Below are 121896 nucleotides of genomic sequence, written 5' to 3' on the forward strand. Positions count from 1 at the left end.
TACTAAAACAATTTACAACTAATATTTGGTATAAGCAGAAGGAGCTGAAAATAGATCTTCCGTTGCATCCGGTTATAATATTAGCTGAAAATTGTTGAGCATTAAAGTTTTTCTGTGCCGCGACATCTATTGTCAACTAGCAGAACTGATAATGTCCGCTACTCGACGCTAAATGTCGACTACGAAATAACTTGTTTTGGTAAGAAAACTGATGTATGCAGTTACCACTCTTGCTTTTCTTATATTTATCTATGCTTTCATAGGCATTCTATTTAAATAGGTATAACTTTCATGCAGAGCATGATCTGTGTGATTACCTATAGCCTTATAAAATGTACGTAAATCGTTATATTTTAAATTTTATACTGTGACCGTAACCATAGAGAAAACAAGTGACCGTCGAAAATATTTTACAGTACATATGGGGCTACTTTTCCGCACTAGTGCGTAAAATAGCACTTTTCGTGCATATGTCGAAACTTTAAAATGCCATATGTACTGTAAAACGTTGTTCGATACACGTGCGAATAGGTAACTCGCAACTCGTGTCGATTTAAAACACTCCCTTCGACCGTGTTTTAATTTATCGCCACTCATTTCGCATTTCCTCATTTTCGCACTTGTATCGAAAATAACTATTTTGATACACACTTTTATTGCTGACCGTACTTTCTCATCTTTACATGTCTAAAAAGTGCTTCTCGAGATCTTTCTAATACCTAAGCCTAAACTCAATGTGTTTATGTTTTTCCATTGAAGAGTTCGTTTGGTTATACCTATTCCGACTGCATCATCAGATCAGGTCCGTGTTAACATAATATTGCATTGTCATCGAAAATATACCAAGTTTCAGCTGAATCAGACACCGGAAAGTGGTTCAAATTTAAGTTACAAGATTTGAAGCACATATATGTACAAAGAATATACGCGGTGAAGCTAAATAAAAGTGTGTAATAAAAATACATAGATTGTTCACTCCATACATCAGTTTTGATACCAAAAAGACTATTAATTTCAGTGTCTACATCTAGCATCGAGTAGCGGAACTATCAGTATTGCTACTTGACAATAGATGTAGCAAGAAGTAGCAGTACTGATAGTTCCGCTACTCGATGCTAGATGTAGACACTGAAATTAATAGTCTTTTTGGTATCAAAACTGATGTATGGAGTGAGCACTCTTGTCTTACTATATTTCTCTATGCCGTAACTTACTTGTAACTGTTGGGATTATTGTTGGGCTGGCCCAAGCCCATATCTTTGATGTGAATCCCGTGAACCACGCAAATCTGGATGGAGGAGATTCTTGTCTAGGATAGCCTGTTGATAATGGCCTGCATATAAACACAGAATAAATAATAGTACTAGGTACAGAAGGCCTACCGCGAACCACGTTCGACGTATTGCCTCTCTGTCGCACTTGTAAATTCGTACGTAAGTGTGACAGGGAGACATCACGTCGAACGTGGTTCGCGGTAGGCCCTCAGAAGACTAACAAAACGCGTCTGTTACAATCAGGGGGCCGATTTTTGAATTTCGACCGCTCGATTTCGTGTATTTCGTTAAGTAATATCTCCACTACTAGGCATATAAATTCTACTAATAGAATCGAAAACGAGTGGTCTGTACCACTCGATTCCAAATTTCTATCAGTTCTATCACTCGTTTTTCAAAAATTAGCATTTCGCCGTTTTCCACCGATTTTCGAGTGACGAAATCGAGTGATCGAAATTCAAAAATCGGCCCCCAGGCCCCGTAGCCAACATGCCAATCGCTAACGCTCCGTAGCGATCGAAACGCAACTGTCACTGTCACACTAATCTGGATGAGTGATAGAGAGACACACAAAGCGATTCGATGGCGAAGCGATAGCGATCGTCACCTTGGCTAGGCCGCCAGGACAGATATGGCCGCTAGGTGGCGACAGCGCCACGCGCGGCTTATGGCTAGCCACCAAAATTGGTGTGGAACGGATATACTTGTAGCTACCTGTTGCAAAGCGACGAAATCGCGGAGTGAGCCAGGTTGTGATATCGTTTTCGTATATAAAAACCGTTGGAGCATTATTACCAAGTGGGAAGCAAAGTAGGTATATTTCACGTTATCGATCTATAATAATAATATGGGCGGCAAGTCACCGCCTGCCTCGATAACTTGTGTAAAGCCCCCTCCGCACTCGTGCGCGAATCGCGGCGCGAAGCCGTGAACGCGAGTGTGGAGTCAAGGTCGCAGATCTGCGAAATCAACTCCACACTCGCATTCGCGGCATCGCGCACTAGTGTGGAGGAGGCTTCAACATTGTTATGGCAGGTGTCCGAACGTCTTTGCAATAGCCCCAAACTTCAATCAATAGACCAAAGAAAATATAACCACTACGTTTCAAATAGACCGGTATACCGTTCACTTTTTCTACAATAGTCCCAGAGCCTGCTTTGACCGGTTCATGGGTGTCTATTGTTGCACCTGTGAACGGGTCCCAGCAGGCGTTCTATATGACATTAAAGCTCTCCAAAGGGACTCTACGTGTTGGATCTATATCCCCACGCAAGCCTACCAAAAGACCGGGATTTATAGGCCCGTGAAATTAGAAATGGAGAAACAATAATTTTAGGTAGGTACCTGGGTTGTCCATCCTATCCGACGTTAAAACACAATCCCTTTTTCGCAAACGGTATTTTAGCCATATCTTAGCTGGCAAGTGGAGAAAAGTAGAGCTTTTGTCTTTCGCATTTCTTGTCTAAGTTGAAATGTTACCCCTGTGTTACCCTAGTGCGTAACGAACTATTTTATTATTTTGAAACTGATTCAATCTTACAATACATCAAGGTATTGGACTGAAAGTTTGCATCAAGCATTTTATAGGTCAACCGGTTAACTGTGGGTAAGGCGGTCCGCGGTTGGTAAGAAGTTATTATGGTCACTCGGTTAGCTACGGATTGCTTGAACTGGTTGAAGGTCTGGAGGCTGCCTGTTGCAACTAGTTCTAGTCCTAACTCTGCGCAACCTTCCTCGTCAACCGCCTAAGATAAGTGGTAGACCACATGTAGCTTTACATCTTTTATTTTGAATATTATGTTCTTTTAAAAGAGAATTTTTAGTTTCTTGTGGCAGTAAATAGAAGTAAAGAAGTAAATAAATAAACACCTTATTGTGTCAATTGTGACATTCTGATTCAGATCAAAATTCAGATTCTTTCGTCCGCACCTCCATTTCATTGGTCATAACGAGGTCATAACTCATAATATTACCATCGAATCAAGTGGAATCGGCGAGCCAATTTTATTTTTGCGTCCACACCACCTGATTAAATTGACAATTATTTTATCAGATTGTGCATAAGGTCCCGTCTGGACTGGCCTTTAAAACGCCAATCATTTGTAGCCATGGTTATGAAATGAATAAAAAAAAAGAACTGTCAAATGCAAGTGTCATTAGTGTCAAGCTATTCTAAAGTATCCTGTCTTTGTTAGAGTTGTTAGTGAAATTACTATTTTACTATTGTTACTATTAATTATGTGTAAGAATATTTATATATTCAAAAAATTGCAAACAAAACTTTGATGTTACGTTTATGTCTCTGATTTATCGACTAAACTTGCTTTCTGTCTCTTGACGATAAATATTATATCGCTTATTTACTTTGCAACTTGAGGCACACGACTGGTACTCATCAAAATTATGGAAAAATTGTGCCGAATTTAAATACTCTTCACAATGCCATGAATAAATGTATCATTGTGTTGTCGTCACAGACGGTTTTCTGTGGTTGTCGTGAACTATTAATGCGGTACTTAGGTGCGTGAATAAATGTAACATAGTCACAGAATAAATAATAGTACTAGGTACAGAAGACTCACTCTCTAATAACAAAACGCGTCTGTTACGATCAGCACAGATATGTCCGCTAGGTGGCGACAGCGCCACGCGCGGCTTATGGCTTTCCCCAAAATTGGGGCGGAACGGATGTACTTTTAGCTACCTGTAGCAAAGCGACGAAATCGCGGAGTGAGCCACGCCTGACATAGGTAGTCGGTGCGATACTTAGACGGACATTACTGAGTTGGCAGAATGGAGACTGTTTGGGTTAAGCCAGAGCCCTCATGGGAAGAGTACGAGCCCGCGACAGAGTCAGGTGAGTCTGAAGACTGAAGTTCGCAAATTGCGGGCATCTTTCTCTATCACTAATTACGCACATGTGTAAATATGTACATAACTGACGACCAGTCTGGCCTAGTGGGTAGTGACCCTGCCTGCTAAGCCGATGGTCCTGGGTTCGAATTCCGGGAAGGGCATTTATTTGTGTGATGAACACTAATATTTGTTCCAGAGTCATGGATGTTTTCTATGTATATAAGTATGTATTTATCTATATAAGTATGTATATCGTCGCCTAGCACCCATAGTACAACCTTTGCTTGGTTTGGGGCTAGGTTGATCGTGTAATATGTCCCCTAATATTTATTTATTTAACTAAAAGAAAAAGGAATCACAATTACTACTTTGCCCTGCCCGTCACAATACTGACCCCACATTGACATCTAAGGACGGGCCCTAAGAATGGTGCTAGTTCAGCGGTGTCACTCATGAATTCGAGCCAATCCTGCAGTCTAACGCAACTAGTTGCGACAGATCGCGCGCGTGATGCGAACCCATCAACCAATCGCGTTGTGGCGTTAGACTGCACGATTTGCTCGAATTCGTGTCCGTGACACTGCTGTACTGGCCCCATTCTTATTGCCCGTAAGGCCCTTCCTTAGATATATGTCAACATGACCCCATATTTTAATATTAGGAAGCCCAGCCACCATCCTAAGGATGCTGTCATTACTGACACAACTAACAAAGATTTATTTTCAGAGCATGCCTCGGAAGAAACACAATCTCCGACAGAAGGGCAGGGTGCAACGGGAATGAGGGTGGTAAAAGTGAAACAAGAACCTCCAGAGGAGTGTGATGGTGAGTTTAATATTATTTTTATTTATTTGTGTTATTTATTGTTGAACTATAATATAGAAGCGCTGGTGGCCGCTAGGCAAGAGCGTACAATTTGCAATCCGGAGGTCGCGGGTTCGAACCCTGGCTTGTACCAATGAATTTTTCGGAACTTATGTACGAAATATCATTTGCTATTTACCAGTCGCTTTTCGGTGAAGGAAAACATCGTGAGGAAACCGGACTAATCCCAATACGGGTCTAGTTTACCCTCTGGGTTGGAAGGTCAGATGGCAGTCGCTTTCGTAAAAACTAGTGCCCACGCCAATTACTGGGATTAGTTGCCAAGCGGACCCCAGGCTCCCATGAGCCGTGGCAAAAATGCCGGGACAACGCGAGGAAGATGAATTTATTGTTGAACTATGGGGTCATAGTGTTGTGTTCATGCCAGTGATTAAGGTTGCCAGAGCTCAACGAGGCTGCGGGGTGTTAGGGTCTGCAACGCGCATGTAACACCTCCAGAGTTGCAGGCGTCCATAGGCTATTGAGACTGCTTACCATCAGGCGGGCCGTATGCTTGTTTAACACCAATGTAGTATAATAAAAAAAGAACTGGCTTCTGCCTGCGTCGTGGGATGATGAATGATGATAAAAACTATACTATGTCTTTCCGCGGACTACAAACTATGTATCATCATACCAAATTTCATCTAAATGGGTTCAGCGGTTTAAGCGTGAAGCGGTAACAGATAGACAGACAGACAGACAGAGTTACTTTCCCATTTTAAGTAGGGACTTTGCTGTAGTTAAAATTTCATTTTGATTTTAAAATTTAATTCAGGCAACAAGACCCATATTACATACCTATACCTTATAGCAGCGGTTCTCAATCTCTTTTTTTGACGGAACCCTTTTGGAAAGCGAAATACTTGATGGAACCCTACAATACGGTGGCGGCACAGTAAAATTTTTCGAGGCAACTAAAATAATTTAAAATATTGGGCTATTTTGGGTTTTACAAAAAAACCGGTTCCGAGCCCTGGTACCTAGTACCATAGAGAAATATAGTAAGACAAGAGCGCTCACTCCATACATCAGTTAGACTATTAATTTCAGTGTCTACATCTAGCATCGAGTAGCGGAACTATCAGTACTGCTACTTGATAATAGATGTAGCACCGACCGGAAAGTCTTATCTCAACAGCATAAACTTTCCGGTCGGCGCTACATCTATTGTCAAGTAGCAGTACTGATAGTTCCGCTACTCGATGCTAGATGCTAATAGTCTTTTTGGTATTAGAACTGATGTATGGAGTGAGCAATCTATGTATTTTTTCTCTATGCTAGTACTATTATTTATTCTGTGGTATATATAACATAGTAAACTGATTTGACAGAGCATGACATGAGGGCGCAGCCTCCAACAGCGGAAGGCACGAAGGATCCAGTGCTAGTAAACCAGGGGCTCCTAGATGGTGGTGAGTTTATTTTTTAATTTCATTACACAAAAGGTACATGCTTACAAACAAAATTTACAATGAATTTTGTATTAAGCATAAACGTCTCCGAACGATGCTATTAAGCTTCGAAATAAATTAAAAGTGGAAAAATTCACTGTCTTGGGTTGGACTTGAACCCACGACCACTGGATCACTAGTACAGTGCTCTTCCATCTGAGCTACCAAGGCCGTACCCAATTCAGTGAATATTTCCACTATATATGAGCCCTGGTGAATTTCCAATATGATTTGGAACTCCGGTAGCCGTTTAAGAAGTGTAGTGCTCTTACGGTAGATGTCACTATGAGCCTCCGTAGGGCTCATATATGGTGGAAATATTCACTGAATTGGGTACGGTCTTGGTAGCTCAGATGGAAGAGCACTGTACTAGTGATCCAGTGGTCGTGGGTTCGAGTTCCACCCAAGACAGTGAATTTTTCCACTTTTAATTTAAAATTTACAATATCGCCAAACTGTAACCAGTTTGTTGGCGAATGAAGCCCTCAATTACCTTATCGAATCATGCACCTAAACTAAACAATTCATATCATATCATATTTATTCATCAACAATACAAGATTGTGTCAATTACCAGCTTAAACAATAATTCTTATATATTATATTAAATAAAATAAAAACTAACATACACATGTGACTAATAAGAAGTTATAAAATGTTCCCTGTATAATTTTCTAAAAGGTGTGTTTGCAATATGAGTAATAGAGCGTTTCGATTTCCGCAATTCGGATGCGGCGGCGAAATGTGGCGGTTGTTCCGTATCTTTGTATCTTTGGTGCACGGTGAATATATAGGTCATACTGACCAGGGATGTTGCGAATATCCGCATCCGCATCCGCAACCGCGGAACTTCCGCATTATTTTCAACATCCGCATCTGCATCCGCATCCGCATAAAATGGATGCGGAGTTTAATGCGGATGCGGATGTGGAACAGGTCGGTACAGGAACGTTTTAGCATCGGCGTAAGTGCTAAACTGCTAGGTAATTTAGTTGATAAAAAAACCTATTAGAAATGAGCAGTCAAGCGTGAGTGGGACTTAATGTACGGAACCCTTGGAACGCGATTTCGACTCGCACTAGGCCGGTTTTTTGAAATAAAAATTACTAAAATGTAATATTTGACGTTTTTTAGGGTTCCGTACCCAAAGGGTAAAAACGGGACCCTATTACCCTAGACTCCGCTGTCCGTCCGTTCGTCCCTTCGTCCGTTCGTCCGTACGTCCGTCCGTCCGTCCGTCCGTCCGTCCGTCTGTCTGTCACCAGGCTGTATCTCACGAACCGTGATAGCTAGACAGTTGAAATTTTCACAGATGATGTATTTCTGTTGCCGCTCTAACAACAAATACTAAAAACAGAATAAAATAAAGATTTAAGTGGGGCTCCCATACAACAAACGTGATTTTTGACCGAAGTTAAGCAACGTCGGGCGGGGTCAGTACTTGGATGGGTGACCGTTTTTTTGCTTGTTTTGCTCTATTTTTTGTTGATGGTGCGGAACCCTCCGTGCGCGAGTCCGACTCGCACTTGGCCGGTTTTTTATGTATCTATCGTGAGACCCGCATCGGCATTCGCGGATCGGATGTGAGCCTTTAAAAATCCGATGTCAAAAAATCGGCATCCACAACATCCCTGATACTGTCAAGGAAAAGTACCCAACTGTCCGGCTCCGATTTGATTTATTTTTATATATGTCATAGAGTAGTCTAAAATAACAGACACGTTTTTTTTAGCTGCCCAAACTCCTCCTCCAAAGTACTGAAAAGTGACAAAACCCTCGTAACTTCTGTAGAGAGTTTTGTTGAAGCAAATTGACTGGTTTGATTATATGTTGGCTAACAGAGAGTTTGGGCAGCTAAAAAAATTGGTGACTGTTATTTTAGACTACTCTATATAATAATAGTTAGTTAGCTGTATAGCCTTAGCATAGTTGTAGTTTTCGCTCCAATATGTTCATGATGTGCATACATGCTTTGGATGGCATTCCCAACTAAAACCTGTACTGAAAATAATTATTTCATGTAACAAATGTTATCTGTTTTGTGTGCCTAATAAATAAAATAATAAAAAAAAGCCTTTATTTCTAGTCATTGGAAAAAAATTTAAGAAGGTACATCAATTTTATAATCTTAGCTAGTTACTTTTAATATTACATTGCATTGTTTCTATGTCAAAATTATGATTATTAGGTATGTCGAAAAAAGCTTTCATTTTATTTAGGTATTTACATTATTTAGGTCTCTTTTTATCGTGACGGACCAGAACCCCTCATCGGGTGAAGGACTCTATAACATATATAAAAATAAATCAAATCGGAGCCGGACAGTTCCATGTAAGCAACTTCTACCTACTATGGGATGGGACTAGCCCCGAAATCGCGAAAAAATATTCACCCTTAAATTATTGCACGTGACTAAAAAACATCCTGTATAGAAACGCTCTTTGTTTACAGTGAAAATTAAAGTGGAGGTGGAGATTGAGAGAGAGACAGAAGGTGTTAAAGAGGAACCGGATTACGCAGGTGCGAGCGAGACCGTGCGAGACCCGCAGGCAGATTTCGAAACGTCACAAAAACCGAATCGTAAGCTTATTTTCTTCACAACATTTATGTAGTTTTACAAGTACCTTATAAAAATAGCATCAAAAATTATAGATCAATTAAATTAAATACTATTTGACCTAATAGCGACTCGCCCGGCTTCGCAAGGGGTCTCACAAAACCTTAACAAATTATACACCTAAACCTTCCTCAAGAATTCACTCTATTGATAGGTGAAAACCGCGTGAAAATCGGTTCAGTCTTTTTTGAGTTTATCGCAAACAAACATACAAACAGACAGACGCGGCGGTTATTTTATAAGATGTAGAGATGTTCTTAAAAAGCGGCCAAGTGCGAGTCCTTAAAAAAAACTACTTACTAGATCTCGTTCAAACCAATTTTCGGTGGAAGTTTGCATGGTAATGTAATGTACATCACATATTTTTTTAGTTTTATCATTCTCTTATTTTAGAAGTTACAGGGGGAGGGGGGGGGGGGGGGGCACACATTTTACTATTTTGGAACTGTCTCTCGCGCAAACTATTCAGTTTAGAAAGAAATGACCTATCTATAGATACCCCACACGTATGGGTATGATGAAAAAATTTTTTTTGACTTTCAGTTCTAAGTATGTATGGGGAACCCCCAAAATGTATTGTTTTTTTTTTCTATTTTTGTGTGAAAATCTTAATGCGGTTCACAGAATACATCTACTTACCAAGTTTCAACAGTATAGTTCTTATAGTTTCGGAAAAAAGTGGCTGTGACATACGGACGGACGGACAGACAGACGCGACGAATCCACAAGGGTTCCGTTTTTTGCCATTTGACTACGGAACCCTAAAACGCGTCTGTTTCCTTCACTCAATAGCAATGAAACTGGTAGTTTTTATAAGTAAATCATACTAAGTTAATTAGATTGCTTTTGTTTTTAGTGTATATCCCACGGACTAAGGACAAATTTCTGTAATTTACTAACGTGTAAAACTTAACTAAAGCAATCGTATGTAGTTGTTTTGTGTACAGTTTAAAATTAACACACACATTAATAATAACACGTAGTGTTCAGACGAATGCCGATGAACCTAATTTTTGTGTATGGTTTCAGAAAAAGGGCCCTCTCGGCGCGCAGCTCACTCCGCCGCAGAACTTACCGAACGGAAGGAGGTCTCGTGCGACATATGCTCAAAAACATTCAAGCAAGCAAGCAAGCTGAAAGACCACTTGAGAATACACACAGGGGAAAAACCTTATAATTGCGCTATTTGCGAAAAACGGTTCAGACAATTAAGTCATCTAAGAAGACACTCTCGCATTCACACTGGCGAGAAGCCTCACGCGTGCGACGTGTGCAAACAAGAGTTTACTGAGTTGGCTAATTTGAGGACGCATCAACGAATTCACACGGGAGAGAAACCTTATGCATGCAAAATGTGTAGCAAAGAATTTGCTGGACTAAGCTGTCTGAAGCGCCACGAAAGAACGCACACTGGTGAAAGGCCGTATTCTTGCAAGATTTGCGGTAAAGAGTTCACGCAATCGAGTACGTTAAAGCTTCATGTAAGGACGCACACTGGGGAAAAGCCTTATCAGTGCGCGACGTGTTTCAAATTATTCAGCGGAATGGATAATTTGAGGAAACATGAGCGTATTCATTTAGGTTTGAAGCGATTTTCATGTGATATATGTAAAAAAACCTTTACCGGTTTGAGTACTTTAAAGAGGCATATAAGAGTGCACACAGGGGAGAAACCTTATGTGTGCGATGTGTGTAAGAAAGCGTTTTCAGGATTAGATAGTCTTATAAGGCACACTCGTATACACACTGGGGAACAGCCGTACTCATGTGAGACGTGCCAAAGAAGGTTCAGGCAATTAAGTAATTTAAATAAACATATAAGAACGCATATAGAGCAAAAGTTTTATTTTTGCGGTATGTGTACAAAGAAGTTTAGAGAATTGTGCACTTTGGAGAAACATGAGAGGAAGCATCACAGTGGGGAGACTAGCACAGTTTCGGTCGCGGGAGTGGATATTGAATATGCTACGTGACTGTGTGTGTCAGTGTCATGAACACAAACTATGTATTGTTCTTGAATAAATTGAAATTGTCGTCGGATCGTGAAAGACAACTGACAATAGGGTATTTGACTACTAGTCAAATCAGCTTTTTTTCGAACTGTCAGAAGGATTTTGCTACTATGGAATTTATATGAAACACTAGCATGTGACGTCACAATCAAATTACCTACTCTTTATAGTTTTATACGAGTTTTAAAATAGATATTGTGTCTAAAAATAACTGCTGTCCACGTTTCACTATTAATCTTCTGGTGCTTTATTTCATGCATGGTATAAAATAATTTATTTTAAGTACAGTCAAATACCCTATAAAGAAAAGCAAGTTGTCACCCCTGTGGACAGTAGCTAACAGCTTGTTCAGTTTAGTAATGATTTGATCTTAGACCTGAAAGCAAAAACTCGTCCACATGTGCATTCGGACATACAGTATGCACAGTTGTTCGGAACTGTCACCTTTTGCGTCCAATTGACAGGCCGATATCGTCCGGCGGACTGGTAATCAGTGGGCCCCTTTACCTACGGTGCACAAACGTGGTCACTCACCGAGGCGCAAAAGACCAAATGTAACGATTTCATATCAAAGGAACTAAAAGGAAAATTGTACAGTCGACTCCAAAGAGTGTACACCACAAGTAGTTACACCAAAGAGTGTGTGTGTATCCACTTTTTCACCTTATTGCATTGTAATATATATATGTTATTGGTAGGTTTTTTTTTTTTTTTTTTTTTTTTTTTTTGTTATTTATGTGTATTTTTAGAGTAAGTGAGTTGACGAAGCCTGTTGCGGATTTTATCGTTGTAGTTTTTTGTGACGATGCCTGTAGCTGATTGTAAGTTTGTGTTTACCTGACGAAGCCTGCGTTGCGGATATAAAAGTATGGTCTCTGAATAAATTATTATTTTTATTTAATAAAGTGAAAAAGTGGATATATCTCTTTGTAGTCGACTGTACGCTTCCGTCAGGACTTGAACCAGCAATCTCTTCAATCTGTGTGTTGTTCTTAAGCCTACCAGGACCTCGCAAGGCTTTCCATCCCTTCCCTTATGTATACACGCCTTTGTGATATACATCTATATATATACATATTAACCTATATATTAACCTTTTCGACGCCGTGTCAAACACAAAAGCCGTCACGCTGACGCCACGTCACCGAAGTGTCAAAACTGAAATTGAACTTTATGCATATGCACGTAGGTCTATGTTGCTCTGTGGTCTGTGACCGATTAATCGGTCTTTGGCGTTGGACCTACGGTGCGGATGTATCGGTCATTGGCGTCCAAAAGGTTAACGGCACCGGAGTCTCAAGTTGTATTGAGAATTCACCAGTAACAATGTGCTAACCCATACTAAACCAATATGTAGTATCGCTCGCAGCCGCTGCTTGTAAAAAAACTTGGTTTCATAAGGTTTGCCAAAGGGCTATGGAGCGCAGCATACTAGGAGTAAAACGATATGACCAAATTTGCAAGTCTAGCGCTAAAAACGCGCATTATTGATGTTGGAGCTAAGACCGCCAAGCTGAAATGGGACTGGGTCATGTCTACCTCATGCACTCACAGAGGTGGGCCAAAATAACCACGGTATGATAAAGACATAGAGAAAAAAATACATGGAGTGCTCACTCCATACATCAGTTTTAGTACCAAAAAGACTAAAGATGTAGCACCGACCGGAAAGTCTTATGCTGTTGAGATAAGACTTTCCGGTCGGTGCTACATCTATTGTCAAGTAGCAGTACTGATAGTTCCGCTACTCGATGCTAGATGTTGACACTGAAATTAATAGTATGGAGTGAGCACTCTTGTCGTATTATATTTCTCTATGATAAAGATAAAGATAAGATAAAAGATAGTTTATTCAAGTAGGCATAATTACAATGCGCTTATGAACGTCAAATAAAGTTACACCGGCTCCAACCCTACTGCCCCGAGAAGATTTCAAAGTCAAGTCAAAGTCAAAGTCAAAATATACTTTATTCATGTAGGCCTAGCAACAAGCACTTATGAATCGTAACATACTTATAAATTATCTTAAGCTAATTATCAGAGCAATTTATTGATGTTATTATTCCATAAGAATATTGGATTATTATACAAATCAAATTAAACACAAATTATTTAAATCCCCCCTCAATTTTAGTACCACAAGATGGGCGAGGAGCAGGCAGGCCCAGGCGGAGATAGCGGGACGACATGCGGCGGCAGCACGGTCGCATTTTTAGGGTTCCGTACTCAAAGGGTAAAAACGGGACCCTATTACTAAGACTCCGCTGTCCGTCCGTCCGTCTGTCACCAGGCTGTATCTCACGAACCGTGATAGCTAGACAGTTGAAATTTTCACAGATGATGTATTTCTGTTGCCGCTATAACAACAAATACTAAAAACAGAATAAAATTTAAGTGGGGCTCCCATACAACAAACGTGATTTTTGACCGAAGTTAAGCAACGTCGGGCGGGGTCAGTACTTGGATGGGTGACCGTTTTTTTGCTTGTTTTGCTCTATTTTTTGTTGATGGTGCGGAACCCTCCGTGCGCGAGTCTGACTCGCACTTGGCCGGTTATCGCTTGTAACCATGCCTGTCACGTTCTAAAAAGTGCGAAAGTGACGGGCATAGTGACAGGCGATAAAAATGAGACCATGCTGCGACCGCTGGACGCATATCTTAACGGCTGGCCGAAGATGGCTCAAAACCGAGACGGATGGAGATCGACGGGGGAGGCCATTGCCTAGCAGTGGGACAGTCAGCAGCAATAGTTGCTAAGCGGGCGAGGTGTTCAAAATGATCTTGAAGCGACTTTGTTACGAGAATTCTTATTCTCGTAACAAAGTCGCTTCGCGCTCTTGCGCGTCAAGGTAATTTTGAACACCTCGCCCGCATAGCAACTTCTGCTGCTGACTGGACATCATGTAGGATTGTAATAATAACCTTAATCTTTATTTGAATTACACTGTATTTGGAGGAAAAACTGTATATTTACTCAAATAAATAATGTTTAAATTACCCTATTGCGTGTTGTGTTTAAATGTATGCATACCTACTAAAGCTATTATTTTTATTAAAATAATTATCTTCCAAGATATGTAATTGATATTTTTTGTTTTATTATACACTGCAGCTGAAAAAAATGTGTTATTATAAATTATAACAGATGTAAAAAAAAGACTTCTATTTACAACATTTTTATTTTAAGGCAGAGTATTATTACTGCTAACTATCTAATGTTTCTAATATATAATACATAAATACCTATTCAGTACGCGTAACATAAAACTACCTCGTTTCTGTTTTATGAATTTTTTCATGCCTCCTCAAATGGCAGGAATCTGCGAAATCCTGCTGACATATCTCGCACGAATATGGTTTTTCACCAGTGTGAACTCTCTCATGTTTCTTCAAATTACTAAATACCCTAAAGTTCTTATTACATGTATCACAGTTGTATGGTTTTTCACCAGTGTGTATTCTTATATGATTTTTTAAGCTACTCGATGCTCTGAACATTCTTTTGCAAAATCCACATTGAAATGGCTTCTCCCCAGTGTGTATCTGTTCATGTTTCTTTAAATTACATAAATCTCTGAATTTTAAATGACATGTGCCGCAAACATGCGGTCTATCTTCGGTATGAGTACGTTTATGTCTCCTCAAGTAAACTAGTTGTGTAAATTCCTTTTTACATACATCGCACTCGTAAGGTTTCTGCCCTGTGTGTATTCGTGAATGTTCCTCCAAATTCCGCAAATGTATAAACTTTTTTTCGCAAACACTGCAGGATAGTTTCTCCCTGTGACATCGTTTATGTTTCTGCAAAGAGCTTAACGAAGGAAACAACATTTCGCACATTTCGCAGTTGTATGCTTTCTCTCCATTGTGAATCCGCTCATGCGCTACTAATGTGCTCATATGCGCGAATTCTAATTGACATGTTTCACAAAAATACGGTTTAACTCCCGCGTGCATTCGCTCATGTTTCTTCAAAGAGCTACCAGTATTGAAGCGCTTTTTGCATATATCGCAACCGTATGGGTTTTTCTCTGGGTGGATTCGCTCGTGTTTCGTCAAGTACCTCGACGTTGCGAACTGCGCCTGGCAAATTTGGCACATGAAATGTTTCTCGGCGGAATGTATTTGCAAGTGTTCTTTCAACTTGCTAGGATGCTTGAAAACGTTCGCGCATATTTCGCAGGCGTATGTTTTGGCCCCTGCGTGATGTAAAGGGTTCTGTGGGACATGCTGGTTGTGACTGCGGCGTAGATGACGGATTAGACTGCGTCTGTGACTGAACATGGCTTCGCACGTGTCACACTCGTAAGTAGTTTTCTCATCGTGTATCTCTTCTTCGGGCCGCATAACACCTGTAACAATAGACGGAAGTGACGTCATCTGTATTTAGGTGCCTGTGACAAGGAAACAGATCAGATTCAGATATTTATTTATAAAATTTAGTAGTATACATGCAATATACATGTCATTCATAGAAGGTAGCATCCTAAGAAGTGGTCTACGCGTGCCTCCGTGAGGGACAAAACATACGCAATGCGACGCTATGATTGGTCGAATTTATTTGTTGCCCACCATAATCCATACTAATTTACGGTGGGGAATAAAAAAAAAGTGAGACTGTGACAAGGACAAAGAATAATAGCGCTTTCACTGCTACTCCTACTGAATGATACATAAGACTATCCCGTTCTGTCAGTTATCCCCACCACTCATGCCCAATCCAGTTTAATACTAGATTCATGATGTCATTTTACAATATAATTAAATTATTACTATTTATTTAATATTTTTAATATATATTTTACAAATAAGTAGGTACGTTCATAATGTGATAACAAGTTCGTTGCCATTTAATCACCGTAGACTGATATAATTAAAAAAATATACAAAATCGGACTTATTTCGCCGCGGTCTGATTCATTCGCGGTTGAAACACTCTATGACGGTTAAAAGGTTAGATACTGTGCGGAAAGAGAAGAGTCGCAGAATGTATTGGGTCCCATACATTTCACGCCCCCTCTCTTTCCGCAGACTAATAAAGTTTTACATTTCTTTTAAAGATGAAGCCAGAGATAGCATAGACGACACATATCCCAGGACTTGTCGCCAGCGACATATGTACCTAAAGACGGGTCTTACGGGCAATAATAATGGTACAAGTACATCGGTGTCACGCACACAAATTCGAGCCAATCGTGCAGTCCAATCTTAGTGCCGTCTTTAGTCAATGACAACCAAAAGTGGCGAGTGGCGTAAAATGAAGAAGGCCTACACCCGAAGGGTAGAAAGGGCTAAAGAGAGAGAGACAGTGACAACCAAAAGACCAACATAATTCAACGCGAGACGTATAAAGGCCCGTCTCCATATCGCGTTGGCTCGCGAGCCAACCCGGTATTCATTGCGCGCGGCTGCCTCGCGAGCCAATGTTCGATAGTTTGCCGCGCGATATGGAGACGGGCCTTAATGAGAAGGGTAACTTACCACGAGGCTGAACACCCTCTCCCCCCACCCCTCTTGCCTCCGTCGGGCCCTCAAACTCTATGTTCACTTCTTGAGGCTCCTGTTTCACCACAACCTCGAGTTTCATGTCAATAGCCTGCGTCTCCGCTGCTGGTGCTGTAGCTTCAATGTGCCCTGTTAAGAAGTAAACAAGTATATAATAGTATATTACGATACAAGTGCGGAAAGTAGGAACCGTGAAGTGCAGTAAGAAGTGCGAGGTAGTAAATAAGACTATCAAGGTCACCACACATAGACATTTTGCATACAAATACAAATTTAAATTGTTGTTTAACCTCTTAAGCAAGCAAGACTCCAAAATTTAACACATTCAGTGCCAAAAACCCGACTATCGGGTATTTTATGATTTCGTTCCCAGGACGGATGACCCGATAGTCGGGATCGTGGTACTACAGCTTTATATGACGATTTTTTTGTGGCCTGGCGCGGATGTCTTGTTTGGCTGGGTGGCTATGAATGTGTTAATTGAATTGACAGTTCTAATTGGATTGAAATGGAGTGTACATTGTAATGCACATTGAACCTTACAAAGTGCATACTCCGCGGACTGTCAAACAAAAGCTAGTGCATAGTAAAATCTGTCGCACGTGTCCACGCCAGTTAGCACCACTTGCACCATCCCAATAACCCGGGGTTAACCGGTTAAACCGTTAACCCAATCTCAAGTTGTACTAGTAACCATGGTAACTCCGAATAGTGAATGCTGCAAGTGGCCCTTAGTTATACAATTTTTCGTTAACTAGCTCACCCGCTACATGCAAGCGGCAATTTGGGGCCCTTTTGGAAAGTAAAGAAAGCTAATTAAACTAGCATTTTTCTACTATGATCTTCTGTTTATTATGGGTAATCAAATATACTGTTACTGTCTGTCCTTCGGGGCCCCCTGAGGATGGGGGCCCTGGGTACGGGCCCCGTGTGCCCTTATGGTAAAAACACTGCGCAATAGGCTCTGACATGTAACATGTTGATATTCAGAACGACTGCTAACCTGCCGGAGGCAATGTCGATTCGGCTTCCCACAAAGGTTCTACTTTCACTAACACTGAATCCATCTTGAAACACTAGTGTTAGTTCAGATGAATTGAAAATACATAAAGATTATCTTAATATGCAACTATAGATGTAATTAAACCAAGGAACAAGTAATAGTACCAATAAACAGTAATATTACAAAACAAGCTACGCTCATGAAGTTATATTTTTTAAACTGGAGCGTGTTGTCACTTTTTTTGCCATACTAATTTGAACCTTATCACCGAGACAGAAAGTTGTTCGTACCATACTAGAGAAAACGGTCCACTTGAGATAGAAAAACCCGAGCCCTGTGTCTCACTCGCACATATTGCCAATGTTAAAAAGATACCATTGTGGTAGAAATTATATCAATAAACTACTGAATTTAATTACCTTCTTATACAATTTTAGTGCTATATTCAGATTACAGTCTGATATCTTTTAAGTAATTTGTAAATAATTATGATGCCAATATTATTAACTGATTAAACCAAGCACATACACAACAAAAAAAAAACCTAAATTTTAGTATGGTAGAATTTGTAGTAACTTTAAATATTAATTGGTATCCCCAACTTGATGACATTTGTTCAAAACACGTGAATGCGAAATTTCTTAAAAATTGTGAAGAAATGTTGTATTAAAGGTTGTTGGAGTGAAAATAATTGCTAATTGTGGAATATTGTTTCACAAGAAAGCCAAAATTATTACATTTTACTATAAAAATACAAGACAACATTGTCAAACTCATTAGGGTGACTATGATGTCGGCACGTTGTGAATCGGTCTCACAGAATTCTTATTATTAACGTAGGTAATGTAAAAGTAAGTTTAACTTAATAGGTATGTCTTTATTTCGGCATGTTGAATTTAAGATTTGTTATAGAATAACTGAAGGGATGTTTACAAAAACAACATAACTTAAGCGGTTGACACTTTTTTAAGAACATTGTTAATCATTTCAGGTGTCGACCAGTGTATATAGTCAGTTATGTTGTTTTTGTAAACATCCCTTCAATTGCCAAAATTTAAAACCAATGTGCTTAACTCCTTAAACATTACAGACTCTCATTTATACATAATATTTTGTTACGGAAAAGGTGTGTCAAACTGTTTATATATATGCAATCGATTCTTTATAGGTAGGACACATTTCCGTCAATAGAAAAAAGGCACCAACTTTTAAAAAACGTCATATTTGCTAAACAGATCTTTAATGACGCTTACACTTAAAAAAAGCTGAAGTGGACAAAAGGGAAGCCTACGAGGGGTGTTCAAAATATTCTCGGTATGAGAATGAAAACAAACAAGTACGAAAAGTTTGATATTTTTATTTTTCAATATACTCCCCCCCTATGTTCATACACTTAAAAGATCGATCAATTATTTTTTTTAATCCCTCGTAAAAATATTTTTTATCTTTCGTGTAAAAATGCTCCTGCACTGCCGCCTTCAATGCTTCATCGTCAGAAAATTTATTTCCACGCAGATCCTTTTTAAGATTGGGGAGCAATAAGAAGTCGCTGAGGGCTAAGTCCGGACTATACGGTGGGTGAGTAACAGTTTTAAACCCACATTCAACAATAGCTGCCTTGGCAATATGAGCAGTATGGACGGGGGCGTTGTCATGCAGAAGCAGAATACCTTTGGTTAACTTTCCTCGCCTCTTTTCTTTAATTACATCCTTTAATTGACGTAGAATGTTAGCGTAGTACTGTCCTGTGATATTTACACCTTTTTCTTTATAATCGATTAGTAATACTCCTTCACAATCCCAAAATATCGTGGCCATGACCTTGCCAGCTGAAGGGATGACCTTGAACTTCTTGGGATGAGCTGAACCCTTAATGTGCCACTGCATGGACTCTTGTTTACTCTGTGGGTCATAATGATGAACCCAGGTTTCATCTCCAGTAACTATTCTTTGCAGCACCTCATCAGGATTTTCACCGCACAGGTCAATAAAATCGGAACAACAAGCTACACGCATGTCTTTTTGAAGCCGAGTCAGCATTCGCGGAACCCATCTTGCACTTACTTTTGACATATTAAGATGGTCATGTATAATATCATGTACGGTACCAATAGAGAGATTGGTTACTTGTGCTATAGATTTTACCTTCACTCGACCATCTTCCAATATAAGTTTTTCCACTTTATCAATATTTTCTTGTGAAGTAGCTACTACAGGCCGGCCAGGTCTAGGGTCATCTTCAATACTCTCCCTTCCGCGTTTAAACTCGCTTGACCACTTTTGAATGGTAGATAAAGAAGGAGCAGACTCACGGTAAACACAATCCATTTCCTCTTTTATGGTTTTTTGATTTTTACCCTGTTTTGTCAAGAATTTTATCACGCATCGATGTTCTAATTTAGTTAACATTGTCAATTCGCACATGATGTTCATGTTTGTTCAGCAATTGCAGAAAAACAAAAGACCATCTCGGTTCGAATTATACTTTTTTTTAATGTCAATGAATAAACCTTAGCGGCCAGTAACGAAAGAAATTTTAGAAGAGGTCGTAAGATATCAATACCGAGAATATTTTGAACGCCCCTCGTACCTTTATGAACATACCATGAGTGAGTGCGAAAGAGGCCGACTACAAATGAAAAAAAAACCTGACTACTTAAAATTTCACTTTATTTAGAAAATGACACACCCTACTGATATATTCCATGTTATCCTAATATCCCACATACAGATGTCTTATGGTCACCCTAATTAGAACGAGATGCAGGGCTCTAGTTTGACTTCTCATGTGGACACATTTTTTGGTCAATGTACTCGATCCAGTTTATTAACTCTAAATCCGTGACTCTAAATCCGTGGCTACGCTTGAATCTTGACAGCTGACAAGTGACAGATGAAAAAGGCGTGACCGTGACGTTTTCAGTGTAGCCAGCTCAGAATGACAGAAACTATGGTTTGTCAAACCAATTTGTCAGTAAATAAGAACAAAGAAAACTATACTCATCCTTTTTTTTTTTATGGCATCGCGCTCCTGGCGCATTCAGCCAAACGAGTAAAATACTCATCCTTTTCTTTTGGGCGCTAGTACTAGTGTAAGACAAAGATAGTATGATTCTCTCTATGTTTGAAACAAGACGTCCTTTGACAAACTATACTTGGTCAACCAGATCTTGACAGTAGAAAAAGGCGGCAAATTTGAAAAATGTAGGCGCGAAGGGATATCGTCCCATAGAAAATTTGAATTTCACGCCTTTTTTTACTGACAAGATTTGGTTGACCAGCTATATATATACTACTAAGGCCGGCTATAGATGTCATATGAAGGCGTATCCAGATTAGTCAATTTTTTGCCTATCTGATTCAATTGCCCGATCGAATCAGGAGGTGCGGACGCAAATACCAATTTGGCTCGCCGAATTCAACTTCTACGACACCACTTCTACGGGTTTTTAAAGACGTTCACCTATTTCACGTCAAAACTGCGGGAAAAATTTATGAGAGATACCGTTCAGAGGGTTTACCGCGAACCAGGTTCGACGTGTTGCCTCTCTGTCTCACTTGTACATTCGTACGTAAGTGTGACAGGGAGGCAACATATCGAACGTGGTTCGCGGTAGGCCCTCAGATCAGATATGGGCGTTTTTTGTTTGTTGTCCCAAACACTTTTTTTTCAAATTTGGGTTTTTTATGTTATTTCTACTCAGAATCACGAGCTCTTTATATCCTAATAGGAGAAAAAAAGTGTCCTAAGGTTTTTATTTCCATTCCCTCGCCATTTTTCATAGACTTTGTATGGTGGTCGCGTAATGGAAAGATCGAAAAATGTATGGAAATATAGGGACACTTTTTTTCTCCTATTAGGATAGAAAGAGCTCGTGATTCTGAGTAGAAATAACATAAAAAACCCAAATTTGAAAAAAAAAACGTGTTCGGGACAACAAAAAAAAAACGCCCATATTCGATGTCGGTCATAGGGCACCTGGTCATAGGGTCATTGCGTTAGTTTCACACTTACGGTCACGTGACACCTGTTACGAGTTTAACATTTTTTCCCCATCACAAAAAGGGCACAGCACCGCTAAAGAAGTTTTCACTTCAAAAATATGTAGGTTTATATTCAAATTTCATCAAGTGGACGAAAACTAGAGATGGACGAAAACTTCCGCACAGGGTAGGAGCACTGAACTAATCTATAAAACTTAAAAACTAATAAAAAGAATTAAAAACTAATGTATGCTAATTACAATTTATATTTTTAACATGTTTAAAAATATTTTTTGTAAGTAGGTAGGTAGGTAGCAGGGATGTTGCGGATGCAGATTTTTTGACATCCGCGGATGCGGATGCGGATGCGGATATTTAAAGGCTCACATCCGCGGATGCGGATGTCAAGATTAGGTAGTTAGAAAACGTCAAATATTACATTTTTAGTATCTTTTCATTAAAAAAATAAACGAAACGTTTAGTATTTGTGCAAGAATATAGGTGCGTTATACTCGTACCTATGTAATAAACATTAACTTGGCAGACTTTTCTGGATCTAGACGATTTCGTTATAGGTAATGACGAAATTACCTAGCACTTACGCCGCCGCTAAGACGTTCCTGTACTGACTTGTTCGACATCCGCATCCGCATAAGCTCCGCATCGATTTTATGCGGATGCGGATACAGATGCGGATGTTGAAAATAATGCGGAAGTTCCGCGGTTGCGGATGCGGATGCGGATGTTCGCAACATCCCTGGTAGGTAGTTTGTTCACTTAAGTATGACATGACTTTCAACCTGACCTCTGGTTTGCGTCATATCCAAGAAAGGATAAGACTAAGAGCTGGCTCCGTAAAATTTTATATTTATTTTATTTATTAGGGAGACAGAATAACAGAAGCGGGAGTTGGAAGGGGTAGACCTCGGTGAACTTCCTCTGATCAGATCGGGGAAATCCTGAAGAAAGGCCAGGTCAAGAGCACCCTAAGAGCGGTTTCGCACTACGTCCGATCCGAATCCGTGAAAATATGGTCCGATGTAGCCGTAGAACTATTGCTATGCACTAGATCCGATCTCCGTCATCCGATTTCGGAAAGAAATCAGACGGATCTAGTGCGTAAATTACCATAACACTATAGTTCTACGGCTACTTCGGACCATATTTTCTAGAGATGCACCGGATATCCGGTTACTATCTAGTATCCGGCCTATCCGGCCGTTATATTAGTATCCGGCCGGATACCGGATAGTGACCTACTATCCGGCCGGAGACCGGATAGTAAAATTAACGCATTTTGGGGTAAAAAATGGAATCTAAAAAAACAGTCACGGTCATAATCGAATCAGTTTATTCTTTTAAGTAATAAAACTCGTTACGATCCTAGAAATGTGTCCGCGCGAACATTCACTACGAAACAGTACGGTTACCATCAGTTTGTCACTGACATAAACGCCGTCGAGAACGTAATTTACTTTCTATACATCTCGCTCGCACTCGCATATTAGTGCAAACGGGAAAGTAAATTACGTTCTCGATGGCGTTTATGTCAGTGACAAACTGATGGTAACCGTACAGGTCGAAACCTGCACGACGCGCACCTGCAAAACTCAAAATATAGGTATAGTTCCGCCGGCCGAATATCGGCCAGTGACCAGGCCGGATATCCGGTATCCGGTATCCGGCCAAACAACTATCCGTTGCATCTCTAATATTTTCACGGATTCGGATCGGACGTAGTGCGAAACTGCTCTAAGAGCGTGTATGAGGAATTTTAATTATAAAAGTGTAGGAAGCGAAAGAGGTATGTCAGGATCGTAGGTAGCAAGTGGAAATCCGTGGTTCTGCCCACCCCTCCGGGAAATAGGCGTGATTATATCACTACATACATAGTATAAAACAAAGTCGCTTCCCTGTCTGTCTGTCTGTATGTATGCTTAGATCTTTAAAACTACGCAACGGATTTTGATGCGGTTTTTTTATAGATAGAGTGATTCAAGAGGAAAGTTTATGTCAACGATATTTATGTATAATTTGTTAACCCGTGCGAAGCCGGGGCGGGTCGCTAGTGTAGTATAAAATAGAAATATACCATTTTCCGAAGATAGCTCTCAGTCTACAGATTATTGCGAACTCCTTTTTAGGTTTTCTTTATGGCAAATAACTTCACATTGCCTATTGTGAATAGTAGAAGGTACACATAAAATATTACCAGGAAAATTGGAGTGTACTTAGGTAAGTAATAGTTTAAATATAGGTTGGTTTAAAAGAAAACTAGTTATATTTACAAGCTTTTATTTAACTTGCCCTATAACATACAACATTATACTAGTACTAGCTTTTGCCCGCGACTTCGTCTGCGTAGAATGAGTAATTTGGGTATTGGGTACCGTACTTTTTAAACAAATCTGCTTTTATTCATCCCCAAATTAATCCTATACATTTCCACCCCATTTTTTACACCCTAAAGCAGTGGTTCCTAACCTTTTCAATCCGGTTACCCCTATGACTAACTAGGGAACCTGATTTTACCCCTCCTCCCAATGGTAATAAAAAAATAAAACGTGTATGTTTGTTGTATTGTTATATTAGGTTAGCTTATTACCCCCGTAAAATACCAGTTTTACCCCCACGGGGGTAATTACCCCCAGGTTAGGAACCACTGCCCTAAAGGGATGATTTCGGGGATAAAAACTATTCTATATCCTTCCCCACAGCTAAAACTATCCGCATACCAAGTTTCATCTAAATCGGTTCACCGGTTATTGATTCCCCATACAAATTTCAACCCCCCTTTTCACCCCCTTAAGAGGGGTGAGTTCTGGGATAAAAAGTATCCTATGTCCTTTCCCGGAACTCAAAGTGTCTGTATACCAAATTTCAACTAAATCGGTTCAGCGGTTTAAGCGTGAAGAGGTAACAGACAGACAGACACACTAACGGATTTATAATATTATAGTATGGATTAAGTAGTAGGTATGGATGTTGGTTTGTTACTAGTAGTAGTAATATTCTTTATTCTCTATTATAATTAACATAACGAGCTAAGCAACAACAGGCGGTCTTATCGCTAAGAAGCGATCTCTTCCAGACAACCTATAGGTTCAAGCTATAGCTATTTATGGCTAGTGTGGGTCAAATCTCGGAAGCTAAATTTTAACCATTTCCTGATTTCCGATTGAGCTGAAAATGTGCATAGGTACATATACTTAGGTAGGTACATATATACATATGTAAGTCGGGTGACAATGCAATATTATGGTACCTACCATCGAGCTGATCTGATGACGGAGACAGGATGAACTCTGTGACGCAACAACGCAACCTAATTGTGTTTGGGGTTTTTAGAATTGTCCCGATGAGTATTAGTTGCCTGTGGTAAAATAGTAAGTACATTATTGTCGAGGTTCGGAAGTAGCTACTTGCAGGCTGAGGATTCGTTTTAAACGGACGACCTTGGGAGTCCGTTTAATTGAATCCGAAGCCAGCAAGTAGCCTTCCAGCCGAGTCATATATAGTGCTTTTCTCAAAAATGGTGCAAGAAATAGAAATATTTTACAGAACTTACAACCTTGGAGGATATAATCAAACGGAGACGCCATGTCTGTAAATTTCTGTACAAAACAGTCTGCCGATTTTTGCGGGGGAGGGGAACGTCAAATGTATGCGTAACGTAAAAATAGCCATGTCAGATAAACGTCAGTCCATACATTGTGTATGACCGTTGGCCGCCTATTTTCGACAGAGGGGAAAGCCTGTTAATGGCTACTCCATTTAGTTGTATCCTCCAAGCTTACAACAGCAACGTTCTAATTTTCACAGAGAAAATACAACTATTAAAAAAATTTCTTGCCGTATTTAAAAAAAAAAGAAGTGTATTTTTCTGCTGAAAATACGCCAACCTATTTGAGACACCTAAATAGTCGCGGTACCAACATTAAGCCTATAACAGACTATCGCACCGCACCGCGACCTTGGAGCGTCGCACCCATAAGTGAGAGCGAGAAAGAGATATCTGTTTCTCGCTCTCACTTATGGGTGCGACGCTCCAAGGTCGCGGTGCGGTGCGATAGTCTATTATAGGCTTTATAATAATAAGTGCTGATCATCTGTTTGGCTGTTTAAGGGACCTATGCCTTCATTTGATATGGCCATTTAAAGTTTTAAAAAGTTTGGAACTCGTTAAATAATGGAATTTGTATGCGACATTGCAGTCCCGAAATCGAGACTGCAATGTTTTTAACTTTTAAATTTTTTGAATGACCATAAACTACGCACTTCGCGACCTATTTTTTAACCGGCAACGTCGACTTTGCCGTCCATTTTTGAGAAAAAGTATAATAATAGGCCTTTACCATCTGTCTCTGATGTTTAAGCAGCATCCCGGTTACGACACTTGTGTTCGTGGCTGTAAAGCCATATACGAGAGAGGATCCCTCGGCCACACACGCAGCAGGTGTATGCTCCCCCGGGTAAAAAAGTACAGTCAGAGATAAAAGCTTTGTACCAAATTTTTTTTTTGGATTTTTTTTACAGCTTATGCCAGTATCGTGTCAAAGCGGTCAGAATGCTGTGGCAGCTAGTATTGACGGTGGCGGTACTTGGCGCCGCGTACTACAGATGGTCTCGAAGGAGGCTCTACCGGCTCAAGGCAGAGATTCCCGGCTTACCGAACAATTATCCTATATTTGGACATGCGCTCATGTTCATTGGGAGCAGTGAAGGTAGGTTATTTCCATTAGAAATGAAGGATGTAAGAAGAAAGGAAAACCAAGGCTCTTTCTTGGTTTTCCTTTCTCACGAAGAGGTTTTACGTATAGTAGGAGAAAGGAGGAAAGATGCTGGGGCACCTGATACGTCACGACGAATTTATCAAAAACATGATAGGGAAAGTTGAAGCAAAGAGGTAGAAGGGAAGCCCAAGGAGAGCGTACATGAATCAAATAAAGGAAAAAGGAAAAACTTAACATCTTCTCGTATCAGGACAAATATCAGGGTGTCAAAGAGAAGGCAGAAGACCGCCAAACATGCAAATTGCTCCACCGACAAGAGTTTTAAATTACTCTTAAATATATGATGATGAAAACAGGGCTCGGAACCGGTTTTTTTGTAAAACCCAAAATAGCCCAATATTTTCATTTATTTTATGCTCTTTACGTAGGCATAAATCATGTATTTAGGTAACACCTTCGTATTATTAGATTGTCCCATTAAAAATGAAATAATAAACCATAGAACGAAAAAGAACGAAATAATACCGGTATTTTTTGTATGAAGAAAAAACCGGTTCCGAGCCTTGGATGAAAAATCGTGAAAGTCAGTATAATGAATTTTTTGCCAAAAACTTATTCGTAATTCATAATAATTCATAATTTCTTTATTGTCTGTAGAACATAGGTATATAAAATTGATGGAACATAATAATATAGAATCACCATGGTCTTGCCATTGCTTATTTCAGATCGAATGAGTTATCTGCAAGAAATGGGTCGATGGTCAAACCAATATGGCGGTCTCTCAAGTGCATGGTTGGGCAACAGACTGTTCATTTGTGAGTATAACCAGGGTAATTAGAGTCTGTGCGGAAAGAGAAGTCGTGCAATGTACGGGTAGGGTTGCCAGATGGTCGGGATTCGGCGGGATTCTCCCGATTTTTAGCATGTGTTCCCGATTCCCGACAAAGTGAAAATTGTCCCGAAAAACAGCATCACGTTATAAAACAATAATTTCAGTTCTAAACTGTTGTCGAGCGAACCAGCGAACCGCGTCGAGCCCGTCAGCGCGAGCGCGGGGCGCGCTTGGCGAGATTGGGAAGAGCAGCTGACGTAGTGCCAATAATGTAAAATATCGTTGTTTTTAATACAATTATTTTAATTTGAATGGTTCATTTTCCCGACTTAAGGCCCAAAATCCCGAAAAATTGATATTTTTTCCCGATAATAGCGCCTTTCGATCTGGCAACCCTATGTACGGGGCCCAATAAATTCCACGACTCTTCTCTTTCCGCACAGACATTTCGTTATCTGGCTAAAGAGCATTACGCATCTCTGTCGCGTAAGAATATTTCGATTTTCTAGGTTCGCGTTAAAAAAAATTAGGTAATGCGTAGGTATTGTGATCTAAAAAAGTGGCACGATTTTTCAAAAACTCTGCTGTCTGAACTTTCGATACCTTAATACAGTGAAGTCTCGATAATCCGACACTTAGATGGTCCGGTATACCCAGTAATCCGACACTAAAATTGGTGTACAACAGTAGAGTTTTAACTCACATTTATAGACGGGTCTAACGCGAAATTTATTCAATTACCTTTATATACCGACGTTTCGACACAGGTTTCACTGGTCGTGGTCGCGGCCAACTGATGTCCCAGCAAAATGTCAAAACAGAGATTTGTGCAACTACCCGACGAAAAGTGTATGAAAAAGTTTGGGGTAGACATTTTTCATACACTTTTCGTTTTGTTTTGTTTGAATTTAGTATTTTAATAAAATTTGCTAAAAAACATCAACATAATATGCAGATTTACCTACTCTAACTTCCAGTAATCCGAATTTTCGTGTAATCCGGCTCTCTCGTGTCAGCATTAGTGCCGGATTAGTGAGATTGTACTGTAATTAGATTTATTTTTGTTACCGAGCAGGTATTACCGACCCCTCGGCTATCGAGCTTGTCTCTAAGACTTGCCTGGCTAAGGACGAGTTCACTCTGAAGTTCACCAGGACGGCAATAGGCAACGGATCCATCTTTGCACCAGGTACGAGTATCATTGTGTTATTATTACTTTAATATAAATAAATAAATATACAAGTGTACCATACAAGGCACATAAATACCTATATGTAACGGAACGTTTCACTTTTATATGGCAACCCCGTGGGTGCCCCCCCTGTTCGGGCCTCTTTCCCGATTTACCATGTGAGCATGTGACCAATGTATTTTTGGAAAGTGCATTTAAATAAAAGTTTATTCATGTATCGAAAGCTATGGTTTCATTAAACATGAAATTGGTCCTTCGAGAGGCCTAAATTAATATTTAGAGTCAGTGCAATCATCATATTTGGTGTTATTTGGCGATTATAATATTGCCCCTTGGGTGAGCTATCGATATCGTCGTGGTCGTGCTATAACGCGACCAACTGCAATACGCGCTGCCATACAGTGCGTGTTACCAGCGCGGTGACCTGTTTACTTCGGGCGGTTTGCCTGCAGCGGTGTAATAGTACCTGTCATCGAGCGCAACGGCCGTACATCGTGTTCTCTCTACGCGGGAGGGTTTCCTATTGGCGTAAACCGGCCGTGTGAAGGAGGTATCTGTTCGAGTGGCTATTGATCGTGCACGGTGATCATTTTTCGTGACAGGGTTATATTGAAAGAATCCTCTTCATATTGAAAGAATCCTCTTCATATTGAAAGAAGACGGGATCGCAATACAATACATTTTGTGCCGCGTGGTTCTAGTGAACATAATTTGCTGTTTTTGGTGTTATACCATAATATTTCGTTCGTGTTGCCTATTTATAGTGCAATCTGCGTAAAATATGGATGAGTTAAAACGTCTGGTGGCCTGTCGAGGCCAGTGTAAGGGAGTAATTACGAAGACAGAGAGATTTCTCAGCGGCTTGGGAGCCGATCCAGATTTGGAGCTAATGAAGGTGAAAAAGGACCGACTTATTTCGGCCTTTAATCAATACTCGGAGTTGGCAATCGAAATCCAAATATTGGACCCCAATGACAAGGAAGATTATGACATAATGGAAGACAAGTATTGTCAGCTGCTTGCCGGGTTGAATCAGCTAATAAGTGGCACCAGCAGCACAAACGGTGAGCATTCCTCCATCGCCAAAGGGTTTCAAAAACTACCTCGCATAGTAATCAGTACGTTTAATGGGCAATTAAGCGACTATCAACACTTTATTAATCTCTTTAATTCGGTAGTTGATAAAAACTCGAGCCTGTCACAGTGTGATAAATTGTATTATTTAACCTCATTTTTGCAGGGCGAAGCCCTAGATGTAATAAAACATTTACCCCTCGTGGGCGAAAATTACCCCATTGCGTTAGATTTGTTAAAACAGAGGTATGATAATAGGGCAAGGGTTGTCACGCACCACATAAATAATATTCTAGACTTTCCCCCCATAACCAAATGCACTCCGGTCGCCTTACGAAATCTTTTAAGTGTAGTCAAGCAGCATCTTGGTGCATTGAAGAGTTTAGACCTGCAAACTGGGCAGTGGGATAGTCTATTGGTTTGTATTATTCAAAAGAAGCTTGACCAGTACACGATTAGGTCCTTTTATTTAGAGCAGGAGTCCACGGACATGCCTACATTAGATGCACTTTATACTTTTATAGAAAAGAAGGCTGCAGCTCTAGAAACATTGTCGCAGTCCTCGAGCCCTCAACAACATGAGAGGCCGAGGAGGGTCTCTCTGGCAACTAGCCGAGAGGCAAGCGTTGAAAATAAAAAGAAAAATAAAATAAAATGTAAGTATTGTAACTCTCAAGTACACAGGTTATATACATGCCCTAAATTCAAATTAGCTAATGCTAATGATAGGGTCCAATTTATTGAAAAGAACAAAGGTTTCTGTAAGATTTGTCTTAATGAGCATGATGAAAAGTGTAGGTTTAATTTTAAATGTGCTGTGTGTAAAGCACCTCATAACACGCTTTTGCATCAGGACACTGAAATTTCAGAGTCATTTGAAGAGGACAAACCACCAAGCTTGCCGTCAACTAGCAAGGTAGCGTTAGTATGTAGTAATCACAAAGAAGAACTTTTGCCCAGTGTTGAGGTATTAGTTAAGGCAAAGGATGGTACCTATATTAGGACTAGGGCGCTACTGGATGGCTGCAGTCAGGTGTCATATGTTGTGGCAAGCCTGGCTAATAAACTTGAGTGTGCTACCTATTTGGAAAGTAATGCTGCAACGGGGATAGGCAAGGGAACAAGCGTGTCTAAAGAGATGGCAGAATTTAATGTAAAGTCATGCGTAAATGATTTTAAACTGAAGGTTAAATGTAGTGTTGTGGATGAAATTACAGATCCTCAGCCTCAATTTATAGTCCACCGAGACAAATTAAATATTCCCAGTTATGTGAAACTTGCTGATCCACAATTTGACAAACAAGCACCTATCACTATTTTATTGGGCTGTCACTACTTTTTTCAGACGCTGAAGCACCAGGTCCGGCAGCTTAGTTTGGATGGTCCCTTCCTAGTCAGCACCCAGTTTGGTCACGTAATAGCAGGGGCGGTGCCCACTGTGAACGCGGTAACACAGAAAACATGTTTGTTTGCGGTAAATAAGGTCAGTCAACCTCATTCCGTTTATGATTCTGAGTCAATGCAACTTGAAACAAGCCTTAAAAGGTTTTGGGAGTCAGAAAAGGTTCCAGAGATACTGCCTGAAGAAAATACAGAACAGGAGCTTGCTGAAACTATTTTCAAGGAGTCTGTAAAGTTAAATAATGGCAAATTTCAAGTTGCGTTGCCTTTAAAATTACCAATGACCAAACTGGAGTTAGGCGACTCATTTTCTTGTGCGTTGCAGCAATTTCTAAACTTAGAAAAAAGATTAGTAAAGGATAATTTACTTTACAAAAAATATAAAGATTTTATTAATGAATATATTAACTTAGGCCATGCCGAGGTGTATGATATTTCAAAGTATGACTTGAAAAATGATGTGGTCTTCTTTCTACCACATCACCCTGTATTTAATGACCAAAGTAAAACCACAAAATTACGCATAGTTTTTAATGGAAGTATGTTAACAAAAAGCGGATTGTCATTAAATAACGTTTTATTAAACGGTCCCATAGTCCAGGGGGACTTATTTGATATTTTAATTCAATTTAGGTTTCCTAAATATACATTACTTGCTGACATTAAACAAATGTTTAGACAGATTTTAATTGAGCCTCAATATAGGTCGTTACAAAATATCCTTTGGAGGGATTCCGTTAACACCCCCATCCAATGCTTGCAATTAAAAACTGTGACTTACGGCCAGAAAAGCTCTTCATTTTTGGCCACAAGATGTTTGCTTGAATTAGCACAAAGATTTGGGGCAGACTTTCCGCTTGCGGCGGAAGTACTGCACAAGCAGACATATGTAGATGATATTATTACCGGACATGACGATATTGACACTTTGTCAGATATGAAGGCACAGTTAATAGACTTGCTCAAGTTAGGCGGCTTCGAGTTACACAAGTGGTGCGCCAACAGCAATTGGTTATTGCGGGGAATACCTCAAGATAAATTAAATTTTGACGATAGCGTAAATTTGGATAAAGATGAGGTGTTCGTGAAAACTCTCGGCCTGTCTTACAATGTATCGGCTGATAAACTAGTTGTTAACTGTCCCGAAACGAATGTACAAGAAATATATACTAGAAGGCAAGTGTTATCTTTCATAAGTAAATGTTTTGACCCTCTGGGAATTGTAGGCCCAGTGTTTGTTTATTCAAAAATTATATTACAAAAAATTTGCAAATTGCAATTGTCATGGGATGATTATCTCCCGGCTGATTTAAATGAAGAATGGAAGCTATTTGCTAGAAATCTTATTGAAATGTCAAGTATAAAAATAAATAGACACATTGATGTCAGGAGTGCTCAAAAACTTGAATTGATTGGATATGGAGATGCCTCGAACATGGCTTATGGTTGTGCAGTATATTTAAGAGTAATAAATGTCGATGGCAGTGTTTCGGTCAATTTATTATGCTCAAAATCCAGAATTAGTCCAATCAACAAGGATTTGAGCACACCGCGATTGGAATTAAATAGTGCTTTGTTACTAGCGATGCTAGTAAACAGACTGTATAACCTCCTCAAAGATACGTTTGAGCTTAATGTATATTTATATTTAGACTCAAAAATTGTCCTTGCATGGCTGGACATACAACCAATAAAATTGCAAGCGTACGTAGCCAATAGGGTAAAAAGGATAAATGAGCTTACTTGCAATTTTCAGTGGTTCTATGTTCCAACTGAGTCCAACCCTGCTGACTGTATATCGAGAGGGGTGCAACCACATTTGTTGCAATCAAACCATTTATGGTGGCATGGCCCAGATTCTTTAAAAGGGTTTGATTATGAGCATAAAAAAACAAATTTGGGAGCACGTTTAGATGTACCTGAATTAAAAGGCACATATAAGTCGTGTCATCTCAATGTGAACGTAAAAGGTCAGTTTAACTTTATGCTAAAGTACTCAAATATAGATAAAATAAAAAGAATAATGGCATATGTTTTAAGATTTTGTAAAAATTGTAGACTAAATGCAGTAAACAGGAGCAAGGGTGAATTTTTGCCTACTGAATTTGAGGAAGCTTTAAATACTGTTATCAAAATTGATCAGCATCATAACTATGCAGCTGAAATCGCCTCAATAAAGGCCCAAAAGCTTGTAAAGGGCAGTCTTAGCTCCTTAAATTGCTTTTTAGATAAAAATGACATGTTAAGAGTAGGTGGTCGCTTACAAAACTCTGAGCTGTCTTATTCAACAATACACCCAATTGTATTAGTTAAAGGCTCGAATATCACAAAATTAATTATACTCAAGGCCCATAAAGAGTTACTGCATACTAGCCAAAAGGGAATGTTAGCTCATTTAAATCAAAAGTATTGGTTAATTGATGGTCTTAGAGAAATTAAAGGTGTAATCCATAAATGTATTATTTGCTTTAAACTTAAGGCTAAAAATGCAACCCAGCTGATGGGATCTCTGCCTAAAGAGAGAGTGCGTGTAGCAAGAGTATTTGAGAAGGTTGGCATTGACTATGGTGGACCTTTCACATTAAAGTTTGCTCGCGTTAGAAAACCAGTACTTTACAAGGGATATGTGCTTATTTTTGTGTGTTTTGTCACAAAGGCCATTCATATTGAGCTGGCCTCAGATATGACAACTGAAAACTTTCTCAGTTGTCTAAAACGTTTTATTTCGCGTCGTAACAAACCATCTCAGATATTTTGCGACAACGCTAGCACATTTCGATCTGCCAATACGCAGTTACAGGAGCTGTACCAGTTACATAACTCGTCTGAGCATAAGAGTGTAGTTTACAATTATGCAGCTGATAACCAAATTGAATTTAAATTTGTGCCTGCATATAGCCCTGTCTTTGCCGGCCTATGGGAGGCAGGGATAAAATCCATTAAGTATCACCTAAAAAGAGTGATAGGTAACAGCGTATTGACATACGAACAATTAAATTGTGTATTAATTCAGATTGAGGGGATCTTGAATTCTCGGCCCCTCACTAGTATGTCATCTGATCCTAATGATATGTCATGTCTGACTCCTTCGCATTTTTTGACAGGAGCCTCACTAACGGGTCTACCTGAACCTGATTATGTAAATGAACCTGTTCACCGTCTTTCCTTTTGGAAGCAATGCCAGCAAATCCAACAGAATTTCTTTAAGCAATGGTCTAAACAGTATCTAACTATGTTGCAAAATCGTCCCAAATGGAGGGGTGAACAGCCAAATTTAACTGTGGGTTCATTGGTCGTGTTAAGGTCAGACAATATAGCACCCTTAAGATGGCCAATGGGTCGAATAGTAAGCGTTTATCCAGGGAGAGACAATAAAGTTCGAGCCCTTGATGTTAAAACATCAAACGGCTACATAATGCGTACCAGCATTATGAAGGTGTGCCCTCTTCCTATAGAGTAGTAGATATGTATTAGATTTAAGTATGGTGGTAGCTACGTGATTTAAGTATTAAATATCGTAGTTACTTTCTCATTTCCATTCGGAATGGTTTTTTGTGTTACTTGATTTAAGTATTAAGTATTGTAGTTACTTTTTCATTTCCATTGAGAATGTTTGTGGTGGTGGGAGCGCTTGGATTCTAATACAAGCAATTAGTTAAGTATTGTAATACTCGCATAAATAAAACTTAAACTTAGATATAGATAAGATACCTATAGTAGTAAAAAAAAAAACTTTTTCTTTGTATTAAAAATGTAATTCGTAGAAGCTTTTGCGCTGGCCGCAGCTTATGTACCATACAAGGCACATAAATACCTATATGTAACGGAACGTTTCACTTTTATATGGCAACCCCGTGGGTGCCCCCCCTGTTCGGGCCTCTTTCCCGATTTACCATGTGAGCATGTGACCAATGTATTTTTGGAAAGTGCATTTAAATAAAAGTTTATTCATGTATCGAAAGCTATGGTTTCATTAAACAACAAGAATTGCTCGTTTAAAGGTATCAGATTATACTGTATTATTATTGTATAGCAGTCTGTGGGCAACATTTACTCAGAGGGCCTATAATACGCTGAGAGTTCAGTACCATCGCCGGCCCATACTGTTAACTGAAGGGGCCCACTGATTAACAGTCCGCCGGACGGTATCGGCCTCTCAGTTGTTCGGAACCAGGGATGTTGCGGATGCAGATTTTTTGACATCCGCGGATGCGGATGCGGATGCGGATATTTAAAGGCTCACATCCGCGGATGCGGATGCGGATGCGGATGTCAAGATTAGGTACTTAGAAAACGTCAAATATTACATTTTTAGTATTTTTTCATTTAAAAAAACTAAACGTTTAGTATTTGAGCAAGAATATAGGTGCGTTATATTTAATAAACAGTAACTTCGCCGACTTTTCTGGATCTAGACGATTTCGTTATAAGTAATGACGAAATTACCTAGCACTTACGCCGCCGCTAAGACGTTCCTGTACCGACTTGTTCGACATCCGCATCCGCATAAGCTCCGCATCGATTTTATGCGGATGCGGATGCGGATGCGGATGTTGAAAATAATGCGGAAGTTCCGCGGTTGCGGATGCGGATGCGGATGTTCGCAACATCCCTGTTCGGAACTGTCAAGTTTTTGTTCTAACTGACAGGCCGTCCGGCGGACTGTTAATCAGTGGGCCCCTTGACAGTTCATAAACCTTATTAAAAAAACCGACCAAGTGCGAGTCGGACTCGCGCACGGAGGGTTCCGCACCATCAACTAAAAATAGAGCAAAACAAGCAAAAAAACGGTCACCCATCCAAGTACTGACCCCACCCGACGTTGCTTAACTTCGGTCAAAAATCACGTTTGTTGTATGGGAGCCCCACTTAAATCGTTATTTTATTCTGTTTTTAGTATTTGTTGTTATAGCGGCAACAGAAATACATCATCTGTGAAAATTTCAACTGTCTAGCTATCACGGTTCGTGAGATACAGCCTGGTGACAGACGGACAGACGGACGGACGGACAGCGGAGCCTTAGTAATAGGGTCCCGTTTTTACCCTTTGGGTACGGAACCCTAAAAAGACACATTGTCCACTGATGGACAGTTAAAGTTAGCTGTTGGAACTGCCAAAGCACTGTGGTGCCTCGGGCATGTTTGGAGAGGCGCGATTGGATGACTTTTACCTACGTCACTAGGCGGAAAAGAATAGCGTCTTTGCTGAAGCGCGTGCGTGGTAACAACGGCCCGTGACAGCGTGATAAAACGATGTCCGTCACTTTCTGTCCCGCGGTGATAAAAAGTGACAGTTATTTTATCACTGTCGCAACGCCTGTAGACGAGGGGAGCGGGGCGTGAACCTCGCGACCAAAACGTCGTAAGCGGCGTGAAATTCATGGCGCTTACGCGTTTAGGTCGCGAGATTCACGCTCCGCCTACATAGTTTGTTGTCGGCCGGCAACAACTCATGGCGCAAAATACTGGTTCTCTGTGCCGGTTCTATACGTAGTAATACGAGTATTAATAGTTGATAGCAGGTATAGTGCTTCGTTTTTCTTTAAAACTTTTCTTTTAAAACTTATTACAGTAAACATTTGGCACCCGCGCCGAAAAATTAATGCTCCATTCTACAGCTTGAAAAACTTGAACAGAATCGTGCCCCAGTTTCACACTCAGAGCGCTATAATGGTGGACCTCATGAGGGTTGAGGTCGACCGAGGGGACTTTTCACTCTGGCAATACATCACTACCTACACATTCGATTCTGTTGGTGGTAAGCGATCCTAGCAATACATCACTACCTACACATTCGATTCTGTTGGTGGTAAGCGATCCTAGCAATACATCACTACCTACACATTCGATTCTGTTGGTGGTAAGCGATCCTAGCAATACATCACTACCTACACATTCGATTCTGTTGGTGGTAAGCGATCCTAGCAATACAGCACTACCTACACATTCGATTCTGTTGGTGGTAAGTAGGTGGTAAGCGAACCTAGCAATGTGTACGTTACAGAACATTCTCAAACCGTACAAAATTTCTGAAAACTTTCATGAGAAAATTCTCATGCTTTCTACTTAGAAATCTCCCGTTCAGATTAGGGATAACTAACAAATATGGACTGTAATGTTGGTCTGAAATAGCTAAGAACCACCGCGCACCGCAAGGAAACTCACTTATCACGTAAAAAACCGAAAAACCTCATTCGTGGCCATACCTACTTATTGGCAAATTCCCAGGCGATTCCACTTTATTAGTAACTCATTTTCGGTGTGTGTGTGTAACTCGTGCCAAGTTCCATCTACAACCAAAACAGCTAAGCTAAGCGGAATCTCCTGGTAATAGGGAGTATTACTGCAATGTTTTGCCGCCAGAGTGCAGCACCAGCACATTTAGTAAACCATAAAGTATATAACTTATACATACTGTGCCTTAAACTGTTTTTGACAAGTTTTCACAGACACTAACATATATGTGACATTGATACATCAAGGCGGTTTGTTTACAAAGGGCCTACCGGGAAACGCGAAATCGAAACTCGGCTATCTGTCTCTTTATCGCTCGAATATGCAAGAGTGATAGAGAGGTTAGATAACAAAATTTCGACTGTCTCGTTTGCGGTAGACATTTAGATTGTGACTGATTGTGGGAGTGGCGCTCCCTACGGAGAGTTTCGCATAAAATGCCCTATTTGCGAATAGATATGGCCAGGGGAATGAGATTTTTGAGAAACGACCCATTTTGCAGAGTCTGCAATAGGCACTAAACTGCACTCGCAAGGAAACCCGGGGCACTATTTATTGCAAGCAATAGACGCGTGTACACACATGGTGGCGAAGCGGATTCTGCAGCCGTGGCTGCATCCAAACTTCGTTTACAAGCATATGCCCGTTTATAAAGAGTTTCAAAAGCATTTGGAAGGCGCCAATGCGTTTTTAGACAAGGTATTTATTAAGTTAATTTTGTGTTAAGCAGAAACGTCTTCAAACGATGCTATTTACTCATACTCATACTCATTTATACATAAAGCCCATTTACATGTCAAAATAAAATTAGAATACGCTTAGAAATAAATACAAAGTGGAGAAATTCACTGGCTTGGGCGGGGCTCGAACCCGCGACTCTGGATCACTAGTCCATGCTCTGAGCTGAGCTACCGAGACCCCACACTTTTAATTTGTTTCTAAGCTATAGCATCGTTCGCAAACGATTCTGCTTGATAATTAATACCTACTAAATAAATTTACTGATACTATAATATACTATCGATGATTTTATACATCTAGTTTTTTATACATCTGTACCCTCACCATGAGTTTTAAGCGGCCTTAAGAGCCAACAGGAGCTGAGATTTAAATATTTTAGGTAAATATACCCGTCTCGCTAACGGCAGCGGCTCCTAAAACTAGTGCGATAAGGACAAGGCGAAAAATCCTGCGTAAAAATCTCAAATATCGAGGTTTCGTACTCGACTGTTTCCTCCTCCAAAACTTAACCAATCGTAACCAAATTTGGAAATCTAAATGATTATGAAATTATCTGTGTCGGACCGTTTTGCTTTTTTGTCTAATGGATATCAGTTTTGAATACCACGCCTCTCATTGCGGCATAGTAAATTAGGCCATTTTGGCCATTTTTGAAGGGCTCTAGCGCCTTAAAAAACAAAAATATCAAAAAAAAGCAAAACGGTCCGACACAGATATTGATAATATTAATCTGTGTTCAAAAAAATATTGCTCTAGCTTCAAAACCCACGGAGGAAACAGTCGAGTACGTTTGTATGGAGAAATGACCACTCCCGTTGGCTCTTGAACGCTAGCGACTGCGTCAACTCAATGTTAGTACGAAGGAGATGCATTGTTAAGTTAGTTTCCGTATTCGCTAGCGAATATGTCCGTGTCAAACTCGTGGTACGGATACAGAGCTTACAAGTTAACCAACGATATCATTGCATAAAATTTTGCTTATTTACAGACTATAAATAATAAACGAATGGAAATAAAAGAAAACAGTAAGTAAATTAATAATAATAGTTGTTTAATTTTTATTTTTAATTACCAGAAACGTCCGCGAACGATGATATTAAGCTTAGAATGCAATTAACACATTCAGTGCCGAAAACCCGACTATAGGGTATTTTATGATTTCGTTCCCAGGCCGGACGACCCGATAGTCGGGATCGTGGTACTACAGCTTTATATGACGACATTTTTGTAGCCTGGCGCGGATGTCTTGTTTGGCTGAGTGGCAATTAATGTGTTAAAAGTGGAAAAATGACTGCCCTGGGTCATTGGGTGAGACAACTGAAATCAAGTAATCACAGATCGAGTCTGTGATCGAGTCTGCGTCTATGCACCTTTATAAAACATATGGCAGAAACTATATCTCAACGGTGGAACCGTTCTCTAAGCACCATACTGGGCTGGCTGAGATGCAGGATCAGTATCGCTGTTATACACGCCACCAGCATGTGCATCCGAGGCACACGCCACCGGTTTAAGTCCACTGCCAGGTGGCTTGGGTACGACGGTGCCTCCCTTCCACACATCGATTGAAACCCCTTTTCTACCATACCTATGTAGGGGTATTATCTACTCCTTTGCCTATGTATTATGATTGTTATAATAAATGCTTGTTCTCATCGAGTCTGCGATCGGGTCGGTGATTACTTGGTTAGTGATTAGTTCTTGATTACTGCCAATCAGTCGTTACAGGTTTAACAATAGACTATTTTCTAGAAAGTCCTTACCTGTGACATAAGGACTGGCCCAAAACTGTACAAAACAAGACAAGACAAGACAAAAAGGTGGCAAGAGGTGGAGGAGGCCTTTATCCGTGAGGGGTCCTAACCGAATCATTTAGTTATAAATACTAGTTTAATTGGTCAAAGCGCGCAAGGGAAGCGCTGGTGGCCTAGCGGTAAAAGCGTGCGACTTGCAATCCGGAGGTCGCGGGTTCAAACCCCGGCTCGAACCAATGAGTTTTTCGGAACTTATGTACGAAATATCATTTGATATTTACCAGTCGCTTTTCGGTGAAGGAAAACATCGTGAGGAAACCGGACTAATCCCAATAAGGGCCTAATTTACCCTCTGGGTTGGGAGGTCAGATGGCAGTCGCTTTCGTAAAAACTAGTGCCCACGCCAATTCCTGGGATTAGTTGCCAAGCGGACCCCAGGCTCCCATGAGCCGTGGCAAAATGCCGGGACAACGCGAGGAAGATGAAGATGATGACTAGTTTAATTGGTCAAAATAAAACTAAAAAAAATTACTTACCTACCTTTTTTTAAGTTGATATGTAATTTTTTTGGTTACCGAATAAATAGGCTTTTTATTTTATTTATTTATTTTCTAGAAAACACCAAAAAAGCGGACTGGGCAAATTTCCTCGACGTAATAATCGAATCGTCTGGAGGCGTGGATAAAGGTTACTCCGACATGGAGCTACGCGAGGAGATCATGGTGATGATGGTCGCTGGGAGTGACACCTCAGCCACAGGAGCCTGCTTCACCGCTGTGCTGCTGTCGCGGCATCCTGAGGTGCAGGAGCGAGTGCACCAGGAGTAAGTTGCAGGGTGATGATGGTCGCTGGGAGTGACACTTCAGCCACAGGAGCCTGCTTCACCGCTGTGCTGCTGTCGCGGCATCCTGAGGTGCAGGAGCGAGTACATCAGGAGTAAGTTTATGCATGGTGATAATGCTCGCTGGGAGTGACACTTCAGCCACAGGAGCCTGCCTCACTACTTTGCTGCTGTCGCGACATCCTGAGATGCAGGAGCGAGTGCATCAGGAGTAAGTTTAACAGCCATTTCATGATGGTAGCGGGGAACACTTCACAAACGCCATTGGCATATATCTAAGTGTAAGGCCTGACGAGTGGACACGACTCGGGCGTGCAGCGGGGCGGGGCGTGCGGCGTGCATGTTAAACATATGAAAGCGTATAGGAGCGGCCTTAGTGCACGCTGCTCACATCACTTGTGAGTCCGATGCCACGCTGCACGCCCAGCCGAACGCTCCGCTTCGAGCGTCCACTCAGGCCTTACACTAACTAAGGCATAGATGGTAATAGATGTGGTACACGCGTGCGTCCGTGAGGGACAAAACATAGGCAATACGACACTATGATTGGTCGAAATTATTTGTTGCCCACAATAATCCATACTAATTTATGGTGGGAAAAAAAGTGAGACTGTGACAAGGACAAACAATAATAGCGCTTTCGCTGCTACTCCTACTGAAAGATACATAAGACTATCCCTAAATACATATAACTATTTTTTTAACCAGATTGCGCGAGGTATTCAGCGATTCGGACCGAGCGGTCACGGCGGAGGATCTTCCGCGCCTGAAATATCTGGAAGCTGTGTTTAAGGAGAGTCTGCGGCTGTACCCACCCGTGCCGATTGTGGCGCGGGAGGTGCACAGCGACTTGGTTTTACGTAAGATCACTAATATATCGTAACTTATGAGATAAGGCCCGTACATCCCTAGCTATAAAACATATATACTAATAAATAAACTACCTCGGCCAACCTCGGCAGAAAGGAGGGCCTTTCATCCCTTGGTTAACAATCTACTATATTATCTGTTTGTACAGCCACACGCTAAGGCCGAGTACCTGGATTACTCAATGGACTGAACCGTTATGGAATTAACTGGTACTCAGGCGTTGCATGTGCCTGCACAGACTGCATAAAATAAGGTGGGAGGCGATAGCAAGGGATCCTATTGGCCTAAGTCCCTACTTCCCTAGCCCTAACTTATTCTATGACAAGGATGTCTGTACCGGGAGACCTATCGGTAACAGACGGATTCCCTACGGGGGGGGATCAAGGTGGTTTGGATGGATACTTGCTGCCGATCGCCCAGGCTCAAGCGACCGATTAAGGCTGAAGGAGTCTTATGCCACAGCAAGGGTTCCTGTAAAAAGGTGGTGGATGGGAGCCTCTACTCTCAGAGTGTCGCCCTGAGCAAGCAGAGGTTTTGGGTATAGAGGTAGTGAAACACCAACGGACAATTGGTATCTGATTTATTTACAATTTGCATTTCTTTATATACACAACTTTACCTATAGCACACATATGTAAATCTTATTTGTATTACATCCGTGTAAAGTGCAACTAAGACAATATGTTTCTGCTGGTTTATGCCCTAGATTGATCTGCGTGGATCAGCGCGATGCGCTGACGCAATCTGTTGCTTAAACATCCTGGCGACTCCCGAAGGCAGCGGGGATGATGGGAAGCTGTTCTATAGCGGCTGTATCGGACGTAACTCTATTTCTTCGAACTGGCTGCTGTTGACCGTTGGGTTTGTTCTGTGGCGCTTGGGTTTCGGTGGAGCCGACCTGACGGGGGCGGCGGACAGCGGAGCAGACCGCTGGCTGGTTGTGCAGGAACGAATGTGTACCAGGACCTTTGGACCAGAACAAACTGTTAGTATCATTAGAATAAATACTGCTAATGACGAACCGAGACTAATTGCTACTAAGTTACTTTGTATCTGTTTCCAAATGAAATGTTTCTCTCTGTAGTGAAATGTATAATGTCTTTGAGAAAATAAAGTTGTTTCCAAATTGTATTGTCTAATTGTTTTTGGAGTAAATTCTCGTTACTAGTGAGATGTTTAAATATGTCTCTGGAGCTGTCAAATACTTCCTCATCTCTGGTTATATCTTCTATTTGATTGGTTGTTTCGTTTGTATTTAATGAAAAGTTGGCTTGTCTTGAGAACGTTGCTAACACCGATATTGTGTTAGCTCTTCTTGCTGCTAGAATGTTTCTTCTTGTTTTGATAATACAGTTTTCTGCAATGTGGATGACAGCTGTATTCTGGATCATAATTTTTTCCCTTTCTCCATCGCAAATTATGTTGTGATATACTTCTAAACTGTATACTTTTCCTTTTTTATTTTGCTTTGGTACTGGTGTCACGTGAATCAAAGTGTATATATCTTGTAATGCGAAATAACCATATCCTTTTATGTATGTTGAGTTTTCTGTGACCTTCGTATCTATTAGTTGATTTTGCACTATTCTTAGCTTCGTTGGTTGCTTGGTTGGTTGCTTGGTTGGTTGCTTGGTTGGTTGCTTGGTTGGTTGGCGGTGGTTGGGTTGGTTGGTTGGTAGGTTGGTTGGCTGGTAGGTTGGTTGGTTGGTTGTTTGGTTGGTTAGTGGTGGTTGGGTTTGTTGGTTGGTGGATTGGTTGGTGGATTGGTTGGTTGGTGGCTTGGTTGGTTGGTGGATTGGTTGGTTGGTTTGTTGGTTGGTTTGTTGGTGGATTGGTGGGTTGGTTGGTGGATTGGTTGGTAGCTTAGCTTGGTTGGGAGGTTGGGTTGGTTGGTTGGTTGAGATGATCATTGGGTGATGGGGTGTGTTGCAAAAATGACACAACACTGTACTGTTACATTTCTCTGCCAAGTCATGATTTATGCAATTGTAACATTTTTTCCGGTCTCGAACCACCTTAAGGCGCTCGGGAATACTTAGCAATTTAAACTTTGCGCAAGAATAAGTTGTTGAGTTTAACAGCGTCCATGTTGTAAGTTTGTCAGTCAAACCCTACCAAATTAATTTATACCTAACCGTGGGAGGACAATGTTAACAAGGTCGCGGTGTATAACGTACCTAGTGGTGGAGGGTGAATTTAATAGTCGATACTACTGACTGGTTGGTTGTCAATATCACCGACTCAACAGATACCCCTTAAGTTACCATGTACTCATAGCAATGTTATCCTTAAGGGATATCCGGTTCGAAGGACCAAATGTACAGCCACACGCTAAGGCCGAGTACCTGGATTACTCAATGGACTGAACCGTTATGGAATTAACTGGTACTCAGGCGTTGCATGTGCCTGCACAGACTGCATAAAATAAGGTGGGAGGCGATAGCAAGGGATCCTATTGGCCTAAGTCCCTACTTCCCTAGCCCTAACTTATTCTATGACAAGGATGTCTGTACCGGGAGACCTATCGGTAACAGACGGATTCCCTACGGGGGGGGATCAAGGTGGTTTGGATGGATACTTGCTGCCGATCGCCCAGGCTCAAGCGACTGATTAAGGCTGAAGGAGTCTTATGCCACAGCAAGGGTTCCTGTAAAAAGGTGGTGGATGGGAGCCTCTACTCTCAGAGTGTCGCCCTGAGCAAGCAGAGGTTTTGGGTATAGAGGTAGTGAAACACCAACGGACAATTGGTATCTGATTTATTTACAATTTGCATTTCTTTATATACACAACTTTACCTATAGCACACATATGTAAATCTTATTTGTATTACATCCGTGTAAAGTGCAACTAAGACAATATGTTTCTGCTGGTTTATGCCCTAGATTGATCTGCGTGGATCAGCGCGATGCGCTGACGCAATCTGTTGCTTAAACACTGTTCGTATTCTGTACATTTTTACTCTACAGCATCAGGCGCAACGTTGGTAGACGGGACATCCGTCATGCTCAACATCTGGGGCGCGCATCGCAACCCCGCGTACTGGGGAGACGACGCGGGGGAGTTCCGTCCCGAGCGGTTCATGGAGGCGCTGCGGCACCCTGCGCAGTTCGTGCCGTTCAGCTACTCTGTCAGAAACTGTATAGGTTCGTATTCTGTACATTTTTACTCTACAGCATCAGGCGCAACGTTGGTAGACGGGACATCCGTCATGATCAACATCTGGGGCGCGCACCGCAACCCCGCGTACTGGGGAGACGACGCGGAGGAGTTTCGTCCCGAGCGGTTCATGGAGGCGCTGCGGCACCCTGCGCAGTTCGTGCCGTTCAGCTACTCTGTCAGAAACTGTATAGGTTCGTATTCTGTACATTTTTTAAGTAGGTAAGTATCTTTGACTGAGTTGGACAAGATGTTGGATTGCACCACAGCCACACAATTATCGTGCCTTATGCCAATGGTTCCTAACCTTTTCAGTCCCGTCACCCCTATGACTAACTAGGGAACCTGATTTTACCCCTCCTCCCAATGGTAATAAAAAATTTAAACGTGTACGTTTGTTATATTAGGTTAGCTTATTACCCCCGTAAAAAACCAGTTTTACCCCCACGGGGGTAATTACCCCCAGGTTAGGAACCACTGCTTTAAGCTATTCAGTCAGAAGTTGTATATATATATGTATATGTTCGTATTCTTAATGTTTTCTAGTGCTTTTATTAAGCGGGAGCACCCAGGGGCCTTCTCATGATGTCCTTATTGCGTTTCTGTTTAGGACCTAAACTGAATCGCTACGGGACGGAGCTATGCGACTTACGCATCATGGTAAGGCCCCTGTTCCTGTTGTTCAGCTACTCTGTTAGAAATAGATAAGTTAGATAACACACTGTGTTCTATATAATATCTGGAAGACCGAGCTTTGCTCGGAAATCATATAAAAACTGAGAAATGCGCGTTTTCTCAGATATAGGACAATAGCAAATTTCATCGAAATCGTTAGAGGTTTCATCGAAATCGCACTCTTTCTTTACATATATTTCTCTATGCTATTAAGTAGGTACAGATACTAATTTTAAACTTATTATCCCAGGCCAAACGTACGCCATGCTGTCAGCTAAAACGGTCCTGGCTAACCTGCTCCGGCGCTACCGCCTGCTGCCCCCGGCCTGCGCGCGCGCAGCCGACTGGCAGCGCCCTCTGCCCGTCAAGTTCGACATCATGATGAAGGCCGCAGACGGCTTCGCTGTTAGGATAGAAGAGAGAAAAACATTATGATACCCGAATAAATGACAAAATGTGTCTTTATACATTTAAATGAGTAAAACTTTTATTTAATAAAAACACTTAAAATAAAACCTTATTAAATAAAAAATTTGGCCTAGGTCGTGGTTGCTTGGTAGGGTACCCAGAAGGCTGGCCGCATTGCCCCGCGTAAGTAATTCTTGTATATATATATATATATATATATATATATATATATTTAAGCGCAATACCATTTAAGCGCAAATTGAGAAACCTTTTGTTGGATAACCCTCTGTATTCTATAAATGAGTACATGGAATTGAATTTGTAACGATGTATGTAATTTTATTTATTATTCAATTGTTGATTTGTATTTAAAACATGACATTTTGTTCTTTTGTGATATTTTTATCTTTATTTGACATTTTAATGACAGTTACAAATTATTTACGTTGACATCGACTTTAATGTTAACTAGGTTTATATTCAATTGTTTTGACATGTTTTTCTTTGTACATGACGATCCTTATTGGGAGACATAATTAATCTTAATCTTATTATTTTTATTTTTAAATTTATAATGTAATTTTTGACGATCATGATGAGAAGATAAACATAATTTTGACGAATGTAGCAAATTTATAGTGTAATTTTCATCTTGAAATAAATAAATCTAAAATCTAATCTAATCTATATATATATTAGCGACCCGCCCCGGGTTAACAAATTATACATAAACCTTCCTCTTGAATCACTATCTATAAAAAAACCGCATCAGAATCCGTTTTGTAAGTAGTTTTAAAGCTAAAGATCTAAGCATACATAGGGACAGACAGCGGGAAGAGAATTCGTTTTATACTATGTAGTTATATATTTCGGGGATCTCGGAAACGGCTCTAAGGATTTCGATGTAATACTATATGAAAATGATATATAACTTGCCCTAGCTCCTAAGAGTAGGAAGAAATATAGCGTAGAATGGATCTGGGGATCCAACCCTTTCCCTTCCCTTTTTGGGGGGGAGGCACGGTACGATCTCGTGGCTACCGGGTCAAATCAGCTTTGTTTGACCTTAGGAACAATCGTGCCAAGCGGCCATCGCCTGAGACAAAAGTGCATACTCACTGCACTCACTTAGTCTACAAATTCAATTTCAAAACTTTTGAAAGGCTTTATCTCGGAAACTATTCAATCTACAAAATCTACATTCTAGTGTCGTATTGTAGCAAATTTAGTCTTCTTTTAAAAAAACCCTGAAAAGGTACTATCAAAAACTAGTCTTTTAGGGTTATAATCGCCCAAATCTAAAAGAAAACCGAAATATTCGCAGTTTTTTTGATTTTTGACAAAGTTGCGTTCGGCGCTCGAGGTCACAAACTTGGATTATTAATTGAGCCAACATCATAAATAAGTCTGCAAAAAATCAGAACTACCGGATTTGATGACGCAAACGCTAAATTTATAAATGTACTGTATTATTTATATCTTTTTTTAAATGTAATTTTAGTATAAAATAGCTAGTGATGTAACCGAGGCTTCAAAAATTTAGTCAGAAGCAGGTAGGCATATTGGCTACGCACCCAGATCTCTTAACAGTGGTCGCCAACGAGTCTGTACTTCAGTGTTCTAGGGTAAATGTACGGATGGTTGACATTGACCCAGACACCGCACCCGTCCAACAAGCTTAGTTTCAACCTTGTTTCAAATCAAATTCTTAAGAAACCTGTTTAATTAGGAAACCACAATTTTATAACGTAATTCACATAACCCCGTATGTCAGTATTGTCAGTAATAATATATGACAATACCTATACGAACTACTGTTTTAGGGTTACGTAATCTCCGTTCGAACCAATTTCATAAATGTTGACGTTTTCTATCAAATGATTTCCAAAAAATGTGCTTCGAATTTGACAGCTGGTGTAAAATGGCGCTGCATAAGATGAATAAATTATCGTATAAATCTGGGTGACCGAGCTTCGCTCGGAAAACATATAAAAACTCGAAAATGCGCGTTTTCCCAGAGATAAGACCTAGCTAGATCGATTTTCCGCCCCCGAAAACCCCCATATACCAAATTTCATCGAAATCGTTAGAACCGTTTCCGAGATCCCCGAAATATATATACATATAAATAAATAAATATATAAATAAACAATAATTGCTCGTTTAAAGGTATTAGATATAGTTGGTCAAACCAATTTGTCAGTAAATAAGAACAAAAAAACTATATTCATCCTTTTCTTTTGGGTGCTAGTACTAGTGTAAGACAAATATAGTATTATTCTCTCTGTCTATGTTTGAAATGAGACAGTCCTTTGACAAACTATAAAAAGAATAAGAATAAGAATAAAGATCAATTTATTTCAGCAAATAGGTTACAGATATACCAGGGGTCTCCGCACTAGGCAATGCCTGTATCGCGGGGAACCAAATTACAATTAAATATCTAAACTATAGGTAGGTAAACTATATAAGTACCTGCGCCGGCTATGCCTAAGAAGGCCTGAGAGGCTACCGCGAAAACCGAAATTAGGTAGCAAATTGCGGAGATCTTTCTCTTTTACTCCAATTAAGTCGTAATTAGAGTGACAGAGAAAAATGCCCGCAATTTGCGAACTTCGATTTTCGCGGTTATATACCACTGGGTGCGTAGCCACTAGCCAACCAATCGTTAACGCTCCGTAGCGAACGAAACGCAACTGTCACTGTCGCACTAATGTGGAAGAGTGAATAGACAGAGACGACTACGATACGCTACGGAGCGTTAACGATTGGCACGTTGACTACGCGCCCTGCCCCTAGCCAAGGTGACAATCGCTATCGCTTCGACAACGAAACGCTTTGTGACTCTCTATCACTTTTCCATATTAGTGCGACATTGACAGTTTGCTTTTCGTTCGCTACGGAGCGTCAACGATTGGCACGTTGGCTACGCGCCCGTTTCTTAAGTTTACCTACTTTTTGACCGAGCATTAGCGAAGGCCCCGTTTCAGCTTCGACAAAAACACGTCAAAATTTCATAGAAGTTTGATAGAAGAAATTCATAGAAGATTTTTTACAATAACACTTGCACTGCGTGTGCTATCAAAATTGCTGCAGACTTACCTTTGTCTAACTTTATCACCGTAGGACTATAATTTCATACGGAACCTTTTTCGTAATGCTCCGTCTCACTCTAAACTGATTTCGTGCGGAACAACCCACGTTTAGCCTACAGCTAAGGGTGTAACTAGAAATAGAAATTAAAAAAAACTCATCAAGGTCTAGTTCAAATTTGGACCTTAAAGTAACGTATTAGAGTTGTATTCCTCGTATATTTTGGTGGTTGTTAAGTCGTTTTGTTAATTAAGGGCAGGTTTGCAGACCTTCAATATAGTATCCGGTTGTCCCCCGATTTATAATAGTTTGGTTAGACAGAGGGTGTGGCGCGAGTGTAGGCGAGTATAACCATAGAGAAATATAAGTGAAGAAAGAGTGGTAACTCCATACATCAGTTTTCTTACCAAAACGCGAGTTATTTCGTAGTCGACATCTAGCGTCAAGTAGTGGAACTATCAGTACCGCTACTTGACACCAGGATGTCACAAGTGTCGCACCGGACGAAAAATGTACTGCTAAAACAATTTACAACTAATATTATAAGCAGAAGGTGTTGAAAATAGAGTTCCGGTGCATCGGGTTAATAATATTAGCTAAAAATTGTTGAGCGTTAGAGTTTTACTTTGCTGCTACATCTATTGTCAACTAGCAGAACTGATAATGTCCGCTACTTGACGCTAGATGTCGACTACGAAATAACTCGCGTTTTGGTAAGAAAACTGATGTATGGAGTTACTACTCTTTCTTTACTTATATTTCTCTATGCTTTCCACTGAGGTCGAGATGAGCGAAGGTGAGGGAAGTGCGGGAATCAACCAAAAAGTGTTAGAGAAGATAAAGGGGCGTTTTCTAAAATAAATATCGAAAACCTGATTCCTTCAAATCTGGACATTCTTGGGCTCATTCTACTCAGAATCGACAGCATTCTCCATCCTCCCATTAAACAAGGATGTCCCAAAATGTCCATTCCATTACGTCACGTTTTAGTATGAGAAATTTTTTCACTTGTATGGACGTGACGTAGTGGATTGTACAATTTTCATACAAATTTTTGGGACAAGTTTTTTTATCATCAGGGTTGAATATGCTAGTTTTTCTCAGTTGAAAGAACCCAAAAACACCAGGATCTGTGAGAATCGGGTTTTCAATTGATATTTATTTTAGAAAACGCCCAAAGATAGTCTATTCTCCAAGTAGGCATAATTACAATATTTAGGGCCGGTACGGACGGACTGCAAACCGACTGCAACTTGTACGGGAACTGAGGTTCTACCGCGAACAACGAATTTCGCTTATTTCGGGCATAGATAGGTAGATATTAGATAATCACTTTATTCATATCCACAACATACATGGTAATTAATTACAAAGAGTGATTTATTAAACATTAGCATGCAGCTTATATTAAGAGAAAAACTAATATGTGACGTTATCTATGAAAAGGGACCTTATTGTCGATGGCGCTTACGCCATTATTAACGATGCTCTGATAGTAATATGTACAATGTTATTTTTTTGTAACTATATTAATTCAAAAGCTTTACCTTTAACCGCGTTAAGTGGGACCACACCCTCGGAGACTGTCAAAACACAAGGCCATTATATCTGCAGTTGTCACTGACTTATTACTTAACACATACAGTTCATTTCAGTTTAACTTTGATTGCAAATAAGTTGGTTGAGACCGTTCAGGCCAATTCGAATTTTAGTTATTCGATCTGTTACCGATATGATTCTGATCTGTCAGTGTCAAAAGTGACGTTTTTGGTTTAAGATATTTCAATTGTGACACTGACAGCTCAGTATCATATCGGAAACAGATCGAATAACTAAAACCCGAATTGGCCTGTTTGTTGGAATGTCAACTGTTATTAATCATCTTATTGTGCACTTAAGCGGGTAATTGAATTACTTCGCTAATTAGGTAAATAAGGTTGTTAATTATTATAAAGGGAAACTTCTTGAGCTTAGGGACTTACTTAGTCAATTTGTGTAAGGATGTCCCTATTATATTTATTATTTTAATTATAAAATATTTTTTCTACTCCCGTACTTTTATTTGTCATTTAAAGGGTCGTGCACACACCTTTAAACCCCTATCTTATAGTTGTCAAGACAAGTCTTTAGTATATTCCCCAAAAAAGTATTTATCAACTTACAAGCAGTATCTTTTTGACACTTTTACAATACTTCGTGTAGTCACCACTTAAAAAATATTGTATGAAATACATTGTTGCAAACCTAATTTTAACGGTCATCTCTGACAGATGAGTGAACCAGACATGTTTTTTTATTTCATTCATTCTTTTCCCGCCCGTACCCTCCATTCTTTGCTACTCTTGAATGAAAAATATTTGTTAATTTTAAGGTCAAAGGTTATTTGCTTGGTCGTAGAAAAAGTATTGTATGCAACGTTGTTTAACTGAGTCAAAAAATACTCGTGGCGTCTTTATTAACAATTTTCGGCTTCGCCTCAAATTGTTACTCACGCCACTCGCCTTTTTTGACCTCTCTTAAACAACGGTTGCATAAAATACTATAATTTTTGAGGACCTTAAAGGCGTCAACATAACAAACTGACGGCGCATGTTAAAAAACACTGGATCAGTTATAATAATAGACATGCTTTTTGCCACGGCACCCGTTTTTAAAAAAAAGCAATCGTATCGTATTCGTTACGGTAACGATTATAATATAATGTTGCATCGATTATATAACACTAATAGTTTCGTGCGCGAGATCTAGGGCAGGGTCATCTGGTCATGTGTACCTACAGTCAACGATAATAGTAGCAGCAAAGAGTGCACTTTGTGTTATTGCCAGTGCCACCAATATATAAAGGATGTTTTTTTTAAAACACGTAAAAATAAATTTTCACCTCAGCAGCTCGAACAAGGGTACTTTGCTACTTAAAAACAGTGAGCAAAATCGCATTTTGCTCACTGAGTGAGACAAAACGAGCAAAATGCGATTTTGCTCACTCAGTGAGCAAAATGCGATTTTGCTCACTGTTTTTAAGTAGCAAAGTACCCTTGTTCGAGATGCTGAGGTGAAAATTTAATTGTTGCTATATCTTAAGAAAACATGAGTGAATAGAGGTAAGTGATGAAGAAGGAATACATTTTTCGGGTTCTCTAATATGTTCTCACTGCTGAGGCGAAAAGTTTTGTGAACTACACGAGATCAAAGTTATTTACATCTCGTGCGCTTTTGAGTCCCTTACTACGCTCAAGATTCTAAATTAGATTCACTCGCTACGCTCGTGAATCTATCATAGAATCTTTCGCTTGCACGGGACTCAAAATAAGCACTCGAAGAAATATCAAACTTTGATCTCTTGTTGTACAAATAACTATTTATTATAATGGTATTGGTTTTATTTAAAAGATATTCTTATGCTATTGGTTCTTAAAAATGATATCGGGCATATGGGCGCCACTGCTGGCTCGAATGAAGCGTAATCGGGAAGTCCAATTTTAGACCATTTTTTCGAGCCACTGGGGCCGTACAATTGGCAATAACGCGGCGAATTTTGGCTTCCAAGTGATCTGCGTAGACACCCAAAGAAAGTAATCCATAGGCGTGAGATCACACGATCGTGGAGGCAAGTTCACAGGTCCATTACGGGAAACTATGCTCTCATCGAATGTTTCCCGCAATAACTTGATGGTGATTTTGATTTTCAAAATAAATTTGCACAATTTTCAATCGTTGTTCTGGAGTAAGTCTATTCATTGTGAAAATGGCAAAACGTACTGACCACAAATACCCCGCCAACTGTTAAATTGACAATCACTTGAAACAGTTATGCCAATTTAAAAACCAAACCTCTAAAAAAAACACCCGTTATTACCTCTTCTTTTGTCAATCATCGTCATAACTTCTACTATACTTCTATATCTTCTTTTCTTACAATCATAGAGAAATATAAGTAAAGAAAGAGTGGTAACTCCATGCATCAGTTTTCTTACCAAAACGCAAGTTACTTCGTAGTAGTACCTTTTTTCCATTTTTTAATCCTTCTTCCTCGCGTTGTACCGGCATTTTGGTCACGGCTCATGGGAGCCCGGGGTCCGCTTGGCAACTAATCCCAGGAATTGGCGTAGGCACTAGTTTTTACGAAAGCGACTGCCATCTGACCTTCCAACCCAGAGGGTAAACTAGGCCTTATTGGGATAGTCCGGTTTCCTCGCGATGTTTTCCCTCACCGAAAAGCGACTGGTAAATATCAAATGATATTTCGTACGTACCATAAGTTCCGAAAACTCATTGGTACAATACGAACCGGGGTTTGAAACCGCGACCTCCGGATTACAAGTCGCACGCTCTTACCGCTAGGCCACCAACGCTTTTTTAATTAGGTATTAGAGATATAGAATGTTAAAATCTGATAATAATGAAAAAAAAAAACAAAAATTAATAATAACGGTAGGGCATAGCTATGATTAAAATAAATCAAAAAGTGTAAAAATGTTTTCAATAATGCTAATAATATCCAGAGAGGAAAATGGGGATTACCGCGAAATCAGAAATTCGCAAATTGCGGGATCTTTCTCTTTTACTCCAATGAAGGCGTAATTAGAGTGACAGAGAAAAAAGCCCGCAATTTGCGAACTTCGATTTTCGCGGTCGTTGTTAGACTAAAGACGTGCATAAGAAGTGTTCCTGTTTGTAAGTAGGTATACCTGTAAAGGTAGAGTCTTGGGGCTCGTTTCTCAAAAGCTTGTGACTTGTAATACAAGTGGAAGTCCCTTTCTATCAAAAGCTGTCAAAAAGTGACATCCGCTTGTATTACAAGTTACAAGTTAGACTTATATCGACCGGTGTTTGTATTTTTTTCGAGATCCTGGTCGATATGTCTAGTGAAACTAACCGTGAATCATTCAAAACTGTTTTTTTTTTACTTTATTAGGTACTTACACTAAACAGACATCGTACAATATCATGGGTAATACAATTGCACATTATGGCTTAAATCTAGCACGAGATCCAAAACAAGTGTGCCCAGCATGTTTTACAATTTAGCGGAAATATTACAATTTAGCGGAAATATTAAGTTACAAGCTGTTTAGATGACAACGGTTTCACTCAGTTGAGTTTTTAGTCGCTATTAAACAGTTTAAAATATGTCTCACGAAATATTAATGTCGAAGTTACAAGCTTTTGAGAAACGGGCCCTTGGTGACTGAAAGATTGTTACAATAACTAATAATAATTACTGGTAATAGTGGCAATCAAACAATAAAAATTATGATTATTATGATTATGATTATTAAGTGTGATGAAATAAAATGCTTCACGAGGTCCTATAACCTGTCGATTGGATAAAAACATTACCTTCGCAGTAAGGTCTGCAACAGGCCAATTAATCTAGACATTATTTAATTAGGATTACTCATTAGTCGCAAAAAGTGCTAAAAGCGCACGAATTCTTCACGGGTCGTAAGTTAGGTCAAAAAAATTCCACAAATTTTGGCAAAAAAGGTCGAAAAAACTAGTTAGATCTTACAATTGGCTATTTTTATATTTCCGAATGCAGCCGAGCAGAAAGTGTTTATAATACATTTTAATTGACTTCAAAATTTTGATCTCTGTTTTTCACGATTCTACAATAATACAATCTCCTACGCTTGCTCTCGGAAAGCAATATATTATAATGTGATACTTACTGCTATTGTATTTTGACTTTTATGTGAATTCATGTCTTTGTAGGGTTCCGTACCTCAAAAGGAAAAAACGGAACCCTTAGGATCACTCGTGTGTCTGTCTGTCTGTCTTTCCGACCCCCCCGTTTATCTCCGAAACTACTGGGTCTAAAATTATGAAAAAATACACAAAACATAGCTTGTCAAAGGACTGTCTCATTTCAAACATAAACGGAGATAATCATACTATCTTTGTCTTACACTAGTACTGGCACCCAAAAGAAAAGGATGAGTATAGTTTTTTTGTTCTTATTTACTGACAGATTTGTTTCGACCAACTATTACTATAGTCCTTTACCTATCGATAACAGGAAAACCTATTAGAAATGTGCAGTCAAGCGTGAGTCGGACTTAATGTACGGAACCCTTGGAACGCGAGTCCGGCTCGCACTTGGCCGGTTTTTTAAGAATATTAAAAGGAAACATAACAACACTTTAACTCTCGCTTTTTGTACACATATTTTTAATTACACAAACGGGTCTACCGCGATAGTTTCATTGTTTTTACCATAAACTCCGACGTTTCAGCTGAGTTGCACCAGCAACACAATGCAACTCATCATCTTCCTCGCGTTGTCCCGGCATTTTGCCACGGCTCATGGGAGCCTGGGGTCCGCTTGGCAACTAAACCCAGTAATTGGCGTGGGCACTAGTTTTTACGAAAGCGATTGCCATCTGACCTTCCAACCCAGAAGGTAAACTATTGGGATTAGTCCGGTTTCCTCACGATGTTTTCCTTCACCGAAAAGCGACTGGTAAATATCAAATGATATTTCGTACATAAGTTCCGAAAAACTCATTGGTACGAGCCGGGGTTTGAACCCGCGACCTCCGGATTGAAAGTCGCACGCTCTTACCACTAGGTCACCAGCGCTTCAAGCAACACAATGCAACTAAAACAAAACAATGAAACTATATCGCGGTAGAGCCGTTTGTGTAATTAAATATTTGAAGGAATAGACCAAATAATAAAAGCGGGCGGGGCGGCGGAAAGCGCCGAAAATTTAAAGCGTAACAAATATAAGAGCCTCGGTAGAGTACTCTTTGTTCAACTCGAGTTTTAAGTTCAACTCCAAATGGTACAAAACGGAGTACCATTTTGTACCATTTGGAGTTCAAACTCTAGGTCCATGGGGTCCCAGCGCGCATAAGTTGTTCGCAGAAATCGCGAAGCGTCTGGTTGACGTAACTGGTGACCGAAGAGCTGGCGGCTACCTCGCACAACGTATCAGCATTGCGATACAGCGAGGAAATGTCGCCAGCATCCTTGGTACAATGCCTCAAGGGCCTATATAGGAAATTAAAAACTAGCTTAAATCTAAAATAATTTTAGATATAAGCTAGTTTTTAATTTCTTTGAGTAATACCACTGTATATATCTTGTTAGGGTTCCGTAGCCAAATGGCAAAAAACGGAACCCTTATAGATTCGTCATGTCTGTCTGTCTGTCTGTCTGTCCGTCTGTCCGTCTGTCCGTCTGTCCGTCTGTCTGTCCGTCCGTATGTCACAGCCACTTTTCTCCGAAACTATAAGAACTATACTGTTGAAACTTGGTAAGTAGATGTATTCTGTAAACCGCATTAAGATTTTCACACAAAAATAGAAAAAAAACAATAAATTTTTGGGGTTCCCCATACTTCGAACTGAAACTCAAACATTTTTTTTTTATCAAACCCATACGTGTGAGGTATCTATGGATAGGTCTTCAAAAATGATATTGAGGTTTCTAATATCATTTTTTTCTAAACTGAATAGTTTGCGCGAGAGACACTTCCAAAGTGGTAAAATGTGTCCCCCCCCCCCCCTGTAACTTCTAAAATAAGAGAATGATAAAACTAAAAGAAATATATGATGTACATTACCATGTAAACTTCCACCGAAAATTGGTTTGAACGAGATCTAGTAAGTAGTTTTTTTTAATACGTCATAAATCGCCTAAATACGGAACCCTTCATGGGCGAGTCCGACTCGCACTTGGCCGCTTTTTGTAAATAAATGATTAATAGACCAAATGAAACCTACCTATGTCTTAGTAGTTTGTCCAAACAGGCAGCATTTAAAACATTGCGCAAAAGGTGCTGCCACGCGCTACCCTTCCGGTATGATTTGATATTTGAGTTGCGCAGAACGTTGCGCGGAAGCTGGCTTTCATAGTAAAAGCGTTCACGCGCACGCGCACGCGCATGACGCCCTTTCTTACCTTCAAACGCTATAGTAAAGGGCTGCGTTTGACGCATTTGCGTAAATGTGCATATAGTTTGTCAAAGGACTGTCTCATTTCAAACATAAACAAAGAGAATTATATTATCTTTGTCTTACACTAGTACTAGCACCCAAAAGAAGAGGACGAGTATATTTTTTTTTGTTCTTATTGACTGACAAATTGGTTTGATCAACTATAATAGGGTATATTTGACTGTATTTAAAATAAATTATTTTAGACCATGCATGAAATAAAGCACCACAAGATTAATAGAGAAACGTACCTAGACAGCAGTTATTTTTAGACACAATTTATATTTTAAAACCCGTATAAAACTATAAAGAGTAGGTGGTTTTATTGTGAAGTCACAGATTAGTGTTTCATATAAATTCCATAGTAGTAGTAGTAAAATCGTTTATACAGGGAGTTTATTGGTACATACAGTGTGGAAAGATAAGTCGGGCCCTGGAGGGAAACTACCTTAAATCCTTAAGCTGGCTCATTTTATTTAAAGGAGACATTCCTTTATTTTTAAAAAGAAACAAAACTGCATTCAAAGATTTTCTAAAACTCGCTTGCCTCGCCCGGGACTCGAACCGACTAAAAATTCCAAAAAATAAAAACTCGCAATTTTATTCTACTAGTCGATACAGTTAATGTTAATGATAACATTTCTTCAAGAAACATTAGGTCTTAAACTCGTCTGTCGTACAAAATATCCATAAAATGTAATATTTAGTACTCAAGATTTTTTTAGACAAGCCAAATTGAAGAAAAAAAGAAAAATACTTTGAATGCAGTTTTGTTTCTTTTTAAAAATAAAGGAATGTCTCCATTAAGTAAAATGAGCCAGCTTAAGGATTTAAGGCAGTTTCCCTCCAGGGCCCGACTTATCTCTCCACACTGTATAGTTTGCAAAATTAAATTGGCAGATAGGTTGAAAAAAAAAATTGCGAAGGTTTTTTCCCAGCTCTACGCCAGATTTTCCAAATTGTTACGTGCGCGGTAGTGAAACTTTTTTTTCGGAGTGGGGTTTTCGGAGGCGAAGAATCGATCTAGCTAGGTCTTATCTTTGGGCAACACCCATTTTTGAGTTTTTATATGTTTTCTGAGCAAATCTCGGTCTCTCAGATATTGTCTCTTTTTTAATATAAAAGGGATCGACATTACCCGATTACTAGCAGTCTAAAAGAGCTCTCAGATGATATGAGAGGGTTGAGATGGTTTGAACACGTGGAAAGAATGAGTGAAAGAATTAAGGCTGACAAAGAGAGTGTATAAGGGAGAAGTAGAAGAGGGAGTTAGAAGGGGTAGACCTCGGCGCTTTCTCTGATCAGATCGGAGAAATCCTGAAGAAAGGCCAGGTCAAGAGCATCCTAAACCGGCGAGCGTGTATGAGGAATGTTATGAAAGTAACGGAAGCGAAAGAGGTATATCAGGATCGTAGCAAGTGGAAATCCGTGGTCTCAGAAGTCTGCCTACCCCTCCGGGAAATAGGCGTGATTATATTTATGTCTTATGTATCTATCTAATCTATCTATCTAATACCTTTAAACGAGCAATTCTTGTTTATTTATATATATATTTCGGGGATCTCGGAAACGGCTCTAACGATTTCGATGAAATTTGCTATATGGGGGTTTTCGGGGGCGAAAAATCGATCTAGCTAGGTCTTATCTCTGGGAAAACGCGCATTTTCGAGTTTTTATATGTTTTCCGAGCGAAGCTCGGTCACCCAGATATTATGTGTAAAGCTAGAATGAGGCATACTTTAGTTCGTATGAATTAGAAAGCAGCAATTTTGTATTGTGTTACATAAACACTAGATTTTATTGCTTTTTTAAGGTATTTTCGGTACCTAAAGGCACAGACTACATATACTTTATGCTAAAGGTAAAAGTGAGGGTGATTTTCATTTCATTTATTAGAATCTTTATTGCACAATAGAAAATACAATGGTACAAAAGGCGGACTTAATCCTATGAGGCATTCTATACCAGTCAACATTCGGGCAATGCCGAGAAATATTTTGTAAGCGGTGCATCACTATGAAATTACCTGGAAATGTAGCCAGACTTATGGGCATTATGGCCATAATAAGCCTATGCTATGGGGTATAACATTTTAGTTTTTATTTTATTCTATTACTTTTTTATTTAAGTATTTATTTAAACTTTATTGCACATAATACCAATAAAATGTACAAATGGCGGACTTAATGCCTAAAGGCATTCTCTACCAGTCGATCATAGGGTAGGGGTGTAGGGTATATTTACTTCATAGTTAATTTAAAATAATTCATAGTTCATTTATAATAATTGAATAATGTATACAATAGTAATGTACCTACTGTAATTATTACGACGTGTAAAATTGAAATTTTATTAATAAATATTTGAATTGAATTGAATTGAATATGATATACTACAATAAGTGTGATAAATAAAATTTGTATCACGTATAAAAAAACCGGCCAAGTGCGAGTCGGACTCGCATTCCAAGGGTTCCGTACATTAAGCCCGACTCACGCTTGACCGCACATTTCTAATAGGTTTTCTTGTCATCTATAGGTAAAGAACTATTTTGTGTATTTTTTTCAAAATTTATACCCAGTAGTTTCGGAGATTTCTGGGGGAATGGTCGGACAGACAGACGCACGAGTGATCCTATAAGGGTTCCGTTTTTTCCTTTTGAGGTACGAAACCTTAAAAAATCAAAAATAAATAACCAAAAGCATTGGAGGGGGTTTTTATTTGTTGTTTTAAAAGCAAGGTTGCTACTGTCCGTGCCAGTGCACTCGCGCGAGTAGATCGACCCGGTCGCTAGTACTCGCATCTGTAGTATTTAGATAGTCCGCGGACTTTGAAATATTGCAGTGTTTTGTGTACATTCCAGCTTGGAAAAAGGGGAATTGGGGTAAGTTCAGTGTTCTAAAAATTTTTTCTTTTTGTTTGCATGAAAGTGAGTACAAAAGGTACTTAGGGAATATCTATTTTACGAATAGGCATAGCCATCCAGCGGGGTGATGTAGCCAGCCTCATGGGCACCCTTCCGAAGGGCACTGAATTGGGGGACCTTTCATAGGTGGGTATTTTTTGTATTGTTTAATTTTTAAGTAGGTTTATTTTAATGTTAGTTTAGTTTTGTAGATAGAAATTAGACGATCATAAAGCCCTTTTAAGCCTTTAATTGTGTAGCAAGTTGTACTTAAAGTAGTGTTAAGATTAATTTAGTTTTCAGATTTACAGTATGTGGTATTAAACTAATAAAATAAAACTAAAAACTAAGACTAAATAAAACTAAAATTTGTCTAGAAATGTTGTCCCCTTTGGCATGGTGCTTTTATCTATTGCAGTAATCTATTTTATTAAATATTTTTATTTGTGTTGTTAGCTGAAGACGCGCTGAAGCGCTGGTGGCCTAGCGGTAAGAGCGTGCGACTTGCAATCCGGAGGTCGCGGGTTCAAACCCCGGCTCGTACCAATGAGTTTTTCGGAACTTATGTACGAAATATCATTTGATATTTACCAGTCGCTTTTCGGTGAAGGAAAACATCGTGAGGAAACCGGACTAATCCCAATAAGGCCTAGTTTACCCTCTGGGTTGGAAGGTCAGATGGCAGTCGCTTTCGTAAAAACTAGTGGCTACGCCAATTACTGGGATTAGTTGCCAAGCGGACCCCAGGCTCCCATGAGCCGTGGCCAAAATGCCGGGACAACGCGAGGAAGAAAAAAAAAAACTTTTATCTATTGCAGTAACTAATCAGCCGGCCTAGCCAAGTTACAATCGCTATCGCTTCGACAACGAAACGCTTTGTGTCTCTCTATCACTCTTCCATATTAGTGCGACAGTGACAGTTGCGTTTCGATCGCTACGAAGCGTAAGCGATTGGCATCTTGGCTACGCGGCCAGTTGTTAGCTGAAGACGCGTTCGAATCCGGCGTCTGCCAATAGATTTGTTGTATTTATAGTTATCCAAAATAAGGAAGAATCATTATTTTAAATTAAATAGATTTCAATAGTAAACAAATGATTTTACCAAGCCACAAAAGTATTACATACTTACTTAATTAACAAAACTAGAATAAATGTCCTCTAATTAGAATTAGGTACATACATAGGCTCATGATGATGATTTAAAAAATCTTTTTGCAAATAAAATTATGCGTATGATCACAATGGATGCAGAAGGCAAGAAAACACACCCTTAAATTTATTTTATGAAAGAAAACATGTTAGGTTTTTATGATTTTTTTTATTTATTATTTCAGAAAATCGTAAGTGTTTCTTTTTGTCGGGATTTCGTGTTTTTTCCGCCCAGAATGAGGAGCTTCAAACTTACCAAATTATATGAAAATCTACAAAAACAACCCGGCCAAGTGCGAGTCGGACTCGCGCACGAAGGGTTCCGTATATAACATTACGCAAAAAACTGCAAAAAATCACGTTTGTTATATGGGATCCCCACTTAAAAAAATATTTATTTTATTTTTAGCATTTATAACGGCAACAGAAATACATCATCTGTGAAAAGCTATCACGGACAGATTACGGTTCATGTTACAGCATGGTGACAGACAGCCGGACGGACGGACGGACGAAAAACGGACAGAGGAGTCTTAGTAATAGGGTCCCGTTTTTACCCTTTGGGTACGGAACCCTAAAAATCGGCCCCTATAGCTAATTTAATCAAGAAAAAACATAAACTAAAAATTGAATTTAAAATGTTAATTTCTGTACGCACTAAGTAATAATGCGTTTCCTGGTTGTTTAACTCATTCAACATTTATAAGTAATTTTATGTGTCAGACTCATTGCGACTCATCCTTCGTGCGCGAGTCCGACTCGCACTTGGCCGGTTTTTTATTTATAATTGCACAAATGGTATATGTATAAACAAAATGTATACTGCATTTAAATGCACTTACAATGCTCACAGAAAAAGTGGCCTTTGCCTGTAAATAAATAATAATTACGGGAAAATCTGCTCTCAATCTGTTCCCACAATAGGGCTTGTATTGTAGGTTGTACAGTCACCTGCAATATATAATAGGTATGTATGTTACTCTTCGAAGGCCACAAAAATATGTGACATGCTCTTATGGCTCGTATAAGATCGTGTCAGATAATTTTGCGGCCTTCGTTGTGTCACATCCTGGGTTACATTTTGTACGGTAACGCAGTAGAAAAAGGCAAAAATTGTGTGGGAGATAACTTTTTTTCTCCTGCGTTACCGTACAAAATGTAAACAAAACAGTAACAATATCGATATGGTTTTTGAAAAATCCATTTTTAGGGCTCCGTAGCCAAATGGCAAAAAACGGAACCCTTATATATTCGTCATGTCTGTCTGTCTGTCTGTCTGTCTGTCTGTCCGTCTGTCTGTCCGTCCGTATGTCACAGCCACTTTTCTCCGAAACTATAAGAACTATACTGTTGAAACTTAGTAAGTAGATGTATTCTGTGAACCGCATTAAGATTTTCACACAAAAATAGAAAAAAAACAATAAATTTTTGGGGTTCCCCATACTTCGAACTGAAACTCAAAATTTTTTTTTTCATCAAACCCATACGTGTGGGGTATCTATGGATAGGTCTTCAAAAATGATATTGAGGTTTCTAATATCATTTTTTTATAAACTGAATAGTTTGCGCGAGAGACACTTCCAAAGTGGTAAAATGTGTGTCCCCCCCCTGTAACTTCTAAAATAAGAGAATGATAAATCTAAAAAAATATATGATGTACATTACCATGTAAACTTCCACCAAAAATTGGTTTGAACGAGATCTAGTAAGTAGTTTTTTTTATAAGTCATAAATCGCCTAAATACGGAACCCTTCATGGGCGAGTCCGACTCGCACTTGGCCGCTTTTTCTTTGGTATGGGAGTCTAGGGACACGAAATGAAGTGTTGTAAAAGTTGATTCACCCACATATATTGTTGCATGTGACTGTAAATTATGAAAAACGGCAGCCGTCTTTTCTTTTGAATTTCGCGCATTTTTTTACTGGCAAGATTTGCTTGACCAGCTATAGATGTCATGATTCTGCTCTATATCGTTTTTGGCGAACCGCGAGTTTGAAGTTCGGGGCGAACTATTAAAGAATGACTTTTAGGGGATTTTTTTATTATTTTCACAAATATATATTTTTTTTTGAACGTTAAAATCTAAAAAAAAACAGATATCAATCGCTATGTTATGATATGTTTATGAATTCGCAAAAATATTTAAAAGTACCTATTAAATTCAACAATTTAATATTACAGCCATGTCACCACTGTCACAAAGCCAAGTCGAATACAGTCTTGTCAAATGTAAGATGCCGCAAAGTCGATAACAATCACGTAACATCAACGCGAAGTGATCAGTACCCAACGGGGTCATTGTCAACAACCGATCTACAAAAACACAAGCAAAAATTACCTTTATTCCAAACATGTTAAGCGCCATCATTAATTTTAGCAACAGCAAAACTAACTTTGTTTTGTCTTGAATGTCATAACACGCTTGCAATCAATCAAGTGAAAGTTAAACGAAAATGAAACTTAAACTAACGTGTTAAGAGTTTTATTTCGTTTCGCTAGCTGCGAATACATGTTTGTAACGATTTTAACGCCAAAAGGTTTGTGGTGTAATGGAATTTAAATCTTATGACAAGTGTATTAGGGTTGAATTTGGGAAAGTTGTAAATGGGTAATTAAAAAATTTAGTTAACATACAATGGTGCATTTTTCATTCATAATTGTAATCGATTGTCAGAAAAAGAAAAAAACTTGTTGGAACAATATTGTTTTTAATGGTTTTGTAAATAACTAGAGCTACTAGATAATGCAGAAGGGTGAATCACTTTCTACATCACACTTGCGTAGTAAGCGAGCTATTTCACGCATGTGCAGCGGGAGTTATAGCTTTTTTATGGGTCTCTATTGTTTCCCAAATAGTTTTAAGCCTTAATGTATTGTTTGCCCGCATTTTCGTTTGCCCGCATCTGTAGAATAACCTAACGAAAATCCTGAAATTTTAACGGTTTCAGTTTTATGACTAAGTAATGATAATATGACAAACAATACATTATGACCTAACACTTTATGGGAAACAACAGGACCCCCTTTTTTTAAATGATGTTTATTTTGATTAATTTAATTGCGGTTAAAATATTTTTATACAATTTTCAATCGTGGCTTTTTCCGTCATGTCTCAAAGGATCATTGCCACAAGGGCGCCTTAAAACGTTTAGCTTCAAGCTTCAACTTCAACCTCGCACCTATTAGGTCATCTAGCTTAAGTACAACTAATAACAATAAAAACGAGTTACTTTGTCAGTTATTTATGTACAAAAGTAACCCGTTTTCACGCTCCTAAGTGCATAATAAATCCTAGAATTCACGTTCGCCGCGCCTTGTTGCAACACTTAGCCTTGGGGGTATGTCACTTGAATTTAAGATAATCTTGTTAGGTACCTAGCTTACAATTTAGAGCACGGATAAAGTTAATATAATATAGCGTATTCTAACTATAAGACTCCCGTGAGAATCAGAATCAGAATCTTTTTATTTGTGAAAACATAGGTACAATTATGCTGTTAAATTATGTACAGGTTTCTCTATGTCTTGCCCACGGGTGCAGGTATACAAATATTTGATCGCATGCAGCATGCATCTTAACTATAGGGTAGCAATTTATATACAGCATAAATTACACCAAGTTAAAATAAGTACATAATGATATTTAGGACAGGACAGGAGTCACGTCACAAAATAATTTTACAATTTTTGGAAAGCGTTTGAAAAATTTACCTAGTTATTAATTTACTTTAGTAATATCACCCACTGTATATATCTTGTTTGTAAATAAATTATTTCACCTAGTGAATTATTATTATTACAAAAATGTCCGTATCAATTTATGAATAAAGTAAAAAATTAAACACTCGACTCGACACTCGAGCTCGAGAATCGAACATGTTAAGATTAATTTATACGTGTTGCTCACGTAGGTATTAATAATTCGAATAAACGCTCGACATCTGGATTATATTATAAATATGAATATTTCAAGATGAAATTCAATCATGAAGAAGATTTATTGAAGATGTTTTTAAAGGTGCACTCCAAAAACTTTCAGCATCACCTATAATTCGTTTTTTTTAGCATTAGAAATAAGGTAAACAATCTTGATGTGTCTTTTAATTGACAAACACATTTTAAAAATAAGTTACGGCAAATATGTAACAATTATGAATCTAATACTATCATTTAAATTCTTCTGATTTCATAAGTAAGTTACTGATTTTTAAAAAGCGTTTTTCAATTAAAAGACATGTCAAGATCGCTTACCTTCTTACAAGTTCTTTCTAATGCTAAAAAAAACGAACTATATGTGACGTTCCACGGCAAAAGGTACCTTATGGCAGTTGGCGCTTACCTCACATAGCGCCGCAATAATAATAGCGCGCGGCGGCGGAGCGGCGGTAATAATAGCGTAAGCGCCAAAAGCCATAAGGTACCTTTATCCGTGGGACGTCACACTGCCATCGTAAACTGTCAAGCAAGGTTGGTAGGTACTGTTACTGTTGACAACTTGACATATGTCATAAAGTACATTAGGATTCGAATCTGAGCATAATTAGCCTACTCAAATGACAGCATGATGGTAAATCAAAGTGGATTAAGGCCAAAATTTGAATAAGTAAATACGTTCACACTGAATGACCGACTAAAGTAGATATATACCATCTGTTTTGTTTCAAGTAGTTTATAATTTAATAAATAAATTAATAGCTGTAGCTGCCTACATGAAGTTAATTATTTAAATCATAGCTTTGAAGTCTAGTCTAGTCGGTAGTGACCCTGCCTACGAAGCTGAAGGTCCCGGGTTCGAATCCCGGGAATTGAATTTATTTGTGTGTTTATCACGAATATTTGGTTTGGACTTGAGTTATGGATGTTTTCTAGACTAGGTCGATTTGTGTAAGATTTTTTTTAAAGTGGAAAAATTACTGCCTTGGTTTAGACTTGAACTCGCGGCCGTTGGATCGATACTCCGGCGCTCTGCCAGCTCAGCCACCAAGACCTCATCCATATTTGGTGTGGAGATATAGATCAAAGAATATAATACTCACTATATACCTATATGGTCAGTCCAATTTGCCAGTCAGTAAGAACCAGGAAAACTGTACTCATCCTTTTCTTTTGGGTGCTAGTACTAGTGTAAGACAAAGATAGTATGATTCTCTCTGTCTATGTTTGAAATGAGACAGACCTTTGACAAATTATACATTAACATCCACCCCCTTGTTACAGATCGAAACGCACATAAATCAATGCACTAACGAAACGCAAGCAAGATGGCGCCCCAAGAGCGAACTTCGCGCTGCGAGGAGGATTCCCGCCAAACACACGCCATAGACAACCTGTCAAACATAGACCTGGGCTTCGTGAACAAGGGCTACCAACCTGACAGCGACAAACCCGCAAAGAATGTTGCCAGCCCGAAAAAAGAGAAAAAGGCAACAGATTTCGACGATTTACTGCCATATGTGGGGGAATTCGGGTTGTATCAGAAGATTTTGTTTTTGCTGATGATACCGTTCGCGTTTTTCGTGGCGTTTGTGTATTTTTCGCAAATCTTTATGACGCTGGTGCCAGAGCAGCATTGGTGCTGGGTGCCGGAACTGGCGAACCTAACTGTTGAGGAGAGGTGAGTTCATTCTATTTTTTTATGGCACTGCTAATCTAGATAATTTAATTTACTGTATATGCTTACTCTTAGAGAATATAGGTAACCGAACGGAGACCCCTTGTCTGTAATTTTCTGTACAAAACATTCTGCCGATTTTTGCGGGGGAGGGGCACGTCAAATGTATACGTAACGTAAAAATAGCGATGTCGGATAAACGTCAGTCCATACATTGTGTATGACCATTGGCCGCCTATTCTCGACAGAGGGCAACGCCTGTTAATGGCTACTCCATTTGGTTATATCCTCGAAGTGCTTACTATAAGTCCAAACCCGGGACCTCCTGAAAGCAATTTAAATTAATGACCGAATCATTGTCATACTTCATTTACTTAAATTCTATTATAGGTACTTATTAGGGCTAATACTAAAAACCTATTAGGACCATTTTTTTTTCGATTTTTTTTTGACAGATTTTGATAAAAATTGGTAGGTTTGAAAAGCTCCTTATTTTGGTCGGAATAAACACGAAATCCCAATTTGGGACAAAACAATGCATGAAAATTCCCATATATAGTTCGTTTTTTTAGCATAAGAAAGAACTTGAAAGAAGGTAAGCGATCTTGACATGTCTTTTAATTGAAAAACGCTTTTTAAAAATCAGTAACTATTACTTATGAAAGCAGAAGAATATAAATGATCGTATTAGATTCATAATTGTTACATATTTGCCGTAACTTATTTTTAAAATGTGTTTTTCAATTAAAAGATACATCAAGATTGTTTACCTTATTTCTAATGCTAAAAAAACGAACTATAGTTACAGAAAGTTACCTGTAACTCAGTGGAAGATTTTGTAGGACATACTGTGTAACTGCGCTTAAGTTATAGCTTGGCAAAAAAGAGTAGAAATTAAAAAGTGGCAGCTGTAGTGTCGTCCCTTTCAAATAAATCTATGAAAAACGGGACGACACTACAGTGTTGCCACTTTTTAATTTTTACTCTTTTTTGCCAAGCTGTATGATGTACAGACAGAATAAGGTACTCTATCTATCCACCAAGTTTTATCAAAATCTGAGAAAAATGAAAAAAACGTCAACAAAATAAACACCGGGTTGCACTCCGGGAGTGCCAGCAGAAGTGAAAACTCAATGACTAGTCCAAAATGTCTGCAGCACTATGTATAATTGACCCATCCTCCTTTCTATTGAACTTTAGTTCCGAAATTGCTGGTCAGTGAGCTTAAATTTGTGGCGTCCTTTAAAATTCGAATCGAAATTTGTAAAGTTACCTTGCAGACCTCGCATATTTGGTCATGATATTTTGAGTTTTATTTACCAGTGTTAGAGTTCACTTTTATTAGTGATTTCATCAAGATGTAGCTTTATTGAATTATATTTGAGTGATATAAAGTTAGGATGTACTCGTAACTGCGAGATCCTCGTATTTCAGCCCGTACAAGATTAGAACATTGAGCTTAATTGCTTAATATAAAAGTCCAGTTTTAAATAATTGACCTGATTATGATACGTTATGAATAAAGTTCTTTGGTGAATACATAAAAACGAAACAGCAGGCTCAGGCATACATTTTCGCCGCGCGGTAGAAAGAGAGGGCACAAAAAGTGCACAGCGCCGCTAAAGAAGTTTTCACTTCAAAAAATATAATACAGTCTGTGCGGAAAGAGAAGAGTCGTGGAATGTATGGAGCCCAAATGGCCCTAGTAGCTTATATATAAGTGTATATTGCCAAATATGCATGAATCAGTCACAATTAAAAAATACATTACGTTATATCGCGTAATGAAGGTCATTCACGACATGTCCGCGTTACAATTAACTTCCTATAACTTATTAAGTACCTAATTTAAACCGGAGCATGAAATAATGCTAAATATAGTCTAGCGAACCAATTTGTTCGTGGAAAAGAAATAGCAATGTCCCAAAAAGAATTTTGAAAAATTTCAAAGTTTCCATGTAATATTATCGTGTTTTGAAGTAAAAACTTCTTTAGCGGCGCTGGGCACTTTTTGAGGTGGGGAAAAAATGATAAACTCGAGACAGCGTAAGGTGATCACGTGACCGTAAGGGGCGTAAGGCGATCACGTGACCGTAAGCCCCGTAAGGTGGCCACTCATAATTTAAATGGCATTTAAATCAATAAAGAAAAATTCAATGTTATTTGACATTTATGTTGCGGACTCCTTTTCAAGACTCTTTACCTATGTTCAAATAATTTGACGTTGTCATGGCAGTATGTAAATAAACATGTCAATGAAAAAGTGTGATCTTATTTGAGAATGATAATAATATATAATAAATAAATAGAAAACCTCCGCTAAACGTATGTATCATGTTACCGGGCGTCGGTAACATAGTGAGGTGAGTTTTCACTTCTATCGGCACTCCCGGAGTGCAACCGTTGTTGCTTGTTGTTTGTTCGAAGAAATGTCGCCAGCATCCTTGGTACAAAGCCTCAAGGGCCTATTTTAGATTTAAGCTAGTTATTAATTTAGTTTAGTAGTAGCGTAATTCGCCAGTAATGGCCACCCTAAACTAAAAATGAATTATATTCACCTATAAACAGAATTCATTTTAGTATAAGGTTTCAATAACTGGCCAGTCTTCTTTTACTAGCCACCTAATACTAAAATGAATTCTGTTTTTAAAATTAAAAAATTAAAATTAAAAATTATTTTATTCAATCAAGAGTAAATTACAGATAACATTATAGTATTTAGTACCTCTTTTTAAGTAAACTATATATTACCTGTGTTAAGAGGTACTGCTCTCTTATTTTAACAAAAACTCTTAATTATATAATAAAATCTAATGAAACAAAAATAAAAATAAAAATTATAACAAAACACATTATCTCCTGAAATAATATATAAATATATATATATATATATATAAAGGGGTTCGGTGTATCTATGTACCTATGATGTATATTATATATATATGTAAATTTATTCAGTTTCAGCAATGTTTAGTAATATGTTTTCTATATTATGGTATGTTTTCGGCTTAATCCAGTCCATTATAATTTTTTTGCATTCATAATAAGGTAAATGGTAAATGTTTATTTGTTTATTGACGAAGTTATACAATTTTGCAGATCTAGTGGTGAATTGTCTACTTGCATAGGTAGTGTTAATAGACGTGGTTGGTATAATATTATCTTTTCTTCTTCTATTTTGTATAATGGATTGAAACTGCAAAGATTTGTGTCGTCTTAGAGTGGTAAAAAGAATGTATAATTTTCTAACAGATAAAACGTCGGATAGCTTATACAGGTCTATGGTAGGGTATCTAAAAGGCTTGAAATTCATTACTTTTAATAGAGATCTTTGGGCTCTTTCAAGTTCTAAAAATTTCATTTTTGTAGCACCTCCCCAAACTGGTATGCAATAAGTAAGGATAGATTGAGCTAGGGTTATATATATCTGCTTCAGAAGATTTTTAGAAGCTATGTGTCTCAGGTTTTGAAAGATCCAAATTAATTTTCTGGTACGGGACATTATTAGCTCCGTGTGCAGATGCCAGGTGAGTCGTTGGTCAACTAAAATACCAAGATATTTAGTATGATCTACTTTCGAAATAGAAGGACAGGAACAATTTTGTGGATTAATGCATATATGGATTTTGATTCTGAAGTCATTACTTGGTTGAGAATTTTTATAGTTAGTGAAACAGATATAATTGGTTTTAGCTGTATTAAGTGTAAGTAAGCGAGAGTTAAGCCAGTGAGCTACTTTGGATAGATCTTGTTCTGCATGACTTTTTACAATTGCCCATGTATCTCCAGAAAAAACAATAGCGGTATCATCTGCATAGGAAACAATATGACCATTTTTTATTTTTATACCACAGAGTCCGTTTATATAAATAAGGAATAAGGTTGGTCCAAGCACGCTACCCTGGGGCACGCCAAACGTTATATTGGATTCCTCACTGATATGTTTTCCTATTTTAACTCTTTGTGTGCGGTTTTGGAGATAATTTTCTAGTAACTTCAGTGGGATGTCTCTTATGCCTATGTTTTCTAAAGTATTAATAAGAGATGGAATAGAAACAGTATCAAAAGCTTTTTTAAGGTCTAAAAAAACTGTTAAGCATTTTTGGTTATTGTCAATTTTATTTACTATTAAAGAAGAAAGAGTTGTTACCGCATCTTCGGTTGACATAGCTTTTCTAAAACCATATTGCGAATTTGAAAGTATATTGAACTTCTCCAGGTAATTTATAAGTCTGTTGTTGAGGAGTTTCTCTAAGATTTTAGAAATAGCTGGTAGTACAGAGATTGGTCTGTAGTTGGATGCTTCGTCTCTGCTCCCGCTTTTGTATACTGGGGTTATAATTGCTTTCTTTAGTTCATTTGGGAAAATACCTTTATTAAAACATAAATTGAATAGGTGAGTAAGAATGGGTACAATAAATCTGCTAGCCATTTTGAGGAATTTTGCCGAGACGTTATCCCAACCAGGGGCACTGTCTGATTTTAGGCTCATTAAAATGATATGAACTTCTTTAGGGTCAGTTTCCAGTAACACAAAAGAAGATAATAGGGGATTTGTGGGTTGGTTGGCTGTATGAGGTTGATGAGTATTGTTTGATAAGATATTTTCAGCTAATGATTTCCCAACATCAGCAAAGTAGTTATTGACAGCATTTACAGACTCAAGAGGCGTATTTTTAATGTCTAATAATTCATGATTGTCGGACTTGTTAGGTTTTCGGTTTGTGATATTATTTATTGACTTCCACAAGTTTTTAGGGTTTTTAATATCTTTTGTTAACTGTTCTTTATCATATGCACGTTTTAACTTTTTAATTAGGTTGTTGCAGAAATTGCGATATCTCCTGTATGTTATTTTAATATTGTATTATCAGGCTCCGATGTTTATAGGTGAATATTAGAATTCATTAGTCTAGGGTGGCCAGTTACTGGCGAAGTACCTACCCTACCACTGTATATGTCAATTATGTAAATTATATCTTCAAAAATACACTGTAAGAAGGTTTGGCAATAAACGTGCAGAAAAAAAAAACCAAAATAGAACATATCATGGGTATATACTTAGCAATTTTTGTAACTTCTCCTTGGCATATTGGTAATTGAGTCTCTATTGATCAATTAATACAACTAATTATGCCGATAGATCCATAAATAGGCCAACAGCTGTCGGAAACTGTCAGTATCGGTTTTCTGGCCTATAATCAATTAGGCAAATAGGCACCTAATAAGTACGAGCATGTACGAGTTACTGTGTTATAATGTTGCAAAAAACACACGTAAAAAATTACGACCTCATTCATCACGTTATCCGGAACTCGGTTTTTAGGGTTCCGTACCCAAAGGGTAAAAAACGGGACCCTATTACTAAGACTTCGCTGTCCGTCCGTCCGTCCGTCTGTCACCAGGCTGTCTCATGAACCGCGATAGCTAGACAGTTGAAATTTTCACAAATGATGTATCTCTGTTGCCGCTATAACAACAAATACTAAAAATAAAATAAATATTTAAGGGGGGCTCCCATACAACAAACACGATGTTTTTCCTCTATTTTTTGTTGATGGTGCGGAACCCCCCGTGCGCGAGTTCGACTCGCACTTGGCTGGTTTTTTTAGTTGTGTGCCAAATAAATGTCAACAACTCCCATGGCCAATAAATTTAGATTTTTTCGAAGAATTAATTTCCAGCAAGCTGGAAATCGTTGAAACACCAATGGTCCCAAATACGTGCATTTAATCCGAATTTGCACAATGTCAGGGTGCCGATTTATGAATTTCGATCATTCGATTTTGTCACTCGAAAATCGGTGGAAAACGGCGAAACTCTAATTTTAGAAAAACGAGTGATAGAAATTTGGAATCGAGTGGTACTGTACTGACCACTCGTTTTCATTTCTATTAGTAGAATTTATATGCCTAGGTACTAGTGGAGATATTACTGAATGAAATACACGAAATCGAGCGGTCAAAATTCAAAAATCGGCCCCCAGGAGTGCATTTGGCGTTTGTGTCCGCACGTCCTGAATTTCATCGGACAATTTAATCAGATTGGCGAAAAATTGTCTTCGTCTGGACACGCCTTGAAGTTAAACTATCTCAGCTTATAGTAACATCCAGAAACTTTTCTTATGTACGCTTAAAAAACGTTTATTCTTAGTACAGTCTCTAACGTTTTTTTTTCGCACTCACACCTCGGATGTCCGGCGGCGAAACATACTAAATCTAAAACGTCGTAACTTACTTCAAAACTTCATACTAATCCTACATTTCGGCACGAAACTATGACGGCATTCATTAATTCCAAAAACTCATATCTCAGTACGAAACTCATGGTTTTATACGACGTTTTATAAGAAAATGGCGTTGGCCGCGGTGACCAGCGAAGCGTAATAAGGCCGTGTGTTATTCCGAGCGCGAAAATAAACCAGTGTATCGTGAACTTCAAGTTTGTATTAAGTGTAAGGGGAGAAGGGTCTAGTTATGTTGGTGGTTAGTTTGTTCGGGGTAAGTTGGAATGTAGCCAACGGAGGTCAGTTACGAAATATTAAATAATACTCGATTGTTGCAAGTGGTAACGTAATGTTTTGACTAAAGACACCTCCAGCAGACAAGAGGCGTTAGAGTGCTTGTTCAGATATTCTGAACACCTTGGCCGCTCCGATATATCTGATGCCGTGTACAAATGATATGTTCTCGGTATTTTCTCACCACTTTTTTTTGCCATTGAGTGACATCGGATCCCTTTGTTTGACATAATAATTGAAAGTCATAATGTAATGATTGTCACATTATCATTAGTCATAATTCTGAAACTGTTAACTTTTCAGGATTTTCGTAGGGTTATCCTATAGATAGGTTATGTTAGGATTATTTTATGTCAATCCACTACCACTCTTTCTTTACTTATATTTCTCTATGCCTAGGGCGGCATGTATTGTAAACCCACAGAACAACTAGAATGGCGATGCGAGCAGGGTACGTGTCGCCGCGGGGTTTTGAGCAAACGCTCGCATGCTACTCGCCCGTGCTGACCGAAAATGAAGTAAACATGCCTTTTTGCGCCACAATAACGTTCAGATTAAGAAGCCAGACGTCAAATCTGTTTAAAGGAGGCGTATCCATTCACCACGCACACAAGTTTTTACTACCGTTGCGCGAGTGTTAGTAAATGTGGAGAGGAACGAGCGGCGACACCGGTTCCGATACTAACTGCGCGCGATAGCCGTTCTAACCTCTTTAAAGGTCAGGTTAGATTTGTTTTATGGCAACCTGAAGTGACGCGTTTCTGAACCAAATAAATTATGACTAACGAAAATGCGGGCAAACAATACGTTATGACTTAAAACTTTTTGGGAAACAATAGAGACCCTAATAGTATTATTTACTCGGTTCTGTCGTTTCCTCATTTCACGACATATGCAAATCATCATTCAATTTGCAGTATAAGCTATAATTTAAGAGCAGTCATGTTTGTATGTATGTCTGTGCATTAATCAGGTACAGTATTAATACCTGTAACTATGGCGTAAATGGATAGATAGTTAGCAAGTTCCAATAGCGTAGGTAGGCAATTTAAAATCTATTTAAAGCCCCGTTATCTTGAATCTAGTATCTCATGATTTTAGCAGTCTATGTATGTATGTAGGTATTTTACAAGCTTTTACTTGTTGCATTGTATGTATGTACCTATGTAACTACTTATGTATGTTTGCACGGGTCAAATCTTGCAAGTTAAATGTAACCCACTTCCCGGTTTCCGATGAAGCTGAAAATTTGCATTCGTGTGTAAGTCGGGTGACAATGCAATATTATGGTACCATTAGAGCTGATCTGATGATGGAGACAGGAGGTGGCCATAGGAACTCTGTGATAAAACAACGCAACCTAATTGTGTTTGAGGTTTTTAGAATTGTCTCGATGAGTTATAAGTTGTCTGTGGAAAGAAAAGTACAGTCAACGATAAAAGCTTGTACCAAAATCAAAAATTTTGCCAAAAACTCATTAGTACGTGTGTTTTATCATAGCGTTGAAACTCTTAAGCAGACACCGAAAAGAGGTAATTAAGTACCTCTTTTCGGTGTCTGTTATGTGCAATATGTTTTTTTATTGCTGAAAATCGTAAAAATACTTACGTTCAGCTTGGGCAAACATTATTTCGTATGTCCGGAGGTTCCCGTTTACGGTCGCATTTTTCAACCGACCCTTGTGAAATTTGGTGAGCGGGTTGGATAATTATATAGAATTTGTCTGTTCAGTTTATGGATTTTTTTTTCAAAATGGCGGAGCCATGGGGGTTTGCGAGGTCTGTAACTCACAGTGCCACTAGTTAGGCCCAAGATACACGTGTAAGTTTTACTTACGTAAGTAGGGACAACGCTATTTGTTAGAATGAGATAATGATGTTCACCTCTCAATGTGTAGTATAGTTGTGTCCCTACTTACGTAAGTAAAACTTACAAATGTATCTTTGGCCTTAGGAATGAAGAATTTAAATTATACAGACGTCAATTACATATTTTTTATAATTCGAGATGTAGTTTAAAAGAATCTAGATTTAATCATCTCTGGACAGGAAAAAACAACATTATAATCATTATGGAATACTGAGTAGTTTGTATATAATTTACAAATGATTGCACTAAAGAACATATCTTACTGAGAAGATCCGGGTTTTTAACCGACTACGAAAGAGAAATAATTTGCGAAATGTAAGAATTATGAATATCACTCTTCTTCGTCACTCAATAAATCACTTTCCATCACTTACGAGAATCACTATCACTTAACACCTTAACACCGGATATCCGGTTACTATCCGGTATCCGGCCTATCCAGCCGTTATTTTAGTATCCGGCCGGATACCGGATAGTGACCTACTGTCCGGCCGGATACCGGATAGTAAAATTAACACATTTTGGGGTAAAAAATAGAATCTAAAAAAACAGTCACGGTCATAATGCTAACGACACAGTAGATAGAAATGAATACGTAACCAATGTCACACAATACACAGGTCGAAACCTGCACGACGCGCACGTTGAAAACTCAAAATATAGGTATAGTTCCGCCGGCCGAATAACCGGCGGCCGGATACCGGATATTCGGCCAGTGTCCAGGCCGGATATCCGGTATCCGGTATCCGGCCAAACAACTATCCGTTGCATCTCTAATTAATATTGTCTTCGGTTACCCCGATATAGTTACTCGTGAAATAAAACTATTAAAACGGATTATATCGCGTATATTGAATTTATACTACATCCCGACGTTTCGAACCCTTTACAGCGTTCGTGGTCAACGGGTGAATGAGGAAAAACTACAGTTTGCAAAACTACCCACATACAAAAATAATGAACGATCATAAACTGTATAACCAGCCTTAAAATTTTAATAATCTTAATATGTAGCAGGGATGTTGCGAATATCCGCATCCGCATCCGCAACCGCGGAACTTCCGCATTATTTTCAACATCCGCATCTGCATCCGCATCCGCATAAAATCGATGCGGAGTTTAATGCGGATGCGGACGTGGAACAGGTCGGTACAGGAACGTCTTAGCATGGGCGTAAGTGCTAGACTGCTAGGTAATTTAGTCATTAGCCAAAAAACCTATTAGAAATGAGCAGTCAAGCGTGAGTGCGTGGGACTTAATTTACGGAATCCTTGGAACGCGAGTCCGACTCGCACTTGGCCGGTTTTTTTAAATAAAAATTACTAAAATGTAATATTTGACCTTTTTTATGTAGAACCTATCTTGACATCCGCATCCGCATCCGCATCCGCGGGTGAGCCTTTAAAAATCCGCATCCGCATAGCATCCGCGGATGTCAAAATATCGGCATCCGCAACATCCCTGATATGTAGTCTTGAAAACTCATTTATTGCACAATAAGTGTTATAAAATGAATATAAAACTAGAATTAAGTACAACTAATACTAAAGCTAAAAAATTAAAAATACCTGTAATATGTAGTTATAATATCACCACTCTATTATTTTTCTTAGATATCGTTTTTCCATTAAAATTTACGCCAAGATTGTTCACCCTTTTTCTAATGCTAAAAAACGAAGTATTAACCAGATCTTATGGATAGGTGTCTTTTTAAAATATTCACAAAACTTGTTCAGATATCATCACATTTATCACTCTCAAACACTCTACAAATAAAATATCTTTATTTGAATATCTATTTCTATTATACCTACTGTTTTTTAAATACTAAAACATTGCGTTTAAAAATACATATTCAAAAAAGAAAAACTAGCTTGGTTGAAGGATATACATAATTAACCAATTAAACGGCCAAGCGTGCGTCACATGTTTTATTTATTTTATTTTTTAGGTTAAAATATTTTAATATTTAGATATATTTAAGTTATTTTTGTATGTTCTTTTATATACCATTTGTCTGTCATTCAGACATGATCCATATAAGTGTTGGTAACAAAACTTAGATACTAATATTATAGAGTAAAATTATCATTAAAACCTACCATGCAAAACAGTATACTTAGAGCAAGGACAATGCAATAAGGTACCGGGTGAGCCATACACTGATCAAATAAAACAAATTGTAATTAACATAAAATTTAAAATTTTATGTGGTACTGCTGATTAAAAAAAATGGGTCACTCACGTATTTTATAAGTCGATTGTATTATCACTGGACAATGGACATATTTAAAATTTAAATCCTTAATTAGGCGTTACTTTAGTGAACTCAATACTTATCGAAATACAATTCAAAATTGCGAATCATTGCACTTATAATATGTGCAATGATAATACAGTAGCCGTAACGTACAGTAACGGCACCAATCATGAGATTTGGAGTAGGTACTCGTATTATTGATATTTCTACCGCTTGAACTTAATATTCGTTGACCTTTTATATTTTCGATGTGTTTAATGCATAATACATACCTACTGCAATTGGTATCAATCAACATAATTAACAAAGTGAACAAATATCTGTGATAAGAACTATCTCCATAAGTGTAAGGCCTGAGTGGACGCTCGAGTTGGGCGTGCAGCGGGGCGGGGCGTGCGGCGTGCATGTTAAACAAATGCAAGCGTATAGGAGCGGCCTTAGGGTCACCCCACATCTAGCGTCTTTCGAGCGTCGGCGTCTCGTCGGCGTCTACAACTCTATGGCCGCTGCTCGACGCAACGCCGACGCAACGTCGACGCAACGTCATTTTCCATAGCGCTGACCGACGCCGGCGCCCGAAAGACGCTAGATGTGGGGTGGCCCTTTGTGCACGCTGCCCAAATCCCTTTGGAGCTCGACGCCACGCTGCGCGCCCCGCCGAACGCTCCGCTTCGAGCGTCCACTCAGGGGGTCGATTTTTGAATCTCGATCACTCGATTTCGTCACTCGAAAATCGGAGGAAAACGGCGAAATGCTGATTTTTGAAATACGAGCGATAGATATTGGGAATCTAGTGGTATTGACCACTTGTTTTCAATTCTATTAGTAGAATTTACATGACTAATAGTGGAGATATTACTGAACGAAATACGCGAAATCAAGCGGTCGAATTTCAAAAATCGGCCCCCAGGCCTTACACTAAGAGTCAGAGGTACGAGACGACGTATCAAAGCTTTTGAATGCGAAGACGAATCAGGAATCCTCTACTGAACATTATAATGAAGAGTGAAGATCCCTCAAGAAATATATATATATATATATTATTTTTTATGTAACTCCTACTGTCTCCTCCATATATTGATATATTGTTTACGTCCAAATAAATCATGTTCTATATTTACAGAAAAAAAAACAAAGTGAACATGCCCATGTATCTAATTGTATACTTTTGATAAGTTGACCGAGTGTTTTTAATTATGTTTTGAGGACTCCTACCACACACACACACAGCACATACCAGAAACGCGCGAACATAATTCTCCATATTAACGAGTATGTTTTATTATTATTTTCACCACACCAGCTCGGAAAAGGCTTACTTTGCACTTCAAAAACTGATAGCAAAGTTGCATTTTATTCACATGTGAGGCAAAGTAATCAAATGCAAATTTTGAGTTGTTTTCTTATGATGATTAAATGATGATTTTGGATGATAAATATTTAATAACACATTAATTTGGATTTGATTTGGTTTGATTTTGTTTGATATTTTACATTTAATATTTGCTTCGGGTTGGTGTGGTGAAAAATTTTGTTTCACTCGGGGGCAAATTTTGTTTAACTCTCGTGCTTTGAAACCCTCGCAACGCTCAAGATTCCGTTTTTCGAACCACTCGCTACGCTCGTGGTTCAATTTTGGAATCTTTCGCTTGCTTGGGTATCAATATTAGCACGAGCGGTTAAACAACAACTTTGCCGTCTTGTAAAACAAATTGCTTTGGACGCAATACTTAAAACTAGCTAAATACATAATTGGACTATTTCTAGTAGGTAGTTGCAATGTAGAATTGGAAGTTAGTAAAAAGGTTTTGGATTTAAGACAGTAGCGATCCGCCCCGGCTTTGCACGGGTTAACAAATTATACATAAACCTTCCTCTTGAATCACTCTATCTATTAATAAAGCCGCATCAAAATCCGTTGCGTAGTTTTAAAGATCTAAGCATACATAGGAACAGACAGCGGGAAGCGACTTTGTTTTATACTATGTAGTGATGTAAATTGTTAAAGCACACTCTACGACTCTTCTCTTTTCGCACAAACTCTAGAGGTGAGGTGTTTTTTTTTTATTTGAAGAAGGAGAATACATTTATTTAACGCAAGAACATTCTAATACAGAAAAAAGAAGAGAACATACAAACACAGCTATGCGTCTGTCAGAGGTACATCTCGTGAACCGACAACAATTCTCAGGTCCTATTGACATTACATTTTTTTCACAAACTTAGACTTTCATTATCATTAAAGCCCCAGAGACATTTCACTTAATTTACGTCAAGGTTGTGCTGTCAATTTATTTTAGACCCCTAGGGGTGTTTTGACCTCTAATTCCGTTACTCAGGACCTCAACTCGAATATGTCATAGTGCTATTGACCTTCTGTTACTTACAAACAGAGATCGGACAAATTTGCGACATTGCTCGCAATAATATGGACAAGACTCCAAAAATTAATCATTTAATTAATTTCTTACCTGAGGTTTAATTTTGATTCCTAATCAATAAATAACACAAAGAGTACTTATAATGTAAATTTATTTAAAAAAATAATCAGTATGTTTTCCAAATTTTCTGTAGGTACTTACTTATTTTTTTATATCAAAAATATATTTAAGTGCTATTTATTGACTAGGGAACAAAATTAAATCTCAGGTAAAAAAATAATTAAATGATTAATTATTTAATCAAATTTGGAGTCATGTCCACATTCTTGCGAGCAATGATGCCAATCTGTCCGATCTCTGCTTACAAATCACTACATATTAAACAAAGCCGCTTCCCGCTGTCTGTCTGTCCCTATGTGTGCTTAGATCTTTAAAACTACGCAACAGATTTTGATGCGGTTTTTTAATAGATAGAGTGATTCAAGAGGAAGGTTTATTTATAATTTGTTACCCGCGCGAAGCCGGGGCGGGTTGCTATATTAAATAAAACACAAGTCATTTTTAGGGTTCCGTACCCAAAGGGTAAAACCGGGACCCTATTACTAAGACTCCGCTGTCCGTCCGTCCCTCCGTCCGTCCGTCCGTCCGTCTGTAACCAGGCTGTATCTCACGAACCGTGATAGCTAGACAGTTGAAATTTTCACAGATGATGTATTTTTGTTGCCGCTATAACAACAAATACTAAAAACATAATAAAATAAAGAGTTAAGTGGGGCTCCCATACAACAAACGTAATTTTTGACCGAAATTAAGCAACGTCGGGCGCGGTTAGTACTTGGATGGGTGACCGTTTTTTTGCTTGTTTTGTTCTATTTTTTGTTGATGGTGCGGAACCCTCCGTGCGCGAGTCCGACTCGCACTTGGCCGGTTTTTAAAAGTAGCTGAACAAATGTTGGTTTGGTCAGTTTGAGGAGTAAACACTATAGTTTATTTTTTGCTTGTGTTACAATTTTGGTATAAGCCACATCCGGTATTTTAAATCAAACAAATTAGTAATGGGATCCATAATTTTGAGCGTATAATAAAATTGCATGAGACTTTTAATAAGAAACCATTTATTTAGCGTATAATAAAATTGCATGAGACTTTTATGAAATTACACTTTCTGCGGCGTTTGGGGTGGCAACCCTGGGGCCGTGGGGAGCTAGCGCGCGCTGCGCGCGTAGCCTCTATGAGGAGCTGTCAAAGCGCCTTATAGAGGCTTCTGGTGACCAGAGGGCTGGCCAATATTATGTCCAGCGGACCAGCATTGCCATCCAGCGGGGCAATTCGGCCAGCCTTACCTACCGAGCGTCCCGAGCGACCACGACCTAGGTCAATTTATTTATTTATAAGTGTTTATTTTAAATAAAAATACTTTTATTGTTGAAAAAATTAACTTATGTATATAACCGACAACAGGGGGCCAACTCGAACAACATAAGATAAGAAATAAGAGATGGTATTTAAATTTTTATTAAGCAGAAACATCTGCGAACGATGCTATTAAAGCTTAGAATAATCTCACGGCCTCTGGATCCAGAAGCCGTGAGCTCAAGTCTCACCCAAGACAGTAATTTATCCATTTTTAAATTTAACTGATAAGTTAGTTAGGATTTAGGATACCTACACATGTTTTTTCTTGTTAAATTAAAATATTTTTATATTGTATGATTTTCCTTATTACTTACTTAATTTATCTTATTGATTCGTGCCACAATTACAGGATGTTTATTTTTTTTTTTTAATTTTAGCCGGTTCGATTCCTGGGTAAAGAATGCGTATTTTTTAGAAAATTCCACCCTGTGTACGGCAGAGTCTTGCTTTCTCTAGTAATAGCCCTTTCGACGTCTGTTATATTCCTACCCAAAATAATTTAAATAAGAAAATCTATATTTCTTGTATTTGAATTTTGTTATTGTAGAATATTTCCATATGTATTTAGCTACATTACTCGTACAAATCTTAAAAATTGGTGATTTTTTAGGGTTCCTTATCCAAAGGGTAAAAACGGGACCCTATTACTAACACTCCTCTGTCCGTCTGTCTGTCCGTACGTTTGTCCGTCTGTCACCAGGCTGTGTCTCATGAACCGCGATAGCTAGACAGTTGAAATTTTCACAGATGATGTATTTCTGTTGCCGCTATAACAACAATATAATACTAAAATGTACTGAACCCACGGCGGGCGGGTCTGATTCGCACTTGTCCGGTTTTTTATCTAAAACATTATTTTTGTATAAATGGGAGATGAGAACCTCAGAACCCCTAGTGTTAATTTCATTCGATAGCGTCCCGGACGTACGCGTTTGCGTTATGTCTATTTTTGTATGGGATTTTGAACAGCGCGCCAAGCGGGACGTTATGGAAACTCAAAATCCCATACAAAATGACACTTAACGCAAAAGCGTACGTCACGTCACGCTATCGAATGAAAGGCCATGGCAGGATAAGCTAAGTGAATCTGCCCCCAGCGAGTTTTGGCTTGTAATTTTTTTCAATGATGTGGCTTTGTTTTGGTAATAAGTATGCAAAATTTAAGCCCCCAAAAATGTATAGTTTTAAAATAAAAAATAAAAAACGAAATATGATCTTTTTAGGGTTCCGTACCCAAAGGGTAAAAACGGGACCCTATTACTAAGACTCCGCTGTCCGTCCGTGCGTCCGTCCGTCCGTCCGTCCGTCTGTCCGTCCGTCCGTCCGTCCGTCCGTCTGTCACCAGGCTGTATCTCACGAACCGTGATAGCTAGACAGTTGAAATTTTCACAGATGATGTATTTCTGTTGCCGCTATAACAACAAATACTAAAAACAGAATAAAATAAAGATTTAAGTGGGGCTCCCATACAACAAACGTGATTTTTGACCGAAGTTAAGCAACGTCGGGTGGGGTCAGTACTTGGATGGGTGACCGTTTTTTTGCTTGTTTTGGTCTATTTTTTGTTGATGGTGCGGAACCCTCCGTGCGCGAGTCCGACTCGCACTTGGCCGGTTTTTTCAATATTTTTTTTCTAGCCAGCCGATTTCGACGTGCGTCACGTATAATGTGCATATAATAAAGATAATTATGACATTAATTATAGGATATATTGCCATACAAAATAGAAAAAAAAAATACAATTAGGTACTTTTTTCAAAACAATTTTTTTATTACTTTCACGTCAGCGACACCTCCAAATTTTTCACCAATGCTAGCCTCTTTAATAAGTTACAAAATAAATGCATTTACTTAATTTTATCTGTGGTAGAAAACTGTGTTTTTTTTTTAAATTGAAAATACATCACTGTACATTTTCTATACCCGCTCGTCAAAACTACTCGATTAAAAAATTTTGCATACTTGTTATCAATACAAAGCCACATCATGAAAAAAAAATTACAAGCCAAAACTCGCTGGGGGCAGATTCACTTAGCTTATCCTGCTATGGCCTTTACACTAGGGGTACAGAAAATGTTTTGCTATAACCATTCCAGGGTCCATTATGTACCTATGTATGATTCATTACTATTTACTGGTATGCAAATAAATATCTCTATCTCTCTAAAATGCTCTGACTATTCTAGACGAGAACATACAGGGTGTAATCTAAAACGTGATACAAGATAATCAAACCTGAATCTTTTCATGATTTTGAACAACTTTTACTATGGGGTCAATTTTGTAATATTAAAAAAAAATTGAGCTGTTCCATAGAAATGGTCAAGGAGAGGTAGACAAAAATGTATGGCAAAGAATTTTTTTATTGTTGATTTACAAAGTTGACCCCATAGTAAAAGTTGTTCAAAATCATGAAAAGATTCAGGTTTGATTATCTTGTATCACATTTTGGATTACACCCTGTATAGGTATGCATCGGAGCTAGTATAAGAATAATACTTATCTTGTTCAATACAATTAACCATTGAGGTTTTTTACACATGCGAATAATTCTATTGCGGTCCAAGTGCGTCAGCGGAATTAATTAAATATAATTATAAGAAAATGTTCATACCTAACCATAATTCTGCTTTTTGTGTACCGTAAAACGGGGTGAGTAGGTTTCGCGGGGAGAGGTGGGTTATGAATGGGGAGAGAAGGTTTGCGAGAGGGATGAGAAGGGATTTTAAGGCTATTGCTACAAAAATAATGTATTCCAATTTAAAATGGAGCTATAGTAATACGCATAATAAAAAAAAATCGATCCAACAATCTTCCAAAATCACCTTTGTATGAAAACCCCTCTCACCCCAAATACGAGGCACTACGGGGTGAGGTGGGTTTTCCTCTTTATCGTCAAAGTTATGAAATGGAACTACCCAAAATAAAATAAAAACTAAAATACAAACGCCTGGAACACTTATTATATACACCATTCAGTTTTCATATGTAAAAATAAAATGTTATCGAGGTTTGAATTTCAGTTTTGACCCTACTCACCCCATTTTACGGTACAGATCGAAATTATTTCGTTATGATAGCTTTATCAAATAACTAAAATAAAATTATAATGCATTTTGGGCATATTACAATGCTCTACATACCTTCAATTAACAATTTAGGCAAAAGTATCGATATTTATGGAATAGGGAGTTAAATATCAGAATGGAAATTATAAATACCTATAACAAATTACATTACATTACACATAATAGCCCCGTAGAATAGGTACGGTTTATAATGTCCCCAGGGATGTAATTAGAATAGTTCACTTTTTATAACTGTCTGTAGGGATCGAATTGATAAAAGTACTGTGGTACATATATTGAGACTAGGTATATCCACGTTCTTCTATAACAAATCGGTTTAAACCCAAATTGCAATTGCTTAATCGTACAAAAGAAAGACGTACTTGGACCGTAAATAAAATGCTCTAGTGCAGCAACGCATCATTTTCTGCACACCTTTTAGAATAACAACGACCCTCATTCCGAGCATGACAAATGAAAATATTTTTGTGTATTTTTGTCTTGAATTTTTAGGCCTTTAAAGGCGACGAGTGATCGTGTATTTTTTATCTGGACCGTAAAGGATGACTCACGTTACACCCGGCCGTGTCCGGGCCGGAGCTTCTGGCGGTTACTTTTCTATGACAGATGACAGGTGATCACGTGATTCCATAGAAAACGAAGCTCAGAAAGCTTCGGCCCGGACACGGCCCGGTCTAACGTGAGTCAAAAAGTCACATCCTTAAGTGTAAAAAAATGTGATTAACCTGAGATTTGGGCCATTTTATTTAAAATTTGTCTCCTACACTTTTTTTCAAAATTGGGATTTTTTTATGTTATTTTTACTCAGAATCATAAGCTCTTTTGATCCTAATAGGAGAAAAAACGTGTCCCAAAATTTCCATACATTTTTTGTATCTCCATTCCGCGTGACCGCCATACAAAGTCTATGAAAAATGGTAACGGAATGGGAAAAAAACCTTGGAACACTTTTTTTCTCCTATTAGGATAGAAAGAGCTCGTGATTCTGAGTAGAAATAACATAGAAATTTACAAATTAGAAAAAGTGTAGGGGACAACTTTAAGGGGATCTCCCACGCTAATGACCTTCGATCTGAATCCCTTAGTTTTCTAATGTTTTTTGTAGCTTATCATATTAACAGCAACGGCTATAGGTAAGCAATATAGTATCCCATATTTACGTCAAAGTTCATAACAATTAACATTAATTGTAACACAAGTAAAGCACACAACAACAGACCCCACCAATGACCATATTTATTCATAGTTGGTTTAAAATTAAAATCCTCGACACGTTCTTCGAGACGTCAAAGACGAACCCAAATATGTAGATTTCGTATATCTAAGATCCTTCACAGCAAACTAGATACGAAAAAAGTGTTTTTTAGACAATGTTTAAAAAAAAAAAAGGATTCATTCAACTCCTGGTAGCCCCTAAAATGGCCCGTTCGCTAAGTTTAGCAGACGCCGTCGGCCTCAGACAGAGGTCGTCGGTTCGGCGCGAGGCCGTGGCTAATCGGCCAGCTAATTCTTAGACTTACGGAAGTCCGGACCTACGCCAATTTTAGTTGTAAGGCCAGTCCAGACGGGAACAATTTTTGAATTTTTCGCCAATCTGATTAAAGGTCCCAGCGCGCACAAGTTGTTTGCAGAAATCGCGAAGCGTCTGGTTGACGTAACGTGACCGAAGAGCTGGCGGCTTCCTCGCACATCGTATCAGAGGGGCTACCGCGAAAACCGAATTTCGCAAATTGCGGAGATCTTTCTCTTTTACTCCAATGAAGGCGTAATTAGAGTGACAGAGAAAAGTGCCCGCAATTTGCGAAACTCGGTTTTTGCGGTAGCCCCTCAGCATTGCGATACAGCGAGGAAATGCCGCCAGCATCCTATCCCCTTGGAAGCCTCAAGGGCTTATTTTATTAGATTTAATCTATAGTTATTAATTGAATGTAGTAGTAGCACTATAGAGAAATATAAGAAAATAAAGAGCGGTAACTCCATACATCAGTTTTCTTTCCAAAACGTAGTCGACATCTAGCGTCAAGTAGCGGACATTAACAGTGTACGTACGTAGTATACGTACAGTGAGCATTTTAAGTAGGTAGCGGATGAAAAAACGCGCCAATTAGTTATTTGTTTTACAAGGGATCAAAGTTGTTATTTAACCGCTCGTGTTAATATTGATACCCGAGCAAGCGAAAGATTCCAAAATCGAAAAATGGAATCCTAAGCGTTGCGAGAGTTTCAAAGCACGAGGGTTAAACAAAATTTTTCCCCGAGTGAAACACATAATTTTTCTCCACACCAACCCGAAGAAAATATTAAACTGTAAGATATCAAACAAAATCAAGCCAAATCAAACCCAAATGAATGCTATTCAATATTTATCATTCAAAATAATTATTTAAGAGTCAATTCTACCAGCAAACATGAAAGAAAACAACTCAAAATTTGCATTTAATTACTTTGCCTCACATGTGAATAAAATGCAACTTTGCTATTCAGTTTTTGAACATCCAAGAGAGCCTTTACCAGTTGGTGTGGTGAAAAAGTATCTGCCACCCCCGATTACTTTACCAAGAGTCCATGAACCGGTTTTTGGGGACAACAACGTACCAGTAGTGCTAGTAATTAATTTATTAAGTACCGTAAAATGGGGTGAGTAGGGACAAACCTGACATTCAAACCTCGATAAAACTTTATTTTTACATGTGGCACACTGATTTTCATACATAATAAATGTTCCGGTCGTTTGTATTTTAGTTTTTTTTATAATGTAGTTCCATTTCATAACTTTAAAGATTTCCTACTAAGGTGCGTTTTGAAATTTGTTGGATCGACTCTTTGGGATTATGAACATTATAATAGCTTGATTTGTTATTAGAATATAATAATTTACGTAGCCTGTAAAAACCAACTCACCCCTCTGTCATCCTTTCTCTCCCCTTTCATAACCCAACTGACCTCGTAATCCCTACTCACCCCATTTTAAGGTATAATATATTTCGACACAAATGTTATCGATATCTATAGCAAGCTATTTTTAAATCATAATAACTAATATGAGTCATCCTTGAAGTAAACATTATTTAATTAAAGTGAGGTGCCTTTTTTGCCACTTTTGTGTACGGGTACGGTACGGGTACGGTTTTTAGGTACGCGAGCCCTTTTCATCCTTAAAACAGAAAAAACCGGCCAAGTGCGAGTCGGACTCGCGCACGGAGGGTTCCGCACCATCAACAAAAAAAACAAGCAAAAAAACGGTCACCCATCCAAGTACTGACCCCGCCCGACGTTGCTTAACTTCGGTCAAAAATCACGTTTGTTGTATGGGATATTAAATATTACCCCACTTAAATATTTATTCTGTTTTTAGTATTTGTTGTTATAGCGGCAACCGAAATACATCATCTGTGAAAATTTCAACTGTCTAGCTATCACGGTTCGTGAGATACAGCCTGGTGACAGACGGACGGACGTACGGACGGACGGACGGACAGCGGAGTCTTAGTAATAGGGTCCCGTTTTTACCCTTTGGGTACGGAACCCTAAAAAAGAGTCCTAAAATTTCCATCAATTTTTCAAACTTTCCTTTTTGTTACCGCTATATAAAGTATATGGGGAAATGGTAACACAATAGGAAAAAAACTTTGCGTCATTTTTTATCCCATTAGGATCGAAATAGCTCGTGATTCTGAATAGAAATAACACAAAAGTGGAAAAAAAGTTCACAATCGCTCACGTAGTTCTTTTGTTATCTAATCTATTTGGAAACCTCTTTCATAATCAATCATCTTCATCGCATTGTTCCGGCATTTTGCCACGGCTCATAGTAGCTACGCTTGGCAACTAATACCAAGAATTGGCGTAGGCACTAGTTTTTACGAAAGCGACTGCCATCTGAGGGTAAACTAGGCCTTATTAGAATTAGTCCGGTTAACTCACCATGTTTTTCCCAACCCCTGGAGCTTGGCTGGCGGGCCGGACGCTTTTTTGGGTGTCGGTGGGCCGGATTGGAACGCGTCGCGGGCCGCATTTGGCAAAAAACGATAAATTAACATATAACTTAAATAATTATTAATTCAAACATCACATATATCAATTGATGAAGTATACGTAAATAATTTATATTGTAAAGATTCACATATATTATATTATACAATTAAAATAGGTGGTTACATATACTTTAAATAAATTAAATTATAAATTCTTTTTTTTTAACAATTCTCAATTGTCATAGTTATTTTTTTTTATACAATTCTCACTTGTCATAGTTATTTTTTTTATACAATTCTCACTTGTCATTAGTGAGCATGTGGCGCGTGAGATTTTGCCCACTAGCCAAATTTAATATCGATTATGATAGAACACGATTCTACCACATGTTCGATACTAAATTGAAACATTTCTCAGTTAGCCAAAGGTCGGCAGAGCGAGGCCGAATCTAATAGACCGGCTAATTTGTACGGAAGGAAGTGATTCGCACTGCAGGTGGTTATGGTTCTATTCGTATTTTTTGCTAGTGAACTAATAATATAACAGTTACAGAATTAGAAATATAAGGTAAACGTACTGAGCCCGTACCATGAGTTACTGACAGTGTCAAAACTGACATTTACGCTATCTAGAACGTAACACTCATGTGATCCTATTAAGAAACTCACTAACGTTCGTTTCTTAAACCCACACTCGTATTTTAATGCCTCTCATTATGTAGCAGTCACCTAAACTACTATTCCATACATCTCGTTTGCACTAATATGCGAGTACGAGCGAGATGTATAGAAAGTAAATTACGTTCTCGACGGCGTTTATGTCAGTGCCAAACTGATATATGGTAGCCGTACTGGGGCGTTTTTAACCGCCTTCAAAAAAAAAGGAGGTTCTCAGTTTGACCCGTATGTATGTATGTATGTATATTTGTTCGCGATTATCTCGCGTTTGGCTGAACCGATTTTGATGCGGTTTTCAGAAAAGTGTTTCTTACATTCTGGAGAAGGTTTTAGTATACATAGATCTGAGCTGATGCTGAACCCTGGCTGTACCTAGTGGAACTTAGGTTTGGTGCAACATAGGCTCACGCTGTTTTGGTCATCCGACACGCCTTGATGAGCACTTGGGAGAGCAGTACCCAAGATAGGGCTGATGCTGAACCCTGGATGTACCTAGTGGAACTCGGGATGTACCTAGTGGAACTCAGGTTTGGTGCAACATAGGCCCACGCTGTTTTGGTCATCCGTCTCATCTTGATGAGCACTTGGGAGAGCAGTATCCAAGATAGAGCTGATGCTGAACCCTGGCTGTACCTAGTGGAACTCAGGTTTGGTGCAACATAGGCCAACACTATTTTGGCTATCCGTCACATCTTGATGAGCACTTGGGAGAGCAGTACCCAAGATGGAGCTGATGCTGAACCCTTGCTGTACCTAGTGGAACTCAGGTTTGGTGCAACATAGGCCCACGCTATTTTGGTAATCTGTCACATCTTGATGAGCACTTGGGAGAGCAGTACCCAAGATAGAGCTGATGCTAAACCCTTGCTGTACCTAGTGGAACTTAGGTTTGGTGCAAGATAGGCACACTTTGTTTTGGTTAACCGACTTGTCGTCGTTTGCCTATATTGCAGAGGTCCACTAGGTGGGTCGATGAACTTTTTTCTAACTGCCTTTAAAAAAAGGACGTTCTCAGTTTGACCCGTATGTATGTACGTATGTATGTGTCTATGTTTGTTCGTGATTATCTCGCGTTTGGCTGAACCGATTTGGATGCGGTTTTCAGAAAAGTGTTTGTTACATTCTGGAGAAGGTTTTAGTGTACAGTACATGGATGGTTTGAAAAAAGCGGCCAAGTGCGAGTCGGACTCGCCCATGAAGGGTTCCGTATTTAGGCGATTTATGGCGTATAAAAAAAAAACTACTTACTAGATCTCGTTCAAACCAATTTTCCGTGGAAGTTTACATGGTAATGTACATCATATATTTTTTTTAGTTTTATCATTCTCTTATTTTAGAAGTTACAGGGGGGGGACACACATTTTACCACTTTGGAAGTGTCTCTCGCGCAAACTATTCAGTTTAGAAAAAAATGATATTAGAAACCTCAACATCATTTTTGAAGACCTATCCATAGATACCCCACACGTATGGGTTTGATGAAAAAAAAAATTTTTGAGTTTCAGTTCGAAGTATGGGGAACCCAAAAAAATTATTGTTTTTTTTCTATTTTTGTATAAAAATCTTAATGCGGTTTACAGAATACATCTACTTACCAAGTTTCAACAGTATAGTTCTTATAGTTTCGGAGAAAAGTGGCTGTGACATACGGACGGACAGACAGACGGACAGACAGACAGACAGACAGACAGACATGACGAATCTATAAGGGTTCCGTTTTTTGCCATTTGGCTACGGAACCCTAAAAACCAATTGGACCCGGTAGGTGGCCATGCTATCGGTATTCGGTATACCTACCAACAAATTTATGTTGCTAAAACCGATTTAGATAAAATAGTGGGAGTGGGAGTCGGACTCGGACTGGGACTGGGAATGGGAGTGGGAGCAATATACATACAAAAATCGTTTAGCACCAAAACGTCATATTATGTGTGTCGCGAATGTCGCGATTATCATCGAGTTAGGCCATCACCAACATTAGTAGACTAAATAGAGAGCCGAACAAACTAGTATTTTAGCCCAAAACCTAAAATAAATGAAGTACCTACCTATCACTAAAAAGTGAAAAATAAAATAAAATAAATAAAAAATAATTAAAAAATTAAAAATAAACAAAAATAAAACCAAAATAAAATAACTTAATATAATATCTTTTTAAAAAAAAGGGAACCGCCTTCAAAAAACCAACCCACTGAAAAGTACAAAATAATTTTTATATGGCACCCCTTTACGTGTCCAGTCCCTATCCCACGGCGTAAAGCAATTTTTTGCCAAAAAGTAATTAATACCTAATAATAAGAAAATTAATAATCATCCGGGTAATTACTTAGTTTTTGAAGGCGGTGCCAAACCAACAAAAACAGTCTTTACTACCAATCAGAAAAACAATACGAGTACGTAGTACTTAACCTACAAGAACTAAATTAATGAGTAAACTAAGTATGTATTTATAATGCAAGTAAGTGCAGCGTTCTTCGTTGTATAAAATATCGGTTCTCAAAAATTTTGGTTTGGCACCGACTTCAAAAACTAAGTAATTACCCGGATGATTATTAATTTTCTTATTATTAGGTATTAATTACTTTTTGGCAAAAATTTGCTTTACGCCGTGGGATAGGGACTGGACACGTAAAGGGGTGCCATATAAAAATTATTTTGTACTTTTCAGTGGGTTGGTTTTTTGAAGGCGGTTCCCTTTTTTTTAAAAAGATATTATATTAAGTTATTTTATTTTGGTTTTATTTTTGTTTATTTTTAATTTTTTAATTATTTTTTATTTATTTTATTTTATTTTTTAAGTTGTCCCCTACACTTTTTTACCAAATTTGGGATTTTTTATGTTATTTCTACTCAGAATCACGAGCTCTTTCTATCCTAATAGGAGAAAAAAAGTGTCCCAAAATTTCCATACATTTTTCGATCTTTCCATTCCGCGACCGCCAAAGTCTATGAAAAATGGTGACGGAATGGAAATAAAAACCTTAGGACACTTTTTTTCTCGTATTAGGATAGAAAGAGCTCGTGATTCTGAGTAGAAATATGTAACATAAAAAAACCCAAATTTGAAAAAAAAATAGGGGACAACTTTAAAAAAAAAACGCCCACTGGTGCTCGACGCGGAACCAGTACATGTCATCTTGAAACTTAAGTCATTGTCAATAGAGGTGACAGCAGGGTGCCATCTATTGGGCATTAGCGTGTCGAGCACTAGTACGTTTTTTATACTTTATTCAGAAAATTTCCTTAATGGTATTATACTGTATATACAGTCCATAATAAATAACTTAAAAGTATCTAAATCACTACATAGTATAAAACAAAGTCGCGTCCCGCTCTCTGTCAGTCTGTATGTATGCTTAGATCTTTAAAACTACGCAACGGATTTTTTAATAGATAGAGTGATTCAAGGGGAAGGTTTATTTATAATTTTTTTAACCCGTGCGAAGCCGGGGTGGGTCGCTAGTTAATAATATAACTTGGTTACAGAATTAGAAATTCTCCTTTTCTTGATTGACCTTAATAATTACAACTACTCCAAAAATTACATATAGTTCTGTTTACTGTGGAAATTTACTTTTCACCACACCAACTGGTAAAGGCTCTCTTGAATGTTCAAAAACTGATAGCAAAGTTGCATTTTATTCACATGTGAGGCAAAGTAATCAAATGCAAATTTTGAGTTGTTTTCTTATGTTTGCTGGTAGAATTGACTTTTAAATCAATATTTAATAACATTCATTCGGATTAGATTTGGTTTGATTTTGTTTGCTACAGTTAATATTTTCTTCGGGTTGGTGTGGTGAAAATTTTTGTGTTTCACTCGGATCAAATTTTGTTTAACCCTTGTGCTTTGAAAGCCTCGCAACGCTTAAGATTCCATTTTTCGAACCACTCGCTACGCTCATCGTTCAATTTTAGAATCTTTCGCTTACTCGGGTATCAATATTACCACGAAAAAAAGGGAGCGAGTGCGAGTTTGCCAATACAGGGTGCTTCCTGTAACAGGAGCAATAAATTAAACTAAACAACTTCAGCAACTTTTAAAAATTATGAATCCTTTAGACTTTCTCTCGAGCGGTTAAACAACAACTTTGCTCTCTTGTAAAACAAATAACTATTTCAACGTCCACCAATCAGCATGATTTTTGAACTGAAACCAATAGGGTATTTTCTTACTAGTCAAATCAGCTTCTTTTTTAGAACTGTCGAAACATTAGGTACATCATTTACATCGTGACGTAACGGTCAACTCGCCTACTTTTTATTTATATTTTTATCCGATTTATTAAATAGAACTTGTGTTTAAAAATAACTTCCATCTGTCTTTTTCTAATAATTATCTGGTGCTTTATTTCATGCATGGTGTACCTAAAATTTATTTTGTACACAGTCAAATACCCTATTCTCTAAATACGGGCCTCGGTTGCTTGAATATTTAACCAAACTCTGCAATTTCCTACTCAGTGGTCAGCTAAATCCAGCAGTTTCTCCATATATTTACGGTGCGTCGCTGTGCGCGCTATCAAAAAAAGATGGTGGCTTAAGGCCTATCGCTGTTGGCAGTGTATTCCGCCGCCTAACTGCTAAGTTAGGTTGTCGAGCTGTGCGTGACGAAATGGCGTCTTACTTACAGCCTTACCAATTAGGTTTTGGCACGAAACTTGGCTGTGAGGCTGCTATTCACGCCACTCGAGCATTCGTTCTCGACCCTAAAAACGCAGACTCCGTTATCATTAAGATAGATTTAAAAAATGCGTTTAATTCTGTAGAGCGGGATGTACTTTTATCCGAAGTTAGAGAGAAAATACCAATACTGTACCCTTTTCTTCACCAAGTTTACTCATCTCCGTCCAAACTTTTCTTCAATGAGTCCCTCATCCAGTCTCAGGTGGGGGCTCAGCAGGGGGATCCACTTGGCCCCCTGATCTTTAGCCTCGCCATCCAAAAAGCAATATCCGGTCCTCAATCTCCGCTAAACGTTTGGTATCTAGATGATGGCACTCTCGGTGGTAAGCCCGAAGAAGTATACCAAGACTTGGTCACACTCCTCCCACTGCTTCGTAATCTGGGACTCGAAGTCAATACCAACAAATGTGAATTCTTCCCCTGCAGCGCTAATTCTCTTTCCTCATTACCTTCATTTAGTACCCTACTACCTGGTCTCAAAGAACTATCCAGCCAAAACTTTCACCTCTTGGGTTCCCCTATATTTTCCGATGCTGTTCCTGGAGCTTTTGAGACACGAGAACAACTTCTCTTGTTAGCAAGAGAAAGGCTTAGAAACCTCTCGGCACATGTAGCTCTGACGTTGCTAAGATCCTGCTTTGCCGTTCCCAAGATCACCTACTTCTTACGCACAGCGCCTACTTGGCTACACCCCACACACATGGACTCCTTCGACCTGGCACTCAAAGAATCTGCTGAGTGTCTTTTAAATGTATCCCTCAACTCGGACCAGTGGGACCAGGCCTCTTTACCTATACGAAACGGCGGACTGGGTATCCGGCGCTCACGAGATGTGAGCCTTCCGGCTTTTCTTGCGTCGGCGGCTGGGGTTGTGGACCTTGTCACTAATATGTTATCTTTAGATGGTGTCAAGGTCACAATACCCTATGCCGCTGATGCTCTGTCGACTTGGAAGGCTCTTAACTCTGATGCGCCGGTACCCGAAAAACCTTACCGCCAGCGTTTGTGGGACGACGTCGTGGTAAAGGGGCTACTCGATAGTCTTATTCATACCGCTGCTGGTTCTGACAGAGCCAGGCTAATCGCTGCCTCCAGGCCTGAATCTGGAGCTTGGCTACACGCTCTTCCCTCCCCAAACCTAGGCACCTTACTAGACAACGGTTCGTTGCGTGTGGCCGTTGCTCTCCGCCTAGGTTGTGATGTATGCCAACCCCACCAATGCATCTGCGGCTCCTCTGTGGAGAGCAACGGCCACCATGCCTTGAGCTGCTGTCGTTGCGCTGGGAGGTTCCCACGGCACCATGCTCTTAACGACATCGTTAGGAGAGCCTTAGTGGCAGCTAATATCCCCTGCATGCTTGAGCCGCCAGGCCTCAGCCGTTCGGACGGCAAAAGGCCTGACGGCTTGACCCTGGTGCCGTGGGAAAAGGGTAAGTGCTTGCTATGGGACGCCACGTGCGTCAGCACTTTTGCCGCCTCGCATATTAGCCGCACAATGCGGTCTGCAGGAGCGGCTGCTGAGCACGCGGCGTCCCTTAAAAAAGATAAATACTCGGCGCTGAGCGGGTATCTGTTCGTTCCCCTCGCCGTGGAGACCTCAGGTTGCTGGTGCGCGGAGGGTAAGACCTTCCTCCGCGAGCTGGGTCGTCGCCTGAGTGAAAGGGGCCTTGACCCCCGCTCCGGGTTCTTCCTGATGCAAAGGCTGTCCATCGCGATACAACGCGGCAACGCAGCGAGCGTGATGGGCACCTTTGCGTCAGGGACAGCCCGGGGCGGGTTTTAGTAAGTATTTATTTTTTATATTTTTAGTTTGTATTTATATTTAAGTTTTTGCAATAAATGTTCTCATATTCTCTAAATAATAAATAGATCCAAATATATAAAGTAAGTCCAAAAAAATTACAAAAAATACCACGGAAATTGACTTGCCCCCAAAACGAAATCGGCCGAGGTGATGTACTACTTTATCAATAACACTTAAAATTAATAATAATTTCGTCCTGTCATATTTCCATTGCCATATCATGGAAAGTTGAATGGCGTAGGCGTTCGGACGAACCTTGGAGAGTCGCAGTCAGATACATCGGGGCGGCCGAGGCGCTCACAAATATCTGAACACGACTCTATTGTCAAGGCGCTAGAGTGCGTGTTCAGATATTTTTGAGCACCTCGGCCGCTCCGGTGTATCTGATGGCGACTGGACCTAGTCGGCCTTCGCGGCGCTCTCAAAGCGTTGTCAAGTTTTGCACCAATTACTACAGATCATTTGCATATAAGACACCGCATAATATGAGTAGTTCTAGAACTTTTTTATTTACAATAGTTTTCGTTTTTATAGTTAGGCACTATAAATAGGGGAATTATAATATGTCGATTTGCATTTAATTTGTGTTATTGTAACACTTAAGTGAGTTATAACTTATTATAATTTACTTTTCTATATTTATCTTAGACTTGCTTAGCTTTCGATAACAGGTTTGTCGGAGATTTATTTCGTCAATCCCTCGTTTTTGCTAGAATAAGTTTTAAGTCTAATTTTGAGTAAAGCATTAATCACGTTAGACCGGGCCGTGTTTGGGCCGGAACTTCCGGAGCTTCTTTTTCTATGGAAAGTATCACGATTACCTGTCATGTGTCATAGAAAAGTAAGCGCCGGAAGCTCCGGCCCGGACACGGCCCGGTCTAACGTAAGTCATTCTTAACACTCCCTCATCACTAGACACTGGGCTGGATTCCCGCCAAGGCCCACAAGGTCTGACCAGGCCAGTCGCCCCCTCTAAATTATAAGTACCATACAAAGTGCCTAGGGGCCCTATATCTCCGGGGGTGACGCCCCTATTTCACCACGGTGACAGGTGCGACATTGTCGACATCACTGTTACTGACGTCACAGGCCTCCATTGACACCGTAGCCGCTTACCATCGGACGGGCGGTGTGCTTGTTTGCCACCAACATATTATTTAAAAAAAAAACTCCATTATATCGCCAATAAATGGGTACTTATTTTGCGAAGCTAATGACAAGTGTCACAAGAAACACGACAATTGTCACGAAATTCCGACACAGAACTCATTTCCTGTCAAGAATGACCAAAAATTCTATTAAATCGTGTGACAATTGTCATTATCATCATCATAAACTTCGAAAGAGAAATACCTGTTTTTTGCCGATGTAATAAAGTTTTTTTAAATAATACAATGATGGTGGCAAACAGGAATACGGCCCGCCCGATGGTAAGCGGTAACCGTAGCCCATGGATGCCTGTGACGTCAGCAACAGTGACATTTGTCGAATTGTCGCACCTGTCGCAGTGGTGAAATAGGGGCCTGGCAGGGGCGTTCCCACACTTATTTTTAATTACCATAATATGGAAAGTTGTATGGCGTAGACCGTAGACGTTCCCCGGACGAACCTTGGAGCTAGTCGGCCTTCGGCACTCTTAAAGCGTTTTCAACAAGTTTTGCACGAATTACCACAGATCACTGGAGTATAAGATGCCGCATCATCGGATAAAGTCATAAACGTATCTCCATACTTCGTAGAATGGAGAGTGTAACGTTCACAACACATAAATAAATAAATAAATATGAGAGGAAAATCTTACCCAGATCAAAAGCCTCAAACTAAGCAAAGCTATGGGTGCTAGGCGACGATATACATATACACTTATATACATAGAAAACACGGGTCTCTATTTTTCCCCAAATAGTTTTAAACCATAATGTATTGTTTGCCCGCATTTTCGTTAGTCATAATTCATTTGGTTCAGAAACACATCACTTTTCAGGATTGCCATAAAACAAACCTAACCTAACCTATCTATAGGATAACCTAACGAAAATCCTGAAATATTAACGGTTTCACTTTTATGACAAATGATAATATGACAAACAATACATTATGACTTAAAACTTTATGGGAAACAACGGGACCCCTAGAAAACACGCATGACTCAGGAAGAAATATTTGTGTTCACCACAAAAAATACTGGGTTTCGAACCCAGGCCCATTGGCTTCACAGACAGGGTCACTACATACCCAGGCCAGACCAGTCGTCGAGATAAGAGTTAGGAGCATTTAAATATTTGAATGGAATTTGTTTCTTGCTTCTAATTCTTATAATAAAAATTCAAAATTCAAAATTCGTTTATTTTTAACCAGTTTTTAGGTGTCGAATCCTCCTTTTAAGTTTGACACTTGTGTTAGGAGGTATTCGCTCTTTCATACAAAGGTTATAATGGTAAAAATATGTTTTACAATATTAAAATTATAACTAAGTATTTAAAGTAGGAGAGTTTCTTACATAGTAAAATACTGTTTACATTTCAGATAAAAGGGGTAAAGATCTATTTACATAGAATAGTAAGTGTGTGTGTGTGTGTTATTGATGTGTATGGTTGAAATGAGCCATGCGGATCTCAGATCCGGTACGATAAAGGTCAGGGTATAATTGATTCTGTTTCTTCGTATGTTTTACTTTTTAACCATATTGTAGTCTGTTTTTTACACTCGTTATAAGTTTTATTGTAAATACTATTTGTTCGGTTAGCTTTGTTGTATAGATAAATAGATGTTGCATTAAATTGCCTAAGAACTAGAAGAAATAATAATAAGAACAAAGAGAAAAAAATAAAAATAAAATAACGAAACAAGTCAAACAAAGGGGCATAACTATTGTTAGCATAGGTACATAAAAAATATGTAAAAATATTTTCTATAATCTCAATATTCAGAGAGGAAAATGATTGCGGAGTCTAAAGTTACTAGTCTACGCGAACTTCATAACGACGGGCCGGTATTGTTATTTTGCCTTCCAATATTAAAACTTTAATTTCCTACTTAAAATACTTAAATTGTCAATAACATCATTGCGTCAATTGTTTCACTTAACTCTCGGCCGTGAAAGGAATTAAGCTGTTTTTGGTTATAAAAACAATTATAATCATTATCTGTGCAATCTGAATTCACAAAGCCAATATTCTGAATGTGTTATTATCGATACTTAAACAGAAATACGACCGGTGGCCAAATAATGCATTATTTAAAACTTATTTTTGTTTGATTTATATTGACAGTTCCTATATTTTGTACTACTAGCAAAGATAATTTTCAAAAATTGCTAAATTCCACGTTTGCCTACGCCGTTTGCTAAAACTAGTGCCTACGCCAATTCTTGGCATTAGTTGCCAAGCGGACCCCAGGCTCCCATGAGCCGTGGCAAAATGCCGGGACATCGCGAGGAAGATGCTAAGTTCCACGTTTATTGCAATACCTTTTTAGGGTTCCGTACCCAAAGGGTAAAATACGGGACTCTATTACTCTTAATGTCCTATAATATAATATTACTAAGACTCCTCTGTCCGTCTGTCTATCTGTCACCAGGATGTATCTCATGAACCGTGATAGCTAATAGACAGTTGTAATTTTCATAAATTATGATGTATTACTGTTGCCGTATAAATACTAAAAAGTACGGAACCCTCGGTGGGCGAGTCCGACTCGCACTTGTCCGGTTTTTACAGGTTAGATATCTGTGACACTTAAAATGAACGCCAATGAATGACGGACATTTTGGACTAAAAATTTATTAGACTAATCTCTAAATAATTCTTAATCCTTTCAGACGAGCCCTCGCCATCCCCCCCACAGCCGACGGCCCCTTCTCCCACGACCGGTGCCGCATGTACTCGACCAACTGGACGAAGGCGCTGGCCCAGGGCCGGACAACGCCCGACGACGAGTGGCCTATAGTCCCGTGTACCAAATGGGAGTACAACAGGAGCGACGTGCCGTATGACACTATTGCTAGTCAGGTGAGTGGACGAACTGGACGAGGCTGGACGACAAGTGGCCTATAGAGTGTACCAAGTGGGAGTATAACCGGAGCGACGTGCCGTATGACACTATTGCTAGTCAGGTGAGTGAACATGAACACTGGACGACGCTGGACGACGAGCCTATAGTCTCGTGTAACAAGTGGGAGTACAACAGGAGCGACGTGCCGTATGACACTATAGCAGTGGTTCCTAACCTGGAGGTAATTACCCCTGTGGGGGTAAAACTGGTATTTTACGGGGGTAATAAGCTAACCTAATATAACAATACAACAAACGTACACGTTTAATTTTTTTATTACCATTGGGAGGAGGGGTAAAATCAGGTTCCCTAGTTAGTCATAGGGGTGACCGGACTGAAAAGGTTAGGAACCACTGCACTATAGGGTATGTGACATCATATTTGAAATCAGTTTCTTTTTTCGAACTGTAAAACTATTTTGGTACTATGAAATGTATATGAAACACTATTAGCATGTGACGTCACAATCAAATTGCCGACTCTTTATACATAGTTTTATACGGGGAAAAAAATAGGAATGGTGTCTAAAACTACTAGTGGAGTGATATGATTACTAGTGAAGTGATATGACTATACAAACTTTGAACTATATATCACTGGACACTGTGTGACATAGGCTCATCAGCTCAATAGCTGCTCGCCTATAATTATATAATAATAAAAATAACTGTTATCTACGTTTCTCTATTACCTAATTTTCTGGTGCTTTATTTCATGCACGGTGTAAAATATTTTTTTTTAAACACAGTCAATTATTTTAAAAATACAGTGCCGTATGACACTAAGTATTGCTAGTCAGGTCAGTGGACACTGGACGACGCTGGACGATGAGACTAGTGTATAGTCCTCTGAAATTTGAATTATAAAGTCGATCCACCTATTATTATACTTGTTACAGCTGGACTGGGTGTGCGAGAAGGACAACCTAGTGGCGACGTCTCAGGCCATCTTCTTCTGCGGAGCCATAGTGGGGGGACTACTGTTTGGCTGGATCGCAGACAAATATGGAAGAATACCAGCTTTAGTAGGTAAGTATTAACCCCGGCAACTTAGTAGTCTCACTATTAGCAAAGCACTTAGTAGTCTCACTATTAGCAAAACACTTAGTAGTCTCACTATTGCAGCAAAGCACATGGTAATATCATGCGTGGCTCACTCCGCGATTTCGTCGCTTTGCTACAGATAGCTAAAAGTACATCCGTTCCACACCAATTTTGGTGGCTAGCCATAAGCCGCGCGTGGCGCTGTCGCCGCCTAGCGGCCATATCTGTCCTGATCGTGACAGACGCGTTTTGTTAGAGAGTGAGTCTTCTGTACCTAGTACTATTATTTATTCTGTGGTAATATGTGACTTTCCACTGGTAAAGGTACCTCGACTTTCCAATACTAATGCGGTGCTAAGCGACGTACATAAGAGCAAACCGCCATAAGGTATATTTACCCGAGCAATGTCACATGTCCAGCACCTGGGGTCCCTTTGTTTCCCATAAAGTTTTATGTCATAAGTGTTGCCAAATAAAGTATTGTTTGTCATATTATCATTAGTCATAAAACTGAAACGTAAGGTTATCCTATAGATAGGTTAGGTTAGGTTAGGTTTGTTTTATGGCAATACTGAAAACGGACGCGTTTTTGAACCAAACTAATTATTTTATTTTATTTTATTTTTATTGATAAACATGTTTACATGACTTTACAGCTAAACCAATGCGTCTATGCGCAATTATGACTAACGAAAATGCGGACATACAATACATTATGACTTAAAACTTTTTGGGAAACAATAGAGCCCAGCACCCAAACCTGCCCTGGACGGGAAAAAGTTTCTACACCCACCTAAGCACTCTGGATGAAGTCTTTGAATCCACTATACGAATCAGCAAAAATCCTACGAGAATGGGGTTCAATATAAATGAGGAATGGAAAAAGGAAGTCATATCCACCTAGACAGTCCCTTGAGTCCCTGCTACTTGTCCGTACATGTACCTATTAGCGCTAGCGAGGCGCACAGAAATCATTCAGATATGATTTTGATGTCACAATGTCTGTTTGAACCATAGAGAAATATAGGTACCTAAAGGCTTCGTCACACATCAGGCGCGTTTCCAGGCGCGGCGTGAGCGAGGCGCGCCGCCTTTACATACAAAACGCTCACGCCCCGCTCACGCCGCGCCCGGAAAACACGCCTGTGTGAGTGTGACGAAGCCTTAAGTAAAGAAAGAGTGGTAGATAACTCCATACATCAGTTTTCTTACCAAAACGCGAGTTATTTCGTAGTCGACATCTAGCGTCAAGTAGCGGACATTATCAGTTCTGCTAGTTGACAATAGATGTCGCGGCAAACAAAAACTCTAATGCTCGACAATTTTTAGCTAATATTATAACTGGATTAACCTGAAGTCTATTTTCAACTCCTTCTGCTTATAATATTAGTTGTAAATTGTTTTAGTAGTACATTTTTCGTCAGTAGCGACAGTAGTGACATCTGGTGTCAAGTAGCGGTACTGATAGTTCCACTACTTGACGTTAGATGTCGACTACGAAATAACTCGCGTTTTGTTAAGAAAACTCTCTTTCTTTACTTATATTTCTCTATGGTTTGAACTGGCATCCAGTCTAGGTCTTAGTGTAACTTGTCTTATTTCAGGCACCAATCTGATCGGCTTCGCGGCTGGCGTCGGAACTGCCTTCAGCCATAGCTTCTGGACCTTTTCTATCTGCCGGTTCCTTGTGGGCTTCGCTTTCGACAACTGTTTCACCATGATGTACATTCTGGGTAAGACAACTCATTTTCATTTCTGACAACTCATGATGCCCTGGTACCTTCAGTGCAAAATATATGGCGACAGAACCAATCTGACCGTCTGATCTATTGTTTAATGTAGGACTTCCTCAGTGTACTTCGCTTTCGACAACTGTTTCACCATGATGTACATCCTGGGTAAGAACTGCTGACAACTCATGATGCCCTGGTACCTTTAGTGCAAAATATATGGCAACAGATCCAATCTGATGATGTATTTCTGTTGCCGCTATAACAAAAAATATTAAAGTAAAAGAAATATTTAAGTGGGGCTCCCATACAAGAAACGGGAATTTTTTCGCCGTTTTTTGCTTTGGCCGGTTTTTGGGCTCTAGTCAGACTTCTACAGTTATTCTAGCTCGTTGCTTATTTAAGATCTAACTTAATTTGTTAAAACTAGAAGGATTAGGATTTAAGGTACTACGTTTTCCGCACGTATTTGACTTACTTAACTATTACCTGAATACCAAAGGTCATAAGCGACCACGTTTTAATATAAAAACAGGCTCTTTAGAAATAGGAAGGATTTTAATACTGGTTCGTGATCGCGGGCAAGGCGACGTTACTCCAAATCACGAACAACCTTGGTAAGTACCTATCTAAGATATAAGCCGCAATCCTCAGAATAAACGTAAGCAAAAACCGACTTTAACGTCATTAAGACAGGATTCAAAATTGAATGATAAAAAATGCTGTAACACGGCAAAGTTTCTTGCTACTTTACGTTCCATATTTGAATTTTAGAATGCACTAAATTTGACTTGGATTTTATTTGATTTTCAACCTTAAATACATATAGCACATTTTTAAATACATATTAGTTTTTGTGTGATGTGCTTAGTTTGAATGTTTTTATTAATTTTATATTCTGATATATCGGAGCGGCCAAGGTGCTCACAAATATCTAAACACGCCTCTATTGTTAAGGCGTTAGATAGCGTCTTTAGATCGTTTTGAGCACCTCGGCCGCTCCGATATATCTGATGGCGACTGTACCCTGTACCTATCGAATTCTCAAACGCCTTATCGGGAAAATTAGTGCGTTTGAAAATGAACTTAAATGGATTGTAATAGAGTTGTATATTTCATGTATTTTTTACGAATGTTATATTCCTGATTGTGGTAATAAAATGTTATTTATAGGCGAAATAATCTGTCACGTAAAATTAAGTCTTTAAAGGGCTATTAAATTGAAGGTCTAACGAATAATAAATAAATTACATAATAATTAACTTGACTGTTTATAAATTATTACGTGAGTCACTCACAATGTGACATATGTGTCATAAGTTGATTATCTGTGGCACTACGCAATTAGAACATGGCGTCAAGGAATACATATTGTTATCATCTTAAACAATCTTTTATTTAATATAAACAAAGTCCTGATCATTGTTAGAGCATATAGTACATGGTGTCAGGTGAAAAAAGTGAGAGAAAACCTAAGTGGATCGTAGAATAAAAATGGAGAATGACACGCCCATGACCCTGGGGTTGCACTTGCAGCCTCCTAAAGGGCATAAAATTGAAGACGCGGAAGCTTGGAAAAAGTACAAACAGTTATTCAGTTTGTACATACAGGCCACAGACTTAGAACAGGGTTCAGACGAAAAAAAAATTGCCATTTTCTTAACCTGCGCAGGAGAAGATATTTTAGATATATACAATGGTATGACCACTTCTACATTAGAATGGGCGGAGTTGCTTAAAAAGTTTGATGAGCATTTTAACAACAAAACTAATACCGTCGTGAACAGCTACAGATTTTATAATTTACGACAAGAGCCAGATGAACCGGTGGAACGATTTGTTTTGAGGTTAAAAAATGCTGCCAAAACATGCAATTTTAAAGAGGAAGATAGAATGGTAAGAGACATGCTGGTGATAGGTGTAGGAGAAGCAAGTATTAAAGAGAGATTGCTGCGAGAAAAAGAACTGAGTTTAGACACTGCAATGGAATTATGCAAGGCTGCTGAATACAGCAAGAAAAATGTAAAAGAGCTAGAAGAAAAAGTAAAGTCGGTAAATATGGTAAAAGAAAGTTCTCGTCATAGAAAAGATGTAAAGAAACCGATTCATTACAATTGCAATTATTGTGGTGGGAAACATGAGCCAAGAAAATGTCCTGCGTATGGGAGAAGATGTGCTGTGTGCAACATTTATAACCATTATGCCGAAATGTGTAGATATAAGAAGAAGGAAGAAAAACCGCAGCAACAACGAAGATACACAAAGAACAAAGTTGATGGCATCAGGGAATCTACCAATGACAGCGACTGCAGTTCAGAAGACTTTGTGGTAGACTCTGTAAGTAGCTCAGATAGGTTACAATGGTATGAGGTAATAAATGTTGAAGGAGTAGATATAAAATTCAAACTGGACTCTGGTGCTGACTGTAGTACTTTATCACTGGAACTGTTTGAAAGCTTAAAATTAGACAAATGTAAACTTGGGGAACCCACAGTGTTAGTTGTTTATAATGAGGAAAAAATGAAAACTGTGGGATGTGTTAATTTACCATGCACTGTTAGGGGAAAAAAGGGCAGTGTAAGATTTACTGTTGTGGATATGCCTGTTAAACCGATCTTAGGCTTGCCTGATTGTGTTAGTTTCAATTTGATAAAAAGAGTAGATGCTGTAGTCTCAGGAGACAAGAATAAATTTGTAAAATTAAATAATGATGTGTTTACTGGATTAGGCAACATAGGTACATATTCAATAAAGCTGAAAGAGAATTCAGAGCCAGTAGTTAAGCCCATTAGAAGAGTTCCGCAGACTATAAAGGAAAGACTTAAAGATACTTTAAATAATTATGAAAGTAGAGGAATCATTGAAAAAGTAGAAGGACCTACGGCATGGTGCAACAATCTTGTCATAGTAGAAAAACCAGATAAGTCACTTAGGTTGTGCTTAGACCCCAAAGAGTTGAATAAAGCCATTCTTCGAGAAAATTATCAAATTCCATCACCTGAAGAAATATATAATTCACTTGCAGGTAAAAGTGTCTTCACAGTACTAGACATGAAGGATGGGTTTTTTCAAGTGAGTTTGGAGGACGAACAAAAACTCTGCACCTTCGGTACTCCCTTCGGAAGGTATTTTTTCAAGAGAATGCCGTTTGGCATTTCTTCGGCTCCAGAGGTAATGCAAAGAATAAATACAGCCATATTTAGTGATATACAAGGGGTAAATGTGTATTATGATGACATAATTGTTGCGGGGGACAGCTTAGCAGACCATGATAAAATTTTAAGCGAAGTAATAGATAGGGCAAGGAAGTTCAATGTGAAATTTAATCCAAACAAAGTCCAGTATAGAAGTGATTTTGTTAAATATGTAGGGTTGTTAGTGTCAAAATCAGGAATTAAACCTGATCCGGAACATGTAAAAGCTATTGTGGACTTGAATGAACCAAAAAATGTTAAAGAACTACAAAAGTTTTTAGGTATGTGCAATTATTTAAGTAAGTTTATACCACAATACTCCAAAACAACTGAAAAACTTAGGGATCTATTAAAAAAAGATGTATTGTGGGATTGGGGTACAGCTCAAAGTCAAGCTTTTGAAGAAATAAAAATGAAAATTAGTAAAGCACCTACCTTGGATATTTTAAAGAAAGACGGGTTGGTGACTCTACAAACTGACAGCTCAAAAAGTGGCATGGGAGCTTGTCTTCTTCAAAATGGTAAACCAATATCGTTTTATTCTAGGTGCTATACAGATTGTCAACAAAGATGGGCTCCCATTGAAAAAGAACTCTTTGCAGTTTGTCTTGCAATGGAAAAATATCACCAATTTGTCTACGGACGCAAAATAGTTGTTGAAACAGACCATAAGCCTTTAGTGGCGATTGTGAATAAAGACATCAATAAAATTTCAGCCAGACTGCAAAGAATGGTTCTTAAACTTTTAAAATATGAATTTGACATTAAGTACATACCAGGTTCTCAAATGTATGTTGCTGACTATTTGTCTAGGCATTATAATTCAACAAATGGTCAAGTAGAGCCAACACTTAAAGAGTTAGTGCATAGTGTGGAAACAGAAAAAGTATATGGACTAGACAAAGACTTACAAATATCAGAAAGTAAATTAAAAGAATTGCAAAATGAAACAAATAAAGATGGTAATTTGCAACAAATAAAGATGTGGTATAGTACAGAATGGCCAAAAAACGATAGAAATATTTATGGTGTGGAATTAAAAAAGTTGTACAAATTAAGACATGAGTTGATAGTTACAGATAATATTGTATACTTTGGAAATATGGTCCTAGTTCCTAAAGCATTAAGAAACGAAATGTTAGATATAATACACTCAGGGCATGCAGGTGTAGTAAAATGTAAAAAGAGAGCTAGGAAAGTACTGTACTGGCCAGGAATGTCAAGAGATATAGAGGATTATGTGTTAGCATGTAGAGCATGTGAAAAGTACAGGATGTCAAACTGCAAACAGCCAATTATATCACATGAGATTCCTGATCTTCCTTTTAGTAAAGTAGGTATGGACATTGGCCACTATGCGGGTGAAGATTTTTTAGTAGTTGTAGATTACTTTTCAAAATGGATTGAGGTTGCAAAATTGAAAAACAAATCGACCACTAATGTTATAGTTGAGTTAATTAAGATATTTAGTACACTAGGCATCCCTAGGCAAATAGTCAGTGACAATATGCCATTTGGTAGTTTTGAATTCACACAATTTGCAAAGCAACATGGCATAGAATTAGTTAAGTCCAGTCCACATTATGCGCAATCAAATGGGCTGGCAGAGAAAGCTGTGGGGATTGTTAAAAATCTGATGAAAAAGTGTAATGAAAGCGGTTCTAACTTTGATTTAGCAATGTTACATTATAGAACCACTCCAGTAGCAAAGTTGGATTACAGCCCGTCAGAGTTGTTAATGAGCAGATTATTAAGAACAAATTTGCCCTGTTCCAAAGAAGTGTTAAAACCTAAGTTATGTGTAAATGTGAAAGAACAAATGATAATTAATAATGAAAAATCTAGGAACAATTATAATAAAACTTCAAAAGCTAAGAAACCATTTCAAAGAGGGGAAGATGTAATTGTTCAAGATGTAAATAGAAGTAAGTGTTGGTATTCTGGTAAAATAATAGATAAAGCCAGTGGACCTAGATCATTCATTGTTAAAAATGACAAGGGTAATTTAGTTAGGCGCAATGAAAAACATATTAGACATAGTAGAAATAAGTTTATTGTGACAAATCAGTATATGCTGGACTCTTCAGATGTGAGCCAGGCAGTGCGTGAGAGGGGTAGTCAGGAGAGACAGGATGCAACGTTGCTGCCTGCACCGCAGCCTCGTGCACATGTACCTGTTCCACTGGTGCCAAATGTACCGGCACCTAACCCAGAGCCATTAGAATTGCCTGTAGTTACAAGAACGGGAAGGTTGGTAAGGAAACCTGCCTACTTGGGTGAATTTGATTTAAGTTAGCTTCTAGTGGCTCCGGAGCTTTTGTAATTAGTATAAGCAGTCAATTAACATAAGGGGGGGATGTGACATATGTGTCATAAGTTGATTATCTGTGGCACTACGCAATTAGAACATGGCGTCAAGGAATACATATTGTTATCATCTTAAACAATCTTTTATTTAATATAAACAAAGTCCTGATCATTGTTAGAGCATATAGTACACACAATCACTTATAGGTAGTTACTCAAGAGGGTGCTAATTTACCTCGATAAGTCTGAAACTATACTACAGTTTAAGATTACCTTATGTAGGTATATAATATTATTCAACTATGTTCTCACAATAAACAAGCAACAACGGTTGCACTCCGGGAGTGCCGATAGAAGTGAAAACTCACCTATGTTACCGACGCCCGGTAACACGATACATACGTTTAGCGGAGGTATTCTATTTATTTATTATATATTATCATTCTCAAATAAGATCAAACTTTTTCATTGACATGTTTATTTACATACTGCCATGACAACGTCAAATTATTTGAACATAGGTAGAGTCTTGAAAAGGAGTCCGCAACATAAATGTCAACAAACATTAAGTTTTTCTTTATTGATTTAAATGCCATTTAAATTATTAGTGGCCACCTTACGGGGGGCTTACGGTCACGTGATCGCCTTACTTACGCCCCTTACGGTCACGTGATCGCCTTACGCTGTCTCGATTTTATCATTTTTCCCACCCCAAAAAGTGCCCAGCGCCGCTAAAGAAGTTTTCACTTCAAAAAATATTGATTGATTTTAATATCTGTGAGACTGAGCTTTGCTCGGAAAACATATAAAAACTCAAAAATGCGCGTTCTCCCAGCGATAAGACCGCAGCCTTATTCGGACTTTAAGATAAGTCAACTATTAGATAACGAAGCGATATGGACTGGATATGTCAGTGTCAAAAGTGACGTTTTTGTTTGAATATTTCATGCATGATGTAAAATAATTTATTTTAAATTACAGATAATTGGAAATTAAACGAACTTACCTGTAAGTGAAGTTCATTTCAATTATATTAGCTGCACAAACTTCGAAATGATAATATAACTTGTAGTAGGCGCATCATGCCGCCTTCGGCCATGCTATTTAGAGAGAGAAAGTTTTTCTCAAATTCAGACTTCCGAACGCACGTCACGCAACCCACGCGTGACGCTTCTGTCAAACGTCATTTAGTTTAGAGTAACAAGCCAAGTCAAAACACTTTCACTGCCAGAGACCCGCTAGGCGGGTTCTCTTTTCTTAGGCGCTTGGCGCTACAAAGCGGAAAAACACATATTATCAGCTTCGCTCGTAGCTCGCACTGGCAGTGAATATGCCAACAGATATAACAGCTTGGCCAACTCGGCAAAGCCAAAATTGTCTAAAACTTTGACAGGGATTTTTCACTATTAGAATCCCTGGTTGTCGCAGGATAACGCGGGTACTGGGCGGGAGGGATTATCATTTCGAAGTTTGTGCAGCTAATATAATTGAAATGAACTTCACTTACAGGTAAGTTCGTTTAATTTCCAATTATTATTACGCTGCACAAACTTCTTCAATGATAATATAACTTGTAGATGTTTAGAGATAAGTATTCAAAGTTTGATTTGGCTTTGTATGGGAACAATGAAAGCAATGATTTTTGATTTCATTTTAAAATACCTACCGTTTTAGTTCGGTATGAGTAACTGTCTATTTCCAATATGAATATAATTTTAATTCTTACACATTATTTAGAGATCTAGTGAGATCATCATTTCATCAAACTGCTTATCATATGATACCTAGTTGAAACAAATAATACATTTGTATACATTGTATTTTGTATACGTGTTAGTAGTTAGTGGCAACTTCATTGGTTCATGTATTGAATAATATTAATATCTGTAAGTATTATTGTACCGTTTGTGCCCAAATAAACATTAAAACATTAAAACATTGTTCCTTATTAAAGGGTATTTTATTAGTACCACTTAGTACCAAATAAAAAACTTAATTATGAAGTATAGGACTATCAAAAAATCTAAAGATGGCATAAAATGAAAGTTTTAGAGAATTCAATAGCTATAAGCAACTCTTAACTGTCTCTTAACAGTGTGTTGCTGCTTTTAGCAACCCTTATTCTCTTATTAACTAGATAGAAGAAAGAATAACTAAGGATCTAACAAGATCATTGGATGAAACTATGGCCCTATTATTATGAAATTGGGCAAAATCGTCAGAAGTCTTACTCCAACGTAATGTTTTTCTTCCATCAATATGACACCAACGCATAACAGGTTGAATGTTTGTTGAAAAATAGAAATATCAATACCACTTAAAGTATCTTTAAGAGTCGACTTAATTCATCTACGAATCGTTTGGGAAGTGATGAGGTATTTTTCCGGCAATAAATAATAACTAATGAATAACATTCTTCGTTCTTATATATCAGTAACATACAGCTAGGTAATGTTTTGGCCTGAGAACAAACCTCATTCAATATCAAATTAAGTAGTTTTTTCCCTACAAAATGTTAAAGATAGCAACATTTCTCAAATTTAAAATCAAGGATAGGGTTTTAGCGCGCTGTGTGCAATCACCATAGCCAGAATAATAAGTAATTTTTTACTATTTCTTAATCTTGTAATGAAAGATTTTTATTAGATGGTGAAATTATTGATAAATAATTAAATACTGATTTAGATTAGGTACAAGCTCACACTTAAGGTTGAGGTGGGTGTAGTCAAAAAACGTTTTTCATAAAGCGTTCCACCTTATCATTTGAGGAGAGCCTATGCCGCAATACAGGCATAAGAGCAATTTATAAAAAAATATTTCTATACCTAGCTTCCTCATTACATAATTCTATTAAATAGCAAGCACTTCTCGAACAGCTGCTATGAAATAATTAATGTAAGTATGCTTAATTGTTCCACAAAAACATACACCAGTGTTGACGGTGTTGGGCGCAAGGGACTCCACCGTACTGTTGGTCGCGCCAATCGGAAGTTCCTCCTCTCTCCTCCGCTCCTTCAGTGATGGCTGAAGACACTTCCCGGTTAACACAGGGGTAACCAGGATAAGACGATGTTGAATCTTGTTAACCCGGTGTGAAACCGGTTAATGGAATAAGTTTTTATAATTGAGAAGCTAGGGCTCAAATCCATATAATTATATATATGTAACATATAAATATTTTGTAAAACTGAGTAGGTACAATGACCGTGCCTTCTGCTTTTCCTAGAACTTTAATACCTTGAATTTCATTTCAAATGGAAGGAAAGCACAGATAAAATGTTTTTTATAACCATGAAAATGTGAAAGCATCTATGTAGAAAAACATCTGGGTTAATTAATTACTTCACTAGGGTAAGTATATGTATAGCGTTCACATATTTCATCTGCACGACTATTAATAACTCGATCAGAGGAGTTCCAGAATGTTGCAACACATTTCAAAATATTCATTGTTTAATTTATATTAAATCTCCGAGATCTTGATACTCGAGGTAAGCCAGTGCTGTCAAACTGGTTTAACTTGACAGACAATCAGACGTACTCATTTGAGTAACCACTGTTGAATTGAAACTCGTATGACAATCTCAGATTGATTTCTAATACCTATAGGATTCTCACTTGCATATTTGGCAGGTTTTTATCAGCAAAATCGAATAGTTTATCATCTCTCACTCATCTTATGCTAAATGATCCTAGACATAAACATACTGTATTTCATTTCACCTAGTCGGTTTTTAATTAGTTGAGATAGCTGTATTATCTTCTTTCAGTAGTATCTCACACTGATAAATCTGAAAGGAATGTCTTTGAACATAAAGACGATCGACAATCGACATATTACTGAAGAGATAAGTTGACAATGACAACCCATGGATTTGACAGTGACAGCGACGTTCCGTTCGCGCTCCGATTATTCTGAAGCAATTCTTAGAGCTGCGTCAAACTTGGCAATTTTTCTCTTCTTGCATTCTTCAAATTCAAATGCGTAATATTTAGCCATCAATTTATATTACACTAGGTGATATTTATTGGCATTATATTTCTTTAAAATATATTAAATTCAGTATTTAGCTCTTTAAACATACATGTGTATGCCATATTCATTTAGCCAAACTTATAGCTATACAAACAACCCATTTATATGAACAAAGTGAACTTATAAAAATGTAACCAGTTTATAAAATATTGGGTAAATAAATAATCTAGATATTAGCCAGCTTTCTGAGGTATTTAGGTGCTAATTCCATTTGATTATGACTCCATATATCTTGTATAGGTACATACATAGTATAAGAAACATTTATTGTAAGGAGTTTCAACAATGGATATAGTGTGACCTCTAGACCTTATACACTTCATGAAAGGTCCGATACATATAGCTAGAGAGATATCTATATATAATCACATAATAGTCTAATGACAGGAATTAAAATTGAAATTTCATATTTCCATATGAAACACAGATGTTTCCCAAATTCAAGAATCAGGTAAAAACAACTTGGAGCTAGTGCCATGTAACAATTTGTGTTATTAGTTTTATGGCAGTTCCAATTTCTTGTTGTATTAAAACTGCTTAGATGCAATAATTTTACTTGTCTTAGCAATATATCTGTATTTATTTCCCATAGGGTTTTGTACAGAAAATATTTTAACGAAATATTGAGCTGTATGAAATGTAGGTACCTACATTAAGAACATCATAGGCATATATTATTTTGTACACACAGCATATATCAAAGTCACATATTTTTCCAGTACTTGACTGTTAATTTTACAGAAATATCCATTTTTCGGAATACCTGTAAATACTGGCACAGATAAGATAGGAGTTTTGTATGAGATGTCCTGGACAGAATCCTTGCAAGTATGATGACATTGCTATGAAAAAAGGTATATAATTTAATTAAACCAGGGCTTTTATAAAAAATTGTTCTAAGTGAACACAGGCTGTTGTGTTGGTGCTGTCGCTGGGACTAGGTGCGACCTTGTGCCTGCAGAGAGGATAGTGTTGCTCCGCTTCCTTATTGCTGCTTTTATCCAGGCCGTGCTGTCGCTGGGACTAGGAGCGACCTTGTGCCTGCAGAGAGGATAGTGTTGCTCCGCTTCCTTATTGCTGCTTTTGACCAGGCTATTTTGTATGTTGCTAGTAAGTAGTAAATACTTTATTGTATGAAACAAAGATAAGTAACATCAAAAACATACATTGTAAGAATATGATTGGTAGTTGAGCCCTGTAAGATTAAATTTCTTAGGACTTACAATAATTTATAAGTCATTAGTTATTCTTGCTAGCACACCTTATCACATACATCACTTGTCAACAGCATGTTTAAAAGATTTTTTAAAACATCTTATGCCATTTATTGGGATTCATTATTGAACAGCTACCTTAGCTAAGATTGTTAATGATGACAATCGCACAAAAATGAGCAGTCACTTATGGTTCTGTTACAGTGCACAATTGTATTGAGAGCTAAATCATCACAGTTAGAGAACAGGTTGATTTTGTTTAATTTCAATACTTAGCCTTGTTCCCTACTGACAAGCATCTCGCCAGCCGCAGCGTAATTCTCTGGGTTCACCTCGGAGCACCAATAATTATTTACAGCGCGGAGTATTTTGTAATGTCCTTAATTATATATCTGCGAACAAACAACAGCAAAGTCCTAGAAGGGTTAATCCCATAATATTCGAATTTCAGGTGCCTTTATCCACAAGGTCAAGATTTGCTCGCTCGCTTAGTACTTCGCTTGCTTGAATTAGAATAAGTACCTACTTAAATTCAGCTACTTGAAAATGAGTATATATCAAGAGACGGCCTAGTATTGGCATACCACATGATTAACTCATTTGGTTAAGAGCTGTGTCTAGAGTGTAACACGCCACAAAACCCAGTAGGTAAGTTTATCTAACAAGACTTGTAGGTGGCTTATGGTCCACTACCTATTTGCAGGTAGGACATGAGCAATGTCTCAGTGCTGTTGGCAAGGAATATGTGACAATATCCCATGGCTACTGGCAGTGAACGCACCTAGTGTAGTACGCCAAGGTTGCCAAGTGCGAATATCAAACAGAGATGTCTAAATTAACACTCCAAAATGATTAGCACAGCCATTTTATGCATTTAGAAACAGATACGCCTAGAATAGCGTTCCAGAATGCATGTGTACAGCACAACCACCAAGTACAGTCAGCAACCAGAGTTGGCTAGTTATAAAACTCCAAAACCACATCACCAACACTAAATAGAAATAACAAATTAGCATTTGGTACTACCACTCTATTACTTACCATTTATGTTCCTTTTTGGAATGTTACATGTTTTAAAAAAGTAACTATTCGAATGCTGGCATTCGATGCTAATTCAGAGAGCGAGGCTTACTGTGGATACCGAGCGAGATCTAGTTCTCGACGCCGCTGGCGGAGATAGGAATCTTGATGATATAGAATTACAGACCTAGAATAGGCCCAAGATCGTGATCTCGATATGTACCGCGTCCGCGCATAGCGGCCCATGGCGACGAGAGGTCGCATTCAGCCTTGATCGCGTACGTTCTTGTATCTTCTTCTCCAATCTTCTTATTCTTCCAATTTACAATTGGGTCACTTTTTATCCTATTTTCCACGTATTTTAAGGAATTTCTTGTCCTTTTATAAACAAAAAGACTTTTTATTTTAGGACACGTAATGGCCGTCGGCTGCATGAAAACGACAATGACGTTTGACAGAAGCGTCACGCGTGGGTTGCGTGACGTGCGTTCGGAAGTCTGAATTTGAGAAAAACTTTCTCTCTCTAAATAGCATGGCCGAAGGCGGCATGATGCGCCTACTACAAGTTATATTATCATTGAAGAAGTTTGTGCAGCGTAATAATAATACCCTATTGAGACCCACCTCTTAAAAAACCACGAACAAGCTTAAAGACGGTTTTCGCTTATAGACGCTATTCCCCACATTAATCTTACTCTTCTTTTCCAGTTCTCGAGTACGTGGGCCCAAAATGGCGTACGTTCGTAGCCAACATGTCCATCGCTCTATTCTTCACGTTGGCCGCGTCTCTGCTGCCGTGGATAGCGCTGCTGGCAGATGACTGGAGGACGTTCGCGTTGGCGACAAGTGCGCCTTTCATCATGGCCGCCGCCACGCCCTGGCTGGTGCCCGAGAGTGCCAGGTAATCATCAGCATCTAGTATTACCTCTATATATACCTACTAGCTTTTGCCCGCGACTTCGTCTGCGTGGAGTTAGTAATTTGGGTAGCTTATTTTTACCCAATCTGCTTTTTCACGATTCCCCATACAAACTTCCACCCCCCTTTTCACCCCCTTAAAGGGAGATTTTTGGGATAAGAGCTCCCCTATGTCCTTCCCCGGGACTCAAACTATCTCCATACCAAATTTCAACTAAATCGGTTCAGCGGTTTAAGCGTGAAGAGGTAATAGACAGACAGACACACCTTCGCATTTATAATATTAGTATGATTTTTTTTATTTCAGGCATAGAGAAATAAGAAAGCAGGCATAGAGTATTCACTCCATACATCAGTGTTCTTACCAAAACGACTATTATTTTTCGTAGTCGACATCTAGTGACAAGTAGCGAAATTATCAGTACTGCTACTCGACATTAGATGTCGCGACGACCGAAAAGTTTCTCAACAATTTTCATTGAAATAGGTTCATCCGGTTATAAAACCGGATGAACCTGAACTCTATTTTATACTCCTGCTTGTACTTATATTAGTTGTAAATTGTTGAGCAATCGAGTAGCACTGATAATTCCGCTATTGGACGGTTGATGTCGACTACGTCCTACTATGCGTCCAAAGTTAAAACGGCCGTTTTTGTTTTGAGTTTATAGATTGACGAATCCAGCAACATAGAAACTAGTTTGATGTATTCAAAAGGTACTTTATTACAATATACAGTATTTAGCGGCCCCCTTTTTAAAAAAAATATATTTCGTTAAATTGAAATAATCACGATTATTTAGCAGTGGCGCTAGTGTGCACGTTGATGGGCTCTTAATACTGCCATAGAGAAAAAAATACATAGAGTGCTCACTCCATACATCAGTTCAGACTATTAATTTCAGTGTCTACATCTAGCATCGAGTAGCGGAACTATCAGTACTGCTACTTGACAATAGATGTAGCACCGACCGGAAAGTCTTATCTCAACAGCATAAGACTTTCCGGTCGGTGGCGACATCTATTGTCAAGTAGCAGTGCTGATAGTTCCGCTACTCGATGCTAGATGCTAATAGTCTTTTTGATACTAAAACTGATGTATGGAGTGAGCACTCTATGTATTTTTTTCTCTATGATACTGCTTATTTCAGATGGCTGGTGTCACAAGGAAAGATCGAGAAGGCCCTGACCATCATGAAGAAGTTTGAGAGGATCAACAAAACGAAGATCCCGGAAAAGGTTCTTAGTGATTTCACGGTAAGTTTTTAATCACCTGGCCAAGTAGCCAACATGCCAATCGCTAACGCTACGTAGCGATCGAAACGCAACTGTCACTGTCACACTAATATGGAAGAGTGATAGAGAGACACAAAGCGATTCGATGGCGAAGTTCAAGCGATCGTCACCTTGGCTAGGCCGCCTGTAACCCGCCTGTAACAGGCGTGGCTCACTCCGCGATTTCGTCGCGTCGCTACAAGTACCTACAAGTACATGCGGCCCGCACCAATTTTGGTGTCTAGCTACAGTAGTTGCCGCGCAACGTTGCGGAACGGACGCCTGCTCGCGCTTGCGCCACCTTGCCGTCATATCAGTCTATAGACGCGTTTTGTTAGAGAGTGAGCCTTCTGTACCTAGTACTATTATTTATTCTGTGCCTGTAATCGCCTCGTAGTGATTGATGCTGTTATTGTTGTCTTATCCTCGTGCCGCCTACCATACAAAATAATGGCCAAGGAAGTTTGAATCTTGTTGTATTATCAATTGGATTGAATTTCATTTGTTCGAAACTTTTACTAGACAAATGAAATGCTACCTACTTTGTTCTTAGCTAAGGTTGACATTCCATCGAAACTGAGTGTACATCCTAATGTACATTGGGCGGCACGAGGTTAAAGCACCCCAGAGGCGCAGAGTCTTCACAAACTCGCGCCACGCCTTCCTATCTTCAGCGACCCTACTAGCCTCGCTCCAGTTCACCACCCGCTCGTAGCTCGTCCCCTAGAGCCCTAGAGTGATGCTGGACTGTAATTAAATTACCTACTGCTTATCTTTCAGGAATCATCTCTAAAAACCATTAAAGAAAACGAGGCCGAAAACCGGACATACTCCGTCCTCGACCTCTTCCGTACCCCCCGTCTGCGGCGCAACGCGATACTACTCATCGTCATCTGGATGGCTATATCGCTAGTCTTCGACGGCCACGTCAGGAACGTGGGCTCTTTAGGCCTCGATGTGTTCTTAACGTTCACTGTGGCCTCGGCTACTGAGTTGCCGGCTGATACGTTCCTCACTGCTGTCCTGGACAGGTATGTTGGCTTCTTCTTTCATAATATTTAATTACACAAACGGGTCTTCCGCGATATAATTTCATTGTTTTTACCTTAAATTCAGACGTCCGAATTTCTTTCATAACTCTTCAAGTGGCAGGAACCGGTTTCCGAACAATTTAAGTCATTTTGATCTGAAATTCGATTAATTGAAATAAAATCGAAATTCCAACAACTCAAATATGACATATGCCACTTGAAAGAATAATCTCAAAAAAAGAACCACCCTTGACCTCTTTAGTACCCCAAGACTCAGATAATTTCATCCTACTCATCATTACCTGGATGGCTATCTTATTACTCTTCGACGGCTACGTCAGGAACATGGGGTCTTTAGGCCTCGATGTGTTTATGATTCATTAAGGACCTGTCCGTCAGAAAAGGGTCGTTATGCACATGGATAGGGCTTGCAATCCGGATCCGGAATGTATGAAATTTAACACTTTAAACTCTCGCGTTCTGTACACATATTTAACAATGAAATTATATCGCGGTAGACCCGTTTGTGTAATTAAATATGTATGAAGCCACAAATTATGATATAAAGGAGGAGACCACTTTCCTAATACTACTTTAGGGTCTAAACTTGTTTGTTTACAGATGGGGCAGGAGATGGCTCGCCTGCGGTTCCATGGTGGTCAGTGGCGTGTTCAGTTTACTGGCCACAGCTGTACCAGTTGGTAAGTATTAGTTTCAGTATAAAAACTATAATATATATATTATAACTATATATCACATTTATAGATAGACGGGTCTATCGCGAAATTCATTTTATTACCTTTACCGACATTTCAACACAGGCTTCACTGGTCGTGGCAGCTAACTGATGTCCCAGCAAAATGTCAAAACAGAGATTTGTGCAACTACCCGACGAAAAGTGTATGAAAAAGTTTGGGGTAGACATCACATTTTCAAACCACCCACTACACATAATGAAAAACACACACTATACAAATACTTATGTCCAATACTTGTATATATATTGATTTAAACTAACACGATTTTGACTCATAATTTTAAAACTAACACGGGACTTAATCGAGTAAAACTTACGTTTATTTATGGCGTGACGTTTCGGACGTAAACGGGTCTAAACTGAATTACTAAAGGACGGAGCTATATAAATCGCATAACTCCGTCCGTTAGCAAATCAGTTTAGGTCCTAAACATGATCGCAATAAGACATAATGGTAAGACCCCTGGACTCTTTTGCTACCCCTACAGTTCACGTACGCTCCTTATAATTTGCGTCCTAGTTACTTTTTGTATAAAAGCATCTCCATCTAAATATAGGTACCTAAGATCTAAAATTCTTTTCCAGGTGGGCCCTCGGCCTCTCTAGCCATCCTCGGGCGCTTCGCCGTGAACATCTCTTACAATATCGGCCTCCAGTACGCCGCTGAACTACTGCCTACTGTCGTGAGGGCGCAGGGCGTAGCTCTCATCCATATCATGGGCTATGTCGCCAGTATAGTGGCTCCCTTCGTTGTATATCTGGTAAGTGTCTTTTAAAGGATGAGTCACACTAGACCGGGCCGGGCCCGGGCCGAGATGTCCGACATGTCATTTTCTATGACGGGTGATCGGTGATCACGTGGTGCTTTCCATAGAAAACGAAGCGCTGGGAGCTCCGGCCCGGCCCCGACCCGGTCTAGCGTAAGTCATCCCTAATTCTAGCAAATAAAAAACTATGACTATGAAAAAAGTTTCTGACCATCCTCAGCAGTTTTGCCGTGAATATCTTTCAACTACAATTGAAATACTTCACTTCTTATATTGAACTACTTAATACTTCAACAGTGCTTTGGTACTGTTATGCTGTGAAATGTAATGAATTAAACAATAAAACTTTTAACGTGCAAAGCGCTAGAAATTTCACAGGTATCGGGGATCAAAAAAATACTCCAACAGTTCTCTTAAATGACTGTCTCATGATTGGTGCCGCTGCAGCACTATAGTAAGTGACTATACTCTCGCACGTCGGCCTTCGGCCTCGCGTAAACGCGCACTCCTGAGGGACGCTCCGGGCCTTCGGCCCTACGCGGAGCTTGGCCTTATAGTATTGCCTGTCACAATTGATGACACCACTTTTCATTTCCCCAGGCCACCGTCTCCCAGGAGCTTCCGCTCCTGATCCTGGGTGTCCTGGGCATCGTCGGCGGCCTCCTCTGCCTGTTCCTCCCAGAGACCATGGACACGGAGATGCCTCAGACCCTCCAGGATGGAGAGGACTTCGGCAAAGACCAAAAGTTTTGGGACAATCCTTGCTTCAGCAGGTGGGTTTATTCGACACATTTCAGAAAAAGGTCACTGTGGATAAAACATCAAAAGTTGACCCGGGTACAGCAGCAATAGTTGCTAAGCGCGCGAGGTATTCAAAATTACCTTGACGCGCTCTTGACAATATTACATACCGTCAATCGGGGTGAATAGAGACAAAACTTAAAATGTGATTTACCTGACCATTTCTTGAAAATTACCCACACGAATTGTGTCATTCAATTAAAAATAATATCAGAATTTGTATGATACCTACACTGTATTTTTTATTTTTTATTGATTAAATTATTCATTTACAAAAAAGATATATACAGTGGTATTACTAAAAGAAATTAAAAACTAGCTTAAATCTAAAATAGGCCCTTGAGGCATTGTACCAAGGATGCTGGCGACATTTCCTCGCTGTATCGCAATGCTGATACGTTGTGCGAGGTAGTCGCCAGCTCTTTGGTCACCAGTTACGTCAACCAGACGCTTAGCGATTTCTGCGAACAACTTATGCGCGCTGGGACCCCATGGACCTACACTTAGTGTGGATATTTTAAAAAAACTAAAAATCCCGTTCTATTCCAGAAAAAATCCCGATGACGAAGAAAACCCGGGCCGGTACATCAAACGGAACTCTGTCTCCAACCAGCCCCAAGAGTTCGTGAGAGCCATTCCTTCCATCGGCTCCAGGGCATCCATTAGGGCATCTATTAGGGCCTCTGTAAGATCTAGGAGACAGGAGAACGGGGTCTGAGGTTAATATTGATATTTGATAGTTTTGGTTGTGACTACGCTTATGTGATGCTGATCTGATTTGGCAGAAAGTTTGACTATCAGCTCTTTGATAGGCTAAGTGCTTGGTAGGAAAAGAGCTTTTGATAGCCAAAGAGCCTCAAGCTTTAGGCAAAGAGCCTTTGATAGGCAAAGAGCTTTTGATAGCCAAAGAGCTTTAGGCAAAAAGCCTTTGATAGGCAAAGAGCTTTTGATAGCCAAAGAGCTTTAGGCAAAGAGCCTTCGATAGGCAACGAGCCTTTGATAGCCAAAGAGCCTCAACGAGCTTTAGGCAAAGAGCCATTGATAGGCAAAGAGCTTTTGATAGCCAAAGAGTCTCAAAGAGCTTTAGGCAAAAAGCCTTTGATAGGCAAAGAGCTCTTGACAGGCAAAGATACTTTCAGAGCAAAGTGCCTTTCATAGGGAAATAGCTTTTGACTGGCAGCTCTAAAGCGAGGAGCTTTTAGGGTCCCGCACTAGCGTCTTTTGAGTGTAGGCATCTAGTCAGCGCTATGGAAAATGGCGTCGCTGCGCAGTTGCGCCAACATTGCGTCGAGCAGCAGCCATAGAGCTGACTAGACACTGACGCTCGGAAGACGCTAGTGTTGGTCTTAATAGGCAAATAGCATTTGACAGGTAAATAGCATTTGACAGGTAAAGAGCATTTTGATAGGTAAAGTGCTTTTGTCAGATAAAGGCTTGAAGACGTTTGGCAAGCTAGTCTATATGATCAGACTTAGGTATTTACATACATTTAACCAACGCGAAAGGAAAATCAGACGAAGAACTTAAATTGTTTTTTTAAGGCGATCAGCAAAGGATAGAGAAATAAGCCATTTTTAAACTACGTGCCAGTGCTTTTTGCCACGGCTCTTGGAAGCCTGGGGTCCGCTTGGCAACTAATCCCAAGAATTGGCGTAAGCACTAAGCACTGGTCTTTTGAAAGCGACTGCCATTTGAATTTCCAACCTAGAGAGACTAGGCCTTATTGGGATTAGTCCGGTTTCCTACGATGTTTTCCTTCACCGAAAAGCTGGTAAATATCAAATGATATATCGTAGCAAGGTTCCAAACACGGTAAAAATATTGTTTTTTGTTGTATTTATGTGCGTTAAATGTGTATACGTTTAAAAATGGTTAATCTCTACAAACTTTACACTCCTGAAGGTGTTAAGTATAAGAAAAATTCGTGCTTCTATAAAAACTATATTAAGGTCAACTGAGGTAAATGCGTCACTTGAGTTAAATGCGTCTTTTAAAGATTTCTTCTAAATGCAACATATTATTATAACTAGTATAGCCGTCTGCATTAAAACTTCAGTGACCACACTTCAAACAGAGAGGGTTGCAATAGTTCTAAAATGTTCCGTTTAGAAGAAATCTTTAAAAGACGCATATACCTCAAGTGACGCATTTATTACCTCAGATGACCTTACATTACACATAAACATAACTATTTCAAATAGTACAAATATACAGAAAAAAAAGTGTAAATGTGGCTGTGACTTTTAAAAGTGACTATTGAGAAAGAAACGAGAAAAACTACAAAATTATAATAGGGTATTTGACTGTATTTAAATTAAATTATTTTACATCATGCATGAAATAATAGAGAAACGTATACCTACAGCAGTTATGTTTAGACACAAGTTCTATTTTAAAACCCGTATAAAACTATAAAGAGTAGATGTACTTGGTCAACCAGATCTTGACAGTAGAAAAAGGCGGCAAATTTGAAAAATGTAGGCGCGAAGGGATATCGTCCCATAGAAAATTTGAATTTCGCGCCTTTTTTTACTGACAAGATTTGGTTAACCAGCTATAATTTGATTGTGACGACACATTCTAGTGTTTCATAATATAAATTTCATAGTAGCGTAATCGTTTTGACAGTTCGAAAAAAGAAACTGCCGGCCCTTTCCAATTGAGGTTACAATCGCTATCGCTTCGACAATGAAACGCTTTGTGTGAAGTGACGGTTGCGTTTCGATCGTTACGAAGCGTAAGCGATAGGCATCTTGGCTACGCGGCCTGATTTGACTAGTAGTCATATAACTCATATACATACTTACCCTATTACGACTATTACGAGCCTTAAGCCGCCTTAAGTTTGTGATGGTAGTGATTGCTTATTAATTTATTATAGGCGTTAA

At 38.9% G+C, this 121896-nt stretch overlaps 5 protein-coding genes and 1 long non-coding RNA gene across 7 annotated transcripts; 5 read left to right on the plus strand and 1 right to left on the minus strand.

Moving 5' to 3' along the window:
• The first annotated feature begins 4067 nt into the window (after positions 1-4067).
• On the plus strand, positions 4068-11084 carry LOC134660363 (zinc finger protein 501-like). Its single transcript, XM_063516094.1, has 5 exons — positions 4068-4131; positions 4857-4955; positions 6329-6409; positions 8900-9028; positions 10095-11084. Exons 1-5 carry the CDS (start codon positions 4068-4070, stop codon positions 11036-11038), a joined length of 1317 nt encoding a protein of 438 aa, XP_063372164.1. The 3' UTR covers positions 11039-11084.
• A 3208-nt stretch (positions 11085-14292) lies between these two features.
• On the minus strand, positions 14293-15425 carry LOC134660586 (zinc finger protein 271-like). Its single transcript, XM_063516365.1, has one exon. The coding sequence runs from the start codon at positions 15422-15424 to the stop codon at positions 14345-14347; it is 1080 nt and encodes a 359-aa protein (XP_063372435.1). The 5' UTR covers position 15425; the 3' UTR covers positions 14293-14344.
• Positions 15426-26136: 10711 nt separating this feature from the next.
• On the plus strand, positions 26137-45510 carry LOC134660364 (cytochrome P450 4c21-like). The gene is made up of 10 exons (XM_063516095.1): positions 26137-26293; positions 27031-27120; positions 28213-28326; positions 36377-36562; positions 37541-37737; positions 38768-38804; positions 40149-40356; positions 41083-41234; positions 44418-44594; positions 45326-45510. Exons 1-10 carry the CDS (start codon positions 26137-26139, stop codon positions 45508-45510), a joined length of 1503 nt encoding a protein of 500 aa, XP_063372165.1.
• Positions 39694-40015, plus strand: LOC134660573 (uncharacterized). Its single transcript, XR_010097892.1, has 2 exons — positions 39694-39827; positions 39871-40015. It is a non-coding gene; the product is annotated as an uncharacterized LOC134660573 (long non-coding RNA).
• Positions 45511-59234: 13724 nt separating the features above from the next.
• Positions 59235-119755, plus strand: LOC134660469 (organic cation transporter protein-like). Of its 2 annotated transcripts, none has more exons than XM_063516226.1 (12): positions 59235-59403; positions 65792-66188; positions 98683-98872; positions 99814-99943; positions 101563-101691; positions 114168-114360; positions 115529-115634; positions 116433-116683; positions 117305-117384; positions 118026-118201; positions 118808-118980; positions 119558-119755. In XM_063516226.1, the coding sequence occupies exons 2-12, from the start codon at positions 65836-65838 to the stop codon at positions 119724-119726; spliced, it is 1950 nt and encodes a 649-aa protein (XP_063372296.1). In that variant the 5' UTR covers positions 59235-59403; positions 65792-65835; the 3' UTR covers positions 119727-119755. The 2 variants fall into 2 exon arrangements, with proteins under 2 accessions (XP_063372296.1, XP_063372295.1); XM_063516225.1 differs by having other exon boundaries at positions 59237-59403; positions 118808-118984; positions 119558-119732.
• Positions 103346-104991, plus strand: LOC134660494 (uncharacterized). The gene is made up of 2 exons (XM_063516264.1): positions 103346-104025; positions 104714-104991. The coding sequence occupies exons 1-2, from the start codon at positions 103390-103392 to the stop codon at positions 104735-104737; spliced, it is 660 nt and encodes a 219-aa protein (XP_063372334.1). The 5' UTR covers positions 103346-103389; the 3' UTR covers positions 104738-104991.
• Positions 119756-121896: the final 2141 nt, after the last annotated feature.

This window comes from Cydia amplana, chromosome 27 (genome assembly GCF_948474715.1).
Source record: "Cydia amplana chromosome 27, ilCydAmpl1.1, whole genome shotgun sequence".
Taxonomy (NCBI): domain Eukaryota; kingdom Metazoa; phylum Arthropoda; class Insecta; order Lepidoptera; family Tortricidae; genus Cydia; species Cydia amplana.

Bases quoted from the DNA above. Each gene is read 5' to 3' on its own strand.
- LOC134660364 (XM_063516095.1), top strand. From the start codon at position 26,137: ATGCTGTGGCAGCTAGTATTGACGGTGGCGGTACTTGGCGCCGCGTAC. The intron at 28,327-36,376 runs GTACGAGTATCA...AACTTATTACAG, and splicing joins CGGATCCATCTTTGCACCAG to TAAACATTTGGCACCCGCGC. The intron at 41,235-44,417 runs GTAAGATCACTA...TTTACTCTACAG, and splicing joins GCACAGCGACTTGGTTTTAC to CATCAGGCGCAACGTTGGTA.
- LOC134660363 (XM_063516094.1), top strand. From the start codon at position 4,068: ATGGAGACTGTTTGGGTTAAGCCAGAGCCCTCATGGGAAGAGTACGAG. The intron at 4,956-6,328 runs GTGAGTTTAATA...CTGATTTGACAG, and splicing joins ACCTCCAGAGGAGTGTGATG to AGCATGACATGAGGGCGCAG. The intron at 6,410-8,899 runs GTGAGTTTATTT...CTTTGTTTACAG, and splicing joins CCAGGGGCTCCTAGATGGTG to TGAAAATTAAAGTGGAGGTG.
- LOC134660586 (XM_063516365.1), bottom strand. From the start codon at position 15,424: ATGCGGCCCGAAGAAGAGATACACGATGAGAAAACTACTTACGAGTGT.
- LOC134660469 (XM_063516226.1), top strand. From the start codon at position 65,836: ATGGCGCCCCAAGAGCGAACTTCGCGCTGCGAGGAGGATTCCCGCCAA. The intron at 99,944-101,562 runs GTAAGTATTAAC...GTCTTATTTCAG, and splicing joins AAGAATACCAGCTTTAGTAG to GCACCAATCTGATCGGCTTC. The intron at 115,635-116,432 runs GTAAGTTTTTAA...CTTATCTTTCAG, and splicing joins AGGTTCTTAGTGATTTCACG to GAATCATCTCTAAAAACCAT.
- LOC134660494 (XM_063516264.1), top strand. From the start codon at position 103,390: ATGACCACTTCTACATTAGAATGGGCGGAGTTGCTTAAAAAGTTTGAT. The intron at 104,026-104,713 runs GTAAGTAGCTCA...ATTCACTTGCAG, and splicing joins AAGACTTTGTGGTAGACTCT to GTAAAAGTGTCTTCACAGTA.